Source organism: Haliotis cracherodii, unplaced genomic scaffold (assembly GCF_022045235.1).
Source record: "Haliotis cracherodii isolate W230 unplaced genomic scaffold, xgHalCrac1.p SCAF_15, whole genome shotgun sequence".
Lineage (NCBI taxonomy): Eukaryota > Metazoa > Mollusca > Gastropoda > Lepetellida > Haliotidae > Haliotis > Haliotis cracherodii.
The window spans coordinates 28,741,252-28,867,511 of NW_027266270.1; the positions used below are offsets into that span (position 1 = coordinate 28,741,252).

At 39.8% G+C, this 126,260-nt stretch overlaps 9 protein-coding genes across 11 annotated transcripts; 4 read left to right on the forward strand and 5 right to left on the reverse strand.

The window, feature by feature from the left end:
* Positions 1 to 1,660: 1,660 nt before the first annotated feature.
* Positions 1,661 to 6,813, forward strand: LOC139462465 (UPAR/Ly6 domain-containing protein crim-like). The gene is made up of 3 exons (XM_071244214.1): positions 1,661 to 1,768; positions 3,233 to 3,364; positions 4,366 to 6,813. Exons 1-3 carry the CDS (start codon positions 1,714 to 1,716, stop codon positions 4,638 to 4,640), a joined length of 462 nt encoding a protein of 153 aa, XP_071100315.1. The 5' UTR covers positions 1,661 to 1,713; the 3' UTR covers positions 4,641 to 6,813.
* Positions 6,814 to 10,625: 3,812 nt separating this feature from the next.
* Positions 10,626 to 16,914, reverse strand: LOC139462475 (DNA-binding protein Ikaros-like). Its single transcript, XM_071244228.1, has 3 exons — positions 16,808 to 16,914; positions 16,307 to 16,429; positions 10,626 to 16,155 (listed from the first exon to the last, which is right to left on the reverse strand). Exons 2-3 carry the CDS (start codon positions 16,419 to 16,421, stop codon positions 15,056 to 15,058), a joined length of 1,215 nt encoding a protein of 404 aa, XP_071100329.1. The 5' UTR covers positions 16,422 to 16,429; positions 16,808 to 16,914; the 3' UTR covers positions 10,626 to 15,055.
* Positions 16,915 to 20,985: 4,071 nt separating this feature from the next.
* Positions 20,986 to 31,569, reverse strand: LOC139462478 (uncharacterized). 2 transcript variants are annotated; one of them, XM_071244233.1, is made up of 4 exons: positions 31,480 to 31,569; positions 28,688 to 28,891; positions 26,538 to 26,765; positions 20,986 to 25,764 (listed from the first exon to the last, which is right to left on the reverse strand). In XM_071244233.1, exons 2-4 carry the CDS (start codon positions 28,866 to 28,868, stop codon positions 25,196 to 25,198), a joined length of 978 nt encoding a protein of 325 aa, XP_071100334.1. In that variant the 5' UTR covers positions 28,869 to 28,891; positions 31,480 to 31,569; the 3' UTR covers positions 20,986 to 25,195. The 2 variants fall into 2 exon arrangements, with proteins under 2 accessions (XP_071100334.1, XP_071100335.1); XM_071244234.1 differs by lacking the exon at positions 31,480 to 31,569 and adding an exon at positions 29,059 to 29,152.
* Positions 31,196 to 35,551, forward strand: LOC139462473 (synaptic vesicle 2-related protein-like). The gene is made up of 3 exons (XM_071244226.1): positions 31,196 to 32,335; positions 33,364 to 33,645; positions 34,617 to 35,551. Exons 1-3 carry the CDS (start codon positions 31,771 to 31,773, stop codon positions 35,288 to 35,290), a joined length of 1,521 nt encoding a protein of 506 aa, XP_071100327.1. The 5' UTR covers positions 31,196 to 31,770; the 3' UTR covers positions 35,291 to 35,551.
* Positions 35,552 to 46,101: 10,550 nt separating this feature from the next.
* On the reverse strand, positions 46,102 to 67,616 carry LOC139462469 (gamma-aminobutyric acid type B receptor subunit 2-like). Its single transcript, XM_071244220.1, has 19 exons — positions 67,392 to 67,616; positions 64,195 to 64,332; positions 63,318 to 63,494; positions 59,922 to 60,020; positions 59,480 to 59,545; positions 59,022 to 59,138; positions 58,155 to 58,226; positions 57,168 to 57,380; positions 56,976 to 57,039; positions 55,922 to 56,005; positions 55,034 to 55,184; positions 53,902 to 54,034; positions 53,421 to 53,528; positions 52,397 to 52,519; positions 49,924 to 49,990; positions 48,977 to 49,085; positions 48,030 to 48,192; positions 47,018 to 47,158; positions 46,102 to 46,337 (listed from the first exon to the last, which is right to left on the reverse strand). Exons 1-19 carry the CDS (start codon positions 67,614 to 67,616, stop codon positions 46,272 to 46,274), a joined length of 2,316 nt encoding a protein of 771 aa, XP_071100321.1. The 3' UTR covers positions 46,102 to 46,271.
* Positions 67,617 to 71,233: 3,617 nt separating this feature from the next.
* LOC139462490 (single-stranded DNA-binding protein, mitochondrial-like) lies at positions 71,234 to 82,622 on the reverse strand. The gene is made up of 6 exons (XM_071244248.1): positions 82,490 to 82,622; positions 80,131 to 80,224; positions 78,887 to 79,006; positions 77,531 to 77,618; positions 76,411 to 76,499; positions 71,234 to 75,399 (listed from the first exon to the last, which is right to left on the reverse strand). Exons 1-6 carry the CDS (start codon positions 82,511 to 82,513, stop codon positions 75,350 to 75,352), a joined length of 465 nt encoding a protein of 154 aa, XP_071100349.1. The 5' UTR covers positions 82,514 to 82,622; the 3' UTR covers positions 71,234 to 75,349.
* A 53-nt stretch (positions 82,623 to 82,675) lies between these two features.
* Positions 82,676 to 95,449, forward strand: LOC139462481 (phospholipid phosphatase 1-like). Its single transcript, XM_071244239.1, has 6 exons — positions 82,676 to 82,757; positions 85,786 to 85,937; positions 87,181 to 87,479; positions 88,213 to 88,270; positions 89,082 to 89,258; positions 89,749 to 95,449. Exons 1-6 carry the CDS (start codon positions 82,697 to 82,699, stop codon positions 89,860 to 89,862), a joined length of 861 nt encoding a protein of 286 aa, XP_071100340.1. The 5' UTR covers positions 82,676 to 82,696; the 3' UTR covers positions 89,863 to 95,449.
* A 4,238-nt stretch (positions 95,450 to 99,687) lies between these two features.
* On the forward strand, positions 99,688 to 106,613 carry LOC139462479 (phospholipid phosphatase 2-like). Of its 2 annotated transcripts, none has more exons than XM_071244235.1 (6): positions 99,688 to 99,825; positions 100,854 to 101,008; positions 103,302 to 103,582; positions 104,906 to 104,963; positions 105,439 to 105,615; positions 106,290 to 106,613. In XM_071244235.1, exons 1-6 carry the CDS (start codon positions 99,747 to 99,749, stop codon positions 106,458 to 106,460), a joined length of 921 nt encoding a protein of 306 aa, XP_071100336.1. In that variant the 5' UTR covers positions 99,688 to 99,746; the 3' UTR covers positions 106,461 to 106,613. The 2 variants fall into 2 exon arrangements, with proteins under 2 accessions (XP_071100336.1, XP_071100337.1); XM_071244236.1 differs by lacking the exon at positions 99,688 to 99,825 and adding an exon at positions 100,287 to 100,347.
* Positions 106,493 to 114,455, reverse strand: LOC139462483 (phospholipid phosphatase 1-like). The gene is made up of 6 exons (XM_071244242.1): positions 114,321 to 114,455; positions 112,826 to 112,977; positions 112,039 to 112,313; positions 110,418 to 110,475; positions 109,723 to 109,899; positions 106,493 to 108,739 (listed from the first exon to the last, which is right to left on the reverse strand). Exons 1-6 carry the CDS (start codon positions 114,391 to 114,393, stop codon positions 108,656 to 108,658), a joined length of 819 nt encoding a protein of 272 aa, XP_071100343.1. The 5' UTR covers positions 114,394 to 114,455; the 3' UTR covers positions 106,493 to 108,655.
* Positions 114,456 to 126,260: the final 11,805 nt, after the last annotated feature.

The window sequence follows — 126,260 nt, forward strand, 5'->3', positions numbered from 1 at the left end:
TGAACTTACGTTTAAAAGCCCTCAGTTAACATTTATTTTTAACTTATGTCGTACAATTGATATTTGGGACATATTTTTCACAGACCAGTATGTTTCCCGAATAGGTCCGTTTTATGTCATTATTCTGAAGCAATATATAATTTGACGTGTTAAAATCAACTTCTCACATAAACATGTTCGACATTATTTGGCGACATCGCACATGACAACCAGGAAAATGAATTATTTTACGAGACCTTCATTCATTTCATATCTGTCCCGGAAGTGTTTTTTGTTTAATATTGCACTCAACAATATTCCAGCTATATGACGGAGGTCTGTAAATATTCGAGTCTGGGCCAGACAATCCAGTGATCGACATCATGAGCATCGATCCACGCAATTGGGATACGATGACATGCATCAACCAAGTCAGCGAGCCTGACCACCCGATCCCGTTAATCACCTATTACGACAAGCATAGTCGCCTTTTACGGCAAGCATGGGTTGCTGAAGACCTATTCTAGGCCAGATATTCCGGGTTTTTGTCGCCTTGATAATAAAATGAAATTACGCAGAGATTGTCGTAAAAGACGACTAACGGGATCGGGTGGTCAGGCTCGCTGACTTAGTTGATGCATTTCATCGATCCCAATTGCGTGGATCGATGTTCATGAGGTCAATCACTGGATTGTCTGGTCCAGGCTCTATTATTTACAGACCGCCGTCGTATAGCTGGAATATTGGAGTGAGGTGTTAAACAAACAACAAATACAAGCAAATACTTCTTTATAAAGCTTTTCTTTGCCTCCATGAAACTCGAGGCATGGGGACCGCCTACGTGGTCTAGTGGATGGAGCGGAAGGTTGGGGGTTCGTTCCCCGGTCGCGTCATATCAAAAAACGTTAAAAGATTGTACTTGTTCTTAACCTGCCTAGCGCTAGACATTAAGGGGTTAAAACAAGCACTGGTCGACTCGGATATAAGATTCTTCTAAAAATATTCGGCACTGTACGGAGCATGCGGGTTTGGCTAATGTGGTCTGAGGCCTGTATCACTTCACATCAAACTGACACGACGTAATATCACAGAAATACTCATCTGAGTCGTGCTATTCTCACTTGCTCCATGCCCCGTGCAGATTCGGGTGCTTGTAATGGGCGTAACAGGATCGGGTGGTCAGGCTCTCTGATACGGCTGATGCATGCCCTGTCGTCTAAGTCGCCGCAATTCGCTGTACAAAGTTGCGTCCCTTGGGTACACCAGAAACCTATTGTGTATTGTCGTGGGTTTGATTCCCGGTTCTCCCGATTATGTTTATAGGTCTATCCGCACCATACCAATGCTCCTGTGTTTCATCAAAGTGGTAAACGTCTGAGACCTGCATCACCTAGGGCTTTATTTCTCCCACATCAAGCTGACATGCTGTGATATATATGGAATACTGTGCAAAGCCCCGTTAAACCCAACTCACTCATCTAAATGCGTAGATTAATGGTCATGATGTCAATCACTGGATTGTCTGGTAGAGACTCGATTACTTACAGATCGCCTGCATGGAATTTTGCTGAGCGCGGCGTTAAACAACAAACAAACACTCGATTATTACAGGAACCTCCACCTGAACCAGAATCCCCTGAACGTACCAGCCGCGTCACCTTCCTGTCACACCTGCCCGAGTGAGAATTACCTCCCCTTGGATTGTTTACAGGTGACATCACGACCTCATTCAAAATGGGGACGGAGTGGCTACTTGCGTTACTTTCTGCAATTCTCATCTTCAAAGAAGGTAAATAATACATAATATCATTTGTTAAGGTAAATCTGAACGGTTTGCTTCTGTGCGAGTACACACCTGTCAGGTAAGTAAAAGGTATGCGACTGTCTTCCACATTCCGATCGTTACAACATGGCGGACATTTTATAACTCAATCCGGAAATGCTAAGGTGCAATTAAATCTGCACAGTCAGCCGCCAAAATGTGATATTTCATACACTAAACACATTTCCCGCGTACTAATTATTTCAGTTAATATTTTGAGCGCTGTTATATTGTAACATGCTGTCTTTGACACATTTATGATGATGTCATGTTTAACAGGACCAAATTGAATTTGAATCATCAGAACTGTAATTAATAGACTGTTTTATGACATTAAAACCATGGTTATATTCTTGATTAATGATATAAGTAGCATATTTGCGTATATTTTGTCGTATATCCGTTCCAACCGTGTGTTATCGTGAATGAAAAAAACAAAAACTTTTGATCATGAACAAGAATATTCATCTTTTCTCGTTTTCATTCATATGGATAAATGTCTTCTGGAGTAGGAATATGCTATTGACAGTATACGTAATGTCGCATTAGATACATATATACAGTTGCAATAGAAGGAAACTGATTATCGGTTTGGAGTTCAGGAAGGGTCATGGCCAAAATTTCGCGAAGAGATTGGTGATTTAAAAACAACAAACATTCCTTACTAAAAAGCTTCTTAAGTAGCGTCACAGTTGTATCATTGAACTAAGAACTTCAGTGATTACACTTGACATGCTAGAGGTATGTTTTTGTCTGATTATTAATTAAACAACACACCTCTGTGAGCTAATTAATCTGTTCTCTCTTCCGTGCTCACGACAGACGAAACAAAATTACTCAAGATCCACAACCTGTTGACTCCATAACGGATTAAGATTTATTCATGCCAGTGAGCATGGTAAAATGAAACAAAAATGTTATGGGTTTTTTAACAAGAAATAGTGAACAAGGTAAACAGTGGTAACAATGCAAGTTTTAAAATCTTTATGAACTTTCTCATCAGAAACAACCAGGGGAAAGACGTTCGCCCATATCCCCCCCTCTACAAAAGTTAATATATATATTTATGCTTTGCTGCTCAATCCTTTTAATTCTTTATATTTTTGAGGGGGGATACGGGCAGAAGTCTTACCCAATAAAGCACAGAGAGTTAAAACTTTATGAAGATGTGTAGCACCATAACCATGATAACATGCCTTGGATTTGTTCATCACATGGAATTGTAAAATGTCTATTAATCGTGGAAATGTAAGTTGTCAAACTGAATCATGGAATCAAAGGTCCACATTCCAGGCTGTACAGATGAATTCCTGAGTGTACAGTATTGTATGCCATATATTCATGTACAATTTAAGGATGTACATTGTATCATGTTTGTGTCAAGTCTTTAGTTCTTGAACATCACAGATGAGCTTTGTGTTTGTATTGCAGGTGAAGGGTTGATGTGCCACCGCTGTTTCAGTGCCATGGGTGGTTGTGGTGATGAGGTGGTCTGGAGAATGTTCCCATGGAGGGATTGTGGGCCTTCCAACTTCTGTGTCAAAGTCATTGAGAAAGTGCCAGGTGAGTTGTAATGGTGGTAATCGGTGAGGGAATCAGAAGGCCATATTGTGTATACAGAGTGGTACTCTGGTATTATGATACCATTGCATGACACCCTAGTATATGCCACAGAGGGGCTTCTGAGACACTTGGCTCTGATGATATGATTGAACAAAATTAACATGGTATAAAGTCTTACATGCTAAAACAGAGCTTGACTATGGTTAGTTCACACTCCTGCTGAAGTTGATTCAAATCTCTCAATCAAAACATTCTTTGTTTGCTTACTCAAATTTTAGGATACTTTGGGATTGATCTAGACCTGGTCAGAGATGGATATTCATCCCAAAGTCTGCAACAATTGTCAGTAAAAATTCCCAAATGGGATTTCAAAAATTCTTATTTCATGTAGATAAAGTTATAACTACAGTGATGGCTTGGTCGAGGTATCTAGTATTCCACTGAAGAAGAGGCTTGATTTTCCATTATTGTTTTGAATGCAATGTTAAAAAGAACAATAAATGTTTTTCCCAATTTGTTTGCCAAGGGCACTAAGTTTGGAATCTTAGATAAATTCCTGAGTAATCTAGCAGTCAATTATTAACCTGTTTACACAAAGACTCTGTTTTTACAATGTCTCGACCTTGGCTGGAACTTGGCTCCATAGTCCCCTTCAACGTACATGTATGTACACTGTCCCCAGGATTCCAGGCAGTTGATCAGAATAAATCCCCAGCACCCGGTGCTTGTAGTATGAGGTGACTTAATGAATTGGGTGGTCTGGATCAGTTGGAAGCATGTCAGTGTACACTGAAGGTGTGGATCGTTGCTCATGATATCTATCACTGGTTTGCCTGGTCTAGACTTCATTATTTGCAAGTTGCTGTTATATAGCTGGCATATTGCATTAATAACATACATTATTAACATACATTATTAACATTTCCTACAATTTGTATGGTATAATCGTATGTCTGTCTGCTTTTGATTCAATCACATCAATCACCTTTCATCATTTTCAGGACAAGAGCCAAAATATATCCGGGAATGTGAACATGAATTGATGAAGTCAACACGACATAGACTGAGGATGCCAAACTTGCGTCGCCATGGTTACTGTCTCCCAGCACGAAAAAACGACCCTTTCAACCCCCTGGATCTGACTAACAGCCAGATTACATACTGTTTCTGTAATGAATACAATGGATGTAATGGAGCCTCAGACATCAAACTGAAATATGTCCCAGCTCTTGTCTTCACCTCGCTTGTAACACTGCTATTGTCACGGTTGTTCTAATAATCTTCTACCGTCCCCCAAAACATGGTGCCTACTTTTTATGTGATTTTTATATATCGAGAATTCACATGTCTATGTTTCCTGAGAAAGAAGAAAATGAACAAACACACAGTAGTGTAAAGGATGGGGAATGCTAAGGGCCCTGTTTGGAGATATTCAAATGGCTGCCAACTAGCCCTTATTACTTTCTTTCTCTCTTGTCCTCTGCTATGATCAAGATCATAAGAATCGCTAAATGCTTGATTTTCATGTTTCAAGACTGTGAGCAAATATGTGACCCAAGATTAATTTTTGAAACATGAGTTTTCTTGATCTTATTGTAAATCTTTGAAAAACAGCTTGGGTTAAGACTCATGCTCAAATATTGGGAAAAAAACACTTCCTGAAAATATCTACATTCAGCCGTTTTGACATATTTTATAATTACCAAAGCGATTTACAATTGGTCACATGAACACATCTGAATTTCATGATTTGTAAAAAAGATCCTCATTTCTTAAAATTATGAATATCCCTTGGACAAAAGAGGTTCCCTTCTAAGTTGTCGTTTCTGCATCATTGCTTTTGAACAGCAAACCTGAGCAAAATACCATCATTTTGTTGCATTCTAAATCATATACCCGGTATATGTTAATTAAGCTAATTTCAGTTTGATTCCTATATACACATTTATCACTTTCTGAAAGGTTATAGTTTGATCCTTTCCTTAAAGACAGTTAATCTGTCAAAGAACTACTGTGAACGCATTTACAATATTGAGGTGACAGATCTTGAAAATCCATGAATAGTTTGTCAAATCAGCACATTCCAAACCTACTACAGCAATCCACGAAACCCATTATGATAAAGAGAAAAATTTAAACTTGCCTTGTAAATAACAAGAAGATATTTTATGTACGTTTTATACCCACTTTGTATATTTCCATGCTTGTAAATAGACACATTGTACTTCATTGTAATCATCACTCTGAGAATATGTAATATTTCAATGGTTTTTTTCAAGGACTCTTTTACTTATTTTAAGATTTAGAGGTCTTATTTGACAAAATCAAATTTGTTGTTGATAAATAAATGAATGCTTTCCACATCAGAAGTCCCTGTTTCAAAACGCATAGTTAAAGGTATGATGACAATTTCAGTATGTAATAACTTGTCTGTGGATTTTTTTTTTAAAACAAGAACATGTTTCTTGTCAAATTGCATTCTACATTATTAATTGTATATGATGCTGCTGTAGTAATAATTATTTTTGAATTTGTGTACTGAATTTTGATAAGGTCTACAGCCATGGCTATCATACGTTCTACATTTCAGTTTGTTTAGTTTATCTTCCCCTTGTTCCTTAGTTGCCAACATAAAAATGGAATAGCTGTATACATTCAATAGGTTGATGAAGACACTTACTTTTCATACCTTGGTTTAAGGATTTGACTTCAGGCAAAAAGTTGATATTAGTAACACTGATATGGGATTAGTTAATCTCCTCACACTGATAACCCATTCACGGTGCTATCTATAATATGTTACCGAGAGTGTTACGAAGGTGTCTTGCGCTGGGAAGGAGCTTGGGTATTTGTCTGGGAAGGGAGGTAACTCTTTGAGTTTTGACAAAAAATATTTCTTTTTGACAATACTTCCATGAAATCATTTCAAAATAACATTGTTATAAACAATAATAATCAACCACTATTTCAACACTGTTTCGGCAATTTTTCAAAAGAATCCTTTGACCAATTTTAAGTATTTGAAAAAAGCATTTGAAATTGTTGTGATGTGACACAACGCATGAAACTGTGAATTAAAGAACCATTAACAAAGTAAGCTAAAGTTGGTACCGTAACAATCACTACATTATAAATATGCTTTTTAATTTGTGAAATTGCATGTAAAGTATTTTTGATTTGTTATTTGCTGGGCTTGTACATGCTTGGCTTCATATGAATTTCCTCACTAGTGCCAGTGTTGTGTATAATCATCGTATAACCAGACATATGCTGTAGCTACATAGGATGGACATGATTTTATGATTTTACATTATACTTCTTGTAAAAAGCATCTCTTTTGTTTGAAATTTGTGAATATAATGCTGAAAGAGTATGTGTACTAGGTGTACAAGAATGATTAAAACATTTTTTTGTATCCATGAATCATTGTAAAAAAATTCATAGCAATAAATTTTTTAGTAAACAATATATTATTTCTTACGTGTGACTACCCTGTAGGGGCCTGGTTAAAGGGTCCATGGAGGTCTGTTGCTGTACATAAGAAGTGACTAAACAGGCTGGGGTTAGGCTGTCGGTGTCATTGCTCCCCAATATCATGCTCAGTATATTAACGACTGGTTTGTCTGGCCTAAACTTGATCATGTATGGGTCATTGTGATGTTACCAAAAGCAACGTTACACCCTTCATGCACCCATTTACTTGCGTGTGATACAGACTGCCTCTAGTGGATGGAGTGTCTGCCTGGAGATTGGAAGGTCGGTGGTTCGATCCTGAGGTGTGATAACAAAACACGTTCAAAGATGGTACTTGTTTCCCTGCCTGGTACTCAGCATTAAGGGGATAAAATAGGGACTGAGCACCTTTGGAGTCAGGATCTTGCAAACCCTAGTACATTCCTACAACTTAGATCTAGTGGATAGTGTTTCTGCCCGGAGAGCGAAAGGTCGAAGATTCGAACCTCGGCCATGTCATACCAAAAGATGGAACTTGTTGACAAGGACTGGCTGGCTTGTAATGGGTTCCAACTGTAGTGTGGTATCTCTGTGGGCTAGCACTATATAACTGGCATTAGTCTGGATTGGTACTAGCAGACACACACATATATATGCATGCACATCACTATATAAGTCAGAACACACATTGCTATAAAAAGTACAATAATCTTAAACACAAAATTAAACCTCATTTCACCTCATTTGCAACAACATAGATTTCCTTGCATTATTCAACATGATATAGTAAAACATCTGGATTCACAATTTCTGAGGAGATATTAGTAAAAGAGATAACTCTGTTTATATACTCTGCAAAAAATGAAATGCAAAAGTGATTTTAGATGTATATTTTATATATCATATAAGTAATCAGCAGATGGTAATCAATTGTTCAACATTTGAACACATTCTCATTGACCCAGGTTCCATATGACACACATGGAACAGTAGATTTTCAAAGAGAAGGTCATCTGTGCTCAATATCTTGTGTGGCCACCATTAGAGTACAAAACTGACTGGCATCGTTGTCCAGTGGAAGCAATTGGATCCCGAATTTTAGCCTGGGGAATGTTCACCCACTCTGCCTGCAGTGTTTGTGCCAACTGTCGATGGTTCTGTGGTTGTTGCTGACGTGCTCGTTGATCCAGTGAATCCCATAATTTCTCAATTGGGTTTAAATCTAGAGAACCGGAGGACCATGGCAGGACATGAATGTTGTGATTCCTGTAAAACGCTGTTTTCAGTGTTGCCGTGTGAGGTCGGGCGTTGTCTTGTTGGAAATCTATGAATCTGTGCCATTAAATTCCTTGAACTTGCACCAAGTATGTTCTACCACTGTAGGTGATGGCTGCCCACATCATCACACTACCACCACCAAATCTGTCCACTTACTGTATGCAGTTTCGGGCATAATGTTCCACTGCAACGCCTGTAAATATGACGTCAACCACCCGCACTGCGAAGCATAAAAAGTGACTCATCACCAAGCGTGTCTCCATCGCAGTTGTGGCCATACTCTGTGATCATGACATCATTGACGTTGCAGTCTGTCAATGCAGCTCTATCAAACTGACCCCTCGAACAGGTAGTCTAGCATGAAAACCTTCAGTGCTTAAACGGTTCCTCGCTGTCTGGGCTTATATCCAATACAATCCTCGAATCCTGGTATTGCCACAGTTGTAGAGGTGGCCGTGGTGGTTCTGTGACGTAGCCGTATGAATCTGTCCTGTGCTGGAGTATTGATACGTCTTCGACCGGACCTGGGTCAAAGCTGATTCGCCTGTATGCAGTCGGCCGATGGCCTTGTTGCGTTGGGCATCCACCAGTCGTGGCATGTTTCCGCTGTTCACTTTCTCTGAGTTTGTGACGACATGCAAATGCAACCCAACGTTTTCACAGTCCAACCACTGATGTTGCACGTGCATGTCATGTTGGTGTGTTTCGGTGCCAGGCTCTCACATGCGATTTTTCCATCTTTTCACCAATTTTCAGCAGTACCTCATTTTTTCCCACACAAATCAATCCCAAACCATTCAGAAATGTCGACTTCATTTGTGGTATTAATTTTGTATGGATATCGTAGAACACTATAAAAAATTAATGATTTTACTACTTTTGTGTTTCTTTTTTTTTGCAGAGAACATGTTATGTAAACTTTTGAATCGATTACCACGCTTTTTCAAGCACGGTGCATTTAGGACAAATTGAACCAAATGATCAGCAGCATTTTCTCATATTGACTTCATTCTATTGTTTGAACGCTACGTTACTTTTCAGGGGTATTGGGTATATCTATACCAATTATTGAACGTTTTTAAAAATACATCATTTTTAAAAAGCTGTTTCATGTGACTTCTAATTTGTATATCTATGTGATGCCCCAAGTGTGTCAGCTCACAACACAAGCTTACAATAAGTGATCAATAGCACTTTTTGTAACGCAGCAGAATTAATGTATATGTGATGCCTGCATTCAATCATTAAATAATGAGGTGTGATGACATACTGGTATACAAGCTGAAAAGGCTATATTTGATACTTATGCGCAACGTTGCCATCCTTCTGGGGTTTTTCATCGGTCTTCGAACGCAAACAACTCAATATTGAGTTGTGGTGATTAATTGTTCGTAAATATACACATACACAGCTTATCTGGATCTTTGATCTGAAATATTGAAACTTTTTAATGTTCCAGCAATATCATGGAGGATCCCAGAATGGGCTTCACACGAGGGGAATTTGGTTTTATGTGTGTGTAGCTGCTTGTACTAGTCCGGACTTTGCCGATTTAAAGTGCTCGCCCACTGAGATACCATGCCGCAGTTTAACATGAATACCCTACCCAGGCACAGTATGCTGACTCCGAGCCGAACGGTACTTGTTTTAGCAACTTAATGCAGAGCGCCAGAGATGGTAATAACACGTACCATATTTTAACGCACTACCACTAGGCCATTGAAGCGGCCTCTCTATGTGTAAACAACCAGTGGTTAAAAGCATGAACAACACATTCCATCAGGACATATTCCATCCACTTTTCCTAAATGTCACCCACTGAATGTACCACTCGACTCGTTAGTGAGTTGAGTTTTGTGCCACCAGAAATGGACTTCACACGTTGTACCAACGTGAACAATCAAACACCTTCGGCATCACCATCGAACACTTTCACTTCAAGTGAGTGAGTGAGTTGGGTTTAACGCCGCTTTTAACAGTATTCCAGCTATAGCACGGCCTGTCAGCTTAATGTGGGATACCGCCTCCGTCGTCTAGTGGCAGAGCGTCCGCCCGGAGAGCGGAAGGTCCGGGGTTCGATCCCCGCCGCGTCATACCAAAAGACGTTTTACGGTGGTATTTGCTGTTACCTTGTCTGGTGCTCGGCATTAAGGGACCAAAACAAGGAGTGGTCGGCTCGGACCCCATTTCACCTCACTTCACTTATAATGTGGGAGGAAAGGCCAAGGTGATGCAGGTCTCAGACGTTTACCACTTCGGTGAAACCCACGAGCACGGGTATGGTGCTGACAAACCTAGAAACATAATCGGGGCGAACCGGGATTCGAGCCCACAATCATAGGTTTCTAGCGTGTCCAAGGGACGCAACTCTGCACAGCGAATCGCTGTGCCTTAGATGCCTGGGCCACCTGTACCCCCCTTTCACCTCAAGGCTATCCCAATGGACAAGAGAACATATGATCATGATGTTGTGTTTTGTCAACAGAATGAGATTTCATAAAGAGCCAGCAGAAGAATTTTACACACATTTTATTACAGACAATAATCAAACATTCGGAGAACAATTTCATTGGATATCCTTAATTGGCATGTAGAAGTTTTGTCAACAAAGATAGGATTGTCTTTCATCACTAACACAGGACATAAACATACCACAAACAGATAGTAACTGGCTCCATAGAAGAGATATTTGGCTAACTGTAGAAGAGATGTTTGGCTACAATTCTAGAAGTGATATTTGGCTATGATTCTGGAAGAGATGTTTGGCTACAATTCTAGAAGTGATATTTGGCTATGATTCTGGAAGAGATGTTTGGCTACAACTGTAGAAGAGATATTTGGCTACAATTATAGAAGTGATCTTTGGGTTCAATCATAGAAGTGATGTTTGGCAACAACCGTAGAGTGATGTTTGGCTACAACCGTAGAAGTGATGTTTGGCTACAACCGTAGAAGTGATGTTTGGGTATAACCGTAGAAGTGATGTTTGGGTACAACCGTAGAAGTGATGTTTGGCTACAACCGTAGAAGTGATGTTTGGCTACAACCGTAGAAGTGATGTTTGGCTACAACAATAGTAGTGATGTTTGGGTACAATCATAGAAGTGATGTTTGGCTACAACCATAGTAGTGATGTTTGGGTACAATCATAGAAGTGATGTTTGGCTACAACCGTAGAAGTGATGTTTGGCAACAACCATAGAAGTGATGTTTGGGTACAATCATAGAAGTGATGTTTGGCTACAACTGTAGAAGTGATGTTTGGGTACAATCATAGAAGTGATGTTTGGCTACAATCATAGAAGTGATGTTTGGCTACAACCATAGAAGTGATGTTTGGCTACAACCGTAGAAGTGATGTTTGGCTACAACCGTAGAAGTGATGTTTGGGTACAATCATAGAAGTGATGTTTGGCTACAATCATAGAAGTGATGTTTGGTTACAACTGTAGAAGTGATGTTTGGCTACAACCATAGAAGTGATGTTTAGGTACAATCATAGAAGCGATGTTTGGCAACAACCATAGAAGTGATGTTAGGTTACAACTGTAGAAGTGATGTTTGGCTACAACTGTAGAAGTGATGTTTGGCAACAATCATAGAAGTGATGTTTGGCTACAACTGTAGAAGTGATGTTTGGCTACAACTGTAGTAGTAATGTTTTGCTACTTAAAAGTGATGTTTTGCTACACCTGTAGAAGTAATGTTTGGCAGCAAAACCATGTATATGAAAAAAATGTTGCAAAACATGTAAGATTAACAAAAGGAATATTTGTATACAAAAACATGACCCATAAAACACACCATGTAAACAAAATCTATCATTCTTTCATGCTCACATGACCCGTGAAGATACGTGGTAGAACTGGTCTTCAGCAACCCATGCTTTCCGCAAAAGGCGACTACGCTTGTCGCAAGAGGCGACTAATGGAATCGGGTGGTCAGGCTTGCTGACTTGGTTGATACATGTCATCGATCCCATTTGCGTAGATCAATGCTCATGATGTCAATCACTGGATTGTCTGTTCCTGACTCGATTATTTTACAGACCACCGTCATATAGCTGGAACATTGCTGAGTGCGGCATTAAACAACAAACAAACAAACAAAGAAATCATGCTCACACAAGATGGTTACAAGCTCACATGGCATCTGAGTATTCTGGCACTGTAAACCGCCATGTATTTCTGGTTCCGGAAAACTTACTTAAAAAATCATGATTTAAACTCAGAGTACTCCAGAATCAGTCTTTCAGATTCCAACACTTACAATTGATGTCAATCACCAATTTCATCTCTTTCTCTCTCTATAGGTACTGCATCGGACAATAGAGAAATATTGCGAGACATCACTTTCAAACCCTATGGAATGGTCATGACGTAGTATTTCTTATTTTTCCATTAATTTCAAACCTGGTAAAACTGATCACATAAAATTAGTTTATATTTTATCACTGTTAGGAATACATGGGAGAATATTCTTTTTATGAACATTCGTTCCTAACAACTGGCACTGAAATACATACATGTATTTTGAATGAATGCAGCATATCAAATAAAAGCCAGCCTGCTAGTCTGTGTCAAAACATCTGTTCAAAGGGCTAGTTGAATAAAAAATAGCCTCTAGTCCCATTTGCTTGTTCACCTCAAAGAAAACCTGAGAGACAAAACTTGTTCCCCCCTCCGTTAATAATCAAAAGACATTATAAATTATCATTTCTATCAGTATCAATAGATACCAGGAAAATGTAAAACCAACACTCCTTTATTTTCTGATCTTTTTACATATATGTATCTTCATATTGCATTTATCTGATTTTGATTAATGCCCAACGTAGTAGCAATACCTTCTGAAGAGTTGGTACAAGAACACTGTACTCACTGTGTGCTCCTCCAATGGTTACGACGACTGAGTCATGTCCCATGATGCACAGAGGCAGAGGGTTGTCAAATAGCTACTGCCATAGAAGGGTTACAAAACCTGTCTTTTGAAAATCAATTCCGGTTTCTAAATTTCAATATGAGTTTGCCAATTTGTAAACAAAAGAAAATGCATTTAGCCAGAATTCTATTTTTTCCAGGTGCATATTAGAAGGGTTACAAAACCTGTCTTTTGAAAATCAATTCCGGTTTCCATATGTCAATATGAGTTTGTCAATATGAGGAATCAGTCGTACGGGCCGTAACTGTCGTTCGGAATACCCCGTTTTAACGTTTTCGAGGTTGCATGACTAGAAAACACATTCCGACTGTCACTTTCATGATCTGGTAAGCGATGCTTTGATTGGTCGGATGAAAGGTCGTGCTGAAGTGACCCTAATGGGATGTCCTCACATCTTTGTTTAGCGGTAGCTAGATCTGAGATCTGACTTTAATGAGATTGTACATGCAGCAACACCAGAAAGACTAGAAGTATGTGAAAGTGAATGTTGTAGCTGGATCAAACAGGACAGTAGGGAAGACAGACAATGCACCACGCCTTAAGCTCACTTGACGTTCAATCAGGTTAGCTTAGAATATGAGCCATTTCCTTTAACAAATAAAAAAGGAACATAGATGAAAGAATTACAAAAAACAGGACCGGTGCACTTGATTTCATGTTTTCATGATTAAATATCCTGACAAAATTTAAACTGTGGCAAACAGATCATGTCTAGCCTCATTTATTTAGAGAATGCTGTCTGCAGGGTTCACTCTAGGATTTTTCTGACATGGGCCCATTATGTGAAAATTTCAAATATTCCAAAGGTGCACCCACACTTGCCCATACAGCACAATGTTAAAATCCCTCTTTGTATTTGAAAATGTGGACCTTTTTCAAATTTAGGGGCTAAAAGCACAAGGCCTCACCCTAGAATTTCTGACATGGGCCCTTTATGTGAAAATTTCAAATATTCCAGAGGTACACCCACAATTGCCCATACCAATTGCCCATAAATGCCCCATGTATTTGAAAATATGGGCCTTTTTTCAAATTTAGGGACAAAAAGCACAAGGCCCCACCCTAGAAATACCCCTGCACTGTCATATATCTGGAATACCAAGGAACTAAACAAACAAACAAACAAACAAACATTATACATATAATTACAGCATTACTGCAAAACGGTTTGCCCTATGAAACAGTTTATAGCCAAATATGTACAATAAAAGTTCATTTTAGATTGTCTGAGAGATTCAATTACTTATTCATTGTTATCAATGAAAATGGATCTTTTCTGGAGAAAACACAATGGTTTCACCTGAAATTAATTGAAATATAAGACATAGATAGAAAGGAAATTTCACAAGAAATCCTTTTCAAAATAAAATTGAAACTTTGAGCTTTCCCAATCTGCAGAACATCATAAATAAAATCTCTTTCAGCCTTAGTGGTTTATGTAACTTAAGTTAACTAGAACTCTCTGGACTAGCTGACTATTTGCCATATCTAACTCTGTGTCTGTATAAACATGGTAAAGTCATAAATGCACACTTTCTTCAAATTTCAGAAAAATGGAATATTTAAACACTCACTTCATCATGTTCATGACTGAACAGGTCAGGTGCAGGGATTTATCTAGGGTTCTAAACTAAGTGCCCTTGTCAGGCAAATTGGGAAAATTCTTTCTAATTCTGAGGTATTTTAACAATGTACTTTCATATTGCATTCAATGCAACAATGTAAATCTAAGCATTAAAAAGCCTCCTCCTCTTCATTGGTTCTGATAATTTCAGTGAAATACAATCACCTCTACAAAGCCATAAAATTAGTTATATTGCATTAGCATGAACTGGGAAATGGTGAATTCTAATTTGGGAAATTTCACAGACACTTGCTGGAGACTTTAAGCCAATATTGGCCTCTGACTAGGAGTAGATAAATCCCTGCAGATGTCATGGATACTCCATCATGCTTGTACATGTTAAACAGAGCACAGACACACAAAGCAGTGATAATCTTAAGAGAACTGTGAAACTATTAGAGTTTGTGTTCACTCAGAAAGTGTGCAGTAAAGTCATATTTGTCCTTCAGCAGTTTTCCACAGATGTTGCAACAGCGGCAGTCCATCTTGTCATGCATGCTGCGATGAAGGTGGTACATTGCCGCATCCTGGAATATCACACAACAAAAGTCACAGCGGAATATATCATCCCGCGACATCATGTGACGTATCAAATCTTCGGACGAGAAGTCCACCAGAGAGATCCGATTGTTTGTCCGAATCTGACTCTGAACATGACTAGAGTTGAAGCCTGAGGATAACCTTGACCCATACGACCTTGACCCTAGATGTCGGGACGGGGAATGTCCAAGAAGGGACTGTCGCAATGCTTGTGTAGGAATTCCAATGTCAGAGCTGGAGTGATTACTGTCGCTTGTGACACTCACATTATCAGTATCGTCAGCACCTTTCACAATTTTATGTTCAGATGCAATTTCAACAGAGTCGTTCTGATCAGTTTTAGGGATGATGCTGTATCTTTGGGATGATGGAAATACTGGCTGGTTGCCTCCATCCGACAGAGGGCTTTTGGAGACAGGATGAAGAGGAATCTTACCTTCCAACCACTTGTCTGATTGACTTGCGATGAGACTGTCTGTATCTGTCTCCAGATCTTCCACTTCTGTCTTGATCATCGTCTGAATATCAAGTTCAGGTTCCATCTTCCGTACAAATGCTGGTTTCCTTCTCCGCGTTGATGAGGGTAAGGGAGACAACTCTGTCTGATCCCCTCCATCCACAACCAAGTCCCGAACCAACTCAGGTTCTACCACTGCGCTGCCCATGGTCAGTTCTGTTGTTGACCATGTGCCACCCTCCTCCAACATGTGCTGTTGAATGTGTTGTTCAAGACGTTGTTTTCGGCAGAAGCCCATCTTGCAGATGTTACAGGAGTAGGGTTTTTCTCCTGTGTGTATGCGTTTGTGGCCATTGAGGTGAGATGACTGGGCGAAGCGTTTGTTGCAGATGTGACAGGCATATGGTTTCTCACCTGTGTGAGTTCGTTTGTGGATGATCAGGTGAGCTCTCTGTGTGAATCGCTTATTGCACACATTGCAGCCATGAGGACGTTCACCTGAAGATGATAACACACAACATTTATGACACATGTTTATTATGCAGTGATTTAGTTTGCTGTAATGCCGCCATTAACGACATAATGCGCCACTGCCGATATGGCTGTTCGAAAACAGGGTACTCAATTATACATTAACATAGAGGCCAACCTGTGTGTGTGCGCTGATGTTCAAGGAGGCTGGCTGGGGAAGACAGGTGCTTCCCACAAGTGGTGCATCTCAGGCGGTCATTCCCTCCATCAATCTGTTCAGCTTTCAATTCCATGATTGAGTCTAAAATAAAACCAAAATACTTAAATGATTAATATTACAATTTGACTTATCGCGACTTATCTATCAAAATAAACACTTCAACATTTTTTCATGTCGGATTATAATCAGAAACCATAAAACAAATTATGGTCTCTGTTATGACATGGTTGTTGCAACAAGGTACATTTTGTCAAATTAGATGCCTTTTATGATGAACATGATATTGTTATATGTCTTATGCAATACCAAACGATGTTATATAGTGTTGGTAAACCACTAGCAATTAACAAAAGTTAGATCTCGCCCAAAAATCATGATGTATTTTCAGAACTGACAAACTAAGTAGAAATTCCATTTTCTTTCGTCAAACCACAATATTTGTATGATTTTGTAACAAACCTTAACCAGAAGACGATGTTGGTTTTCTTTCATCAAACTATGGCGCCGTTATTGTTAATACAATGACACAACAGTCGACATTCTATAACTTAATCGTATGCTCTCCATCTGAATCCCGGAAGTTGGGTCTTGCTATCAAGGGGACGCCACTCTCATATTTTGTAAAGGTTCAAACTCCTCACCGCGCTCTTTACTAAAATATTTTCTTTTTCATAAATAGGTGTTGAGTATTGCTTGTTCGAATGAGTGAACCTCTGTTTCTTATTATTGGATTTGAAAGGTTTTGTGCAAACGGTATTTCTCACTGCTTCCAGGTGTGTTTTGTTGAAAGGGCACACATTTACATAATATATGACAGTCAGGTAAATATCTCCAGCCCTCAGTCGAAAAACAAAACATCCGATTATGTGAAAACTGATACCGGTGCTGCAGTAGTCTTTACCTGCTAAATAATTGGGGTTGCGGGTAAGAGTAGGTCCCCTGTGCTGGTCGTGTGATGCGACTGAATTGGTTGGTGGTCAAGCTAGTTGACTTGGTTTTTGCGCATGTCATGCGTGTGTCAGTGTTAATAATGTCAATCACTGGATTGTCTGAGTGTGGCATTATCAACAAACAAACATATTGCCACGTGTATTCGTTTAATCATAACAACAACTGCTCAAACAAATTAGTCAGAACATTAACTTGTTGCGTACGTTCTCTCAATTGTTTTGGGTCACTATAACCAATCCCGACAAACCAAAATCTGAATTCGGCCCTGAGAACATTTAATCTATTGTGGAGAAAAAGGGGGAAGAGTGTGAGTAAAAACAAGACATGCGTCGAAACAATGGTTCGTCAAGGGAACCTCCCAATAATCGACAAATGGCTGATGTAGGAATGAGTGAGTGAGTTGTTTCAGTTCACGCCATTTCGAAAAGTATTTCAGTTATATCATGACATGTCAATTTAACATAATGTAGGAGGATAGCCCGAAATGAGGTAGGCCTTTATCAATCGGTGAAAGCACCGAGCACTTTTATGGTACTGACAAAACGAGAAAAATAAAAAAAATAACCTACGATCCTAGGTTTCTGGCACACCAATAGATTGAAATCTGAACATTGAACTGCAGCGCCTTAGACGACTGGTGCGACAGTATCCCAGTAGGAGTTGGTGAGAGAGTACGAAGTCCCCATGTGACACCTGCAAATATAAAGATGTGTACCACTGACGATACACACACACCTCTTCGTTGGCGATCTTCTTTATGCACGTGAATATACGCATACACTTTCTTGATAAAATCCTTGACAGGAGGGTAATATCTCCCCGACTCTATCAGGATAAGATTTCTCTTAATATACTATTGCCAGCGAGGAAGATTCCCCCGAATTACTGGTGCCATAAATGTAATATCTCCCTGACAATTCCAGTGCTCCCTACACTTATCAGTGCTATTGTGGTAAGCTTTCTCTGTAAATACCAATTATCTCAAGAGTTTGTTTACTTAATAAAGGCGAAATATCACTAATCAACATTTTAACATAAAAATAACTTTTGAAAAAATAATAATTCGAGTAAGAATTATTTTCGTCCTCTTTGATGCTCGTAAATGACTGCATTCAGTTTACAGGAGATCGAATAACGCTTACCAGTCCTGCTTGGAACAGACGTGATATCAAATTAAAACCCGGTAATTTCTTAAGATTTGACTCTTTTAACTGTTAATTGTCCTCATATTACGCCAGCAACTTCATTGTCCCGTTGATGGCATTATTTTGGTTAAATGAATCGTTTTAGTTAATGGAAACAATTTGGAGGACGGTTTCTCTTGACCATACGTTACATTCGTAAAAGTTATTTTTAATTATACTGTAATATTTTCAAAATAGTTATGACCGGGTGACAGCCTGGATGACATTTGTCCATATGTATTGCAATTCATAATTTTAGAACTAAATACAAAAGTTTCATTATCAAAGAGGGCTGGTGATCAGGAACATTTTCTACCAAAAACATACATGAACTAGTATTTACCAAGCTATATGTTTTCACCCCATCAGCTTCTCAGACGTTCATTGAATCCCAAAAGAAGACCATCCTGAAAATATTATTCTGATCCAGTCCATATGAGACTTAAGATTCCCAGATACAACTAGCAGGGCTGATATAATTGTTTGTAGCCATTGGTTATCAGGCTAGCGTTGATAATAATTATAACACTTGATACATCTTCCCGAGGCAAGGGCGTTAACTGACTAAAAAAGTCCAGTTTCCACAGTCAGTTAACGCCCTTGCCTCGGGAAGATGCACTTGATATCGCAATGCTTGTTGCCACACTCCTGTATGTTTTTTTCTGTTCAAACAGGACTGTATGGTTTCCAGGGTAGGCAAGATGAGGTGAAATGGGATTTAACGTCGCGATTAAGATTAGTTCGTGCGTGCGCGCGTGGCTACTTTATAGTGATAGCCCACTGACTTACCATGACTTACCATTTGCAAAAAGTACGCAAACTACATCACCAGTACTCAATTAATTCTGGGTGGCTTGTGTACAAATATAAATACGCATGAAAACAAGTCACCAGGAGATGACATATTGCCCCGGTCTGGTGCCATTTGGCAATGGAGTTTGGCAACTTATACCCCACTTTTGGTTCATTGTCGTTGGATACTTTCAGTTCGGTTAAGAAACAAAATAATGCTGTCAAGTATTTTCAGTATCCAAACCATTAAAAAGCACCATTTCACCACTATAGTTATCTGTATAGCAAGTTCCATCCAGAAATATTCAACGGTTTTGGAGTTCTGCACCGGAAACGAGCACTGCCAACATTTTATGGTATAAGTCCAACTTGTCATGAAAACACAAACACTTAAACATACCAAATCATCAAAAGGCACCAGTTTCCAACTAGACTTATCTGTACAGCACGTTTCATCTGGAAATATTCAACGTTTTGCAGTTTCGCCCCGGAAACAAGCAGAACCCTCAAGTCCAACTTGTCATAAAAAAAAATTAGACATTTAAAAAAAAAATCCCAAACCATCAAAAGGCACCAGTTTCCAACTAGACATATCTGTAAAGGAAGTTTCAACAAGAAATTTTCAACAGTTAAGTTCTGCTCCAGAAACGGAAAACGGTCGGACGGACATGCTGATCGCTATATCCCACGCAGTTTTTCAAACGGTGGAAATAGAAAAACACGAATAATATAACAACACTCTGTGTAATTTACTCAAATTAGCCTGTTGAAATTGTGTACCTATGTGTTTATTATTTACTGATCGAAAACATGAACTCTTACTGTTAATTGAAACTGTATTTCGTTTGCTGTTGTGTGTTTATGCGACAAATTACACAATTTGGGCAGCACATAAACAGATACAAATTAGAAGTTACCCTAAACTACATTTTACGCAAAATTAATTAGAAAAAAGGCCACTCTACTAGGGGTGTCAAGATAATTGAAATATCGATATATTGCTATTGGTAAGCAGTTAAAGTTAATAAATTGTTAAATCAGTTTCCGATCAATAGTATCGATTTCAGTTAGGAATTTGCGATTAAGTCAAACGCTGTTCAAATTTGTTTTTCTTTTGATCAGGAGTGTTAGTAATTTACACATGGTAATGTGGAAGTTTCGTTTTCTTAAAATATTAGGGTAAAGAAAAAACAAATCAATCATAGCTCAAATTTTACTTTTTATTTGTTTTTTTATGGTTATCACTTTCAAAAGAAACTTCAGTTACAAGGTTTAATTAAACTCTAAAATCCATCTAAAATGATGCATTGAAAACTATTGATATTTATCGCAAAAGTTGCTTGTAATATCAATAGTTATGGCAATAGTTTCTTTCAATATCAATAGTTATGGCAATACTGATTTCCAGACCAATAGTCACCCCTACACTCTATTGTTTGAAAATACCCAATAGACTGAATCCAATGGAGTAAAAATATCTTGAATACCAAAGAAAACTATCAATACCCAATGTGAATAATATTTGTGAGTAAATACTCAATGACTAAAAACTACCTTTAGCCCTGTGGTCAGTTGTTATTTCCCCTTAAGGGCGAGCAACTTCTTTTAATGTCCTTTGGTATGACACAGCCCGAGGATCCATCCACCGACCTTATGCTCTCCTGCAGACGCTCCATCCGCCAAATGCCGAAAGCCATTGGTCTATGTCTGGTCTAGATTTGATTATTGACAGGCTGTGCTATAGCTGACAACAGTGATGTACCATCAACTTCAAACTGGCTCATACAGTTAATTTTATCCTGAATTGTGCTCCCACCCAGATAACAGACTTTATGTGATGTGGTAGACGTTTTAATAGCAGTGACAACAATCCAAGAACACAAGTAAGTTCTATTGGTCTAAACATCAAATAAGAACATTCAATAACATGTGAAATATATGTGTAAAATCATAGTTATACTTCGGTTGGAGATATGTTCTAATAAAAAATATATATGATACCATATTAACAACAAAAAAATGTCAGAAATCCTGGAATGTCACAACACACATCTATTACACATTCAAACCACTCAATATTTTATAATCTACATCATATTCACACACAAACTGAACAAAATGACAATAATTAAAATTCGTCACTCATGGCAAGATCAAATCCTTTCAAGGCCAGACCCATTTATTCTTCTACCAATTTCTTGACATCTCATTGTAAGATATTAAAGAAACAAACATTTGTGAAACAATACATTTTTAAACAGAACAGGGTATAATTAGAAGAGTTCAGTCGACTTAAAAGTAATTCCTTCACCACAGTAGCTGGGTTGTTAAAAGTCATTTATTTCGACAATCTGGATCTTTTTTGCCAAATTAATCTGTAAATCTAGATCTTTTCGATTAAATTATATTGTGTTATGTATTTGTGAAATAACTATTTATGTTTTTCTGTTTCCCTTCAGCTGTCAGTTTTATAATTGACCTGGGTCCACTTGCACAAAGCATTCTTAGTGTTTCGACTATCAAAAGTCTATGTTAAAGTGTGCAAGTTACAATCGTCGAACATCTAAGACTGTCTAGTGAAAATTGACCCTGACCACATTCTAATTCACTTTAACACAATTTGGAGCATAAAATCAGATTATTGTTATTCTTATGTCAGAATGGTGAAACATCTCTCTCATTATTCACAGCACTAAACTGGATGGCCGTAATACCCGTCGTCATAAAGATTAATTTGTTTTAACCCAGTATTTATATCACAGCATCTCAGCTTGATGTGGTTGAAAAGCCTGAGTGGATGAGTGTGAGTGAGTGAGTTGGGTTTAACGCCGCTTTTAACACTATTATTGTTATATCACGGCTTGTCAGCTTCATGTGGGAGGAAAGCCCGAAGTGATGCAGGTCTCAGACATTTACCACTTCAGTGAAACCCAGGAGCACAGATAAGGTGCTGACAAACCTAGAAACATAATAAGGGCGAACCAGGATGCGAACCCTTAATCATAAGTTTCTGGTGCGCCCAAGGGACGCAACTCTGCACAGCGAATCACAGTGCCTTTGATGACTGGGCCACCTGTGCCCCCTGAAAAGCCTGAAGCAATGCGGGTCTTAAATGTTCTTCATGAAGTCCATGGGTATAGTGCTGACAAACCTAGAAACATACAGAGAGCGAACCAGTTTAACAAAACCACATCTGTTCATCATGTGCAACTATTCTGCAGGAAACTGCTGGAATGTGCTTCCCCTAATATGATTTGTATGTTTATATTAAAAAGTCAGTATATTATAGTGATATTATACATTATAGCTAAAATAGATACAAATATCATTTAACTGCCCGTATGTTATCAGAAATTCTAGCTAAAATGGATAGATGGTCGATATTGTTGTTTCTTTTTATTTGATAACAAATCCATTCATTTTAGCTATAACAAGGGTAACACTATTTTTCAGGACATTATCATTTGCAGAAGCCCTCGGGCTGTTAATGGAAGAACTCCGGCTTCTGCAAATGATAATGTCCTGAAAAATAGCATTGCCCATATATTGCAAGTCTTCTTTCCATACTCTGTTTGCAAAGACAAAAGATGAGGAAATTTCTCCTATCTGATTTGTTCGGTATGTTAGTTGTAGTTTTCCTAATTCTCAGTACTTAAATTCAGTTACATTATATATAATACTTAATTATCTTCAAATGTCCAGTTAAATAAGTGTTATTAATATTACCTCTCAAAAAGAGAAGCGACCAAGATTCTAATAACCTTGTATGTGTTTATAAACTCTGTTGGTATGTTGGTACAAATACCCTCTGATCTTCATGAAAACGCTCCTGGTGGTATTAATACTCTGCGATGTATATGGCTGTATTTGTACATGTATATGGGAAATAATAATAAAATAAAAAATAAAAAAATAAAAAATAAAATACATTACTTCAATACAAATTAGTAATGGATCAAAAGTCATCTATGTACTGTCACAATAGAGTATTTCATTTTCACAAGGTAAGACATTTTCTAGATATTCTAGATACACATCTTGCTTTGTATCAATACATCATGTCATGATCTGAAGCTCAAGATGTTCCCAAACTTTGTCAAGGGGAAGCTTAACATTGTCAGCAATTATTTGTACAGCAGTTGTATCCATTTTTGTATTTGAAAGAAACACAACAACCCTGGTATTAACTGTAACAGTACTCGATAGCATAAATTTTCTAATTATAACCATTTCCATATCTATAGCTTACATCATCTGAAAATGATTTCAGGAAACATATTCAGGATACCAACCTTTCTAAATCAAACTAGAGGTGTTTGAAGGTACAGTCAAGTCTCGTTAATCCGACAATCGGCTTTATCCGACACTAATGATGTGAACCGATTAAATCAGTGCTATTTATACCCGTTAATCCGACCTAATTTGCAACGAATTACCGAAATCACTCATTTATCAGTCTCGTTAATCCGACGCAGTGATTAGCATACTCCGTGGTCTAGAGGTGTTTGCAAGTACAAGTACTTGCAAAAACAGAAGCAGATCCTTCACTGGTATTTCCCCATGTATTCTTAAGTCTTAAAATATCACCCTGTACTTGCAGTCCACAAACATTACTTCCACACCTTGACCTTAACCAAGACGACAATTACCAACTATTACCAAGTCTCAGGACTGTTTAGGTATAAGTGTAACAGTAACAATGACCTTGGCCTTAAAAATAACTTGACCAAAACCTTTTCACAAGCAGCGACCCATACTTGAGGTTTACCAAGTTTAATGATACACGTACAAGCATCAATACCACAAAATTTTGAGTGAGAATTTTTGATTTCATTCCAGCAAAATCTTATGGGTCACAACATTATATTCTGGGGATCTTTTGATTTTGCCTGGAGATATATTTTGGGTCATTGATTCAAAACCTCTGCAATCTAATTTGTTTTTCACAACACATTTCTTTCAGGATATCCAGCATGTCAGCAAACAATTTGAGGACAATCATTTTACTAGATTTATTCTGGAACTAATCTTTTTTTCCCCCAAAGGATTCCAGTTTTTTTTTCAAGTTGAAATTATAAGCAGGGTCCTGGGCTCTGATTTGTCCTGTCGTCAGAAAGTGCCCCAGTGATCACTACCTCACTTCAGATGTATTAAGTTATGAGGAAAAGCTCTGATTATAATCGATTAATAAGAACTTGAGATAGTTATTGATATAAAATTATATTCAGGGAGATTATTATTGAAAAGATTTTATGTATCTGATATATTTTAATAAAACTTTAATTGATTAGCAGCTTAAGGTATACTAATCTTTGAAAAGAAGTTCATTTCACAATGAAGCATTCAACACTGCTACCTCTACATATTCTTTATGAATAGTCAAACATGGCAACCCCTTTCAAAACTTCCTGGGACAACACTGATAATCGTATCACATTGGAAAGGAAACACAACACATATTAGGAGGTATAGCCAGAGCTGTTAAAATAAAAACTCAAAGGTTAAAAAAGGAGATTGGCCAATACCCTAAATGATAAACTGAGTGATTTTACACCGCTTTTAGCAGTATTCCAGCAATATTATGAGAGGGGGCACTGGAAATGGGCTTCACACATTTTACACATGTGGGGAGTCAAACCCAGGTCTTTGGTGTGACGAGTGAATGCTTAACCACTAGGCTACCCCACCACCTCATACTCTAAACATGCTTTGACTGATATGTCAGTTATCTCAAGTCATATCAGGGGGAAAGTAATGCAGTTTACCACCATCACACCAAGGATTACAAATGGGTTGAATCAAGGAATGGAGGCTACGATCAGCCAATGCTGGTACGACTAAGGGACACAACTCTGCAAAACAAGCTGCATGAGAGCCAAACAAAAATATTTTGAATTTTTAGCCAAGAAGTTTTTCACTTTCATTTCAACTTATTAAATAAGTTTTTTTTATCCCAATCTAATCTTAGATGATGTAGCAAGGACTCAAAACATTGTTGTCTAGTTTTCTCGCTTTTCTTTAAATCATCTATCATAGCTGCAACAAAAGGGTCATCTAAAGGAAAATGATTGTCCCTGCACTCTATATGGATCCCTGTCAAAACAGCCACACCTCTGCCAAATGTTGTTTTCACAATTGAAGCGGGAGCTCCTTCCACTGATGAATATTTGGCTAGAATATCAAAATTTGGAACTAAGTCACTGGTATGCAAAGAGTTCTCTCCCCATGAGGGTGATCCCAAGTCTGTCTGATGGTCAATGGCTGCCCTGGGAATGGTTTCCAGTGTTTGTCCAGAGAGTTGGTTTCTGAGGTGATCCTTCATGACGGCCTTGGCATGGTTGTATGGCTGAAAATGCCCCCCTCCGTTGAAGTAGGAATGAAATTTCACAACCTTTTGCAGATTTGAGTCCCAGAATTCTGTGGGCACTGCAACTGCACCTTGGAAGGAGTTGTATTTGAAATTTGGAAACACGGGACCTTCACAGAGACCTAAAGAGTGAGAGAAGTATTTAAAGGGAGATTGTTGCAATGGTTATGTACAACATGATGACAAAGGTTTGTTTATTTGTTGTTTAATGCTGCACTCGGCAATATTCCACATATATGACGGTAGCCAGTACAAAATAGATGACATATGATAAAGAAGTTATCACACGTGTGTGTTTTGGGGTGCCAAATATCATCATTAGGAACAAACACACCAAAGCTCCCTATATACAATGCAAATGTAGCCTTCTAATTTCACCACTCGTTAACATTGTTGTCCACCTGTATCATGACTAGCAAACTCAAATGTGCTGTCTGCTGTTTATGTATGTAACCTACACCTTATAAGTATATTACATGTCATGTCCCTTAATGTGAAAATATGCAACATCACATACTGACTTGAATAAAAAAATATCCAGTGGTTGATGTTTTGAACAACAATCCATGTTGTCAGGGTAAGAGTACACACTATTAACCACGTAACCGAGCCTGATCCCCGGATCCATTTGGTCGCCTCTTACGACCAGCAATATTGTGGGTACCCTTTAGAACCCAGAATCCCCACTGGGTGATCAAACAACTATGGTTATATGCTGATTTGTAAAGTTAGTGAGTGCGTAATGATTACTTGTTTAGTGTTGCTTTTACCAATATTGCAGCCATATCCCAGCAGTCAGAAACTTGAATTCCGCTTCCACCAAACACTTCCCATGAACCACAGCACTCACTCATTAATTGTGAATATTAAATATAATATACAAAAGTTCAAATACCTGGGAAAAATTTCAGATGTCTTTCTCCACAAACATCTAAAGGTCCACCTTTGTCGAATTCAATAAAGTCACAGGCGAAGTAGCCCCCTGAACACAACCCGAGGTAGGACCCCCCTTGGAGGACATAGTTTCGGATAATCTGTATCCCACGATCCCCCAGTGCACGGATGAGGCCAAGGTCATATCCTCCACCAACAGCAAGCAGTGCAGCGTCCTTGACCCAGTGACCTGTCCAAGGTAAAGGACAAATTAAAAGTGGTGCAACTTGTTCAGTAAATTTCTTGTTTAAATACCCAAAGTATATATTTGATTGTCATAAATCACACTGTAAATGAGAGAAATTAAGAATCAAAGTCAAGGGGTCCTGGTCATAACCATATAATGTCAAAGTTCAAAATGTCAAGTTTTGGGGGTCCCTAGATTCAAATACCATTGCATATAACCTGAAAGACCCCAGGATCCATCACAAATTGTCTTTATTTTCCACATTATTTGTGAGAAAAAAATAAAATTAACAGGATGATGTGTCAAACTGCATTTTACAAACGAACCTGTCCTTAATATGCAAAGAAGTTTAAATGAATTTTTTTAATGTGGGCATGCAAAATATATACAATTAACAGGAGAATGTGTCAAACTGGATTCTATAAACAAACCTGTCCTCAATATGCAAAGACGCTTAAATGATAAGAAATGTCTTTTGTCACTGTTCATTTGTCATTGGTTAAAACATCCCATTACCCAATGATCAGGACAAGCAAATTTTCTAACGCGGTTCGCATAAAACAGCTGTTTGATTAAACTGACTTTAGCTTGCGCTATGTCACGTGACTTCCACTGAGTCAGTAAAAAGCGTGCTGCTTTTTGCTTTTAAGCAGGGTATAAGGGATTTATTCTGCCTCTCAGAAATCCATGTATAGCCTGAAGTGCTTGTGGCGGGGTATAAGATTTATTCCCCAGCTGAGAAATTTATCACCCTCAAAGACGGGATACACAGTATTTTATCAAGATCACGTGGACCAATCAGATCTCATCATTATGACATGGAAGTATGAACAGTAAGAGTTGTTGTCAATTGATCATTATACGTCAAAATCTTGTTTTTCAAATAGCCAAACCAAAAGATGCCTTAATGTTGCAAATGTTGATTGTTTTTTTCTAAAATAGTGACTCATCAAACTGTACCATATGTAAAAAACTAACCGGTAATATACCAAAATATTACACTTTTGATCAATGTTATTTTAAATATATACAGTGTTTCACATAGTCAACAATAGATCATTGACGTGTGAACATCTGATCAATATTTTCAAACTATTCTAAAAGATCATTTCACACAATAATATTAATGTATGTGCATAAAAAAATGCTAACATAATAACATGACAGGAAATACAAAGCTGTACATCACCCTGTATTATATTTTTTTTATCGCAAAATAAAACTTTTCATTCAAAATGTCTCTTGTGAGAAATTGTTTTCCAAAATGAACATTGTGATATTCTGACAATCATGACACTTCTCTCTAATGTATGAAAGAGTTCAACCTTTTAAGCAGCCATGAAGAAATGGGCTATCACTTGCATGGGTACATGTCATGTCATCAGTTTTTAATCACTTTTTTAAATGTAGAGTTTCGTTCAACAACAAACTCAATCAGGCAAGTGGTTTTATCGTATTTATTGTCCTTGGGCAAATCAATTAAAAAAATATGGACTCCCTGCACTGAAGCTCACCTGGATGTGTAGTTATTAGTCAACAGTTCCAAATGTGAACAACAGCTGCTGTCAACACTGAATATCCTCACTATATTTCCTCAATGCTTAATACAGCATAGTAATCAGTAACAAAGGAACATATTCACTTCCTGATTTTATGACACTTCAACCTCACAATATGGTAAATAAAGCATGTGTTTTAGTGTTGGCTATATAATAAAATTATTAAAAAAGACAGCAAATAGAAATAATTTCAAGTTTAGCACGTTTATTTATTAATAAAAGCAACAAGGCTGTCTGTTACATCTTTCCAATGCCATCAACTTGATAAACTAAACTGCTAATTATACATAGGTTGTATCATAGACCATACACTATTATGTTATGGCCCCTGGTTATATATACAAGGCTATCCATGACGCAACTTACCCTTGATGATGTCAGCAGGTTCAATATAAGCAACTGTGTATGTCTCCTTAACAGCCCCCTTCAGCGATGCAAACAGCTCCATGCGACACTTCTCTTCAGCCCCTTCCCCATGATACACGTACACCTTACGTTTAGACATCCTCAGCAGTCGCATCAGAGAAAGAAGCCCTAAATACACCATCCACGCTCTCACAATGCCACCACCTGAAAACCAATGTCAAAAGCGTTAAAGAGAAATTCTATATCGACCCTGTTTGGGAGCACATGTGTGGAGCCCCACCACCATATCTTCGCCATGGCATGTGAGTCGCGCTTTGTAATTCTAGTTCAATAAATACGTTTGGACATTAATTGTTATTGCACAAACTCACATTTTGAAGTCGCGGTGGCATATTTCGTTACACTACAGTATTATCGAATGGCAGGTGTTGAACATTATTAATGTTCATGGACTTCAGTGAGGCGATCACTCGTACGATTCGTGATTTTATGAAATTGTGGATCAATCGTTGCTAAAACGACACAGGAATGCGTCACACATGCAGCATCGTCAATAGTAGTAGTAATGTTTACAAAAGTACCATTTTGATGCAACATATTCTCCATGATTTACACATTAACATAATCTTATATATACTATTATTTCAACTTATAAAAATGTATTTTAATCGTTTTATGATTGGTTGAATAATATATCTACAAACAGAATTAATACATATCATCAATGATCACGATGCCATGCATTTGCCAGGAATAAATAAGTTTTACTCACATGCACACTTTAATTAACAATGTTGAGTAACTCATATCGGAAGTAGAGTAAATGAACAGAATATTAATATACCTTTCAGATCAATTTTTCATTTCAGCGCTCCCTGTTTATTTTCAGCTACTGAATATTTGTCACAATTTATTAGTCCTGCACCATGACCGTGGAATATATTTATTTTATGAAAAAATAATCTAGAAATGCATACAAAAGCAAGTCTAGCCAGCTCAGGCTAGCTCTGTCTGAAATCAGCATAGGGATTTTTAATTTTTTTTTAGTCAAGAAGGATATTGTGTAATATAAGATTTCAGAGTCTAAATGTTAGTCTAACAATTTATCAATGACATTGGCTATTGTTAGCTTTCTGTGGGTATTCAATATATATTGAACCCCACTGGTTCCAGTCTATTGAGTATATTTACACCAGTCATTAGATATTTTTAAAAATAATTCTTTATAATGTTTTTTTTCTTAAAATGCTTTTTCAGGTTACTTCTAATTTGTATCTGTTCCTGTGCAGTCCCAAGCGTGTACTCACAACAGCGATACACATGTCTAATAACAAAGCGAGTTCACGTATGTGTGATGCCTGTATAATTCGATCAATAAATAAAGATCGGAAAAGAAATACAGACCCGCAACATTGGGTGATTACTCAGTGTTGTCATACTACTGTTTTTGTTTTTAATTATTTCCTGATTAGTTGTGCGCAAGCAACTCACAATTAATTGGGAATGTATTTTATACACATACACAACTTATCTGGAGCTCTGTCATTTTCAATGGCAAATCATGAATGTAAACGCCCAGCCCTAGATATTGTGCAATGAATGTTCGGCAGCTTGATTCCGGAGAGCTTCTGGGACAGATGTGATGTCTTTTTAGGCAAGTGATTTTTGCAAGAAATATGGCTGTTCACCCAGCAGTGAATGGGTAGCCAGTAGGATGAGATGGTTATGGGACTGTTAAAATTTAAAATATAAATATGCACATTATATTATCATTATTATACAGACGAACATAACCCTGTGGTGACCTCCGATATAATATGGACTAATGACCAAAAGAAAACAAACAAAAATACCTTTTTCCAAATAAAATAATACATGGAGTGTATTATCATGTCACATATACCTCACCCCCACATCCACCCGTACCCCGCCATTTAAGAAATCTTGTATCCGTCTATGATAAGACCACGTCGTGTTACTGGAATATTGCTATCGGTGTAAAAACAAACTCACACAAACCTAGGGGGTGGGTGGGGAGGGATTGGTGGGAAGTGGTGTATGTGTGTGTGTGTGTGTGTGTGTGTGTCGCGATGATTAGATACTTCTTTCAGTTACAGCTGCAAAACCAGCATATACAGTCTGAAGCAAAACTATATTTTTCAAGGGATATCGGGGAAAACATTTCTTTCGATTAATCACAATACAATCGGCAGGAACTATAAACTTTCTGTAACAAAAGACACACGGATCGGAGTATCGGTTTAGCAGGTCCGGACTAGCGCGGTTTCAGTGTATATGGTAGCCCCACACCCGTCAACATATTCTATTTCCCTCGGAAAAACGGTAAATTAGTACAACATTTTAATAATTACAGCTGCTACACGGAATAGTACTTTAAACACGACCTTGAAAATTAATGAATCAACATTAATGAATAGCTCCATTTCCGCACAAAAAGTCAGACTTTACAATTTCCCATGCCATGTGTTTAACATGTCGATGTCCAATTTCAGGTCACAGGTGTCTATCATTCACGTAAACATGACAATCTGAGTTGCAATGCGGTGTGAAATAGCACAGCTCGAACCAACGATGAAGTCATGGCCATCCGCTATTGTATGTAACAATCAAACTACCGCCTACATTGTTAAACAATGTTGAATGTGTTTGTGACCAGCACACTGCTCTGGATTACATCCACTCGGTGAGATGCGACATGGATAATTCAGTGCCTCACGGGGAAAATAGTTACTGTAGAGATGTAACAATTGGATTAAGACGGGTCTACCTACCGGCATTTCGTTTGCACTGGCAACTGTATCGAGAATATTGTTATGAGTTAGCATCACGGACAGAGCAAACCAACGTTTCAATGTCAGAGCTTCGGCAATGATGAGGCTCTTAAGGGATGGATCATGCCACCGAGAATCACAATTTCGAGCAACCATAAACATTCCATGTAGAATTTGGAGTGATATCTAAACCCTCATGCATTAAATGCGCTTATCAAACCTTTTTTTCTGTTTACCTTATACATATTCAGGAATATATTTCCTTGAGTGAAAAGTCAATTAATAATCAATATGACGACAGGGGACTCTGATATTGGCTTGGCGAATGGAGTGATGACTACATCTCCAGATGAACCGTCTTCACCAAGTAAAGAACCGATGCAACCCTTCACTCCTGAAGACGAGATAGAGTCTGAAACATGTCTGCTGCAAGATCACGAAGACAAAGACAAGAAGATCATCCACCTTGATGATGCCCTATCACAAATTAAGTTTGGACTCTTCCACATAAAGATGCTGATTCTCGCTGGCGGTGGATATTTCGCCGTTTGTTCTGAAATTCTGGTGTTTGTTTTCCTCAGTGAACCCGTGAAGAAGGAATGGAATCTCAACCACTATGACTTTGCCTGGCTTCCTTTCTTCAGTGGAGTGTGTGGTATTGTTGGAGGGTATGTTTTCGGCGTGTTGAGCGACAGGATTGGACGCCAGATTCCCTTCATCGTGTCCATATCAGTGTGTTGTGTGTTTGGGGTGGCATCGGCATTTGCTCCTTCCTACATCCTCCTGGTGATACTGCGATCCCTCGTCTCTGTCGGGACTGGGGGACTGGAGTCGGTGGACTTTGTCCTGCTGCTGGGTCAGTATTAATTAGTTATAGTGAGTGAGTGAGTTGAACGCCGCTTTGAACAGTATGTCACTTATGCCACCGTGTTAGCTTAAAAAAGGAAAGCGCAATTGATGCAGGTCTTAGCGATTTATCACTTTGTTGAAAGCACCGGCACTGGTATTAGCTAAAAGCCGAGGAACTTAGGTATCATAACCAAGGCCAATCTGGGATTCGAACCCATTAACATCGGATCCTGGCATGCCTGGGGGACTCAACTATGCACAGTTATGTTTTTAGTTTGTTTGGTGTTTAACGCCGCACTCAGCAATATTCCAGCTATATGACAACGGTCTGTAAATAATCGAGTTTGGATTAGATAATCCAATGATTGATATCATGAGCATCGATCTACGCAATTGGGATATGATGACATGCTTCAACAAAGCCTTACCACCCGATCCCGTTGGTCCCGACAAGCATAGTCACCTTTTTACGGCAAGCATGGGTTGCTGAAGACCTATTCTAACTCGGATCTTCACGGGATATGGCCAGACGCATTCTCCATCTCTTTTCACTACACTAATCATTGACACGCACAATACGGCAGATCAGATCCGAATATGTGAGGTCCTTCTTTGTGGCGTTAACCGCCGTGATATTGCTGAATGTGTCGGGGAAAGCATACTCTTATAAAAGGTTATATTTTGAAACCATTATGTTTGTGGGACCAGTTTATCACAGCCACACATTGAAATACTTTAATAGTCTAGTTGTGGAGTTATAACTATATAAATGTGTATCTCAATCGTCCTGTGGGGACTGTGTGATTGCAATGAGTTTGATGTTAGCCGCTTTTAGCAGTATTCCAGCAACATCACGGCAGGGGACACCATGAATGGGCTTCACACATTGGACCTATGTTGGGAATCGAACCCAGGGCTTCGGCGAGTGGAGCGAACGCTTTATCCACAAGGTTACCCAACCGCCGCCTGTGATTACAAATGATGGCAATCCTATGCTTTTCTTCTTCTTTCATCTCTTCTTGTTTTTGATTACAGAATTTCTTCCAAAACGAAACCGAGGCTCTTACATGGTGTTCATTACATTCTGTGGTGCACTCGGTGCTGTGGCTGCGGGGGGTTTTGCGTGGCTCATCCTGCCTCGCTTTGGATGGAGGTGGTTTGTCGGCGCATGTGCAGTTCCGTCCATAATCGTGTTTATTCTGAGATTCATCGTGCGAACAGAATCACCACGTTATCTCATGATAAGCGGCCAGAAGGAAAAAGCAATGAAGGTTCTTAAGAATATAGCAACACAAAATAAAACGGAATTACCCGAAGGTAAGGCATGTGACATATATCCATATAATTGAAATAAATTCAGCCTTAAGTTTCTTTATTTTCAAATACTAGTATCCTGAACAGTGTATCTGATTTGGAAACCACAATACTAAACTCATTAAAGTCCTATGTTAGTGCTCACTACCGCTACACTTTGACCTGAGGACATCTCATTACAGGTCAATTGTGTATATATCAACTTGGTCTCGTCGCTATATGGCTGAAATAATGCCGATGTGACGTTAAATTTTAACTCACTCATAACAGGTCAGAACAATCATTCATCCAACCAATCACAGCGTCGTCCATCAGATGCTGAAGCTAAAGTCCCAATGTGTTTTCTAATCATAACCCGCGAAAAGGTTAACACCAGGCAATAAATGAAATGGCACACAACCTTTTTGCAGAGGTGTAAATAAGTATTGTCCACAGGAAGATATAACAAAACAGATGCTCGGAGTGTTTCAAACACTGGACGAGAAGAATTTAATTTATTTTGAACACTTCAATCTCAATATTGTAATGAAATTCCGTTTTCTTTAGTGAGGACCGAGGTGTGGAAGTCTACGGAAGCGTAGTAGGGCCACGGTGAAATTTAATGTCTAAGTATCTCCTACGTAGAACTTAGTATCTCCTACGTAGGACTTCCTATCTCCTACATACGTAGGACTTAATCAATGAGGCTTGAATAGAACACACTATATATCAGTACTAATTCCTACGTAGGAGATACTAAGTCCTACGTAGGAGATAGTGATTTCTAGGCCATACTTAGTCCTTCGTAAGAGATAGTAAGTCCTACGTAATAGATAGTAAGTCCTACGTGGGAGACGGTAAGTCCTACGTAGAAGATACTTAGACAAAAAACAATTTCACCGTGGCCCTACTACGCTTCCGTAGAAGTCAGAGCAATACATACATCCTTTGATATGTTGACGCTAGTATGGTAAGACACATGGTGTTTGTTTCAGGTGAAATAATCTGCCCAGTTTCTACCGCTCGCGGAAGAATACAGGACCTTTTTTCTCCCGAGCTCCGCAGAAGAACACTGTTCATGAGCCTCATCTGGTTCTTTCAGTCAACCGGCTACTGGGGAGTCACCATCTACCTCCCAGAATACATGAACTCGCTGGGGGTGAATTCCTACATGAACATGTTCACTATCTTTATAGGTGAACTACCAGGAATTGCTCTTGCAATGATCGTCATAGAAAGACACATGCTCGGAAGGATCAACAGTCTTAAATTCTTCTCGTTCTTTACCGGGGCGTCGCTTCTTGTCTTTGCTTTCGTTCCTTTAGAAAGTATCAAAGCCGCACTTGTTGTTGTATGTTATTTCTTCATGGTGCCTATATACTCGATACTGAATGCATTTACCCCGGAAATATATCCCACAGATGTGCGGAGCACTGCCATGGCTTGGGCTAACATCGTCATTGAAATCCCGGGCTTGATTACTCCTTTCATCGGTGCCATGTTATTGTCGTCTGATATTGTCTGGCTATATCCGGTCACGTGGACCGCTTGCTTCCTGCTTCAGTTCATATTCTGCTTCTTTGTGGGCGTGGAAACTGCGGGGGAGGAGCTGAATGACAGAAAAGGTTGTGGGAAGCAGCCAGACAGTCACGTGTCCAGCACAGTGTAGGAGGAGTTTGTATGTGTTTTTATTTGTATGTGTTGTCGTTTGCTGTGGGCATACGCGTGTCAACAATCAAATGATGCCTTGCAGTGTGAATGCGGATCTGAAGTCGTGTGATGACAGTGTGAATTCTGTATGATCTGGACAACCTATGTTCACGCGAAACCGTGCCGTGACAGTATAAAGTGCGCCTGTGCAGCAGGCTCAAATCAATCCCTTAAAGTTTCACTCTTTGAGCCAAGGTTCATTCAGCCGAGACTAAGGTATCTGGGTAAAAATCTCAAAACCGACAAATTTTCTGATATCAACTTGCAAAAAAAAAAGTGTCCCTTATATAATTTTTCTCTTGATATTAGAGAATATGATACTTGAGAAGTACTTTCTAGTTCAGTGCAGGGCAGTGATGTGTTTAATTAATTAGAAAATAATTAATGAATTAGCCTAATCTGCTAGGACATTCAACTCCGTTACGGATCACAAAATGGAAAGTAATTTTAATAGCGCTAGGTTGCTTTGAAATATAAAATCATATTCAGCAATTAACATTAAGTGTGAATACAATTCAGTGTTAAACAAATGGAAACTGGCTAAATAAAATGTATGATTGGACATTTGTAAGTGCTCGCTCCATATTTCAAAAGTTTGCCTAGACAACAAAGTCTTTTACATGAAAGACGGTAACCAAAATATAGTATTTTTCATCTTTTGTCACAACATATATTATCATTAATCCTAATCTAAAGTTAAAACTCATAAAAACAACAAAGTTTTTCGTCAGTTGTCAAAAGAAGTCATCTATTAAAAAAATTCTGACGTAACAGAGTTGAGTTTGTTGTAACGGAGTTGTAACTCATATATTTTGTTATTGCTCTCTAGCATAAAATAACAACCTTTTCATCCCTTTTGAGATGAAATGTGAAAATACATGCACTGTGTTGTGTTACTTGTCAGGACTTTGGTACTCATGGTTTATGAGCCAGTTTCTGCAGTAATGGCATACAAAAGTGGGTCTACTAAATTACTAATGTTTAACCCTTTGTATAACGTTGAAATAAATAAGCACAAAGTTGCTTAAAATGCTATTTAAGATCACTTTAATATAGTTACAAAACTTCAAGATCAAATCTCAGATCAATCATATCATCTACACTGTCAGAAAATATGTTGTTTATACATGCATAATGAAATTGCTTTCTGCAGCCAAAACACAATAGCCAGGCACTCCCATCAATGTAAAAGACAACAGTTCTGTCTTCAATAATTAGTCCACTGTCTGAAAGAGTGTTATCAATAGTATCAAATCCACATTTTGCACAGGTCCTAACATCTTGTTCATCCGAAACATCAGAGCAGTCTGAGTGACTATTTTTAGAAAAAGTTCTTACTACAGACTGTGGGAAAATTATTTGCCAGGTATAGGGTTAAAATAAAATAAAATATTCTTGAAGAACAAAGCTATGTACTGACAATAACTATCGAAATTGTGCAGATGCACAAATTTTTCCTCTCCGTTACGCTGTACAGCATTACAGAGTTGAGTGTAACGGAGTTGAGAAACCTTACTATAAATGGCTCATATCCCAGCATGCTTTGCTTTTTATGGAAATTAAAATACTCACTGCTAACATGGTCTTGCTAACCAATTTCTCTTGGAAAAGTGAAGGAAATTAGAATGAGATATAGATCTATAGACAATGTAACAGAGTTGAGGCTCAGAAAACATACTGTACTTAACAGACATATCTTGATGTCATTGGCTTGAACATTGTACCTAAATGTGGCATCTATCTATCACCAGCAGGTGATCTTCATACACATGTTGCCAAAAGAGGAAGCGTATGAGAGTTATCTCCCATAGCACAGTTATTTTTTTAGTATTGGTACGTTGTAACGGAGTTGAGTGCCTTTTGAGGGACATCTTTTTTTTCCTAATTTATTTTTTTTCAATTAGGTTTTAGATAATAATGATAGGATACGTGTAATTAATGTTCATTTGAGAGTGTGAAAAACAAAATTTGTTACATTTTTAGAATATTTAGATATAGATAAGGTATTATTTTTTAGTCTGGTCCAGCTGAGGGACAGCCATGTTTTTAGTAAATCCAGAAAATATTTGCTTATAAACAAACAAATATTAACTTGAAAGTACATTTTTTTAGCATTTTACATTTGAAGAAAGGTAATCTACTTGTGAATAGTCTTGAAAAGGAAATCAAATATTTTAAAATACATTTCTGCAAAAAAACTACTGATGTACAGGTCAAGTGGGAAATTGTTACGGTGTTGAGATTTTCACCCATCTAACAGCTTGCATTGTGTAGAGGAACTGTAGCTACATCACGTCAGCCTGCAATATATGCTGCGAACATGGAACCATATAATGAATTCGTGTATTGTACCTGGAACCCTATGAAGACATACTGCATTGCGTCTGGAACACGAAACATCTGTATGTCTGCTAACAACCTATTCTCTACAAACTGCCATGGGACCTTTACACACCAGTCTTCAGTGTGCGGACATGGGGCCATGACATTAGTTTGGGACGCGTCCATGTATATACGGTTCTGGTTACAGTTATGACCAAACGGGACCACCAATTTCGTCAATCAGCACTCGGGTATTCATTTTAACCGCGTGTGAATAAAAACGAGAAGCACGGGGAGCAATTCAACTAGGGTATTGCTCCCCCGTTAATACAGTATTTTGGATGTTGTGCACGCCGTGTCTGTGTTTGCGGAGCAAATGAAGATTTGTATCACTTGTAGGCTGAGTGCACATGAATGCAGTATGCTCGGATGCTTAAAGTTTTAGCAAAAGGGAGAGGTTGATATAGTGTGGAGGATCTCAAGATTAAGGTACCTCAAGATGTTTACATATCCAAGGTTTGAGAAGTTGTGTCATATAACAGGATATCTTGGAAGTTTGTAACCGGTTGGATCAGTTTCGAATTCAAGGTTTTAGTGTTATCAGAATCGGTGCATTTTATCTCCATATATTTTATTGTTTATAAGTTTTTTACGCTTGAATGAGTGCAGCACTGCAGATGTAGATCATGTATACCTATTTTGTGGTAAGAGGCGACTAACGGGATCAGGTGGTCAGACTCGCTGACTTGGTTGACGCATGTCATCGCATCCCAATTGCGTGGATCGATGCTCATGATGTCAGTCACTGGACTGTCTGGCCCAGACTCAATTATTTACAGACCGCCGTCATATAGCTGTAATATTGCTGAGTGCGGCTTTAAACAACAAACGAACGAAGTTGTTGATGCATGACTGTGGAAAGAAACGCCACTGGTTGTACGAGAATAGTAACTGGTTGTGCCCACAGTCAACACAGGTGGCTGTGTTGTTATGGTGTCCAAAGTCAACACCAACGGACATCGGATGTATCTGTATAGATATTGACCACGTTGGAATTCACGATTTGCCCCCATCTTGATTCTTGGTCTGTCAGCCCATTTCTGTTGTTTGTCTGGTATTGACATGACAGAAATACTGTTCAAACGTACACCGCCTCCGTGGGCTAGTGGTACTGCGTCTGCCCGGAGAGCGGAAGGCCCGGGGTTCGATCACCGGCCGCGTCACACCAAAAGACGTTAAAAGATGGTAATTGTTATTACCCTGTCTGGTGCTCGGCATTAAGGGGCTAAAACAAGGACTGGTCGGCTCGGAGTCAGTATACATATTCATGTTAAACTGCGGCATGGTATCTCAGTGGGCGAGCACTATAAATCGGCATCAGTCCGGACTAGTACAAGCATCCACACACACACACGTGCATGCACGTCGCTATATAAGAGCAATAATGTTGGACGCGACGTTAAACCCCATTTCAAACGTCTTTAAACCATTTCACCCTCTTACGATGTCCACAGCTGTCTCTTTGACTGTCCCAGAACGTTCTAATGTCCTAATGTCAATATAACATTGCACGTAGGTGTCCGAGACATGGTTAGTACATATATGTGCTAACAGGGAGATACCGGACATTCAGTGTTCAGAAAGCTTCTCTGGTCAGAGATCTTTGCAGCACGTCAAGTCAAATATTGGGAAAGATATTTCATTGGTGTTTCTGGTAAGTACACATCGCGCTTTTATGTTAAAGTATTGCAATGCATGTTTATTTACACAGATTTATAGATTTATTTATGTATACATTCCAGGACATGTTTGTGTTTCTATATAGTTATATTCTTAGGTATAGAGGCAGCAGAGAGCGATAGAGAGATCCATCTTCCCGAGGCAAAAGAGAGAGAGAGAGAGAGAGAGAGAGAGAGAGAGAGAGAGAGAGAGAGAGAGAGAGAGAGAGAGAGAGAGAGAGAGAGAGAGAGAGAGAGAGAGAGAGAGCATGGTTTTATGCCGGTTTTAATATTCCAACAATATAACGGCAGGGGCACCAGAAATGGGCTTCACACATTGCACCCATGTGGGGAATCGTACACGGGCCTTTGGGTTTGGCGTGACGAACAAACGCTTTGATCACCAGGCTATCCCACCGCCCCTTACTCTAGGGAGCAAAGAACTAATGGGCCATCACCATTATCATTCCTGAAGTAATCAAAATTACTTGACAAGTGATAGATGCCGGTTTTTCATTCATTCGTTTTGCATTCTCTTATGGGCATTACTCGCCAGCGCCCCCCAAAAACATCAGACCGCCATTTGATGCATGGCACTGGTCCCTGATCAAATGTATACTGCTCAAAAGAAGATAAAGAACGCCCGCTTGTTTAACATGACGTTATTTAATCCGTCATACCATGATATAGTCATAGTCATATAGAAAAATCGGGTGTTCTTTAACTTCTTTTGAGGGGTATAGTAGACTGTGACCAGTATACCAGTGTTTGTTTAAACCATGGCGTCATACACCAATCCTCCTGGCCCCTACCTACATTAAGTCAAATGACCCCATTTGACTGATTTAATAATGTGTGATCTAGTTGATTGTTTCATTTTGCCCGGACGGCGTAGATCGTTGACCATGCTTTCATATTTCATCTCAAAATATCAGTTTTTAATAGCCAGGCCAGTATTGAACATGACCATTTACGGGATATGAAAACTATTGTATTGCTTAGGAAGAGAATTTATGGATGTCAACTTCTTTATTATGAGGAACACAACGTTTCGGAGTACATGCTTACTCCTTCATCAGGCGAAGGAGTAAGGAGTAAGCATGTACTCCGATACATTGTGTTCCTCATAATAAAGAAGTTGACATCTATAAATTCTCTTCCGTATGTGTATCACTTCTAAATGCCTTTTGAAAGACTATTGTATTGGTTGATATACACCTAGATTATACATTTGTACTTGGACTTTTATATACGACTGCATTTATATTCGTGGCAATAATTCAATTGCTAATCAAAAAGTCCCACATGATGATGTCTTTGTCACTCTTCTTGGAGTCCGCATTCGTTGCTTGCATGCATCGTACTCGACGGGGTGGATCGTTGATCCTGGCTTTCATGTTTCATCTCAAAATAGCAAGCACTTGCGCTTGTATGAATTGTTTGTGAAACACCCGACTTTGTTTTATTATTCGTTTCTTAGATAATGAATTAATGACTTTTCCTTACCCTATTACCTTAACACTGGGTGTTTTTGTTTGATCTGGGTCTCTGTTGATATCAGTTACCCAGCTGAAGTTGGTGTTTGTATATGCAGCGAACATTCATAATTGTATAACTTGCCGTTAGCCTTTCAACTCACTACTCTTTCTTATTTTTGCACTGACAAGTTTTTAATAGCCAGGTCAGTATTGAACATGACCACTTACGCGATATGAAAACTATTGCATTGGTTGAAAATACACCTAGATTATATACATTTGTACCTGGACTTTTTTTCATACGATTGCATTTATATTGGTGGCATTAATTCAATTGCAAATCCGCATTCGTTGCTTGCATGCCATCGTACTCAACGACGGAGATCGATGTTCGTGTTATCAACCACTGGTTTGACTGATCCAGTTCTGACTTAACATAGTGTTGCTGTTTTAACCCTAACATACAGCTGTTCCTTTCCTTTGGGAAAACTGAAAGTAGGCTATCTGTTCAGCTGTCAGGAATATTTGCACAGGCCTTGAAATTGTGGATCTGGAATCTCGCGGTCCTGTTTCTGATATGTCAGTCAAGTCCATTTTAGTATTTGAAGTGAGGATTTCCATTCCGACTTACGATTATGACAACGTTTAAGAACTAATAGTCCTCCGTTTTCAGGCATCAAATTAATCAACAGAAACTCACCGCATTCATATATATTCAAATTGTCATTGATGTCAATTTCCCAGTACCGTGTTTCAATGTGTAATGTTTTATTGTTATGGTAGTTGTTTGACTTTCATTTTATGCTTTGGCCTTTCTTGAATAAAACCGATTTCTCAATATTCAAGATATCAACACCAGTCCACAAGACCCGTGAATATCCGGGTTAGAATAGGTCTTCAGCAACTAACGGGATCGGGTGTTCAGGGCCTCTGACATGGTTGATGTATGTCATCGTATCCCAATTGCGAAGATCGATGCTCATAATGTCAATCACTGGACTGTCTGGCCCACACTCGAATATTTACAGACCGCCGTCATATAGCTGAAATATTGCCGAGTGCGGCTTTAAACAACAAACAAACAAAAGCAATTGCGTGGATCGATGCTCATGATATCAATCACTGGATTGTCTGGCCCAGCCTCGATTACTTACAGACCGCCGTCATGTAGCTGGTATATTGCTGGGTGCGGCGTTAAACAAACAGTCCACAAATTCTGAGGTGAACTACAGTGGCTCCTGGTGACACTCTAACATAAGGGAACGCAGACCAGTTTATTATTTTATAGACCAATTGTTGTTACGTTTTAGTTTGAAATAGTTTTATGTGAATTTTAGTATGAATGTGACCTATGGTGTAGGATCCGTATAACGGACAGATTTTCGAATGAATGACAGGAGTGTGGTGCTTTTTTTGCATGCCGTGTATGTTTTAACTTGCTTAATAAAATGCTTGAAAAATAACTTTATTGATGTGATTAATAAATCTGACTTGGTTGATGCATGTCATTGTGTCCCAATTGTGTGGATCGATGCTCATGATATCAATCACCGGATTGTCTGGTCCAGACCCAATTATTAACAGACCGCCGTAATGTTGCTGAAATATTTTGAGTGCGGCGTTAAACAACAAACAAACAAGATCACTCCGTTTCCACATCATCAAAATATCTATGCATATTTTCCCAAATCACACAACAGATATTTCGAATAATTTGTTTAAATAATGATATAAATATTTGTGTCTGAGAAGAAAATGCTATCAAGATATGAAATCGGTATTGAAATGCATCTCGGTAGCGCCATGGATAATTACTGGAATATATTTTCCATGGAGCAAATTTTGACGTCAACTTTGGGTATTAATTTTTAGAAATAACAGATAACTCGGTTAAGCTTTCTCTTTATTGGTGACAGAAAATACCATTTGTAAATTTTAAATAAGTTTATATTCAAATATTTATTTATTCAAGTCTACAAGGACAGTTTATCTAGAGAAGTAGCTCTTGGAAGCGTTAAGCTGTGCACAGGGTGTAGACCTTTTGCCCAAGAGTTGTGTTTACTTAGCCAAGGTCGACATCGTGCGCCTGGACCTGTCCAGAGGTGAAGTGGTGACATTCACTAGTGTACAGTAGCACATATGGAATTTCAAAGAAAATTACACCATAATTACACGACACAGATTGTTCTACATGTTTCAGCCTTATACTCAGGAAGAAGTGATAACAGTTACTGTATTCTGACTATGGTAACTGTAATCACTTCTCCCTGATTCCCGTTAAGGTCCAGGGTAGAACAGGCCCATGCTTACCGTAAAAGGCGACTATGCTTGTCGTAAGAGGCGACTAACGGGATCGGGTGGTCAGGCTCGCTAACATCGTTCCCAATTGCGTGGATCGATGCTCATGTTGTCAATCACCGGATTGTCTGGTCCAGATTCGTAAAAATCGACTCCGGTCCAGACATCATGCGCATCGAACTATGCAATTGGGATACCATGACACTTAACGATCGAGCTGTTTTGAACCATATCTTTGCTAATGATATTACCATTTTACGGTTCGACCAACATTCGATTATTTACAGACCACCGTGACAAGTGGTAGTACTGTTGACTGGCGTAATGTCTTTAAATCGCACTAGTGTGTACTTTAGTGTTACTAACCACCTCTTACGCACAAGGAACTTGACTCATGTATGTCTGAAATGAATTTCCGGAAGTCGATACAGACAGATATGTAATTATTCAAGAACAGGTCAATGATGCTTGAGGATCTACACTCAGACAGATCTCGAAATACAATGGAAAAGAGAAACGATTACAGCCTGTGATATTTATTGCAACAATTAACAAGAATAGTACAACATAAAACAGTAATTGCTAATTGCAATTTTTAGTGTCAAACATATGGACAGATAAATCCGCCGGTTGCTCAAATATGTGTTCATACAAAGTCTCAATTATGCAAGGAAATAAGAAATTTAAACACACGACTGTGATGTTCACTGTGGAGGACGGCATTAAAGACATCGTGTTTCTGTTTCTGGTTTATATTTTATTTGTTCATGTGAAGGGTGTTCTGGCAAGATTGTGACATTAGATGAACTTGCTGTCGTTTACAATGTTGACAGTTTTGCATTGTTGGGTTGCCGCCTCCACCATCTCTAACCAAAGGGGTCATTTACACTGTTCTTCACCGTGTTCACTCGCAGGTTGGCCAATGACAAAATAGAAGATGCGTCAAATATAGCAGAAATTCTATTTAATATTTAAATTGCACATCAAGATACCCATTTGAAGAAATCGTACATCAAGTTCGCACTATAATACCTAACTGCCTTCAGTGTCCGTTATGACACAACCAAGAACACGGAAAACGTCGAAAGGGATGTTATTCTTCCCGAGTGCGTTGTTGTCTCATAACGAAAACCTCGGGTACTTTTGGTCTGCGAAGTCGATGTATATTTCAGATAGTTGGTCTTTTGTGTGCAAAATCGCCAAATAGCACACATACGTCTGTGTAATGGATACATCTTGCCGTAAGAAATCTACAAACACGGGTGTGGTGCTAGCAGACCAAAGATCGTGAACGACGGGAATCTGGGATTCGAACCCATTACCACAACCATAATGCCACTGTGCAGTGCGGCGCCTTTGACAGTCTCCACTACCCATTACATATGGTGCTCAGAACAAACAGGTGTTCACAGCAACAGTGTACTACATCACTACGTGGCATGGATGGAATAGTAAGGGAGTGAGGAACAATAGACATCAACCTACAGTATATATCGTCTTATAAGTGTGGAATATGCAGACTTCATGAAGCCATGCCGTTTAAGGCCACATTAACAAAAATATTGTTTCGCATCACTTTTTAAAAACCAAAATGGGTAGGTGGTCGAATTTTTGTTCAAGTTTTTTTGTGTAACTTAACTATTTTACAAAAAACGCCCGTCCAGGGCTTTAAACCATCCCAATCTGTCCTATGGAAATCATGAACGGCAATGCGGTCATCAGGGCGGGTTACATACAAAAGTCCAACTTCTGAACGGAAATTTACTCTAAAAATGCGGAACCTGAACCGAGTAAAGCATGCCAAATTCTTTTTTAAAACATTAGGGCAGGGCCCTACGTTTTTACTGTGGTATTTGCCAGGTGTCCATTTGTGTCAAATCTATTCAGTGTCCGCCTTCCCTTTTCATATTTTAAATAATTATCACTTTCCCATTCTGGCCTATTTTTAGATATGATCATAACAAGCGCGTTAGTTCACTAAACATTGTCCCCTGTAGTCCTGCACCATGACCGTGGAATATATTTATTTTATGAAAAAAATAATAATCTAGAAATGCATACAAAAGCAAGTCTAGCCAGCTCAAGCTAGCTCTATTCCACGTCAGCATAGGGAATTTTTTTATTTTTAGAGTCAAGAAGGATATTGTGTAATATAAGATTTCAGAGACTAAATGTTAGTCTATGTCCCCTGTTGAAGGATGCTGTGTGACTGCGATGTCATCTAGTCAAACAATCTTTGTATCTTTAAATAGTGTACAAACAACAGGACGACGGACAGCTTCAAGACAACTTAAACAATACACCACACCAAAACGCCACGACCAATCGTGTCGGGAAGATAGGGTGACCAGTGCGGCAAAACAGACAGTGAACGAACCTAGTCATTAGAACAGGTTCAGAAAATAATCTGAATGTCAACAGCCGTTCAGGCTGTACTGGATGTTAGGGAGTCGTTGAGACTATACTGGATGTGAGGGAGCTGTTCAGGATGTACTCGATGTGAGGGAGTCGTTCAGGCTGTACTGGATGTGAGGGAGTCGTTCAGGCTTTACTGGATGTGAGGGAGCTGTTCAGGCTGTGCTGGATGTGAGGGAGTCGTTCAGGTTGTACTGGATGTGAGGGAGTCGTTCAGGTAGTACTGGATGTGAGGGAGTCGTTGAGACTGTACTGGATGTGAGGGAGCTGTTCAGGCTGTACTGGATGTGAGGGAGTCGTTCAGGCTGTACTGGATGTGAGGGAGTCGTTCAAGCTTTACTGGATGTGAGGAAGCTGTTCAGGCTGTACTGGATGTGAGGGAGTCGTTCAGGCTGTACTGGATGTGAGGGAGTCGTTCAGACTGTACTGGATGTGAGGAAGCTGTTCAGGCTTTACTGGATGTGAGGGAGTCGTTCAGGCTGTACTGGATGTGAGGGAGTCGTTCAGGCCGTACTGGATGTGAGGGAGTCGTTCAGGCTGTACTTGGTGTGAGGGAGTCGTTCAGACTGTACAGGATGTGAGGGATTCGTTCAGGCCGTACTGGGTGTGAGGGAGTTGTTCAGGCTGGACTGGATGTGAGGGAGTTGTTCAGGCTGGACTGGATGTGAGGGAGGGAGCGTTCAGGCTGTACTGGATGTGAGGGAGTTGTTCAGGCTGTACTGGATGTGAGGGAGCTGTTCAGGGCTTGTTCCAGTTGCTGGATACGTGCCTCCTTCTACAAATAGCAAAATGAGTTTACATGCATGAACAAAGTGATTTGAATGAGCGATTTGATATGACCGCCCCTCTGAAATGCATTTCAGATATATCACGGTTGTCAGCTTCATGTGTGAGGGAAATCACGGATCGAAGACAATAAACGCCAAAGGTAAGGTGCTGATAATAGAGGCGGCGAATATGGGATAGTTACCAATATGAAGCGGATCCTGGCACAACTACTGGATGTAAGCCTGCACGGCGAATAGCATCGCCTTACGAAACCTTACCACCCATGGCCTCAGATAAAGGGAGTTCATCTTACACAAGTGATAAATGAAATTATCTGTCATTGGTCTGTCTCCAACAAAATCTCAAACATTCCGCTTCATTTTATCGTCACTTCGATTCGATCAAAGTGAAAACCGCCACACAACACAAATATATCAGCCTCATTGCTTAGGGCTGACTGCGAAAAAATCAGAAGACGCTAATTGGCTGAGAAGTAAGTTCTCCTGCGGAGGTGTTTACGCAGAGATGTATCGTATCGAAGTAAAAGATCCGATTTCAATGAGATGAGATTGCTGAGAATACGCTCTGTTTCTGAAACTTTATCACTTATTGCCACAGATAATGGCTACTAACCCGTATGTATTCAATTCAGTGTGAAACGTTGCAGTATCTTCCTGCAAGACATACCTCCAACAGCATGACCTCCAGTCGGGACTTTGTCTCCATCTTCTGGGTGAGGGTGTCAATGGGGACAACCTGCTTAATATCGACCCCGCTCAGCAGCTTGTTGTCGATGACGCCGTTAGGGTCCTTCCACACAGCGTGCATCTGCAACACAACGTTAGAGCCTAACTCTGCTAGCGAGCAGTTCAAACGATCTTATTTTAATGAGATTGCCAGCTTTATGAAAATGTCCGTGTTCGTAGGAATGTTGACATTTTCATAAAGCTGACAATCTCATTAAAATAAGATCGTTGTTCTCGCTGCCGCTAAATAAAGATCTGAGGACATCCCATTACGGGTCATGTCAGACCGACCTTTCGCAAACTCTGACCGACCAATGGAGTTACTAACAAGAAGTCGACATTAGCCAATCAGAAGGCAGCTTTCTCGTGCTTTACGGCCCTAATTTCAAATTGGCGACTACGCTTCGAAAAATATTTTGACAAATTCTCGCTTAAAAATTTGAAACCTGATTAAGAGAACATTCTCGTATGGCTAATATATCTAGATTGTATAGATTCAGTCGTTAAGACGGTAACTATCGTTCGGTATACCCCGTTTTAAAGTTTTCGAGGCTGCATGATGAGATATCGCATTCCGACTGTCACTTTCATGATCTGGTAAGCGACGCTCTGATTGGTCGGGTGAAAGGTCGTTCTGACGTGACCCCAAATGGGATGTCCTCAGATCTTTGTTTAGCGGTAGCGAGAACTAAGATCTGATTTTAATGAGATTGATAAAGCTGGTAGTGCGGCAGAGCCTTGAGTATGCCAACTTGACTGTTTATTAACTCAACTAGTTTTTTTAGCCTTCTGTGGAGATGCATTTCCTTCAAAGAATAAAATATGACGATTAGAGTTTTGAACTGTAAATTCCCTGTAAAGTAAAAATGCAGACCTGTTGACACCCTCTCCCCTCCAAAATTTAAGAACAGCGACTTGGTTGGTCCAACGCAACATGATTGGAACGAACTCACCTTTGGGACAAATATCAGGCTGATGGTTACGGACGTACACACGATGATGCAGATTGGAGAGATGACGTAAACAGCGGCGATGTTGTTCACCCCCAGGAGGTAGAAGACGGGAACACCAATCAGTGATACCAGGGCCACGGTGTACACACTCATTCGGCTGTACCTGCATGCAGATAACAATGTTGGGTTTAAGGCCGCTTTGACAGTATACCAGTTATATCATGGCGTATCAACTTGATGTTTGAAAAGGCCAAAGTGTTGCAGGTCCCAGACGTTTACCACTTTGTGGAAACCCACGAGCACGGGTATGGTTCTGACAAACCTAGAAACACAGTCAGGACGAATCAGATAATCCTGTCAGCATGTTGTTGACTAACACTAGTCAGCAATGTCAGAGCTAAATTATGGCTTCATGTATATAGGCGTCGCCAGACCGATTCGTTGTTAAGAACTGAGAAATGACCCACGCCGCCCGGGCACGATTGAAACACTCTCAGCCTGGTCGTCCATTGTACCTACCTGATCATCACCAGTCGGCTTTACGACAGGAAAGGGTAATGTGGCCCTATTCTGCCCCGAAATCACCATGGAGTCGTTGGAGCCAGATCAGAGGCTATACCAAATCGATATAACACCAACTATAAGTGTGGATGCAACCGGAGTCACGTAGATGTTGAACACACGTTGAACCGAGTGTGTGTGAGTTATATTTCAGTTATATCACGGCGTGTCAGTTTGATGAGCAGGAAGCCTGAATCGATGCAGGGCTTTTAAAGATTTGAAATATTCAGGGCGAATCGGGATTCGAACCCGTGATAATAAGTTTCTGGCACGCCTATGTGACGCACCTGGACACAGCGAATCCAGGCGCCTGAAACGACTGAACAAGCCCTGCCCCACACGTTGAACTGGTCTACAGATATTTTACAGATACGGGGATGACGCACCTGCTGTCATTGATAGCATCAATAGAGATGTGACGTGTCTGCCAGGTGAGAAACAGGCAAAACAGCAGTAGCAAGCCCTTGAATGCCAGAAGAACCGCCACCCAGTAACCTCGAGGAAAATACAATCCATTATTAACTATAATTATCTGGCTTGTTGAAAAAAAAATTCATCAACAATATTTAGCTGAATTTAAGTGGTGGCTATATTTCATAGTACATTTAGACTGGAGCTCATGAATTGTCCTGTATCTTTATCATTACGAAAAAACAAATCTTGGATTGGATTACGGAAATGAAAAGTTTTTGTGTTTGTGTTCCTAGGTAATATTTGATATGATCTGATATTTTGATGTATTCATGTGAATGTATACCCATACATTGAGCAGCAATCAACAGTCATCAATATCCCAGCCATACCACAGCGGCTTGTAAATGATCATGCTGACTAGAGGTTGATCAAATGTTGTTTGTTTGTTTGTTGTTTAACGCCGCACTCAGCAATATTCCAGCTATATGGCGGCGGGCTGTAAATAATAGAGTCTCGGCCAGGCAATCCAGTGACTGACATCATGAGCATCGATCTACGCAACTTGGAAACAATGACATGCATCAACTAAGTCAGCGAGCCGTACCACCCGATCCCGTTGTCGCCTCTTACGACAAAAATAGTCGCCTGTTACGGCAAGCATGGCCTGCTGATGAGCTATTCTTTACCCGGATCTTCATGGGGTCGGTTGATCACATGAGCACACCGTAGGGGGCAATGACGTCACACATTGTTGCCACCTGTCCCTTGTTGTCGGCTTTTAGACAAGATACTATGGGGATATATTGGAATGTTGGAATTGATCTGGAATGTTGTATTAAGGTGTGTTGAAATTAATGATTAGGTCACGGGACGATTTCTACTATGAACATATCGTACTTTTAGATGCGTTCACTATTACCTCCATATTTGCACGAGCAGACTTCAAGCAGTGGCTGAATCAGGCGGTCGCTATCAGATGGGTCCGACTGTGTAAGAAATGACAATGACTATTCTTGAAATGATACGGTTGTGGCATCTACTGGCTTTTAAGTGAGCAGGCCACATCACATTCATATGGTCACCCTCGGTCATTCAGAATAATGCAGACAGTACTATTTCCTACATAACGTGAAAAGCATCTTCTAATCTCTCATGCTATTCTTGACGGTTGGTAGTAACTATATCTCGTACGTCTATACAGACACGTAAAGTGTGCATTTGCAAATTGTCAGACATATGCAAATGACCTTTTTTCTTTCTTACATTGTCAATTACATAAGAATGGCTAACATGAGCGACAGGCACTGATAGGGCCGCTTTTTTTCCCAGCTGATAAGAACAGATATATATGAGCACATCAGTGACCTTCTTCCCGAGTGTGGAACCTGGGCTATGATGTAGTGGAACATCACCACATATTAGTAGGCTACTGTTTTTGTCTGCATCTCTTCCTTCACTGCGCTTCCTGAAAACATCTAATATCAGCCCTTTCGACACAGTTTAGCCTTATCTATACATTAATTGTTGTAATGCACTCACGTGTTAAAAGGAAGAAAGTAGGAGGCTGTTTTTCAATTCACACGAACGCATCTGATAACGATTTCTAAAAGATTTTCTCATCCCTAAAATAATGCAGAATCTGTGTGTCAAAAATGGCTCTTACCCAACTCGTCCTAAAGGTTCGCTAGGCCCTCTGAAAGCTGTCATTGTGAGGGACCGACCGTTTGATATTCTCTGGGCGGGGGTCGTCTTTGATTTTGTATCGAGATAAGATATTTTTTCAGCTACAGCTATTTGAAACACCTTGCAAAAATGTAATTTTGGAGGGAGGCAATTTCTATTTTTTTTCAACAGTATGAAGTATAATAATATTTTTCAAGAATTTGGGGGGAAAATTATTTTTTTAGATAAAATCCAAGCCGGCTCCCCATTCCACACCCCGATAATATCAAAGGTCGGTCTCTGACGCTTTCATCCCCATCCATGTAGTCATTTGATGACAGGTTGTCAACAGCCATTTCTATTGAACAACTCTCAATCTTCTCTGTGTAATACCCCAGTACATCGCCCTTTCTTCATTAATACTATCGCGCTATTTCTAAACTCTTTATCAGAAAGTGTACAGTTTATCAATATCTAACCATGGTTCCATGGTACGCGTGTACTGGGGAACTTCCACTTAGGGCTTCAACCTTGAAAACAGCCAAGGTTCGGCTGGCTCTGAACCTGATTAGTGTGATTATCTACGACCATATGATTTTAACTGGGAGGATGTAATGCGCATCGATAACATAATTACAGAGAAAGTAATCCTATCCATTATTGATCTTATCGAAATCGAAAGGTATTCAATAAGGATGATTTGCATGGGGCGTGTGGGATAGTGGCAGCTCATTGAGAGTACGTAATCATTACTCTGGACGACAACCTGCTTTCCACTTATTATCTGCGTGTTCGCTAACTGAAGTCACTTCAAATCAATATATACTGCACAAAAGAAGTTAAAGAACCCCTGATATTAACATTATATTACGTCCTCCAAGCTTCTATGTGAGGAAGATGGCAGGGACTTGCTGCCAGTTCCTGGCACTTCTCCTATTACTACAATCGTCACCACTAGGCACCTTCCCGTAACCTGCAAGAAGACTCGTTCCCTTTTCGATGAATGTCATGTGCGAAAATACAACAAACCAATCAGAATGCTTCGTCAAAGAATCCCTCAGAAATAATTTTTGATTTTACATGTCTTGCATCTAAAAGTATACCCAAGACACATTTTAATGTGTTCAATCATACTGTAGAATTCCGCACGTCCTATGAGCTTTAAATTGCATCTGTAATATATATAATACATGGGGAAATAATATGTGCACCATTACGCAATGAGTTGACAATTGTTTTAGGTGTGCCCGTTTGCGGTAAGACGGAACCCGGTCGCAAAAATGGCCACGCGACGAGTCGCTATTCGGCTTGTCCCGGAATAACACAAGTTGGTCACGAATGCTATTACTACAGCGACTGCCATCTTTGATTATTATTAGATGTCCTTCCTGCAACTAAGACTAGTTCTACTGTTAATACTTTACCGTTTCCTTATTTCTTTTACGCCAAAGTCGACAGAAGAGTAGCAGAATCGCGACTAGGTCAAACAAACCATGGGTGATATTGTCAACAAAAAACAACGCCAAGAGTCTGACAATCTGATTCAATAAAGTCGCCTCAAGCCTCACCACAAGCAATTGAGTGCTTGGGTCCTGTTCTAACCCGGATACTCACCATAGGAGTGCAGCTACAACAACGACTGCGAATACGACAATATTAAGATTTCTACTTCTCTTTTCCTTCACAACGGCTGCCACTACGTCGACAACGATACATGACGAGTTACCTACCTGTTCCGGCAGCTTGATGATGGAGCGGTCGAGGGGATCTTGAGTGAACCAAGTGATGAGAATTATCCCATCTATTCCCAATAGCGTCGCAATGCTGGTCACCAAGCCTAAGTCCTTAACAACCTACACACACACATATTTATAATGATTCATGATTTTCATTAGGGACCTACCATTTACTATTCTGGGAGGGGGAGGGTCTCGTTTTTTATGAAGGGAGATCCAAATCATTCATTTGCAGTTTTTTTGTTGTTTAACGCCGCAATCAGCAATATTCCAGCTATATGACGGCGGCCTGTACATAATCGAGTCTAGACCAGACAATCCAGTGATTGACATCATGAGCATTTGGGATACGATGACATGCATGAAGTCTGACCACTCGATCCCGTTAGTCGCTTCTTACGACAAGAATAGTCTTCACGGGTCTCCATTGCAGTACAAACCGAACATGACTACTTTACACTGAATACGACATGACATACCGAGTCAGGAACAAATTAAGTCAACACTATCTGATGATTGATTGACCAGCAGATGGTAAGACACTAACCGAAAGGTTCAATGTCTAGTGAATTATACCTCGCATCAGAAAATCAAAAGTTATTCGCAATGTATTATAACGCGTGGGGTATGAGTGAGTTTGTTCGAGTTCCCCGCTGATTCAAACAGTATGTTAGTTCTATCACCACATGCAGTGATATGCTGCTTGAAGGCCTTAAGTGATCTTAAGTGATCCTGGATCCGGAAGAAACATTTTTGGTTGGTTTGGTTTGTTTTTTAACGCCGCACTCTGCAATATTCCAGCTATGTGACGGTGGTGTGTAAATAACCGAGTCTGGACCAGACAATCCAGTGATTGATATCATGAGCATCGATCCAAGCAATTGGGATCGATGACTTGCATCAACCAAGTCACCGAGCCTGACCACCCGATCCCGTTAGTCGCCTCTTACGACAAGCATAGTCGCCTTTTACGGCATTACGAATTAGTTATCACTACCGAATGCTATAACGTACGTACCCGTTTGCATGCTGTTTTGTTAGCCACGATCTGATGCAGTCGCCAAGTCTTTGTGAACATCGCCCCAAACGCAATTGTAAACGCCATAGCCAACACAACCACCCGGGCCTGACAACACACAGTTAATACGGGTTCGATATCCATAGTTTAGGTATGTGTCGTAAAGGGATGGAATTTCTTTAGTATTACTTTGCACATGTCGACTTGCGGACCGGTGCATCATGTCAATGAATTAATGTGAGTTTTGATATTTCAATGTACATGTATATTTGTACTTCTGATACCTAAACTGGAGTGAGTGAGAATGGTTTTACGCCTCAACATTTCAGCAATGTCACAGTGGGGGACACCAGAAATGGGCTTCATAAATGGTCTTCGGAGTGACGAGCGAACGCTTTAACCACTATGCTACCCCACCCCGTTAAGCTGGATCTAATAAGCAACTCATATAAGTCAATGATATCGTAAACTTGAAACTCACATTACAGACAAAGCCAAGGTTGTCAGGTACGACGACTCGACCGTCCACACCATTAAGGATCAGAGCACCATAGGCCAAGATGCACCCAATTAGGATGGCATTGTTTATAGCAGGCGCGGACAGTTTGATGTAGCTGAAACACAGACACGTCATGCACATGTCAGTAGGAGAATACACATTAAAGCACATAGTACCCTTACTCAAAACACTTGACTTGAAATAATGTCTTGAAAACAGTCAAACCCACCTATTTGTGTAATATACATATCATTCTCTCATTTAAAATATTTCTCTATTCAAAATAGAAAAATGTAAGTCAGTAAATATATCAAGTGACAGTGCAAAGGGTATCATATGACTGACCTCGCCCCTACGTACTTCAACACCTGGTATATCTAGTTACAGATACAACGACCTTCACCGCCAGTGTGATCTAGTTTACCCTTGCTGCACCTGGAGAGGGCACACCCTCTTGACACATGACACCACATGTGGGACTTTCATTTGGACAATTTTGCTAATTTGTCGAAAGTCAATTGGCTGTAGCTGTTTGGACAAACAAGATGAAATTATCAATAAAGGACCATAGCAAGGTCAATAGTACATAGTTCGAAAGCCCACATTCTGATAGAACAGAAGGCCACAGTATAAATATTGAACGTCAACGCCAGAGAATAACCAGTCTTGTTTTTCTGCCGAAACAGATTTCATTGGGCCTAAAAGGCAAAATGGCGGTGAAAAGTAATTGAATGGACAGTTATATGTTACACCCTCCCCCCCCCCCCCCCTCCTCCCCCCCACACACACCACGCACCTTCCATCAGAATACAAAAATAACATAAATTACGAACTTGGCATGAGAAAAACAAAATATAAAATCAACCCAATTTCACATAATTGTGTTGCGTTGCACGAACATAGTTTTGTGTGTTGCGGAATATTCTGTGCATAAAACAAATTGTTTCTAAATAAAACACCAAAAATCATGCCTCATTATCACACTCAGAAACAACAAATGATCAATCTTGACAGCTAGTTTCTGTCGAAATATTGTTTCAGCGACATCGATGGGTTCAAGGCAAATAGGTAATTTATTCTACATTCAAAATAAGAAGTTATTGTCATTACTTACCCATGCTTCCTGTTCTTGATGTTAAAGATGAGGAACGCCACGCACACCAGGGCCCCAGTTACCCCGATACACACAAACGCAAGAAGAGCCCCGTGTGGTAAGTGATGTGTCCGTCTCTCGCGCGAGAATCCGTCTTTTGGAATGCCACCCCCTGGACCAAAGCAATTTCAAACTCAGTATTCCGCCGTTACGTCTTTTCATAGTCATGACACTACTCTCCATAAATATTTTATCATAAAATGTCTCGTATGGTATAAAGATCACCTTTTATGTTTTGGAATAAAAAGAAACACATCGATATTGCAGTTATTATCCCAAAGGCCAGGTTTATCAAACATTATCCCAGTTTATAGATGTAAGTCTGATGTCAATTTCAGATGATCAAATGACAGCTGGCATAATTATTGTGCATGGATATGTACATTCCATTCTAAGATATACACATGTACACTGCAGTCATAAACCAGAAGGGCAAGTTTGATCCAACCTATCAAATGTTATCAGAGTGTTCGCAAAATAGTTAGCCCTTCGGTTTCTAAAAGAGATATTTTTTTGTCAAAAGAAAATAGCAGTTTTATATTTTGATTATCCCGAGGAAACGAGGGCTAAAATTGAGAGAAGAATATTTCGGAACTTAAATTAGAAATGTGACCGCCCGTGTGCATTTTACAAACACTGTTACCCATATTCACAGTTTACCTATTAAGTACCAGGCCCCCGTTCCTCAAAGCGATCTTAGCGCTACGATGATCGTAACCCTATGTTAAAGTATGGGACTTACGATCACCTTAGCGCTAAGATCGCTTTCAGGAACGGGGCCCTGGGTATTATGTTACTTGTGTTTGTAAGTTAGACATATACATGTCTCAGTAAATAGATACTACTCACCTCTCCACTTGATGGGAGTGTCGTCATACAGCGTCAGTTTCTTATCAAATGGACAGTACTTCCCTATCAGCTTCCTTTCATCTCCTGGTGTCAGTAGTAATACATTAAAATCGAATTTGGGGGATCATTTAACAAATATAATAAATGAAAACTGAATTAATCGCCTTGGGTTGCGTTTGATATTTTCCTAATAAATCTCCTAAAAAATAATAAATACTTAGCTGTCATTTCAACCAAACAAGGGACGGAAGAATCCGCACAAATAATTTGACCCAACCAACGCCATTGAAATCATTGTTTTGGACTGCGTTTGAGATTTTGCAACTTCAGTTTTACTCTCAGATTCACCTGTGTTGTTTTAGTCACATAGTTATTGAGTCACATAGTCCATAGGGTAAAAAACGTCGTCGGCAAACAATTATAAATAACAAGAACATAAACTAAAGGGCATTGGAGTGACTATTTCATATCTATTGCAACAGCCCAGGCATCCTCAATTTCGAGAAGAAATAATAGGGTTGGTAGAAAACAAATTACGACTGAAAGACAGCGTCTACCCTTTGCAGTACTTATCAGTCTGTTATATTTCATACGTCTCATAATTATATACAACGTGATACCATCCTCCGAATTCCTTATATTACAGAACCAAAGTCGTAAATATATAATTATAAACACTGAAGTACTGGTACTTGTATAAACAATCACCTGATCCTTGAGAGAAGATGTTTTCTGATTAATACCATCAGCGTTGGCTTTGACCAGACATTCGGATTCAGCAACATTGGCAAAACATGATTATATTAATGCAAGATGGGGTATGATTATATTTCAAAAGTGCGTGGTTGCACGTGTGAAGTAGAAGCCGTCAAATGATTCCCACTACCATTACAAATATTATTATCATACCCCAGAATAATGTGATCTGATTGGTCCAAGTGATCTTGGTAAAATACTGTGTAACCCGCCTTGGAGGGTAATAAATTTCTCTGCACGTGCATTTCTGAGAGGCAGAATAACGACTATTGCTCATGGAGGTGTTGTAAAGCCTCACCTTGTATCTGCGTGATTGAAGTGTGTCCCTTTCTGTTCCCTTTGGCGTCATATCCTATTTTGCCCTGCAACAATACCATGAGTACAAATATTAGAATTCTAATCAATACATAAACAATCTATATACTGATTTTCATAAAAACGGATAAATGTCGATTAGTCTCCAATACGAGATATTTGACTTCATACGTACCGTAAGTCCATAGAACACGAGATCCGACATGATGCGCGAAAACGTACGCACATACGTTTCGTTCTTGTAACAGAAGGTCTCGAGAGTTACGCCTTCTTTAGCCGCTTGGTCGAGAGTCAAAGCGAGGCTCATCGCTCCATCGAAGGCGTAGCTTGCATACTTATCGTAATAGGATGACTTCTGGCGTATGTATGCTTCGAAATCAGTCGGATTCTGTTGAGAAAAATGTAAACGTGAAACATTTGAAAATAGGCCCGAACAATGCTTAATGAAGGAATAATTAAAGTTTCTAATGATGTAGTGTATAACCAAGTCCCAATCTAATTAAAATCAGATCTTAGTTCTCGCTACCGCTAAACAAAGATCTGAAGACATCCCATTAGGGGTCACGTCAGAACGACCTTTCATCCGAGCAATCAGAGCATCGCTTACCAGATTATGAAAGTGACAGTCGGAATGTGATTTCTAATCATGCAACCTCGACAACTTTAACATGGGTTATTCCGAACGATAGTTACCGGTTTAACGACTGAATCCTTATAATCTAGATAATCTATTAGCCATTCCAGAATGGTTTTTTTTGTTCAGTTTTCAAATTTGTAATCGAGAATTTGTCAAAATATGTTTAGAGGCGTAGTCGACAATTTGAAATAAGTGCTGTAAAGCACGAGAAAGCTGCCTTCTGATTGGTCATTCCACTGGTCGGTCAAAGTTCGCACAATGAGATTGAACCAAGTCCTTAGAACATTACAATTGTTTCATTTTCCCCGAAATACGTCATCATATATAAGAAAACCAACCTGCAGTCCTCACACTTGTATTGTATCTTTGATGGTTGTATTGTATCAGATTAGAAAGTTGGAATGTTATAGTCTTTGTTATGAAATGAGATACTATCACATCAAAATACTGTGTATAGTAATACATTACGTCACTAGAAAAGTCTCTTGTTGTGTAATTATGAATATCCCTCCGCGCAAGCCTTACCACGTCAAATGCTTCCTGTGTTCCTACATCGCTGTGCATGAAGTCCATCATTATCATTCCATCAGTGATCTCCTGCATAAGATAAGCATTACAAGTAGAATGGGATCGAGGTATCAATGTCAAAAGAGTGAGTGAGTGAGTGGGTTTAACGCCGCTTTTAACAGTATTACAGTTATATCACGGCGTGTCAGCTTAATGTGGGAGGAAAGCCCGAAGTGATGCAGGTCTCAGACGTTTACCACTTCGGTGAAACCCACGAGCACGGGTATGGTGCTGACAAACCTAGAAACATAATAGGGGCGAACCGGGATTCGAACCCACAATCATAGGTTTCTGGCGTGCCCAAGGGACGCAACTCTGCACAGCGAATCGCGGCGCCTTAGACGACTGGGCCACCCGTGCCCCCCAATGTCAAAAGAGGGATGGGGAGAAAACGGATATTTTAGTGTTTACCAGGAAAACTACCAACTGTAGGTGAACTCGTGTCTATAAACCTCTTCTTAACACATCATTCTCCATATATCCATACCTTCTTCTACTAAATGTGGTCGGAAGAGAAATAATATCAATTCTGTAATTTTAAAAATCGTTGTCCTCATGGAACAAACAAGAAATTGTTATTCAATATTAATGTATTTGATGCGGGTAACTGTATTTTGGACCGTGCGATTTTACAGTGTTTCGGCGCGTGTTTTCATCCAAGTAACGTTTTGAAGACGTTTGTAAAGCTTAGCTCAAAACCAATTTTTAAGTGTTTATTTTCTTCTGCACGGCATTTTACATCAAACGATGTGTGCTCTTTACATCAGTAACTCTGACTTTTGAGCATACACCTCTTCTTTGTTTAACTGTGGTGCACCATCTCACCTTGAGCTCCTGGGTTGAGCAGGTGCAGGGGATGGAGGGGTTGTCCCACCAGCTGCCGGCCTCCCATCCTAGCATCACCCACACATACTTCTTCCCGCACATTCCGCGTGCGTATGCCTGGAGGAATATTGCATTAAATTCGGACAAATCCGATCTCAAGGACAAAGAAAGATTGATCACAATAAATTAAACGTTTGATCTTCTGAACATCGTCAACTGTTTTATAGCTAGTTATTTTCATGTCATGTACAGGTTACTACTAAATGTAGGTACACATTTATCTCTGTTTAAGAGTAAAAACGATGGACGTAAGGGCATTATAATATTATTTTCTTCTTTAGTATCAGCTTTCCTGCCGATTGATGTTGGCACATTGATTTCAGGATCAATATGGTTAATTATTTCATGTAACAGTTTAGGAAATGTAAATATTGTAAATTCTAACAGTTGAGACTTACCTCACAGAAGACCTGCTTGGCTTTGTTGACGGGTATGTTGGCCACGATAACCCTGGCATCATGTTGCTTCAAGCAAACATTCAATTCAGTGCGGGTATTCATGAGCAAACATTCAATTCAGTGCGGGTATTTATAAGCAAACATTCAATTCAGTGCGGGTATTTAAGTATAACATCTCTGTAAAATTCCTATTCGTTATAAATTATCAATCTGGGAACATAGAAAAACAACTAAATTATACTGTAGCAATTTCATTAGCACTTGCATTGCTCATTATTTATCACAATACAGTACACATCCTTGGTTACAGCTGGCATTTACTTACTACATGTATATGCAAAATTACGTGTAAATATGTTAACGGTAATCACCCATTTTTTCACTTATGCATATATAATTAGAATGAGCGAACGAGAAACGTCCAGAGTCGAGTGCAGCCTACCTTGAGTTTGTCGAGAGAAGCACCGGTGTCGGTGATACATTCAGACGCCACAATCTCATTACCGCCAGCTTTCCATAGATCCACGAAGTGATCCTTCGCCTGGTTCAACAATATACATATAGGATGCGGTTGCGTGATTTCTAGGACAGGTGGTCTGTGCCAAATTACATTAAGCTACATGCTACCTTCATAATTCAGCATTGGATTTTGCTTTTTTCAAACTGCCTTTATGCAACATGGTATATTACATATACCTTTGACCAACATTCGAAACTACAACCTATTTCTTGACAGACGTGATTATGCCTGGAGCAATATGACGTTCTTCTGCTTAACATCTGCTTCAATTTTGTCGCGCGGACAATTCACCAACGTTCTGCTTTATCAATGTTTTTTAATATCATTTCCTTGACATGAAACTTTCTATGGATAACAGCTGTCTTTTTTTACAAATAAGGACGATGTTATCCAGCCTGTTGTTTGTAAAGCAGTTTTATCCATAAAAGTGTCAAGGATTATGTTCCTGAAACTTCCAAATGGCCATCAACGATATGTATATATTTCCACTTGGTACAGTAAAAGGGGATTGATAAACAGGCATAGCCAATATAAATATCTCTCTTTAAGTACGAAGAACAATCAGGCAAGGGCAGGCATTACTGAAGTTATCTGAGTAAGAGCAACCCTATGATCAAGTGGATAGAGTGTCGGTGTCGGAGAGCGGTAGGTCGGTGGATCGATCCCTGGCCGCGTTATACCAAAATATGTTCTAAGATGGCTCTCGGCATTAGGGGATAAAACAAACAAGTACCGGTCTGCTCGGTGAGTACTGTGTCTGAATACGGTGACCGTGTTTAATATACAGCGACGTGGTCACTATTAAACTGGCATTACTCCGGACTTGTACAAGCACGCACGCACGCAGCTATATAAATGCAATAATCTTGAACGTGACGATAAACCCCATTTCCACTCCCCACGTTATGAGCGAGTGGGTGTGTGAATTTGTCACCGCTGATAACTGTATTTCAGTTTCATGAAGACGGAAATCCCGAAGTGATGCCGGTCTCAGACGTTTACCACTTTGGTGATACCCACGAATAGGGGTATGAAACTGTCAAACCAACAATCACAATCAGGGCGATTCTGGGATTAGAAACAAGTGTTTATTGCAAGTTTCCATCCCCTAACAGATCTAATTGTCACACGGAAATATTTCACCGAAACTAATGAGTGAGTGAGTGAGTATGTTTTACGCCGCTTTTAGCAATATGCCAGCAATTTCATGGCTGGTAACCCGAGGAAATGGGCTTCACACTTTGTACCTATGTGGGGAATCGAACCTGGGTCTTCGGCGTGACGAGAGACTGCTTTAACAAGGTTACCTCGACGCCCATCATTGAAAATTAGTCAGCAGTAGTCACATTCTTTAATACTTACTGGACTATAATAATTTCGACTTAGAGGTAACAGCCCTATTTTATATTGTACTGTTTCATTTAGTGATATCGTTTTATGGTTGTATGCTAGTTTTAAACATTAATCTGTGATATTCTACTAATTATACTGTCCATCGATGACAGGTTTTATTTAGTTTGAATATAAGTATTAAAAATGTATAACTTCTCGTCACGATATGGCTGAAATACTGCCGATGTGACGTAAAGCATTAACTCACTCACTCACTCACTTAGTGGTAACATGATGCCATTAATCAATTCACATTTATCATATTCATACAACTGCTGCATACTGCTGCTATGTGTCACGTTTGCCGATAATCATCGCTCAAAGCAAGCTAATGTATCATCAACGGATGGTGTTTTCACGGTTAATTAAGTTTTTACTTGTCCTATACATAGTGTTTATTACTATCGATGGCCACGAAGCAAGACACAAGAATCATGTGAAACACTGCAGGCGGTGTCTACATTACTAATGAGAAAGGTATCATCATATTTCATACCCGTGTCATCCAGTCATTCACCGCGTCACGGGGGTGATTACAATCTCAGATCCGCGGTAGTAATACATGTATCATTCATGTTTTGCTTGCAATATATCAACGTCACATCATGGGTTCAAATGAAAAACATAAAATAACATTGCTTGTAAAAGCTACGTAAATAATGAGGATATACTGGATATAATTAACGTTAAATCAAATACGTATATCTTGGTAAGGCAAATGTATATCAATAACCAGTCAATATTTTCTGATATCATCTGTATGATGTGAGATAGTGTTTTTGACAAAAACTATGTTAATATCTTTGATAGGCATTTATAAGTTGGAGTACGAAATAAGGATAAGATTTATGGATGAACAACTTCTTTATTACAATTAAGAGCGACGTTTCGGTGTAGGTTATATTACCGTTATCAAGCAATTATTAACGATGTTAATATTTGAATCATTTATGTTATATAGCATATAATGAGCTTTATGAAAATGGTATAGCCATACCTATTAATTTCGTTGGAACTTGTCACACTGTACTAAATTAAGCCTCTACTACCTGAAATGTTTAGAATGACCTAGAGGATCCCGTATTAGAATAAGTCTCCAGTAACCTATGCCTGACATACGAGGAGGCAAAATGGAACGGGTGTCAAAACTCTTGCGTGTCCTCGTACGGCGTGGGACGTTAAACACACATATCGATCACTGTATGTGTGTTTGTTGTTTAACGCTTCACTCGACAATATTCCAGCTATATGACGGTGGTCTGTAAATAATCGAGTCTGGATTAGACAATCCAGTGATTGACATCATGAGCATCGATCCACGCAAATGGAATACGATAACATGCATCAACCAAGTCAGCGAGCCTGACAACCCGATCCCGTTAGTCGCCTCTTGCGACAAGCATAGTCGCCTTACACGGCAAGCATGGGTTGCTGAAGACCTATTCTACCCCGGGTCTTCATGGGTACAAGGAATAAAATGCCATGTGAGAATATTGACTTTCCCCACTTCTATCATGTCATATTTGAATGATACAATAATGCAATCGACAGTTATACAGTGATAAGGTCTCAGCATGCATTTCCTTATATGTGTCATTATTGCATGATGTTTTTCACGATACTCGTACATTTCTGGCCTTAACAAAGAAACCATGACATGAGGTTCTCATTGAATAATTTTAATTATTTTTCGTCCGCCCATGTGGTCATCTGAAAATTTCGCTTTTTGTTTTGTTTGTGATATAACTGATACTGTTCAAAGCGGCGTTAAACCAACCCTTTCTGTGCTGGCGATTGGTACTCACTAAAATATGTTCTACTTTAGGTGAACGGTATTCTGACACTCAACACAATGTAATGGACGCTCACCGAATGATGCACAATTTTTATTCATGGCTATAGATGATGACATCAGCGAGTTCTTACCGTTGAATAAATCTTATACTTGTCATCTTCGTACAGACAGGCCACGCGTTTCCATTCGAAATGTTGGAACAGAGCCACCTTGGCTGGGTTGAACACTTGATCTGGTCCCAGAGTTCGGTAGAAGTAGGGGAAACGGGTTCGGCAGTTGAGGTCCGGTGTCCGAGCTCCGAATGACATCTGGTGGTAAATTGGCAAAATGATTCACACCAAGAAGTAAATACACAGATGGTTTCAAGGGACCATAATAATCGATGGTAGTTTGTTACTGACACGAACAATGACGTTATGACACCGCAAGCAGGGTGTTCTGAGCTGAAGAAACGTCCAGTCGAGGATGAGGTCATATCAATCATGTCCCAACCAGGACCTCCGTTCATCGTTGTGCTGTGCGTATTGGTGTATAATCCAAACGTTTATTTGTTCAGATATATCACCTGCAAAAATGCTTTGGGTTTGGTACGGGCAGACTTTGCTTGACAGTATTTCAAAACTGAAGCCGATGTTTTATGAAACCATTTAATCTAGGTCATATCTGAGAAACATTCAACATACCCACTGAACATGTAAAAGCGTTCGCCATTGACAAACGTGGGATTGTTGTTACCATCTCAAAGGGGCTGTCGGATCTCGACAAAGGGGCTGTCGGATCTCACGCAGAGGGGTACCGGAGTAAAATATCTGATATGAATGAGATTCGATTCACAGCCAGAAGTAATCCTGATTTCGGCTACAGGGTCACCATGTACTTCACCTTTTTGTGAATAATCAAATTTACCCCTCCAGAACCGTTAATGACATTGGAAACTACATTTACATGTCGCCATTTCAGATCAGAAACTAAATGTCTATAGCATTTGCTTCATTAGTTCAAACTCACCTGCAGTAAATTCCAGGCGGTGGCAGCTTCAGCAACATGTGCCGCCATCTTGGGCATGACCGGTCCAAGCAGCATCAGCTTCTTCGGCGGGGTTTGAATGAGGTCGAACAGGAGCTTCATGCTCACGGTGTTGCTGCCCTGTGAATAACAGTAAACTGTCACTGAGTGAGTGGAGTTTGAGGTGAGGTGAAATAGGGTTTAAAGTCTATTGTAATTACATAGCGACATGCATGCATACACGTGTGTGTGGCCACGCCAACTTGCTCTTGTATTCTCTTAATACCGAGCTCCAGGTAGGGTGACAAGTTCCATTTGTAACGTCTTTTGATTTGACGCGGCAGGGGATCGAACCACCGACCTCCCGCTCTCTGGGCAGACGCTTTATCCATAAGACCACTAAGTCGGCGGAATGGAATTAGGTCGCACTATTGATGACGTTTCTCGAGCAACAGCACCTCATTCCAAATCCTGCGTTAAGTACTTATTTTACAAGTGAAAAAAGCAATGAGTTCTGTGCACCTATTCTGACCCGGAATCCCAAAATGGGTATATCAAAACGTTAGACATGACATCAAGACATAGACACCACTGGATACTGCACGTTCTTTATTACATAAGCAGAAGTATGAATCCATCGCCACAGCATCATGATTATGAGCTTGAGTGAGTGAGTGAGTTTAACCCCGCTTTTAACAGTATTACAGTTATATCGCGGTGTGTCAGCTTAATGTGGGAGGAAAGCCCGAAGTGATGCAGGTCTCAGACGTTTACCATTTCGGTGAAACCCACAAGCACGGGTATGGTGCTGACAAACCTAGAAACATAATCGGGGCGAACATATCATAGGTTTCTGGCGCGCCGAAGGGACGCAACTCTCCTGAGAGAATCGCTGCGCCTTAGACGATCGGGCCATCCGTGACCCCTATGAGCTTGATGTAACAAGAATGCGTGTTTTTGTTAGAATAACCTGTACTCGATTTTCGTCGGTGTCATTCACGAAATTTAACGTGAGATTCTTATTTTCGTCAACTATTTCAAAACTTTTAAAAAGTTCTCGTGTATAATTTTCCGATGCGTTTACAGTGAGAATATCCGTAAAACTGTTAAGAGTGTTTTATTTAAAGTGACACATGGTTCACACACGACATCGCGTATACTTATTATGAAGGGTCACAAGCAGTATACATCGTCAAGGGTCGTGTAGCTCACCTGTAAAATGTAGTTGAGCTTTGGATATACATGTAGTTTAAATTAATATCCCATGACAGCAGTGCTACGATAATCAGAGATGCAAAACCCCATGCACCACTGCATTGATAGCGAAGTAAAGGTTGTAGAATGGTAAAGAGTAACCTCGAACATATGATCGTACAATCAGGATGCACAATGGTTGCTGATAGACGATTGCACCAAGTAGCAGAACGATATTATATACAGATAAACAATACATGTTATATTTCATCCTCCGCGTATTTTGAAGCAACTTTCGTTCATTTGTATTTCATTGTTCTTTAGAACACAAATATACAATGGAGCGAAAGAATGTATCTTATCGCCAACTTATAGAGCTTGAGTTTCAACAGAGCAAAGTTTTTGACATACGAGTTTTCAATGGAAGAACGAACAACCAGAATAAACACAAATATTACTAAAAATATCTTCTATATTTTGTCGGTAAATCCTTATGCATATTATAAATCTAAACTCCGCACAAAATTCTGTTTTAGTCATTAAAAATCCCTTGATTATTGTTATTGTCACATCGATCTTTATCGTCGGCGGTATAAGAACACTTTTCATTCTGATAATATTTGTTTCATGAATTTTCGATTTTTATGTTTGGCGGATTCGGAAACCAAGCAAAAGAAAATGTAAGGCCTCGAGTAAACGTTTCTTTTCTCCGTTACCCAATTATCCATTTGAACAACTTCAGTCGTTTTCATTTCTTTCTACGGCTAGATTTTATTTATCTCTCTGTATATAATTCCAATAAGAATAGGTAAGTGCTTATTGAGTTCAGTTGAGGACACACTATGACATGTTGTCATTGTGGCACAACAAAGTAGACACAAGTCTTGATCACATGATCATTGTGTGTGTGTGTGTGTGTGTGTGTGTGTGTGTGTGTGTGTGTGTGTGTGTGTGCGTGTGCGTACCTGCGTCTGCGTGTGTGACATCCAAACAAGGTTACCCAGGGTCGTTACAATTTCACTTTTATAGAGCTATCTTAGCATATGTGTGTGTGACTTCTTGTACTAGTCCGGACTACTGCCGATTTTATAGTGCAAAGCCCACTGAGATACCCAGCCGCAGTTTAACATGAATACTACACTCAGACGCAGCATACTGAATCCGAGGCGACTAGTCCCTGTTTTAGCCCCTTAACGCCGAGCGCCGGGTAGAGTGACAACACGTACCATCTGTTAACGTATTTTGGTGTGGCGCGGCGGCGGGGATCGAACCCGCTCCCCGGGCGATCTACTACTAGACCGCGGAGGCAGTAAGTTCAGTCAAGATAAAGTCGTTCTTATAAAAGGAGATACACGTAAGATAAACATTTATGCGTCTGGGCCCACATGCACGAAGGGATCTTAGCGCTACGACAATCGTAAGCCTTAGTTAAAGAATGGTAGTTACAATCATCTTAGCGCCGAGACCGCTTTGTGCAAGCGGGCCCTCGGCACCTCGTGGGGATCTGGGTAAGAACTAGTGACCCGAACGGCGTGGCTTGTCTGGACCATACATGATTATATACCAGCTACCGTGGAAGAGTTGGAACAGTTCTGACCGTGGCGTAAAACAACACACAAACAAACGTCAGCAATGCATGTTGAAGTCTCAATGGCTGGTACGAAATGAACGTTTATGCTTGTGTGTTACAAGGTACGAGAAGAAACGCTAATGTGTATACCAACCAAACGCGAATGCCTGCCTATGGGATAATAGAACCAATCCCAGCTGCTCTCTCATTTGGTGCCGTCATTATTGCTCGTATAAATCAGGTCGGGCGTGGTTTAACATACAGTGTTTATTTGCTTGAAAATCGATAAAAATTGTTCAGGTGGTGGTCAACGTTTCGCGGCATCGCACCCGAACGGCGTGGCTTGTCTGGACCATACATGATTATATACCAGCTACCGTGGAAGAGTTGGAACAGTTCTGACCGTGGCGTAAAACAACACACAAACAAATCTTACCTGTGTGTCGTTCCACACCAACACAATCTCGTGGTCGGGGAGGATGTCCGATCTATTGTTGACCATGTCAATGGCATACTGGACGGCGGGAAGGGTTGTCTGTCCCTCATTCGAGTTCGGTCCAGTCATTGGGAAAAAGCCGCCAATGTAAAGAGGAGTTTTCTCCGCAAATGCCAGTGTCAGCATGAAGCAGACGAAAACTCGCAAAGTGCCGCTTGTTCCCATTTCCCCGGAAAGCAATATAACTTTAGATTATATCAGAAGCATTACTTTTTAAGTAAACAAAATGGCACGAAATTCAGCTTTTCCGTCGTGTACGTCAGCAATGCATGTTGAAGTCTCAATGGCTGGTACGAAATGAACGTTTATGCTTGTGTGTTACAAGGTACGAGAAGAAACGCTAATGTGTATACCAACCAAACGCGAATGCCTGCCTATGGGATAATAGAACCAATCCCAGCTGCTCTCTCATTTGGTGCCGTCATTATTGCTCGTATAAATCAGGTCGGGCGTGGTTTAACATACAGTGTTTTGACGCGTTGTCATAATGATGCCGACTCCGAAATATGAATTCCGTGTTCAGGTGAGATGCAGTGCGTCCGAAACCAGTGTGACGCGGTCACATAAGCTCCGCCCTCCCATGAATATTGTAGACTTAAGATCATTGTAGGTTTAAGGGTACAACATACGTCCTTGGGGCGTGTACCTAGATACTCTTTATGTTCATATTCGTATTACAATGTTCACGTGCTACGTTATTTATTATTACCGATTCCGCATCTTATGATTACAAAATCTTTGAAACGCTTAACGAACGTCAACACGCCCTGTAATTAACTTTCGCTTATCTGTTTTCTTTCTCGGGGGATCATTATTTTCATTGATCCGTACATATATGCGAAACGGGTTTCATTTTCAGAATGAGTAAACATATAATTAAGCATAGTTCATAAGGAACAAGAATAATATTATTTTGTCAATTTGTTTTGTACGAAGAAAGTAAACGTTGTGCCTTATCGCCTGGGGCGTAACTAGGAATATTTAAATTGGTAGCACATGCATGCTGCATAGCTTGACATAGGATTGCCCGATCTTTACTATGTTGCCTAGAAAACTTGAGTACTTTATAAGGCCATTTTAATTGTTTTTGAATAAGCAAATATCAGATCAAACACAAGTAGTGTGTTATGTTACATGACACATGCTTACAGACACAAATTCAAGGCGAACCAAACACAAGTAGATTCCAGTAATAATGCCTCCAATATTGATGCCACATTGATAAATTGCAAAATTGTAAGGTAACAGTTGAGATTCGAACCGAAGTTAGGCACCTTGTCTTCTCAAAGGTGTGCATTGAGTTTGAACGATTTCAGGTCGCTCAGATATTTAAGGTATCGGGTGATCAGGCTCGCTGACTTGGTTGATGCATGCCATCGTATGCTCATGATGTCAATCACTGGATTGTCTGATCCAGACTCGATTGTTTACAGACCGGCGTCACATATGGCTTGGATATTGCTGAGGGCAGTGTTAATCAAAAAAGAAAAGAAAAAGAGTTACCTTAGAACCAGTACTTAATACATAAACTAAAATCCATAGGGAAACCAGAAGAACTGGCCATTGCGAGATTCCATAAATGCAATATATGTTTATAATCGTGTTGAGGAAACTATATTCCAACTATAATATTCTCACTGTGGCTTAAAGCTAAATCAGTGAAATCAACCTTACAATACGACATGCCAAGTGTGTGAGAGTGGGCCATATTTCATAGCAATCTTATTAATTTAGAAAGTGCAAATATGAAAATTGTGTTTTCTTTTCAATTTTTGGGGAATGGGTGGTAAACAGTGTAAACACTTGCTTTTTGTGCTACCCGGTAGATATGCCACTGATCGCATCAAATATAATGGCAACTCTGTATGTTATAAAATAGATTTGATACTGATTTGACATGGTAATTTATTAATATCTTAGGGGCGAGTTAAACGTTCGATGACGAATAAATAGAATATTTCCTCAAGTTTTGAGGCATACCTGTCACACACCCTAACACGTTTGTTCGAAAATGATGAAGCTATTTTCAGAAAGTGTGAGTTGAGTTTAACGTCGCTTTCAACGGCATTCATGGGGAGAAGAAAGTCCGAAGTGATGCAGGTTGTTAGACGTTTACGACTTATGTGAAACTCACGGATGCGGTGCTGACAAACCTAGAAACGTAATAGGCCGAATTTTCAGAGGGAAAAACCCCAAACAAATCAAAGTACCATTGCATTAATTTTATCAAGACCTAGCACCCAGAAGTTGTTGACCAACACCAACACACCAGGCATAGAAGTGGTTTTTTTAAAACTGTCGGTGTCTTTCTTGCATTTCATCTCGTTTAATTGGTTGTTATTCATTGATTTGAAACGTGAAACTACAAGAGACGTTGAACAGAAAGCTCCCAATCCACTAAGGAATATTTTCATCAGGCTCCGAACTCTTGTACTGCCCACTTTGTTGGCCCGTTTGCATAATCATGTCGATGGAAGGCAATGTCGGTTTTGTTTACTTATCAAATCATACAAAAGATACAGGTCATATTATGCTGGTGCTAAAACACTGTGTCGACAAGACAATATTCGTTGAAATGTGATGCACAACGATAAGTAATGATTAATTGCTGCATGTTGTCGCTGCACCTACTGTCCCAGGCATGGTCATCAGATATCCTCGTTGCAATCCGTTTTGAGTCTGATGTTTGAGTAATTGTTTGTTGTTTACGCAGCATGCACTCAGCAACGCGACGACTGAATGTAAATAATCGAGTCTGGACCCGTGATCGATATTGTGAGCACCGATCCGCGCTTTCGAGGTACGAGGACACGCTATCAACGAGGTCACTTAGTCTGACCAACCGATCAACTAGGTCGCCTCTTACGAAGGTGGCTGGTGGCCTGTTCTTACCGGGAATCCCAATGGGGTCTTTTGTGTAATCACATGATTGGCAGACAATGCAGAAATCATCAATATTCCAGGTGTAGCAGGTAGGTCAGTAGTTGATATTACAAGCCACGTGTCACACCACGTGGTTAACCCGCTTTGAACAATATTTCAGTTACATCATGGGGTGTCAGCTTGACGTGGTAACTAATCCCCAAGTGGTGTAGGTACGATGACAGTCGATGAACCAAGACTCAATGCTTTAACACCAGGTATGTGGGCTCTAGGACAAGCAACAGATACACGGTGACCTATTCAAACGCTGGTGACCATGTGTAAAATACAATCAGAACTATGTCAGCAATTATATTAATTTGATCATTTGGGGGCTCATGCATGCAAAGTTTCAGCTTCGTAAGTGTAGGCCTTGTGGTTTAGAGTTTGTTTGTTTGTTGTTTTACGCCGCACTCAGCAATATTCCAGTTACATGACGGATGTCAGTAAATACTCGAGTCTGGACCAGACAATTCAGTGATTGACAACATGCGCATCGATCCACGCAATTGAGACATGTATCAACCAAGGCAGCGAGCCTGACCACCCGACCTTGTGGTTTAGAGAACCATGGAACACCTAAACCTTTATGAAAATGAACGGCAATGGACCTTGGCAAAACTCACTAAAACCCTCTTTGTTACAATCTCATTCCATCTGTAGTCCTAAAATCCATGTTGATCAAGGAAAGGAAAACAAATTGCTATTCTTCATCCAGGGATGCTACTTGGTTGTCTCGGAGAGCCAGATGGAATTTCAGGCTTAAATGTTATCACTATACGTTCATGTTAATTTGCATCGCTGTCATCTAAACATAAAAACACAAAACACATAAGAATAGATTCTTTATTTGTTCTACAAATACATTTCAGTTGTAAGATCAACTATGTACACTTTCTATTCACACATCACACAGGTATTCACACTCTCATGCTTCACACAAAGGTTTGGGCGGCCATGTTTGATGTCTATATGCTCCAAGTGCAGGTGTGAATTTTATAATTTTTTCAATACAATTAACATCAAGTTACACAGTACTGCTATGTAAATAGGAACCAATGCAGCGCTCAAAATTTTAGCATGTGCTTTCACATACATGTATTTGAGAATATCCTGATCATAAGTTTACCAAATAAAAAATAGTGATCTGACCTGTGAAGACCCAGGGTAGAATAGGTCTTCAGCAACCCATATTTGCCGTAAAAGGCGACTAATGGGATCGGCTGGTCAGGCTCCCTGACTTGATTGATGCATGTCATCCTATCCCATTTGTGTGGATCGATGCTCATGATGTCAATCACTGGATTGTCTGGTCTAGACTCGATTATTTACAGACCGCCTTCATATAGCTGGAATATTGCCGAGTGCAGTGTTAAACAACAAACAAACAAACACTGGTTTGGAGAATCTGTCACATGAAAAAGTGATATGATACTGTGACCTCACAGCTGATCAGCACATCCAGTCACACGACTGAGTATCCCTGGCAGATCACAACATAATACTAACACTAGTTTCCAGAAACATAAATCTTAACCTGTGAGTAATGATATATCTATTTGTTTGGCCAACAGCACCACCTCTGATTAAAAGAGCTCACAAATAAACTCCTGTACATTAGCTGGTGACCAATCTCGATAATCCAGTGCTTAATATCTCTATTTTATTGACACCAGAAATGGGCTTCACACATTGTACCCCTGTCGGGAATCGACCCGGGTCTTCAGCGTGACGTTTATTGTAATAAATACCCAGGACAGGTTCACTGCCATAGCTTTGTTTTGGGCCTGATTGAAATAAAACATAAAAAAAAGCCATTGAAACAAATTATGAGAAATCCTTTGCCTAGAGATAGGTGGAACTGAGGTTGTGATGCCACTTCCTAAACAAGGCTAGAGGGTAAATGGTTGCCGGGTATTTATCATAATAGAATGGCAACATAATACAGTGGATCATAGAGGATGCTAGTACAACCAACAGTTCCACTTCTTCAAGCAGGGAGATTGTACTGGTTTAGGGTCCAGGGAGCATGAAATGATCCGAGAGTTCAGTGCTGTATTGTCTCTATCATCCATCACAATTCTTGCACCTCAATAACATCCTCACCATCTCCTCCATACAAAGCACACATGATAATATAAAATAATAATCATATTTTTGAATACCAGCCATGTACTGTAATACTTAGGCTCAAAACATGATCTTCACAAAACTGTTTCAGCCACATAAAGATAAAACCTGCTACACTTCAAGCATATCAAAAGCTCACCAAAATCTTTTTCATTAACAATTTTTTGGTATAATGAGTGAAAAGAATAATGATTGAAGCCTTGTATTCATATATTTGTGGAGTCAACATGCAGCTAAGATACTGCTGCTACAACATTTAATATCAACTTGCCCGCCAAAAAGGAAATATGACTACACATTGTCAGCAATGGATTCATCTTCCTGAGGCAAGCATGTCCACTAGCCTTTATCGAAGTCTAGTTTCCATCCTTGCCATTTCAAACCTACTTTTTTTTGTGCTAAATGAGTGGACTGCAGCACATATTGATAGTTCAATCAGAAAATGTTACACAAAATTCACATTCGCGCTGAATTATTCCAAAAATTAAGCTGAGACAAAGATGTTCCAGTGGATCAAAGTTTTCAATCGTCCAAATACTTTTATACATTTGAGTGAAAACATTGTTGTTGTTTTTTAACTCAAACGAACGCTTATTGCAGCGACTGAGATGCAATGCTGTGTATAGACAACCCCCGGTTTTACGTTTCATGTTGCCATGATGTGCAATGTTACTTGATACTGTTATTGTAAGAGCAAAATGCGGCAGTTATAAGTATATTTACAGTGGTAATCTGTCTTTTTGCTTTTCTGTCAGGGATGAAATATCGAATTTTTTTCATTATCTGAACGACCAGGTTGTCTGCTATGGTAGTCATTTTTGTAGGGCCATTTGAAGTAAGAAGAGCAATCTCATTGGATATTGCATGTTCATCACAAGAGACAACAGTCATGTTCTACACAGCGTGGCACTACGATCAAGCCAATAAAATTAGGCTTAAAATAGCAAGGGAAGAAACTAGGCTTTGATATAAGCTAGTGTGAAACTTGTGCCTTAGGAAGATAAAATAGATTTGTACTTGTGTAATTTAGTGTCATCGTGGAGGCTAATGACTAGAGATGCAACCCAACTATACTTAGTAAGGTCACAGACTTGCATAAGGTTTAGTCCATTTAACTGACAATTTCTGTACAATCAAGAAACCCCTTCATAATAATTGTTCATGAACAGACATTTACATGATCTAAACAGATTCTAATAATCATATGATCTTCAAGCCTTTACGATGCATGTCAACACTTGGCTGCCTTTTGCTGGCATGGCTTAATTCTATCAGTAATATTGACCCAGAATTCTCGATAACTCAACATTCTAGATGCTCATTCAAGTGCACTTTCAAATAGAACATAATGACAAAGATACTCAATCTTCTAAATAACAATATTGAAAAAAGCAAACAGCATCAATAACAAACAAAAATACACATGGATTAAATTTGTCTTTGGTCACACAAAGTTTTCAAAAGTCTAACATGTACCTGCACATCAGACCTTTTAATGAAGCAGAACACATATGGTTTTTGATTCCTATAAACAAATACAGATCATTATAAAGAATACGAAATGCGACAAAGAGTTTTCTATAAACAGTAAGCAATATGTGAATCTTAAAGATATTACATGGTGTTAAAGGGACACTAATCTCTGGCTTCCACCCGGCTGTCTTACTGCCTGCTAGGACTCATTACCTGCTGTGAATTGATTTGCTGGCTAACGTAACTGAGCGTGACAAGAGACTGGGCTACCGTCTGTGAGGACAGCGGACATAAACTTTGAAATTCCTGAACAGCACATGGCTCCAGTTCAGTGTATGCTTGATGTGCATACAAAGTTGCATGAAAATCTTTTCACAGCTTACGAGTTATGCTCCGGGAACGAATAGTGGCGGACGGACCACGTTTCTACATACCCTGCAAAACTGCATATGGGTGGAGCATAATAAAAAGAAACCATTAAGTTAATGTGTATGTACAATTATGTTCTTCAGTATACATCAAATACATGTACGTAGTTTTTGCAACAAAATGGCAACAACCCTTTATTTTTCAGGCAACTAAACTGCACATAATATGAATACTACGCCTTTATTGTCATACACCGGTGTTGTTGTCATCAATCACTTAATGCTCAGTTAATGAACTTATTATGGGTACAATTAGTGGTAGTACCACTCAGATTACCTGACAGAAATTCACATTTGCAATTTCTCAGGTCTTGGGTAATTATTCAATCTAAGATTGGCTTATTAATCCAGGACTGATGTGGTGAATGTATTACATGTTACGTAATATGCACATGGTAGCCCAGCAAGAGACAATGATCAGTTGAGTTACAAAGAAAATATTGATTAAAGGATAAACCCTTGACATCATGAAAGTAGTTGTCACATGTGCTATCTCAGTTGACCAGTGAGACTTCATACCTATGTGAAACACCTGCAACAAACTTACCTTATCAGTTGAGAGACAAACATAAGTTATATTAACATTTGATGTAGCATTGAACAGAATCATTCTACTTTCTTTATGTTATTGTTCGGAGAGATGAGAGATGAGTTTTCAAAAGCCTTTCATTTTCAGGCGCGGAAATGCTAAATGTGTCAACTGTGGCTCTAAGCCAATTCATAAAATGTTTCAATATTTCAGTCATTTCAGTCACGGGAAAAAAAACCCAAAACAATGGCAAAAGCCAGTCCCGGAGAATTGTCAGAGATCAGTGCCCCTGTAAAATCAAATTCTTTAAGTATCATATTATCACCAGCCCCTTGATTTTCAGTAATAATAAAACATCATAGTGAAATGTTTCAGTCTTGTCCTGTTTTCCAGTTGAGCTAATGTCCTCCCCCAGCCTATGAATCTTCTGAGCCAAGGTACCTCTTTGTCAGATTCACAAGGTCCGCTAGAAATGAAACATGTTTGGATATTTAGTTTGTTTACTGAAACATGTCACCGAGCAAAGCAATCTTGGTAGACCAAGGGTTAATAGCATGAGCACCGAGCCACCCGGTTGCAGTGTGATGACATCCAGGTCATCCAGGTCACATATTGAAACCACATGACTCTCATTCCATGGCTCTCCCATCCTATGATTTGGTTGGTTTATTGTTTAACGCCACACTCAGCAGTATTCCAGCTATATGATGGTGGTCTGTAAATAATCAAATCTGGACCAGACAATCCACTGACTGATCTCATGAGCATTGATCCACGCAATTGGGATCGATGACACTCATCAACCAAGTCAGCGAGCGTGACCACTCGATCCCGTTAGTCGCCTCTTACGACAGGCATAGTCGCCTTTTATGGCAAGCATGGGTTGCTGAAGACCTATTCTACCCTGGGTCTTCAAGGGTCTCCAAACCAGGTACTGGACAATCAGATCACTATGGTTTATTTGGTAAACTAATAACACCTTCCTTCATCCTTCAACTATTTGACAACAAAACTGACTGAAGTGGCTTTATCATTCTCAAGAATGATTGAGTCCCCATCAAAAACAACAGTTCAATTAATTCATCAGCCACAATAAAGTTCTCGTTTAGGTGGGTGTACATTTGTTGCTTAATGCTGCACTCCGCAATATTCCACCTGTATGTAAATAATCAAGTCTGGACCAGACAATCCAGTGATTCAAACATGAGCAACGATCCATTGTGTCAGGGTACATTGACACATTACCAACCAAGTTATCGAGCCTGACCAACTAACCCATTAAGTCACCACCACCGACCAGCATTGGGAAGATTCTATGCCAGAATGCCTATGGGGTTAGAGGTGGCCATGATAGCTGGAATGTCACTGACTGTGACTTATAACAACATTCACTCACTCCCTCCTTTCTGTACTGGATACTTAAAATACACATGACACAATTAAGTTAAATAACCCTCTTCAATGGACTCATACTCACAGGCAAGGATTGTTGAAGATTTCTGGACATTTTCATTTGAATCCACATATTCATCATATCGCAACATTCCTGACACAAACACTCGGTCACTGGAACATAATGCACACAGAAAAGTAGAAAATAGAACTTAAAATGTGGCAGTATGTTTAAACATCTCAAAATCTGACATGACTAAAAACTATTGTCACCTCAAAACTATACAAATTGCAGTCAAATTCTCAAAAAATATTTCAGAGCGTTTCATAATCCCTCATTTTACTGTCTCTAATATGCTACTATAAGAAGTTAAAGAACTCCCAATTCTTTCATATCACTATAGTCGATCTGTCATGGCATGACATATGAAAAAATGGGAGTGTTCTTTAACTTCTTTTGAGTAGTTTGTTTGTTTGTTGTTTTACACAGCACTCGGCAATATTCCAGCTATATGATGGCGGTCTGTAAAAAGTCAGATCTCGACTAGATAATCCAGTGATTGACATCATGAGCATTGATCCACGTTATTAGGATATGATGACATGCATCAAGCAAGTCAGCAAGCCTATCCACCCGATCCCATTAGTGGCCTCTAATAGAACATTTGTATCTCTGTAAGCCTAAAAGCAAACATATGGTGCTGACTATCCAAGGCTCATAACTGGGGAAATTCAACCAATGACCAGCAGATCCTGGTACCTAAGGGAGACAACTCCCAAGTGAATATGATTGTCAGCCACTGATAGCAATATTGCAGCTATGTATTCACGTTTGGCACACCAGTGATCTACAATCCATACGGTCTGAGTACGATGAAACGTTATCAACCAAGACACACCACCCAATCCAAGTTTGACCATCCGAGCCATTTGCTTGCCCTGTACAACCAGCATAGGTTGCTGGAGACCGGTTCTAACCCAGAATCCTCACAGGGTGATATTACATACATTTAATGCATGAAGATTTACACCCTGAAAAAGTACCAGTGTTAATCTCAAACCTAAGCCTTTCAAAACACTGTTATATGTAGAATATGATTTTTCAAAGTTTCTAAAACGGCAATGGATTAAAAAAATAAACTAATTTAACCTCCCTGACCTGAAAAGATGATGAAACAGAAAATAATTTTACAGACAAAGCATACCCTTTCTTCAAGTTAATGGCAACCTTTTCTCTGAGTCCAGGCTTGAACACACTGACCCTGTGCCAGTCTACATGAGACACAGTCTGACCTGAAACAGTAAAGGTGAAAATGGTGAGAGAGAGAGAGAGAGAGAGAGAGAGAGAATGGTGAGTAGTGAGCATTTGATACTTCAAAAATTTCAAGAAATCGAGTTGTACATACATAAGTCCTGTTAGATTAAATGGCATCAATAATTCAAAATAGGAGACCCATGAAGATCCGGGGTAGAATTGGTCGTTTTTGATAGGAACTCAGTAATGCCTGAGAATGATAAGGACACTTCAGTCAGTTGTGGTCAAACAGCTGAAGGATGAAGGAAGGTGTTATTTGATACTTCTCTGATCCAGATTAGATCCCTCCTATCTTACAATTGTCATAGGGTGGGGACCCGCGAAGATCCTGGGTAGAATAGGTCTTCAGCAACCCATTCTTGCCGTGAAATGCGACTATGCTTGTAGTAAGAGGCGACTAACAGGATTGGGTGGTCAAGCTCGCTGACTTGGTTGATGCATGTCATGGATTCCAATTGCGTGGTTCGATGCTCATGATGCCAATCATTGGATTGTCTGGTCCAGACTCAATTATTTACAGACCGCTATCATATAGCTGGAATACTGCTGAGTGCAGCGTTAAACAAAAACAAACAAACAAAATGGGAGGCTATGGAAGTGCTTCAGACCCAAAGAGGAACATCGGCATCTAAGAACACCTGGGTAAAATCCTGTTACAATATCAGGGACCCCATAACAAGAATATCAGCTGCACATAAACTCCTGTTGAGGGAGATGGTCGTCCAAATTTGCGCTCTTTTATTCAGGAAGTGATGTCATTTCAGTTTCAACCAATCAGGTGTGAAATTACATGTTTTGACATAATAATATACTCAAGGACAAAAGAATGTCATACATGTTGGTTAATGTATAAAGACTTACTCATGTTCAAGAGATATTAGATTGGTTTGATGCACAAACGAACATACTGGTATGTTATGTGAACCGACCCTCATGAACGCATCACATGTGATGTCATAGGTCCATGGCTCGCAGGACTAGTGGTAAAGTAAGGAAATCACGTGCAGAATATAAAGATACAGTAAAATAAAGACAATGTGGTAACACTTGACTGATTGTTAGTTTTGTCATTAATAGGTACATATTGGAAACATCTCTTCTTAACGTACATACTTTTCCAAATGTTTCTATAGATCGTCTTTCTTTTGGCAGTGAGTCTATATAATAGAACAAAGACAAATTCAAGCTATTACACTAATTAACAAAACTGCATGCAAAGAGGAAGAGGAGGGATAGGAATGGTTACCGTCTTGTTTTGTATACACAGAATTGGTTGCCATGGAGAAGACCACAACAGGATGTTCTGCTGACCCCCTCAACTCTGCATCTCGACCAAGGCGGCCAAGTAGGTTAACCTGGTTCACACCTGAAAGAACAGGTAAAGAGGATACATAAAATAGCTAACATCAGGAATTCACTGCTTCACTGTGTTGCAATTCCCTAACAGGACTGGGGCTATGGAAACCGAGGAAGAGAATTTCTGGCAGTCAACTTCTTTATTTTGAGGAACTCAACGGTTCAGAGTATATGCTTACTCCTTCATCAGTGAATGAATGCTATGAGGCAGAAAGCATATATGTACATGTAAGAAGAACATGTAAGAACAACAAAATTAATAAAATAAGGTAGAAACTTAACAAGGGGAGCCAACAGATAATCATGATAATTGGCACTGATATGCGATTAGCAATAGACAATGGAAGCTAATGCTCTACCATGTTTACAGTAATTACCGCTGATAGTTATAGACAACTGGAAGCCAATGTAGGAGACTATCAAGTTTGTTGTTTAATGTCCCACTTGGGAATATATGTATTCCAGCTGTATAATGGCAGCCTTAAGATAATCTGAGTCGGGATCAGAAGATCCAACAATCAACTCCGATGACACACAATCTACCAAGTCACACCTCCCGATCCATTGGTCACCTCTTTCAACCAACATAGGTTGCAGGGGACCAATTCTAACCCTGAATCGCCATTGAGGTCTATATATAAAATTATTTTATTTAAAAAATAATAATAATAGAATGACAAGGCTCTGTGGCTCATCTGAATGTTTCTGTAATTTTTTTTACATCAAATCATAAAGTTCATAATAAAGGTCAACAAGAATGTTCCTTCATCCTGCAACAATAGTAGGGATACAACAGGGTCAAAACCAAAAAATGCCATAAAAACCCATGTTATAAATTGTATAAAAACAATTAGTCTGTGAGCAATTTGTGGAGACATTATTGCTAGGATCATACTTCAGCAAACATTTAGTATCCCTATAAACATTGTTGCACAAAAATCAGTTGCTATTAAAACATTAAGATTCAAAGAAATAATTTGGCCTATTCTAACAGAAAGTTGTGACTTACATATGTCCTTGGGTAATATCATCATGAACCACTAAGCCCGAAATGTCAACAATGTCAGTGAACAAGGTGAATCACATACAAATCACACTGGAGGCTGATGTCAAAGTACTGACACATATACTCACTCTTTTCAAAACGCATTACTTGCATATCACTGGCATTTCCAGTAAAATCAGCCATGCACCGACGACCAACTTGACGTGACAGGGGAGCAACCACCTGAAAATAACCAAATGATCTGCTTACAGAAAGATTGAGACAAAGTTGTTGTTTTTATAATTGCAGTGGTAAAACTGGTGGATTAACAGAGAAAATAATTTAATTGCCCCTGAAGAATGCTGAAGACTCAAAAGCCAACACTGGAAAAGAAATTTCTTGACGCTGGTTTTCGAAATTTATCCCATATGACGTATGAAAAATGTCATCCTTGTATGCATGGGGTTTCTGTGAAAACATGTCATCATTTGGGTTCCTGTGCAGAACATCCTCACGATGAAACAAGGGCCATAACTCAATCTTTTCTGTTTTATCAGTTTTCAAACTTGATCAACATTGGTTAAGGCAAAATTTCATCCTTGTATCCACAGTGGTTTCCACAGACAATTCTTTTGCAAGAAAAACACACAGAATGTGCATTAACTTTTATGACCCTCCCCTATAGCAATGTATAGACTGTCACATGTTTTGGTGACCCTCTCCTGACTCACATCCCTATAATAAATGAGTGGTCCCTAACACAACAAATACTTGCTCACTCTGTTCCATAGTACTGGAATATTGAGCATCAGTTTGATATCTTCCCTCAGCTAGGTTATTTTATACCGCAATGACATGCTAAAGTATTGAGATAATAGGAGTACATCTTCCCACAATCTGCACTTCTGTGCATTTTATATACCGACATGGTCAAGGAATACCACGGTCCTGTGTTCTGTATGCAAACAGAGAATGTATGAGTTAAAGAGAAAATGGCCCCAGACAATTTGGAAAAATGGCCCCATATTTAAAGGGAAACAACACTGCAACTCTCAGTCATCTAGCTGGCGCCATTTTAATTAGCATGCATAATCACCAGATGCTAATTAGCATGAGCGACCCAACAAACTTGGCTATGACTTTGGCTGACCAGTGAGACATGACACCTGTAAGAAACACCTGAAACAACTTACGTGATCATTTGAGAGATGAACACAAGTAATATTATCCCGAAACACTATATATAGTTTAAAATAAGATTGACACGTGACATCGAACATGTTTCTTTGAACAGCTGCAGATGTACGGGATATTGTTCCATTAAGCGCACATTGACAGAAACATTCCCTGAACTGCCTGATATTATACATATTAAAAAACCCATCAATAGCAATCAATTTTTTCCAAAGTGCTACGCTTATTGTTATTGACATTTTGTTAAAAATCAGTAAAAGCTGCAACTAAAATAAATCGATATTAGAATATATTATTTCTGATAAAATAATAGTTTCAGCTACAAATCTTCAGATCATTGCATCAGAATTATTTGAAATTATATTATTGGTTATTTAAAACCAAATCATCGGTTGCTGCTTAGTTTATGAGACAATGCACATGGTAATCTTCATTTCTGTATATAAAACAATGCCTTGCAGAAGAGAAAATACAATTAAAATGGTAAATCATCACGTCTAGTGATAATTTATCTCAAATTCCACATTTTTATTGACCAAGTTTGTTTGTTAACCTGAAGTATCTGAGACAGTATGTAGTTTTTGTTTGTGCAAAATATGTTGACCAACAGCTTCACCCTCTCAACTCGCGTGTGCATTAATCAACAACAAAAACACACGTCAGTTTGTCTTCAGCTCTTGGTTGTATATCCCTTGTTATGATACACAGCTTCCCATTCTACAAACCTAAGATACGAGTCACAATGCTTCGCACAGCAAGAATAGCGACAACAAATCAAATCAGACAAAATAATAGTCCATATTCATAATAAGCAAATTTTGAATCTGCAAGGAAAAGGACGATCCATATTTCAATACTTTCAAACTTGGAGTGTCATTTCCCTTTAAGTGACATTGCTTCCTACTACTAAATGAAAATCAAACAAAACAACAATTAATAATGTCAAATGGGGACAATCGATATGAACTATGTTTCGTTTGGGGAAATTTTCTCCAAAATTAGTGTCCATTGTCACTAAAATTTGGGTCCATGTTCTCTAAATTGTCTAGGGACATTAAATTTTCTCCAAACCGTTCTGTTCAGTCCCTTCAAACAAGATGTATTTTGGACCAAACTTCTGCCACTTTACCATGCTTTACATACACAAATAAAATACATCCTGAATATTCACACCACACCACGAACTTAATTACTCTGCAGGCCTGATCGATTACTAAATAATTAAGTAAATTTGCTTTTTAAAACATTATCATGATTATGTCTGTATATACACTGGGGTCTAACCGTGTCATTGCCAAAGAAAAAATATATTACCCGGCTTGTGAGACTACGAAGCATTCTTGTGGTTAAGAACAAGGCGAGTGGTGACTATGACAAAGATATGTTCCCTGTAGATAACTTCGGTACAATCAGATTGTTTTCGTTTAGGCGGAGCACGTGTTTCCGGTTGAAATTGACAGGTGCGCGGCCATAAAATAAGGGGAGATCACTCTATTTTGTTGTTATTAGCAAAGTTGAGCCATGGCTGAAACGACAAGATGGGTTTTCAAGTTGGTTGTTGATATTTTGCTGATAGTTTTGAGTGAGTATCACAGTTAGATTAACCGGTTTGTGTTTGATCTGAAGGTATTTGTTTTCAAAATGACTACCTTTAAGTGCTGGAGTAGAAGTGTCAACTGTGTTCAGTTAGTGACTGCATAAGCACTTTGTTTACGTTAAAATTGATAAAATAATAAAATAAAAAAAGGTGTGGCCGGATCGTTGTATTGACATAAAATAACACATTACAATGTATAATCTCTTGTCATGTCTTATATCATGTTATATGCCAATTTGTGGATCGATCTTATGATCGTTAATAATTTATTTCCGGAAGTAGTTAATCACTGTAATGAGAACACAAGGAAGTCGGTATCGTATTATCCACGCAATCCGAAAATGCTTAAACTGCAGGGATACTTTAGGATCATCAGTCATTTTTTCAAATTACAACATCTGATACGCTTAATTCCACAGTTCTTCTTGTCAGTTAGGTTGAAGGAATCAATTAACATGTGCCTTTTGAATTTGAAATATATCAATTTTTTTTATAGATCATGGGTGACCAATCAGTGTTCAGAAATGCGTAGAGATGTTGCCTCAAAGATTATTTACGCTGTTCTTACAGACGGTAGCCCAGTCTCTTGTCATGCTCAGTTGCGTTAGCCAGCAAATCGACTCACGTCAGTTAGTGAACCTAAGCGAGCGGTGTTAGAAAGCAGGGAAGAAACCAGAGATTAGTACCCCTTTCATCATGTGTTAATACCTTGTGTCATGACGTTTAAAATATTGAACCAGTGATTTCGCAGACCTAAACTGGACAAACAAATGGAAATATGAACATATGAATACACTTAATATGCAGTATGCCCCTCAAAATATACCTGGGGATTTCAAGATTGAACTGGGTACAGTGTTATTAATCTTAATGAATGTAATAAAAAGGAAAGGCAAAAACCTTATTACTTACCTGCTTACAGGTGCTTACTTAGCTCATGATGACTCGCCGAGTTTTTAGGTAGGCCTAATTAACAACATGTAAGTCACTCATCATGATCATAGCTGTCAGTGGAACCTGTTATGGTTGAGTGACCTGTAATTCCATGATGACTACAGTGACCATTGAGTAACTTATGTTCTTTGGATCAAACTTCTTCTCCTTGCTGGAAAACTTCCAGTTCTAAATGGCACATACCGTATTCGATGTAATAAGCGCCCCGCTCTAATAGGCGCCCACGGCGATATTTGCTAATATATTGGCTAGTGAACAATTTCAATTAGCACCCCTTCCAATCAATGTACACAAGACGTATTTATTCGTGTATAATACGCACTCGTGTGTTATATGCACCCTTAATTATGAGCAATTAAATCCTTGAAAAATATATATGTCGTATATAAACATTTCAGGTTGTCAGCATAAACCACGAAATTTACGAACTTTCAACTCTGTTTTTTTTCCACCAAAATAATATTCCAATAAGAGCCCCCTATTTCTAATTTTGAGAGCGCCCTGGGCGCTTATTACGTCGAATACGGTAGTCAATATCTTCATGAGAGTCTGTAAGGCACACATGAAAGAACAAACATTACAATCCCTGGAAGAACATAAAATGTTGATAACACTTTCTTTTTCTCTCCGAGGTCTCTTCATGCTGAAAATATATGTATTATGTTGGTTATCAAGGGATTTATCAAGGATTTCAAACAAAGAGCCCTTGGCAGGTGATATAATAAATTTAGTTACTATTCTCAGAATTGGGATTTGTGCGAAGTTTTAATTTCTAAAGTTCAGAGGTATTTTGAGAATACACTCAATGCTACAATGTAAAACTGATCAGTAATACCTCTTCCTCTTATTGGTCAGCTGAGTGCTAGTCACCTCTTCAAAGCCATACAATCAGTATTATAATCTGTATAATAGGGACTGTGAAATGTTTAATTCCAGTTTGGGAATTTTTGCTGACATTTTCTGCAGACTTGGGACTGAATATATTGACCTGAGCAGGTCTAGATAAATCCTTGTTATGTGTGGTATTCTGACATGTTTGATCCATGTTAAAAAAACTGCTGATGTGTTCATATATCTGATACATGTCCACACCTCACATCAGCAGTGTCACACAGCATGAGTTAAGCTTGTGGTGACCTAAGACCTCAGCCAACACCCACAATCAAGTGGCGTGGACTTCAGTGAATGGACGCTGTGACACACATACAAACACACACACACAAAGACACACAAAGACACACACACACACAAACACACACACACACACACACACACACACACACACACACACACACACACACAGAGAAAGAGAGGCAACACTTTTTATTTTTTAAGTGTCTGGGGTTTATCATTTTGGGTTGGAAAATACGTTCAACATGCAGACTTTATGGAGAGCTTCTGGTTCATTGCATATAGTGACATTTGGATGTAGATTCTTACACCGTTATGAAGCTGGAGTGACAACTACCAAGTGATGACAGGTATATATGCATGACATGTTGTGATAAGCAGCAGATTTACATGGACAACAACAGGTAAAAGATACCAGGTAGTCATACAGATAATTGGAAACATGGAAATGTAAACAAAAAGAATTTCTTGGTTAGCCAATCAAATCTCTTGCAATTTATTTATTTAAAATATAACAACGGTTGACTTGATTTAGAACAGAACAAGGGTAGCAGCAGCCACACATTTCTAGATGGCTGTACATACAGGACACAACTTCCTACTCGCTACACTTATCACTAGTATGTGAGCTGGCAACACAGGTCCTTACTTTGTCAACATCATACACTGGTGCAACAGCTGAACGTGCTGAAGGCTTTCATCAGTGCGGTAAACCTCTACAATCTGTAGCACTCTGGGCGTTACCCTCACGTACAATCATATACACATATACAACATATAAGGTGAGCTTTTCACATCAAAATCCTTTATTTTCTGCCTGTTCAAAGTAAATACTTTTCAAAATGGTGTTAAGCCCAAACTCACTCACTCACTCACTCATCCAGTATTTGTTGAGCTACAGCACATTCTTGACCTTGTATGTTAACAGTTGTATCCCTGTCCATCACTCTGCGACAAGTTGGAGTGCCATTCCACCGAGGATTCTTCTGCGATGATCAAAGCCTGATGCACCCCTTCAAGTCTGGGACCGTCAGTGCTGCCGTTCTTTATGGTGTGGGCTTTGCCTTACCCTCAGCTTTTGTGAGTAAATGCCTTGTTTCTTCAAATAGGTGTAAAGAAATTGGTCGGACTATTTTTCTGAACAATGCAAACCATTAGGTCATTATGATGAAATTATTGGAGTGTCATCACCATTTGCCTCACTGTACAACAAGCCACACCACCATGCTCACATCCTGTGTCCTCAACTGCCTACAGCAAGTACAGGTGTACAACCTTAGAAACTCATTTTTTAAAGACTAGTCACTAATCTTCAGAGTTTGTAGCTCGCCTCTGTAGTCTAGAGGTAGAACGTCCGCCTGGAGAGCGGAAGGTCTGGGGGCTTGTCTGGTCCAGACTCGATTATTGACAGGCAGCCTTCTTAAGCTGACATGTTGATGAGTGCAGTTATGTTAAACACCAACAAACAAACAAACAAAGCTGGGTCAGGTCCTTGAAGATTTTACAGCAGATTCTGCCAATATCTGCCAGCATATGGCAAGTTTCTACTGCAAGTACAAATAAACATGCTTCAGTGTAACTGTGTTTCTAAGACAAACTACAAAAGATCATGAATGATAAGTCATCTGTTTAACATTAAACTAGCATGATCACATGGATAAGGCTTATATATATATATATATATATATATTAAATGTGTTTTGTCAAAATGACCAAGATGGATTCTTTAACTCATAGAAAACTTAATTCTCGCCTTACCTATCCACAACTGAACAAAAATGAAAGTTACATCAACAGTATATCTGAAGTCTGTAACCTGAAAATGAATATTGTGATCAGCATGATCAGGGAGTTTCGAATGCAAAAACATACATCTGTGCTTTTATCATGATTATGTTGTCGATGTTTTATACATTGTGTTGTTTCTGTTAGCTCACTCCGGTAGAGAATAGGTCTTCAACAACCCATGCTTGTCGTAGGAGGCGACTGTGGTAAAAGCAACTAACAGGATCAGGTGGTCAGACTCTGTGACTTGGTTGGTGCATGTCACTATATGCCGTCATATAGCTGGAATATTGCTGGGTTGCAGTGTTAAACAAACAAACAAATGATGCGACTTTCTATTGAGGTGACTTCAGATCTCCATGCAGAGACGCACAATATGAGAATATCAGATCTGATTTAGTTAGACTGGGTGTAAAACAACACTTAATTGGTAAGGCCTGAATTCATGTCCTTAGATAGGTTTCATTAAGAAGCCATGTAATCCATAAGAATGTCTGTGTTGGAAAAAACATGTCACTTTCTCACAATTTAATTTCAGATCATTGGCATAGAATCCTTCCTGGTTTACAAGAACAAGGATCAGACTGGAGCCCCAAGGAATGACCTGCTGCTTAAAATGGTCAGGCAGAGTTTTGATTATCTTGTGCCTTTCTTCTTTGGTGCTGCGGTCACTCACATGACCACAAATATCCCCAAGTATGCCGTGGGACGATTGCGGCCTCATTTCTTTGCCATCTGCCAGCCTGACTGGGCAAGGATCAACTGCTCTGACGGGAATCGTTACATCACTGAAGATGTCTGCACTGGAACTGATGTCAAGGCCATTCAAGAAGCCAGGTAAGAATGTACACTGCCCTCTGTATTTAAGATGAGAAGATTCTGCATTTGCCATGATTTAGGTGTATGTCAGCTGAAAGCACATCCTCTTGATGACTGTGTTTTTTTCAGTTTCTGTGACCATTTTCTCCCTATTCAGGATTTTGGTCTCTTCATCCTCACAGTCCCCTGTTCAAAAGCCCCGTGAATATCTGGGGTAGAATAGGTCTTCAGCAACCCATGCTTGTCGTAAAAGGTGACTAACGGGATCAGGTGGTCAGGCTCGCTGACTTGGTTGATGCATGTAATCGATCCCTATTGCGTGGATCGATGCTCATGATATAATCACTGTATTGTCTGGTTCAGACTCGATTATCTACAGACCGCCCTCATATAGCTGGAATATTGCGGCGTTAAACAACAAACCAACCAACCAGCCAACCTGTTCAATGGAAATTGGTTCTTCCTTTGAACCAGAATACCTACTGTCCTAATATAAAGTGTTCATGCAGATATCCCTTAATTTTGTATCAAAAGTATATCTGATCACAGTGAAACACCCTCTTGGCTTCCCAGTCCAAATGGTCTTTGGCACTATCCCTAGTGCATGATGCAGAAGGTATAACATTTACAATGCTTCATCAGCTTTTCATACAGAATTCTGATATACTGATATAACGATTTATAGACATTTGATATCACAGTGTCTGTCTCCACAGCCTGTTAGTTGAATGATTCATCTTCCTGTTTCCAGGGTGTCCTTCCCATCAGGCCATGCTTCGGAGGCTGTGTACACGATGGTGTTCCTCATGGTAGGGCTGTGAATCATTGCTACTTGGTTTACAGATCTGCTGAGGCAGATAATTCAGAAAATGTTCTGTTTCTTCCAACTTTTTCATATCATCCTATCATGCCCCATGATATATTTTCCACAATCTGTCTGTTTCTGAAATCGTTAAGTCTGTGATGTATACTGTGATGTATGTCTGCTTTTTTGTTTTTTTCAATGATTTTTCTTCAGATTATTAATAAATGTTTTTGCCAGGATTTTTTATCAGAAAATCTATGCCCGTTTATGAACCATGTATATCTCATACAGGAAGATAGACAATTAACTTTGGGGTGTGGTCTTGCCCAGTTGTTATTACATTTGGATGTGATGCAGATTGGATTCAGGGGTAAAAGTGGTCCCAATAAGGGCTGAAAATATACGTTGTTGGTCCCAACATTTTTTGGCTCCTTCTTTCAAAGAAAGAAATGTATATGTTGAGACAGTGACCTTTGGGACCAAACAAATCCCAGGTCCCCCTTCAGAATATTAAAGGGTGTGTTGCTCAATCATTGTCAAAAGTTTAGGGTTGTTAAAATGGGTCACAAGACTGATCGATTCACAGCGCCCTGTTGGCGTAGATTGGTGTTCAGGCCATCAAACACTGGTTTGCCTTACCCTGATTTGATCATTGACAGGCCACCATCTTCTGGATGGAGTTTTGGACTTTTTAACCATACTATGATAACTGGCTAGACAGGCAATGATAACGTTCACTCCTTGTATGTAAGTTGAAGTATGTATTGTGGTAAATACAACCAGGGAGACTTGAGAAAACATGATGTTTGTTTCAGATCTACCTGCAGATGAAGCTGACATGGAGTGGCCTCGCCCTGCTGCGCCCCACCCTACAGACCGGACTGTTCTACATGGCCTTCTACACCTGCCTGTCTCGCATCTCAGACTACAAGCACCACTGGAGTGACGTCCTGGCTGGGGCAATCCTGGGGCTTGTTGTAGCTCTCCTTGTGGTGAGTCTGTCTCACTTGGTTGACACCCTGGGTCTTGTAGCTCTACTGATGGTGAGTCTGCCTCACTGGGTTGACATCCTGGGGCTTGTAGCTCTACTGATGGTGAGTCTGCCTCACTAGGTTGACACCCTGGGGCTTGTAGCTCTACTGATGGTGAGTCTGCCTCACTGGGTTGACACCCTAGGGCTTGTAGCTCTACTGATCGTGAGTCTGCCTCACTGGGTTGACACCCTAGGGCTTGTAGCTCTACTGATGGTGAGTCTGTCTCACTGGGTTGACACCCTTGGGCTTGTAGCTCTAGAGTGACATCATAGTTGGTGGCATTGTTGGTCTCTAAGCTCTACCAATGTGCCAAATGTGTATTGCAGAATACACAAATTGGAGAACAAAGATCTAACACAGCTATTAGACATGCTGCCATCATGGCATACCTTAGGATTCAGATTGTCATGTACTGGATGTGTTTCATAATTATTCCTTGATCTTTCAGACATACAAAGTAACTCCATTTGACAGAGAACGACGGAAGGTTCAAGAACAGACAGCTCAAAAAAGAAATTCAACTCAAGTTTTGAAAGAGGACAATGAGAACACTAACCTGTAGTTAGACTGTAGTGCAGCAAGCGTGATCCACAAGCCTATCTGATTCACTTGTCACATGTTTTGGGAGGGGCTATATAGTTAGAGCCTGGTGGTGTCATTGACTGGAAAGTCTAGTATTGATATATCAACTCAAAAGCATCACAATATATCGTAATATGTAATAACAAATTAGTTGTTTTGAATATGTGTAGATCAAAAATTCCAAATTACACTTGCAAATAATCAACTTTATATTCTAAATATGAACTGGGCCGACCGATTAAATTGAATTTTCTGCCTTTCATATTATTCTTTTGAAACAAAGTAATCTTTATAAAAGTAAAGATTCTGTGGCAGTGAATTAATCAAATTCAGTTTGCATCATTTAATCATGTTGATCAGAGTAGAATCTCATATCTTACAGGTATTAATTTAGGATAAATATTCATACATTTGTATCAATATAGTATGGACATTAAAAACTTATCGATATTACAATATACAATGACATCCCATGCTTTGACACAACATTCAATCCGTCTTACACAAACCTATATGGATAAAAAATCTCTGAATACTCAAATAGAAGGGGGCAGTCATCTCAGCTACATCAATTTGATATGTAGAGTTGTGTGCCTTAGTCATGCCAGGATTTGGTGACTGTGGACGTGAATGCTTGTTGATTTCACCAAAGTGGTAAATGTTTATGACCTGCATCACTTTGTGTACCCTGGCACAGGCCACTGACCGGCCATATGTAAGTGAAATACTCACTCAGTGGTGGTGTTTGCAATTTCTAAAGCGGAGTCATAAGTAAATTTCAGTTTGCATCACTCTTTATCATGCTAGGTAGAGCAGAATCTCATTTGTTGTTTGACTTTTATTGGAAACCGGTTTATGGTCGCTTTCATGTTTGTTGATTGTGGTATGTCTTGTGTGAATGACTATACAGCATGGTTAGCAAGTACACATATACATGTACAAAGATATTTTGATATATATTCTTATGGAGAACACTATCAAGCCCTAGGAATTGAAAATATGATATAATATTTTGAGTGTTGATTAAGTTTCATAATGCCAATCTTTATGAAACCTGACATTTATTCTTGGAACATATACTGGCATGATTGATGGGAATATGACCTTAACTGAATAGGAACTGACATGATTGATGGGAATTTATTACCTCATTTCTAATAGGAACTGACATGATTGATGGGAATTTATTACCTCATTTCTAATAGGAACTGACATGAACATGACCTTACTGGAGTATGAACTGGCAGTTGTAATGGTTACTGCTACCATAATGTACTGGCATTAATCTCATAAAGTTATATTGAATTAATGGTGTAATATATCCTGACAATAATGCCAGCTAGAGGTTCAGACTTAATGCCTGTAATATATGTCGACTTTAATGTTTGTAGTGTGTTGGCCTGTCACTTTTTGAAGCAACTACTAAATGTATCAGGTGTTGTGATTGGCTGTTATATGTGTCAATCACTCTAAACAGTAAGATTATGTAGGTTTGTGGTTAAAGCATTCGCTCACTTGGCTGAGGACCCAAGTTTGACTCCCTACATATGTTCATGATACAGCGGAATAATGCCAAGTGGAACAAAAAAACTACCAGCCCACCATTACCTTAGAGTGTTGTATTGTACAATGTGATTTTATTGTATTGCTTAGTGTGTGAAATGGTGTTAACATGTCCAGTCCTGGTGGCCTATGTGATGCATCTGTGATATTGGTATGACACCAACCTGTCCCTCACTGTTGACCTGACTCCTTATCTGTTTTATATGTTCATAGCCTCAGAGTTCATCTGGTCCGTGTGGGATTCCAGATAAAAATAGGTCCCCTGTTGGAATTGGGCATCTTCCTGAGGCAAGGGAGTTAACTGACTGTTAAATTCCAGTTTCCGCCCTCGCCGAACTTGGCCAGAATTTCTGGGTTGAATCGTAGCGCCACCAGTGGCTATTATGACTTATATCCCTTCTATGTCCCTCCTATTGACCAATCAGATTCCACTTCTGATATCACTTGCCTTTGCTTCAAATAAAATAAAATCCAGTGAAAGTACCGATCGATAATTAAGATTTACATTGTATTTAAACGGGCCTTACTTCATGATGTACATCAAATCGTGTGAGCACCTTGATTTAAAACATGAAAAGATTTCGAAAATGTCTGACAGTAAGTTGACGGTACACATGCATTGCAAATCTTGCAGTCGACCAAAATCTGCATGGCAGTTTACAAACCGGATGTTGATTTCATTGCGCGATTTTGATTGGACCATGCATAGACTTGTTAGTCCAGCCAAAATATGACTCCATAATTGCAGCCTAGTTGGGCAAGGGTGGAATCTAGACTGTTATAGTTGGTTAACTCCTTGACTCAGGAAGATGGGAACTGGGTGGTCAGGCTCTGACTTTCTGTCATCATACACACTTGTGGCAGGACGTTGCAGGGATATATCCAGGATTCCAAACCAAGTGCCCTTGACAGAGTTTGGGAATTTCTATTGTTAGTTTGCTCAAATTATCAGTCACATCTACAAAGCCACAACATTAGGTATTACTGTATAACATGAACTGGGGAAATCTTTATTCGAATTTGGGATTTTTGCAGACATTTGCTGCAGACTATCTACATAAATCCCTGCATTGATCATGTCATCAACCCCAGGTACGCTTGGCCCAATTGTTGACCGACTGCTGTCATATTGCTGTCATACTTCGGCATATAAAAAGCAGAAGCACATGGAGTTTGACCAAAAGGAAACAACTCTGTGTCAGACAATTAACAATTTGATAAGAAATATCTTCAGGGCTTTTCCATGTTTTAATGCCAATAAAAATTATTTATTTGGAGGAATATTCCAAAAAGTGATCTAAAAAATATCAATACAATTCATCATTAGACTGACATGTTCATTATCTTTCTTTAAAATTGACACTGAATGACAAGTGTACAAAGGACAGAAGGGCTTTTAATTATTTTTTTCAACATTAGCAAATTGTTGATGCCAGCTTACTTTTTGGGGAACTGGGGAAATGACAGTACCATACTTTGGTGAAACATTCCTTCTTCAGTCAAGGACTTTAAATGCATTCATAGCAATAAATCTGTATTTATTGTTCCTGTCAGTACAACATTTCAAGGTTTATAGAAAGAAATTGTCAGTCCTGTAGATATTTATCCATTTCACTGGAGAAAAAAGGGCTCTTACCGTACCATATGCACTGGAAACCAGTTGTCAGGTTTTTGGATGATGCAACAGGCCTATGGTTGCAGCTAAACACACAGATACTCAGATGTTCTCAAACGATTGTACTTCATCAGTAATGAAATCATTTATCAAGACATGAAACTCAATATTGTAAGCATTTCAGAACAGTGATTGAAAACTGTGATGTTCAACTCATGAGATTGGAGTGTTGTTTCTTGCTCATAGCGGAATGCTCAGTATCAATTGTTTATACAGGGATTTATCTTGAATTCTAAGTGCCATAGGAATAAACACATCTCAAATTTGATTGTATTTTTACACTGTATTTTAACATTGATGCAATGTAATATTATAAAACTGAGCAATGTGGCTTATTCCTCTTTGTTGGTCCTGTTATAGATCTATATGAAATGGGAATTTTTTTATTCCATTTTAGAAATTTTACCGACATTTACTGCAGTCTTGCTGATAAGTGCTGCATCGGACAACAAACAGGCACAAAAAAGGCTCGTTGTGTTTCCCAATGAATGCACCGAGGCGCACTTCTTTTATTACTTCGGAATGTCGGGGAATCCAAATGTTATAGCCGAAGGATCTCTTTCTGCTCACGTGTATCGTCATGCACAGGACATTTAGCGACTTTCATGCATATTCATTGTCAAAACAAACCTTTGAAACCTCGCCTGTTTTTTTTCTGCTCGCCTCGGTTCAGCTTTCATGTCTTCGGGTTTCCTTTCTAACTAGCATTTTTCCAACTGTGTTTTACTGTAATCAGGGAGGTAATGTTTGAATCTGGCGGTAACTGACCATGTAATTTGAAACAGCCGCCTTCTCTCGGACATATTTCTTCCAGTTCGTTACAGTCTGACTGTTGCAGTTCTTTTCGCCACTTGTCTTAACTGACAGGTCCAATGAACATTGTTTTGATCCTGCTCTCCGTTGATTGGTTACTGACAGTGTAGGCGTGTCAATTTATGTGCATAAATCAAACAATCACCTGATTCATGTCACGCCACAGTATGTATTCCTACATCTGGAATGTTTATCAATCTCGCCATTTTTGTCTGTTTTGATATATACAACTGTTTTCGGTTAAACTATTGTAGATAAAACATGTTTTATGCTGTCGAATTTAATTATAAGGGTTGACTGTGTATTTTTTTCGGTTCATTGAGGTATGAATCGAAAAACCAATGTGGAAACTTTTGTAAGAATCCGCTACGCAGTCAATCCTTAAATGTTTTAGACCCATTATGACATCCTTCACAATTATTCTTTTCATTTTGGGGGACATCTTGTCGTTTATCATACAATTAATGTTACTGTAACTCAGTGAGCTAGCACTGTAAATCGGCATCAGTACGGACTAGTACAAGAGCGCGCACACACACGCACACACAAACACACACACACACACACGCGCATGCACGTCGCTATTTAAGAGCAATTATCTTGGACGCGACGTTAAAGCCCATTTCACCCCACCTGTTCATGGAGTCAAAACTACCTACTCCAAGTGGAACAGAATATCTACAACTTGATCATTCTTGGGAAGAGCCTTGAACAAAACAGTTAAAAAACTTGGGGCACATTTTTGGATGAAAAATCCCGTGAATATCCGGGGTAGAATAGGTCTTCAGCAACTCATGCTTGCCGTAAAAGGCGTAAGCGGCGACTAACGGGATCGTGTGGTCATGTCCGCTGACTTGGTTGATGCATGTCATCGATCCCAATTGCATGGATCGATGCTCATGATATTAATCACTGGATTGTCTGGTCCAGATTCTATTATTTACAGACCGCTGTCATATATTGCTGAGTGTGGCGTAAAACAACAAACCAACCAATCCTATTAAAAACAACAGTTCCATTCAGTCTTCAGTCACAATAATCTTCTCTCTTAGGACCCAGTCTGTAGACACGAACACCAGTGGGGTATCCATGTTAAATTGTGGGATGATATCTCAGTAGGCTTGCACTATGAACGCCAGTATGCTTTTCTTATTATGTGTTGCTTGTATATGTAATGATTGTTACTTTTTAATGCATAAATGTTCAACTTGTTGGAAGTGTCCGTAGATATTTACGAGAGGATGCAGTTGTAAAATACACCATTATATGTGTTCTTTGTAACAGAGGGAACATTGTGCCAGGATGGTGTGTGTTCCTCGTTGCACATGGAACCTGGTGCCAGGATGGTGTGTGTCCCTCGTTGCACATGGGACCTGGTGCCAGGATGGTGTGTGTCCCTCGTTGCACGTGGAACCTGGTGCCAGGATGGTGTGTTTCCCTCGTTGCACATGGAACCTGGTGCCAGGATGGTGTGTGTCCCTCGTTCCACGTGGAACCTGGTGCCAGGATGGTGTTTGTCCCTCGTTGCACGTGGAACCTGGTGCCAGGATGGTGTTTGTCCCTCGTTCCACGTGGAACCTGGTGCCAGGATGGTGTGTGTCCCTCCTTGCACATGGAACCTGGTGCCAGGATGGTGTGTGTCCCTCGTTCCACGTGGAACCTGGTGCCAGGATGGTGTGTGTTCCTCGTTGCACGTGGAACCTGGTGCCAGGATGGTGTGTGTTCCTCGTTGCACGTGGAACCTGGTGCCAGGATGGTGTGTGTTCCTCGTTGCACGTGGAACCTGGTGCCAGGATGGTGTGTGTTCCTCGTTGCACATGGAACCTGGTGCCAGGATGGTGTGTGTTCCTCGTTGCACATGGAACCTGGTGCCAGGATGGTGTGTGTCCCTCGTTGCACATGGAACCTGGTGCCAGGATGGTGTGTGTCCCTCGTTGCACATGGAACCTGGTGCCAGGATGGTGTGTGTCCCTCGTTCCACGTGGAACCTGGTGCCAGGATGGTGTGTGTCCCTCGTTGCACGTGGAACCTGGTGCCAGGATGGTGTGTGTCCCTCGTTCCACGTGGAACCTGGTGCCAGGATGGTGTGTGTCCCTCGTTGCACATGGAACCTGGTGCCAGGATGGTGTGTGTCCCTCGTTGCACGTGGAACCTGGTGCCAGGATGGTGTGTGTCCCTCGTTGCACATGGAACCTGGTGCCAGGATTGTGTGTGTCCTTTTGAAAGGTGTTGAGTGTCTGTCCCTGGCAACATATGAAGAAACGCTATGAATCCTCTGCCTGAGTATGAGTGAATATCAATACCACTAATACAGTGGAAAGACAATTATGATTCTAAGTCAAATAAAAGTAACTTTTTTTTACTTGGTCACATGATAGTTCCATGCTTGCAGTACTTTTAGACAACACATTTGCTGTAACATTTACACCCAGCACATATTTTAAGACTTGTTTGGAGGAAGCTTTCAAATAAAATTATTAAAAAAAACTGTCTTCGATGGAGTCCTTATTTAGCAAGAATCGTCCATAAGGGCGTCCTTACTTATTTTTGTGTTTCTCATCTCCCGCTTGTAAATTTCCCTCGCGCCGAAAGAAAATTATGTTTTTTTAAATACCGGATTAAACACTTAACACCTGTATTTGTGTGCCAGTTCTTGAAAAAAAGTGTCAAATTTCATAATTGTTTGAAAACCACGATCGTATATATATAAATGACAGCATGCGTTCTACAAGTAAACTGTAGAAACTTGGAATGGAAGCAACACTTAGCTGCTTTTATTTCTGTGTTGCGATATAGGATTCACCTCCACTATAAAGCGGGTAGCTGTGTTGGTGTTTGAGAAAGTAAATGGCATGAAAACCCGCGACAATTGCAATCTAACATACGTGACCCGTAATAGGAAGTCCTCAGATCTTTGTTTCGCGGTTGTGAGAACTGAGATCGATTTTTCGATGAGATTGACATATACAGTGATTCCATTTTTCGATGAGATTGACATATACAGTGATTCCATCTATCGCTGCGTAGATTTTGTCATTTCTTACTTCATACAAATTATAGGAAACCCACCGTGAAGCCAAAACTAACCAGGCGGTTACTACTGATACACATCATTGCGAGCATCGATCTAGATCTACTGCCTTATTTCATGAAGATACAAACATTTCGATTCGTATTTGTTTCAGAATAATCAAATTTAATCATAACAAACAATGAATAAAGATAAAGACATTTTGTAGATACACGTCTTTGCAAGAATAGTTATACCCTGTCAGCGCGGTATGTAAAGGAGGCAACCCGTGCCGCGCCATCAATGCAGGGAATGGTCTAAGGGAGATAATCGTGTTATGATATGCTGAAAAAATATATATATATGAGTAAGGTCCCTTATATTAGCTCCATACAGTCTGTTTACTTAAACTCCTCACACTGCGTGGAATTTTCCGAGTTCTATAGGGAAATTCAAGCTCCTCACAGCAATAGTCCATTCACGCACTGAATAAGAGCTTAGAAAATACTGGTTATCTCCCTTGTTACGAGGTCGAATGACGTCATAACATAGTTTGGACATGCGCATAGAATACAGATTATGTTAGACTGGTTTCCGAGCATTTGGGCTCCTCGCCGCACAACAAAGCCACAAGAAAGACAGAGGATTCCACAGTTACTTCTTTTTGACAAAGAACAACGCAGTGTCTGAAGTTTGCATGTAAAACTCGAAGGGATCTTGTATAAGGGGCGTAAGCCCGTTTGAAATTACCAAAGTAATCTGGTTCAACAGTTTGTATGCGACGCAAGTTTAGCGCTTTTTGTCAGACAGGAGCTCAGTCTAATTACCAAGATGAATTACTTCCCTTTGACCACGAACTTTACCCCCATGGAATATAAATCGATTGAATTGTCTCCCTTTGACCATGTCAAAATCTGTGTGACGTCGCAGGTAGTAGACCTAGATCGGTTCCATCTGTCATTCTTATTTATAATAAACAAAAACATATCTAAGAAACTATCTAGATCTAAACCTTGGTCGTTTAAATACAATATTGTATCCGGTTCAATTTTAGTCGAGATTGCATGTCAGAAGATATATATTTGTTTTAAAATTGAAGTGATTTTAGATTAGTAGTCGTGAGATTTGGAGTAATATCACTCTTTAGAAATTGTAACGCCAAGTTGTTTTTACTGGTCAGACATATTCTGTCATGTTCGGGGCACGGGTGGTCATTTTACCTTACATGTCGCAGTTCACCATAACCTGATCACTTCGGGGTTTCCTCCCACATTAAGCCGTGATATAATTGGAATACTGTTAAGCCAAACTCAATCCCCCTGTCACCTTCATGGTTCCTTACGTATCATTTGACTAGTTCCTTGTGGTGACTAAAAAGAAAATCGGAGGGCATTATTTGTCACCGGTCCCTTATACGGTTTGAAGACAACAACGCCGTAATACGTCATCATACGGTAAATAGAATGTGGAGCAGAAAAGCTAGTGATTGATATTATGAGCAACGTCCCACCCTACGTTAAGGTACGGCGTCATTCAATACAAACCACCGACCCTTACCACGCACTCCGTTTACTCGTCTCGTGCGTCAAGCATATGGTAACCTATTCTAACCCGGGTACCCCATGGGGTAAAACGAACAACCTCCTAAATTCACTAACCCGCTAGTCCGAGACTTCTAAGTTGTACTGAGGACAAGTAAAACTACTATGATGGTAGTCCCCATGGTCAATAGCAGCATTTGAGGTCTATAATTTCGAACCAGTACTCTACGCTTCAATTAAGCAACTAGTGGAACTAAAAAGTCCGATACTAAACCTCTTTGTTTGCTTCATGTAGGACTAGCTACAAACTCGGGTGACAAGTGAAATGAGGTTTTTCACTAGTCATCTGGACTAGTCTTAAAATACGAATTTCTGAGGCTGAATAAACATATAAATTACATGTATGTAAATCCCTATAGTCAAATACAGATACACCCGCAAGAAACAAGGTTTGTGTAGTCTCTTGGAAGTCAGTATATATTCTACAATATCAAGTAGAGAGAAATAAACATTATCTTGGAAAAAAATCGCACTGGTCTCTCAAGCTGTTTTGTTTGTTTGTTGTTTAACGCCGCACTCAGCAATATTCCAGCTATATGACGGCGATGTGTAAATAATTGAGTCTGGACCAGACAATACAGTGATTGATGTCATGAGCATCGGTCCACCCAATTGGGATACGATGACATGGATCAACCAAGTCCGCGAGCTTGACCACCCGATCCCCTTAGTCGCCTCTTACGACAAGCATAGTCACTACATAATAGCTACATGCCCGTTTTTGCAATACTCTGCGCTGTATATCATCAATGATATTCTTTCTAATACAGCAATGAATTTCAATAGGGAAAAATGAACAATTTGTAAAGTATCAAACAAATAATGCTTTTTTTGCACCCCGTAGAGGAGTATGGCAATACAGTATCTTTATCAGACAAATGCTTGTGTTTTGTTAACACTAAGACTGTAATTGGACCCAGCTGAGCACATTTGTGAACCGTGCAGTGCCTCAAAGTTGACAGACCTTCCGTACTTTCTTGGTTGGAGAAGTGGCGGGTTTAACTACCAATAGACATCTTCTGGATTTGGCTAAATATTTGCCTCATCACATCCTACAAAGTAGGTCAGCGTCCCAGCATCACATTCCAGCCTATCAGTGACAAAATATCCCAGCTAAACTACGGCCGCTACTGCGGGGGTAATTTGCCGAGTCCAACACTGGGTCGCTCTGTCGAAAATAGAGAGAGAGAAAGATCAATGGTATGGCGAGAAAAATTAGTATTCCCTCACGGTACAAGTGGCACTCCAGGGTGGCGGCAGATGTGTGCATTGTCATAATTAGTAAGTTTTAAAGCTTAAACAGCTGATGATTGTAATGCATGTTCAATGCACGCTCTTGGGACGCTGGTAGAGATTCAAATCATTCCGTCGTCAGCCACGATAATTATGGATCCGCTCTTGGTCGGATTCTGTGGAGAAGTGGGTCAGTTCATGGTCACGAGACATGTCAAATACCGGCGGCATTGTGACATCCATTGTTTGTTTTATGAATGCAAACTTTTCTATGCTACGGCCGAAAAACTAACTGTAAAGTATGTTGCACCATGGTTTAGTTAGCAATAGTCAATGCACGGCGGCATGTAAATTACCGCGTTTTGGCCAGGCAAATCAGTCGCACAATTACACATCAGTAAAGTCACACGTTGTGATTCATCCTCGATTATCCGGTATATTATAACTCCATTCTCATTATTATAACTACACAGCTAGTGTGTAGATTGTCTGCCTGGGGAGAGGAAGGGCATAAGATGGTACCAAAAGACGGTACCTGGTACCTGCTTTTGGCGCTCGGCCTTCCAGAGGGTAGGGGGAGGGGCAAGTACAAGTGTCTGAGTGGGGTATCCATGTCTGTTTGTTATTTAACGCCGCACTCAGCAATATTCAAGCTATATGACGGCGGTCTGTACATACTTTAGTCTGGACCAGACAATACAGTGATTGACATAATATGCATGGATCCACGCAATTGGGATACAATGACATGCATGAACCAAATCAGCGAGCCGACCACCCGATCACGTTAGTCGCCCCTTACGACAAGCATAGACGACTTTTATGGCAAGAATAGGTAGCTGAAGACCTATTCTGACCGGGTTCTTCACGGGTAGGGTATCCATGTATAACAGTGGGCTAGCACTATACGGTCGGCATTAGTCCGGACTAGTACCAGTACCAACGGTGCCCGGAATAGAAACTTTACGGTAGTCATTGGATCATTCTTTGAACAAATCGTCATGACTGGCTGAAAACCTTCTAAAGTCCAGTCCATCCAAGTGTACTCTCTTCACCAAATACTCCCCTCATTTCAGTCGCAATAATAACAGCCACCTTCAAGAAGATCGTGACTCCTGTGCACCAGGGCTTCCAGTGCCATGACCCCCGTCTGCAGCAGCCTTACAAGCCAGGGGCGTCTGTCAGCAACGCAGTTCTTTATGGGGTCGGCTTCGGCCTGCCGGCTGTTGTGGTAAGGTCGATTCAAAAAGTAACCACATGTTAATTAAAAAAAGAATTCTGTTTAATGCCACTTTCTAGTGTTGTTGCAAATCAAAATTATTTTCACGAACTAAATATGAATAGTCACATGAATACTGATTACTAATGAAATGTATTAATTGATCGTATATTACACTAGTTGGTTGGTTGCTTGGTTTGTTGTTTTACGTCGCACTCAGCAATATTTCAGCTATATGAAGGCGGTCTGTAAATAATCGAGTCTGGACCAGACAATCCAGTGATAAAAATCATGAGCATCGATCTACGCAATTGAGATCGATGACATGCATCAACCTGACCACCCGATCCCGAAAGTCGCCTTTTACGACAAGCGTAGTCGCCTTTTATGGCAAGCATGGGTTGATGAAGAACTATTCTACCCCGGATCTTCACGGGTCACCACACTAGTAGCGCTAAGGAAGCCTTGTGAAAAACCCCGGCCGCGTCATACCAAAAGACGTTAAAAGATGGTACTTGTTGTTACCCTGCCTGCGACCGGCATTAAGGGGCTAAAACAAGGACTGGTCGGCTCGGAGTCAGTATACTGTGTCTGAGTGGGGTATTCATGTTAAACTGCCGCATGGTATCTCAGTGGGCTAGCACTATAAATCGGCATCAGTCTGGACTAGTACAGGCAGCCACACAAACACATACACGTACATGTACGTCGCTATATAAGTGAAATAATCTTGGACGCGACGTTAAACCCAATTTCACCTCACCTCACCTCACCTTGTGAAAAATGGCATTGGTAGTGAATTTTAGCAGGTCAGTCAGTCGGAGACCAAGGTGATGACACTGGAAACAAATACCTGGAACAGCATCTCGGTTATGCCAGTCATGACGTATTGCCCGTTTCTAACACACACATTCTAGCCAAGCTGGTATGAACCCTCATGTGTGATTTAGTTTTTCCGTCGCCTTGAGCAGTGTCTCAGTTCAACAAGCAGCTTCAGTGATGCATGTCGTGGACTTTCACCGCACGATTACTGGTATGGTGCTGACAGGTCAAGGAACTTTATAAGGACGATTCTTTGATAGTCTCCAGCAATCAATCGATCCCGGAACAATTATGGTACGCAGGTCTGCTCAACGAACTGCGCGTCAGGGTGTTCTGGAAGTAAAGTTAACTCCCAGAAAAGTGGGATGCAATAACAGGACATTTGGTTTTGTTGCCGTTGTTCCTCGCAAAAGGCAACGAAAACGACGTTAATACTGCAACTAACTTTTCAAGGGACTGGTTTTTTTTCGTTCTGTATTATGTTTTGCATGTGTAATTCCATTTTTTTACGCGAATGAATTCTGGAGTCAGAAATACGTGTAACATTACCACCCTGTGTCCGGATTGTATGGTCCAATTTGATTGTCAGGCCGCTGTCCCCTGTGTCTGTGGCAGAGCAGAGCATTAACCGTTTCTAGAACTATACTCATGAACGTTTGAGAGGGATACGGGGCTGTTTCCTACTGTTACGTAGCTTGAGGACAGCAACTGGTGTACTTGAATTGTGTACTTACATTTATTAACTTTAAATGAAGCTGAACATACTCCAGTGGCATGTTGATATAGGATACTATTTGTATGACACCCTCCCCAAGCAGACAATGTCACTCAGAACATCCTTATGAAATATTGAGTAGTATATACTAGGACGTTATTTTTGTATATTTTATGCCTGTTTCAGTTTGTCAATGTACACAGGTTCACATGAGCTGAATGAAATGTCCGAGCTATGTGATGGGGAGGGCGGGACCAGTGGGTGACAGTATGAGCAACGATCCTTACGTCGGGGCACGATGACATTTTGCGACAATAATTGTCCGAGTCACACATCGCAGCAACCGATCCTCATAAATCGGATCATACAAACATGGGGAACTGGGTACCTGGTCTGCCTTTGAATCCAATCCTTATATTGAAAAGGCAAATTATAATTACTCGCCAATAGACCCTTAGCGGCCTTACCCCGAAACGCCGTATTAATCAATACACATCGAACGTACTGGAACTCAGAGACATTTGCTTGTGGCTTGGCGGCCTGTTACTAACATAATATGGACCAGACAAACCCCGTCGGGGCACGATGCCACGCTATCAACCAAGTAACCGAGCCTGACCACCAGCCAATCTATTATGAAGTCTTAAGTACGACAAGAAAAAACTTGTGCGGCGTTAAACCAAATCGAATCCGGAATTGCAACATGGGAATTACTTAAATAGTTAAAGAGCCCATTTATGTGAAACTATAATCAGGTGTCTATTTCAGATGATCTTGGTGGAATGCTTCATCATCACCAAGCAGGGCAAAGGGGGAACCCTCTGGGTGTCGATGATACAGAAGTCGCTTGAAGCCATTGTTCCTTTCTTCTTTGGAGGCGCTGTTACCCACCTGACCACCAATGTACCGAAGTTTGTGATCGGTCGACTTCGTCCAAATTTCTTTGATGTCTGCAAACCTGATTGGTCAAGCGTTGACTGTCGTAATGGCGGGTATATTACAAAGAACATTTGTACAGAGACCAACGAGAATATTATTAACAAGACCAGGTAAATATATTTTTCTGGAAACTCATTTAGTTTGATACGTTGTCAAATGTCAAACTTTTCGAACTACTAGTATTATTTTTTATCCGAAAACCGATTTTTAAAACTATATTTTCAGATAACACATACTTGACTGGTAGTAGCTTTGACTTACAGATAATTAGTGGGAGGAAAGCATGTGATGTAGGTCTAAAAATGTTAACCGCTTGATGGGTTTGTTGTTTGTTGTTTAACGCCGCACTCAGCAATATTCCAGCTATATGACGGCGGTCTGTAAATAATCGAGTCTGGATCAGACAATCCAGTGATCGATATCATGAACTTCAATCCACGCAATCGGATCGATGACATGCATCAACCAAGTCAGCGAGCGTGACCACTCGATCCCGTTAGTCGCCTTTTACGACAAGCATAGTCACTTTTTTACGGCAAGCATGGGTTGCTCAACCCCTATTCTACCCAGGAATCTTCACGGGTCCGCTTGATGGGTACGGGTGTGATGTTAAAACCGTAATCAGGCCGAATCTAGGTTTCGAACACACGATCATGGGTTTCTGGCACACCTCATGGGGTTTGTATGAGACCGGTTATTTTTTTTCAGCTACAGCTGCAAAACCAAATGTTTTTAAATTAAAACTATGAGCCTCAATATTTTTTAGAAGCATTTTGCAACGTTATATGTATTTTAAACCATACTATTTTCCTGACATTCATTTTCGGCCGTAGGACGGCATAGGACAAGGCACATACTGTATTTGTATTGTATTTGAGTCCACTTACGGAACTTTGATATGAGGGTTGAGATTGTTTCACATTCATTCATATGATTTCTACCTTTATTTTGCCTCAAAGGCCCAATTGAATCTGTTTCGTCGGATATCAAGACTGGTTATTCTCTGAAGTTGACGTATTATATTATATTGACTGATGTAGCCTCACTTAGAAAGACTTGGCCTGAAGACATTCAAATGATAAGTTATCAATATAGTCCCCTTCGGTATTGAGATAATAAGTGATAAATGCTTACTAATCTACTGTTTTGTTTGGGCTTGTCTGGGCTGGAAGTGGTGAATCCAGGTTTCATCTATAGTCACAAATCATTGCATGAACCTTTCTGGATCAGCTTCAAACAGAGCTAGCGAGATTATCACGAGATATGTTCTGCCTGGTGATTGACTTTACTTACCACGTGGCATTACGTAGGTCATAACGTAGGACACTGGTCACATAATAAACTAGCAGTGGCCGGCCGTGATAGAATTTGGTGCCTACATGTCAACTGTTGTCGTGATTCATGTCACCCACATGTATCTGTTGTTTCCACAGGGTGTCATTCCCTTCAGGTCACGCCTCCCTCTCTATGTATTTCATGGTCTTCCTAATCGTGAGTACTTTCTCCTCTTCTCAAGATGGAGTGAGCCAATACAAACGTCATGCATTTCAATTTTATTCAACTAACTTAATGTATGGAACTTGAATTTGTTAAAGAATTCGTATCCTATTTTCAATATGGTCGCCACAACAGCCATATTGATGAAGCTAATATTTGCCACGCATGATGAAATCCTCGTTTGTTAAAATTGTTGTGATTGTATTGTGAGCTTTTAAATATTTTTTAAAACTAATATTAACGTTCATTAATTTTTAAAAAACAACAAACCCTAGAAAGTTGAAAGTTTGCGTGGAAGTTAATGCAATGAATTTCAGTCTCTTCAAGGGATCATGGAATTTAGATTCGGTCGATGTGGCAAAATATATTTTTCGCTCTTCCCATTTGTAGTGAATGTGCTGTAACCCAGTTACAATGTTTGTCGATAACAAATGTCCCTCCGTGCAGTCATGTCTGTCTGCTTATCCAGCTGTACCTGCAGCGACGCCTGACCTGGTCCAGCTGTCCACTCCTCCGGCCTGTACTGCAGCTCACACTGTTCTACATGGCTCTGTGCTGCGGCCTCAGCCGTCTGTACGACCACCTGCACCACTGGGAGGACATCCTGGCCGGAGACATCCTGGGGTTCAGCATTGCCATGTTAGTGGTGAGTGAGTTCATGAGTGGGTGGGTACGTTAGTTAGTCGTCTCTTACGACAAACAGTCGACTTGTACGGCAAGAATGGGTTGCTGAAGACCTATTCTACCCCGGGTCTTCACGGGAATATAAATTTTAATAAGGTCTACTCATTGGTTTTAAAATACCCCAAAAGACTGGACTCATGTCTCATGGACTCATTTTTGAATATCAAAAACAAACTACCAATACACAATGTAAATGGTTACACAATGTGAATGATACTGACACTATGAAATATTGTCATATCCCTTCATACAATGTTCTGCCCTGTTCAGTACGTTATCACACACCACCGACATTCTTACCTACTAGTTGTTCTTAGTGGGAAGAAGAGTCAAATCGGAAATATTATTTTGTGGAAAACGAAATGAAACAAGCCCAGACATTCCAGACCTAGATTTACTATCGTCACAAAACCAGATTACGATTTTTCAAACTACGAGCCTGATGTTTTTTATAGAAAAACTCCTTGCAACTATTTTTTGTGTGGTAGGATTCTTTTTCCACACCCTGAAGCAATATCATTTTTTCTTCAGCTCCCCGCCCCCGAATATCAAATTGTCACTCCCTTACAGGCCAGAGAATATACTGCTAATACCTGATTAGAATTAACAATTGAATTATAATCAATACAATTTCAGTTCTTCAAAGTACGCCCCGTGTATACGTGTCACGTGGCGCAGGGAGGGGAGGAGGACCAGCAGTGCCCGGAGGAGGAACCGGAAGTGATGGAGGATTCACCGGAGGAAGCAAGGGTTGAGGAAACCCCGGCTGAAACAACTAAAGTTGAAATGGCGACTGAAGTTGCCTAGCACGAGGAAGAGACAAGATTCAGAGTGTCATGAAATACTTTATTGTCATAAACATAATGATGCTATGTTATCTCAATAAGAGAGTTTTTGGTTAATCGCTATAAATCTCATAAAAAAGACCGCATGTGGGACAGCACAATGGAGGTAATAAACGATACGTACTGAACACGTAAGGTCAATCTGCATGATAATGTTTTTATCATTGCTAATGTTTACTTTTAAAAGGGTTCACCCCAATTATGTTTCTCAGTTTGTCAGCACCATACACGTGCTCGTGAGATTCACCTTGGTGGTAAACGTCTAAGACCTGCATGACTTCGGGTTTTCCTCCCACGTTAAGCTGAAACACCGTGATATAACTGGAATTCTATTCAAAACATCATTAAATCCAACTCAGACACTTACTAATTTAAAGGGGGGCTGTCAATTTGCACTCCAAACAAATTTGTATCAGGTCAATAGACAACAACACTGTAACTAAAGTTTAATTATACATATTGAGATCAATCATACGGCTACGACAATGTTATTCATAGTGAGATGGGCACAGTTTCACACAGGTAACGGTATGTGATACAGATCTGGACCGCCAGGCTGCAGACCGGAGAACAAAGTCCCCCTTTAAATATATATGGTAATTCCATGAAATCGCTGTATTTTGTAGAGACGTAAAATGTCCATTCATTACAAGAATAACTATATATACGTTCTTCCTAATAATTTACATATTTAAAAGAAATGATCTTTGAATGTGTAAATTGGAAGAATAGTAATAATGGCTACATAATGGGTGAGTACCACAACGTGGGGTAATGACAATAATACGGTAATGAATAATAATCCTGTCAAAGCGAACTGCCAATGGCGTATTAATATATGTGATACCCATGAAATTTTGTTCACATTTTTTATCATTATCGTCTTGGTAATTTGAATTTTTGTCGGAGCTGTCAGGCGGTTTTGGTTTTGTCCCCTAAAACCTTGGTTTTAAATATTTGTTCCATGAATGTAACTTTTTAATGACTGGATTTTAACATTGTAGGTATCTTACGTTGTCATAGTTATGCCGCAATGTTTGATTTGGATTTGTGGGTTTACTGCCTTCTGAGAACAAGGTGAAAAATGTATCTGACAAGAAACATTCTTTTATGGGCGTCCATACCATTTTACTCATTAGTGAGGGACTATTCACTGATACTGTGTAAGAACATTTAACTGTCACCCGACATGTAATATAGAAACATGCAGTGGACTATCAAAACGTTAAGTCCACGGACACCTGGTGTCATCACTGATTTTCAGTGAACTGTTCACATAATTTCCCCGTTATTTTTACCGTTAAGCTTGTAACGCCCAATGAATCTGTTTCGGTGGATAATCGAGGTTATTCTCTGGCGTTGACGTTTTATGTCATTTTCAGATTCATTCAATGTCATTAAAATCAGATTTTAGGTTCTTACTACCGCAAAACAAAGATCTTAGGACATCCCATTACAGGTCACGTCAGAACAACCTTGCGCGAACTTCAATTAAATGACTAAGGTGAAGTCGACATTGGCCAAGTAGAAAGCAGCTTTCTCGAGCTATACGGCCCTTGTTTCAAACTGGCTACTACGCATTGAAAAATGTTTTGTGAAATTCTCAATTCAAAATTTGATAATTGAACAAAAGAACATTCTGGAATGTCTATCAGATCACCGAGATTGTATGGCAGTACATCTCATGGACAATGCCAAGTCTCTTCACTTCAAATGTTTGTCCTATTGAAGCAAGAGGCAAACACTGCCATTAGCCAATCAGAAGGCAGCTTTCTCGTGCTTTATGACACTATTTTCAAATTGGCGACTACGCTACGAAACATATTTTGACAAATTCTTGATTAAAAGTTTAGAACAGATCAAAATATCATTCTGGAAAGGGTAATAGATGGCCTAGATTGTAAGGATTCATCCAAATTTCGTTTGGAATACCCCGTTTTAAATATTTTGAGGTTGTATGATTAGAAAATACATTCCGACTGTCACTGTCCTGATCTGGTAAGCGACGCTCTGATTGGTTGGATGAAAGGTCGACCCGACGTGAGTCGTAATACGATGTCCTCAGATCTTTGTTTTGCGATAGACAGAAATAAGATCTGATTTAATGAGATGGAGATTCAATGCTTCCCGACTTGATGACAGATTGCGGCTCACTCTTCATGTAACGGTCGCAATTGTAGGTCGACTGTCGACAGCATTCTTGTTGTTGGACGTCGGGCGCAGTTTCGCAACAAAGACGCCCTGCAGCAACCAAAACACGTAATGATGTAAACAGTTGGCGTGACCGGAGCAGATTCTTCGCTTAACCTGGGACCACTTGCCTTTTTTGTTTGTTTGTTTTTTAACGCCGCACTCAGCAATTTTCCAGCTATATGAAGGCGGTCTGTGTAAATAATTGAGTCTGGAACAGACAATCCAGTGATTGATATCATGAGCATCGATCCACGCAATCAGGATACGATGACATCCATCAACCAAGACCACCCGATCCCGTTAGCCGCCTCTTACAAACATAGTCGCCTTTTACGGCAAGCATGGGTGAAGACCTGTTCTACCCCGGATCTTCACGGGTAGGGACCACTTGCACACTTGCACAAAGCGACGTTGTAGCGTTAAGATCGCTTTACTTGTGCAAGTGGACCTGGTGTCATCCATCCATAAATTTTCATCATTGTTTTGTCTTTCATTAAGAAGCAATGGATCCTGGGGACCTATTCTAACCCGAATTCCCCACTGTGTTCACCAGTATTGAGAATCGAACAAGGAACTCATAATGACGAGCGACCACGTTGTTCGTAACAGAGGCTTACTGAACTTCAACTTAACTTGTCTTCATGTGATAGCGTTTAATTTCATATTTAGTCAATGATTTGTTTGTTTGTTTCTTGTTTAACGCCTCACTCAGTAATATTCAAGCTATGTGACGGCGGTCTGTCAATAATCGAGTCTTGACCCGACAATCCAGTGATTGACATCATGAGCATCGATCCACGCAATTGGGATCGATCACATGCATCAACCAAGTCAGCGAGCCTGACCGCCCGATCCCGTTAGTCGCCAATTGCGACAAGCGTAGTTGCCTTTTACTGCAAGCATTGGTTTCTGAAGACTTATTCTACTCCGGATCTTCACGGGTATTTACATCTTGTAAGAAAATGACAGAAGATGAACTTGAGATTTCATAAATAAAGCATCATCGCATATAGCTACACTGTGAGACTCACCAAAGTTAGAGCTACAGACGCTCCTAGAACAGCGCCAAATATGACGTCCCCAGGATGGTGCCAGTAGTCGAAGACACGTGACAGGGAGATGTAGAACGCCACGCTCAGCACGAGAGCCACGGCAACCGGTTTCAGGAGACTTGGGCCTGATTTAGGCAACCGGGCGTACAGGAACACCTGTAGGTTAATAGTGTGAAGAATGTTGATGCAAAGAATGTCATCATTGCATGTGAACAATTGACTTGCTTTGCATGTGTTTGTGACGGGTGCCACACCTGGGTGCCATTGACCAAGGCAATCTTAGCGCTAAGGTGGTCGTAACTCCCATACTTGAACATATGCTTACTATCATCGTAGTCCTTGGTTGTTTTGCACAACAGCACCCTGGTATCATCACTATTTGATAGTGATTCATATATATAATATTTATGCTCATGATATAGTCGTAATCGAACAATAAATTCTGCTTTTGGCAGAGATTTCTTATGAATAGGGAAATGGTTTCTCCGCTTTTATTTGTATTTATAGTGGGCATTATAAGATCTTAAAACATAACCTGAATAATAACTTATTTATCCCACAACTTTGGCAGGTTATTCTATTCGATTGAAATTCCGTGTACTCTGTATTGCGATCCTGACACTGAATCTCGAATGATTATTTTAAGAAAACGGGTAATATAGTTAGATACACACCGCAAAGTACGTCATCCCGAAGAAGGAGATTGATGCATGGCCTGATGGAAAAGACAGTCTGAAATATAGAAAATTGTGCTATAATTTGGACTGCCGTGTTGCATTGAAGAATACAGTGATAAGTGAGCAATGTCAAGGCTGTGGTTGGGTTGGTTGTTAGTTGTTGGTTGTTTAACGCCGCACTCAGCAATATTCCAGCCATATGAAGGGGTCTGTAAATCTCACGTTATTGACGTAAAGAATAGTCAAGTCTTAAGGACATTCTATCATACATTGACTATTTATAACTGTCAGACACACATTTTTTGTCTGTTTGTTTTTTGTTTAAAGACGGACTAAGCAATATTCCAGCGGTCTGTAAATAATAGAGTCTGGAGATTGACATCATGAGCATCGATGTACGCAATTGGTTGGTTGGTTGGTTGTTTAACGCCGCACTCAGCAATATTCCAGCTATATGACGGCGGTCTGTAAATAATCGAGTCTGGACCAGACAATCCAGTGATCAATATCATGAGCATCGATCCACGCAATTGGGATCGATGACATGCATCAACTAAGTCAGCGACTAAGTTAGTCGCCTTGTACGACAAGCAGAGTCACCTTTTACGGCAAGCATGGGTTGCTGAAAACCTATTCTACCCCGGAATCTTCGCTGATGTACGCAATTGGGATACGATGACATGCATCAACCAAGTCAGCGAGCCTGACCACCCGATCCCGTTAGTCGCCTCTTACGACAAGCATAGTCGCCTTTTCCGGCAAGCATTGGTTGCTGAAGACCTATTCTACTCCGGATCTTCACGGGTTGAGTGGTTTGGACTAGGTCCAAGAACTACATCTGCGAAATCAAGGTCTTGGTCAACAATTTCTTTGGAGGAATCAACCCCACTGGGGATTCCTTGCTCTCGAGCAATATTCCAGCAGTTCATGCCCTTAGAGACCACATTTCACAACTTTTGAGGTACAGTGTAGCATGCGCTTTCTACGAAGATTTTTAAGAGCGTAATACGACTCTTGCTCACGGTTACAACACTCAAGGTTTCAGGAAAGCTTTCAAAAAGTTTTATCGTGGTTTGTTTCAGGTGAATAAGTGACTTTCCCTTGCATGTGTTTGTGACGGGCACCACCGGTGGGGCAGGATACGTAATGCGACAGATTCCATTCACCAAGTGGTTTCTCACGGCGCTAACGAAACCTTTATTACCCCGGTCAAAGGATCAGTGTGCACACGAGTTTCATTCCCTGGGGATCATACAACCCAAGTTGTTGAGGCGTTGGGAGGTTAACAGTCACACTCCCATCGATCTCACTAAGGAGACGGCCTTCAGGATGGGCAGGGCTGAAGCTCTAGAAGCTCTTAGGAGTCAAACGTGCCGAACACGGTCACTCCGCTACCTACGCTTCCTGATTGGCGCGCTGTGCACAGGATCCCTCGATGAGGTAGATCGTTGCTCATGATTTCAATGACTTGCGTTCCTGGTCCGGACGCGAATATTATACAGGTCTCCGTCATATAGCTGGAATATTGCTGACTGCCATTAAACCAAACTTTTAACCACTGGCCAACTGTGCCCAAATAGAATTTTGTTGAGCATTCCTAACTAGACGTAATAATAACCTGGCCTCTGCAATTTTCTGAGCGTCGGACCCTTGACAAGCATCATGCTGGGCGTATCCCTCCGCGCAGACGGTATTCAGGTCGGGCTGACATACAGAAATGAAGTGCGGCCTGAGACGCCCGATGCTGTACTTGCCGATGTCGGTGATGACCAAGGTGAGAGCAGCACCGAACAGGAACACGAGGACGGCATCATAGACGCTTCTCAGCGTCACCCGGCACGTCACGGATCCACGTAGTGTATATACTTTGAAAAGAACATCCCACATGGCCATCTGTGAATGAACAATGTGTAGGTAATATATAATGAGGTGATGTGACATGGGGTTTAACGTCTCTTTCGAAATTACGGCCCACATATAGAGACGTACAGTTTTGACATGTTTAGCCTGAGAATGCCAAGTTCATTGTAATATTCTAGAAACTGATGTCCTAGTTACATTGTCAACAAGTAGCAACTGTTGTAGTTTACCAGAAAATGTGTGTGTGTGTGTGTGCGTGCGTGCGTGCGTGCGTGCGTGCGTGCGTGCGTGCGTGCGTGTCTGTGTGTGTTCTTTGTTGACGCCTTACTCAGCAAATGTGAGGTAAGATGTGAATAGCATATTATACATTAATAAAAACATAAATATACAATCAAATAGTAGGTAACTATCACAGACGCATTATACAACAATCAATACGATAAAACATATCTAATATCACAATCCAAGCTGTCGTTTACAGACATGGTAGCTGAATGCCCACGGCAATACCCTGAATATACACCCATTTGGAATTGAATCCTTACCACTGCTAGGGGTATAACTATCGATACTATTAACAATAATGCGACAGATATGGTGCTTTGTTTGTACGGGTACTTGATCGTGTCATCGTCACAGAAGAATCCTTGCCGGAATGGAACACCATATTTTTCAAAGAGGCCGAGCACCAGCAACACTGCAAAAAAGATCGTCTTGAACTACTTCGGTAAATTATGTTTATTCAGATAAATAGAGAGGAAAGACATTGTATGATATCGATAAAGTACCGAGAATGTATTTTACCTGACCAACCACACAGTAACCTAACACACGCAGAATATTCTGAGTGAGTGAGTGAGTTTTGGTTTTACGCCGCTTTTAGCAATATTCCAGCAATAACACGGCGGGGTACACCAGAAATGGGCTTCACACATTGTACCAATGTCGGGAATCGAACCCGGGTCTTCGGCCTGACGAGCGAACGCTTTCACCACTATGTATTTCTGTATGAATTTTCTAAAGTGAAGCGGAGAAGAATATTGGTCTTGTTGAAAAGATCCAGGGAAAGAAAAGTAATTTTTCAAGTGTGCCACGGAGCACTCATCAAGATGTTCCGGCGTGTACATTGTAATAAGATAAATGATTCTAAGTCGGTTAGTCTCATTTCACCAAGCCTATAGAATAAGTAATTTTGAAATTTTGCTCCTTTCCATTTCATTGAGATTGATCGCGCTTTTTCAAGTTCTGCATGCCAAAATATATTTTGTGGATCATATTGTGTATATATTAGGCGTGTTCACATGTTGACCATATTTCACATGTTTGCCATGGATATATGTGATTTCATACAATGAGTGAGTGAGTTGTGTTGTGAGTATTCAAGTCATATCACGGCGTGTCTGCTTTATGTGGGAGGAAAGCCCGAAGTGATGAAGGTCTAAGACGTTCACCACTTCGGTGAAACACACGAGCACGAGTATGGTGCTGACAAACCTGGAAACATAATCATAGGTTTCTGGTGTGCCCAAACAGCTTCATGACAAATGAAAACTAATACAAAACAGAAAATAAACTCTAAATCATATACATATAACGGTCCCCGGGTTAGAATTGATCTTTTGCAACTCATGCTAGTCACAAGAGACGACTGTTGGGATCGGATGGTCAGACTGGCTGACTTTGTTGATGCATGCCATCGTATCCCAAATGCGTAGGTCGCTCATGATGTCAATCACTGGATTGTCTGATCCAGACTTTATTATTTACAGACCGCCGTCATATGGCTGGAATACTGCTGAGTGCTGCGTTAAACAACCAACCAACCAACTAACAAGAACATATAACAGTAACAGCGATTATCACCATAATCTGACATCATTTTATTCATATCCTTGAATAATGATTCAAACATGTTATATCATTTTCAAACCCATGCACTCGTATATATAGCATATCACGTGAAGCGTAAAGCTGAGTCTGTATTGTATACCTACTCGATGTGTGGGTGTCTATACATACAATACAGGTATTGCCACTTACTGAGTAACGTTATTACGACATCACCGACTCCTTTGATGAGGTTGACGCCTCGACACCCTGTACCCGTTTCCATGGTGTCCACTCTACTAGGTTCCAGTAAAATTGTTCAAGAAGACCATTCAACATCAACACTGACGAGCGGCCACAATCACGTGATAGCGCTACAACGAGGTCATTGTGTGGATTATGTTTCCTTGTACGGGTACTGTTACCGGACATGCTCTGATAAATGACCTAAACAGAATCCAAGGCGAAAAGTGACCAGGGCAGATAAGCGAAATTGATTATATTTTTGAAAATATGGATTACATGTTTTTCACAGACTGATCTAAAACTTGGCTAAACATCAACCCACAAGTCAAAACAAGTCCGGAGAGAGCCTACCCTTTTTGTGTGAAAAAATATAAGTCACATCTCAAGTTTTTTCCGCTTTCAAATGCTTTGCACTTCTTATAGGAGTGAAAGTATACATTTTAACGTTTAAGAGACATTTAACAGCGAATTTGGGGACTAATTTAACACAGTATTCGCTTTTAAATCTTCAAAATGAAAAAGAGGAGATTTGAGTAATCTCTTGCTTTCAAATTTCAAAGATAAAATCTTAATTGGTAACATTAACATAATCACAAATATTTTGTATTTGTATATAAAACTTGTTAAACAGTGAGGTCAATAGGCGCACACATAATTGTTTGAGTGACTGGTCTACATGTCAGACGCTCGGATATTATACCATTTACTGCCTGGCTTATACAAATATATGCTATCTCTTGCGGTGATTAAGTAGAAATACAAGTAGGTCGCCTACAGTCGGGCTACATGTGTACGAGGTGAGGTGTGTTGAAACAGGGATTGACATCGCGTATAGTATAGTATAGTAGTATAGCGATGTTCATCCATGTGTGTGTGTGTGTGTGTGTGTGTGTGTGTGTGTGTGTGTGTGTGTGTGTGTGTGTGTGTTTATTTCGGACTTATGCCGGTTTTATAGTGTTAGCTAGTCCACTCAGAAAGCATACCGCAGTTTTATAGTGCTATCCAGAGATAGCATGTCGCAGTTTTTACATGCACACCCCACTCAGACACAGTATACTCACCCTAAACCTACCAGTCCTTATTCCCGAGCGCCAGGCACAGAAACATCAAGTACTGTATTGTAACGTGGTTTGGTATGTCGTGGCCGGGGAACGAACCACCGACCTTCCGCTCCCGGCGGACGCTTTATTCACTTGATCACAGCTCACCATAAAATTAAGTATAAAATTAAGTCTGCTCCAAGTGTCTGAGGTTGCAGACAATCAACTAAGAGGTCCAATGATCAAATCTTCCAAAAAGTATGTTTTCACAATTGGTTAGGTTCGTTCTACTTATTTCCTTTTACATGTTATAAGATAGGATATACTTTTTAATCGAAATCTCATGTTATTGACGTAAAGAATATTCAAGTCTGAGGGACATTTTACCACACATTGTATCCGGTAATGATTATTTATTAACTGCCAAACACACATTGTTTTGTCTTTTTGTTTGTTGTTTAACGCCGGACTCAACAATATTTCAGCGGCTTGTAAATAATAGAGTCTGGACCACCCAATCCAGTGGTTGACATCATGGACACCGAAATACGCAATTGGGATACTATGATATGCATCAACCAAGTCCGCGAGCCTAACCACCTGATCCCACTAGTCGCCCCTTACAAGCATGGGTTGCTAAATACCGTTTCTTACGGGTAAACAGAAAAATAGCACGTCTAAGGGATCTATAAGTATTTCTATGCCTTGAACCCGATGGCACATGATGATGACAGTTTCTTTTAAAATTGCACTTGGTTAAAATATCATCACTAATTCGTATCTGGACTACAGAATTACCATCTGATTACAGACCATAGTTGACAGTACTGAATGTACTCAGTGCACAAATCATCTGCAGTCCTATATGTTACAAGACCACAAACTTTAATGTTTCAGTACTTAACGTTTGTAATGTGAAATTGTAATCGAGCACAACACACAACCATAATACTGAATCTTTCAAATGTTCACAACACACAACAACAATAGTGAATCTCTCCAGTGTTCACAAAACACGGCCTCAATACTGAATGCCTGAATGTTCACAAAACACGGTCTCAATACTGAATGCCTGAAAGTTCACAAAAAAAGGTTTCAATACTGAATGCCTAAAAGTTCACAAAACACGGTCTCAATACTGAATGCTTAAAATGTTCACAAAACACGGTCTCAATACTGAATGCCTATAAGTTCACAAAACACGGTCTCAATACTGAATGCCTAAAAGTTCACAAAACACAGTCTCAATACTGAATGCCTAAAAGTTCACAAAACATGGCCTCAATACTGAATGCCTAAAAGTTCACAAAACACGGTCTCAATACTGAATGCCTATAAGTTCACAAAACACGGTCTCAATACTGAATGCCTAAAATGTTCCCAAAACACGGTCTCAATACTGAATGCCTAAAATGTTCTCAAAACACGGTCTCAATACTGAATGCCTAACAGTTCACAAAACATGGTCTCAATACTGAATGCCTAAAATGTTCACAAAACACGGTCTCAATACTGAATGCCTAAAATGTTCACAAAACACGGTCTCAATACGGACTGCCTAAAAGTTAACAAAAGACGGTCTCAATACTGAATGCCTAAGGGTTCACAAAAGACGGTCTCAATACTGAATGCCTAAAAGTTAACAAAACACGGTCTCAATACTGAATGCCTAAAAGTTCACAAAACACGGTTTCAATACTGAATGCCTAACAGTTCACAAAACGCGGTCTCAATACTGAATGCCTAAAAAGTTCACAAAACACGGTCTCAATACTGAATGCCTAAAAGTTAACAAAACAAGGCCTCAATACTGAATTCCTAAAAGTTCACAAAACCCGGTCTCAATACTGAATGCCTAAAAGTTAACAAAACACGGTCTCAATACTGAATGCCTAAGGGTTCACAAAACATGGTCTCAATACTGAATGCCTAAAATGTTCAGAAAATACGGTCTCAATACTGAATGCCTAAAAGTTAACAAAACACGGTCTCAATACTGAATGCCTGAATGTTCACAAAACGCGGTCTCAATACTGAATGCCTAAAAGTTCACAAAACACTGTCTCAATACTGAATGCCTAAAAGTTAACAAAACACGGTCTCAATACCGAATGCCTGAAAGTTCACAAAACACGGCCTCAATACTGAATGCCTGAAAGTTCACAAAACACGGTCTCAATACTGAATGCCTAAAATGTTCACAAAACACAGTCTCAATACTGAATGCCTAAAATGTTCACAAAACACGGTCTCAATACTGAATGCCTAAAAGTTAACAAAACACGGTCTCAATACTGAATGCCTAAGGGTTCACAAAACACGGTCTCAATACTGAATGCCTAAAATGTTCACAAAAGACGGTCTCAATACGGAATGCCTAAAAGTTAACAAAACACGGTCTCAATACTGAATGCCTAACATGTTTCACAAAACACGGTCTCAATACTTAATGCCTATAAGTTAACAAAACACGGTCTCAATACTGAATGCCTAAGGGTTCACAAAACACGGTCTCAATACGGAATGCCTAAAAGTTCACAAAACGCGGTCTCAATACTGAATGCCTAACAGTTCACAAAACACGGTCTCAATACTGAATGCCTAAAAGTTCACAAAACACAGTCTCAATACTGAATGCCTGAATGTTCACAAAACACGGCCTCAATACTAAATGCCTAAAATGTCCACAAAACACGGTCTCAATACTGAATGCCTAAAATATTCACAAAACACGGTCTCAATACTGAATGCCTAAAAGTTAACAAAACACGGTCTCAATACTGAATGCCTAAAAAGTTCACAAAACTGAACAACTGAAATACAAGGGTAAGCTGAGATTTCAAAAGGCGTCATACGACCCTTGTTCAAAAGTTCTTTTCAAGGTTAAAACATTCAAGGCCACAGCAAAGCTTTCTATAGGTTTTATGGTAGACATGAGGAGGACATTTCCAAATTTGATGCATCAGTGACAAAAATAATATCCAATGCAGTTCCGTATTTTGTCAGTAGCCAGAAGGATTGTGTAAATCCTCCTGGGGAACCATGCAGGTGAATCCTGGGCTCATCTGTGAAGGAGTCTTGTCTTCTGAACCTTAGATGCTGTCTACACCAAGCTTGGCGTGCCTGACGGTGACGTGGAAGCAAACTTGGGCGTACCACTGGACGTCGGGACCGGAAGTTGTGCTCCTGCTACTGGTTCTGTACGGGTCTGCCACTAACTGGGCTCAAGACAGGAAATCCCGAACTGTGGCAGTTTGGTATCGATACCGTAGATGCACAATCCGACCATGGTTGTCTTGTTGACGTTGCCCTGATGTAGATAACGTCTCCAAGGAGATGATATTGTGTTTCGACGAACATTATAATGTCAGGAAGCTTCGTTTTGCGCCATTCCTGTTTGCAACATCCCCACGGCGCGTAGACGTAGATTTGCAACAAGCCGTGGTATTGCGTAAGCGTTATTTACGGTTAAACAAAAGTGTTTGCATGAGCACCTGATACCTAAACAATCCGTGTGTGTTGCTCACATTAAAAAAAACCACGAGTGAGTATCATGCTCCCAACAAACACGCAAACATTCTAATTTTGCGGCCTAATTATTGCGCGTGCAAACTGTGAATCACGACCTCAAATTCGAGGAAATGTCTTCATGAATATGTATTAAAAAATGCCTTATTATATTTCAGAATAACTTTTTTCATTGAAATCTAAATATTTCATGTCCCAATGTATTGTATTTAGGCCGCAAATAAATAAGAAATAAGAATTTATTAAATAAATTCTAAAAACATCATTAAAAAAGCCTCTCTCAGCAGCAGTAAAGCAGAAAAATCTCTACAATTGTGTTACGATTTAGTAAGTCATGTGTTATAATAATTAATGCCATCGGATGAGCTATTTCCTGGCAGCATGTGAATACACAAACACTTTGACTCCCCAAAAAGGAGAGCAGCTACGCCCAGTCTTGACATCATTGATGATTAAGACGGAAAACACCGATGTGGAATGTTGGGTAGGAACTGCAACTTGGCACAGCGCACATACCTATGAGTAACCCTTGTTACCATGACACTGCATTATTGTGTCACATGGTTCTTTACCTTTACGCCAATACCTCTCAGTTATTGGACAGTATTTCAAACAAGGATGTTGTGTTGAATATATTTAAATATTTAAGGGCCAATAAACCACCTAACAGCTATCTGGATAATACAATATTAGTTACAAAACAATTTCCATATGAAAGGACTTCGAAAACACGTGTTATTGAATCACTGTCAAAGTAATGGACATTTGATTTCTGTTGCTTGTATACCGTGTTCAGTGCCGACAAGTATGCATGCAAGCTACATTCAAGCTTCTTTCAGGCTTATCCATCTTTTATCAAGTTAATGAATAATGATGTGGATTTCCTTTCACTTCCACAGCCTTATAGGTCTGAATAAATCAAGCACATAATACACATACATTTAGAATTCTGCTTTTTTATTGATTTATATAAATTTGATTTCAAACAGGTTCTAATAAACTAACACCGATCTCAATTTTATATCTATTCAATTATCTGTCTATTAGCCTAATCGATCTTTTTAACATAATTATAATCAGATCTTTGTACTACCGCAAAACAAAGTGGTGGTAGCGAGAACTAAGATCTTATTTTAAAGAGATTGGAATGTTATCATACTCTGAACGAAAATATGACAAAACGGAATGTTTGTTAATAAAATAAAAGCTATGTCGTCTTCTTCGGCGTCCGCAGTAGTATATGGATTCAGAAAACTAGAAATAACCCGTGATCTATTGTGTGTTTATGCGATTTCATCTAGGGGCCGAAAACGTGTTTATCGGCTCAAATGTTTTTTCATCAACTGACAGTCAAGAGCCAGAGCGCCGACTTTGTCCAATTGTGTGCTGTGTTTATGCACTGTAAATATCCAGATCATACGAAAACTCCAGAATCGAAGGTCTAAAGGGTTAAGGATAATAATTAAAAAATACTTTATTTAATACAACATAGTTTAATCTGGTCGGTCATCCAATGCCCTTCGTTTCTTGTTCTTTGACTTATATATCGATCAGATCGTCTTGACCGGGCGCCGCCACTTTGTTTGAAGCAAATGCAAGGGATATGAGAAGTCGAATCTGACTGGTCAGTAGGAAGGGCAGAGAAGGGACATAACTCGTAATAACCACGGTTGGGCCCGGAAATTCCAGCCTAGTTCGGCAAGGGTAGAAACTGAACCTTCACAGTCAGTTAACTCCCTTGCCTCGGGAAGATTAATGAAGCAATGATCTGGTGGGATTTCATTTAAATTTAAAAGTCCATTGCATTGTAAACATATATCTTTTAAAAAGACGAAGTAACAATTACCACAACTAACTTTGTGACATTTTTCACCCAGTGCCTTGGAATTTACAATCATGCTGACTATGTTTTTGCTTTGAGGTTTATGTGTTTTTCTTTTCTGCTTGGAGGTTTACCCGAACAACTTGAAGATGCATTAGACTACAATGTATGGGCAGAAAGCATGATAAATATTGGCGGTGCAGTTAAAAAGTGGGATGAAGTCATCCGAAGCTGCTTATACTAAACAATGTATATATTGTAAGCAAGTGTACACTTGTGAATAACACATGCTAATTGTCCATTTAATTACACAGAAAATCAATATGATACATGTGTATATGAACTTCTTTCGATATATATCATGTAATATACACGTGTGTGTGTGTGTGTGTGTGTGTTTGTGTGTTTGTGTGTGTGTGCGTGTGTGCGTGCACATCCTATAAATGTTGTGTTATCACTGTATACCTTGTACTCTTCATGAAATGGAGGAAATATTCTACTTCTATCCCCCTATAAATATTAGTGTTGCTAGGAATCCGAATAGCTTAATTCTCAACTTATGTTTGTTTGTTTGTTGTTTAACGCCGCGCCCAGCTTTATTCCAGATTATGATGGCGGCCTGTAAATAACCTGGGTCTGAACCATACACGCCATCGATTGGTATTTTGAGCAACGATCCACATAATTGATGTCATCCAACGTTGACTGCATTAAAAAACCACTTCGCTATATAGGGGCATTAATTATGAACGCAATCCCTTTTCACTTCACCCATCTCGTTATGGCGGAATAGCACTGATAAATAGAAATTGATTTGGTTTCCATATGTTACATCCCAACGAGGTCTCATTTATTTACAGAAAGGCAGATCCACACCATGAATAGTGCTGCTTTATAACAAGGAACAATCCAACTAGGTACATTATTTATTGCTCTTTGAAACGTTATTTTCATCTTGTTGAAACACGACTGCCACAATATCGATTATTGTGTTTTAACACTAACACAATTGTTTTATTTTACTATTTCATTTGTCATGATGATACTGCCTACAGGCCTTGTACAAACTCACAAATTCACAAACTCCGTTACAATGATTTATGAGTACAAAAAGCGCTGTGACTGTTGTCGCGTCATGCAATTCTCGCAAATCTTGCTGAATTGGATAAGAAATCTGTCATTGTTCACACTGACAAAGCGTCAAGCAGCATCACATTTATTTTTCAGTTTGTTTGTTGTTTAACGCCGCACTCAGCAAGATTCCAGCTATCCAGCGGTCTTGAAATAATCGAGCTGGACCTGGCAATCTAGTGACTGACATCATGAGCATCGATCCACGCAATTGGGATATGATGACATGCATCAACCAAATCAGCGCGCCTGACCACCCGATCCCGTTAGTCGCCTCTTACGGCAGGCATGGGTTGCTTGACACAAATTCTAATCCGGATCTTCACGGGTCCATTTGGAAGTAACATTGTGTGAACTGTATATTCAGAGAACTTGGCATTAGGGGATATCTAACAATACAACATGCAAAGTCAGGTCTTTGTGACAGTCATGCATTATGTCTAGCTGCTCGTCGAACGTTTGTAATATCTGAGAATGAATCAATTCGTTATTCGAGATATCGTTCAAAAATGGTCACATATCAAATTCCCTTCCACTTCTTTATCAAACTGAGCTGGAAATAAAAGAGACCAGTGTAACCGCTTGGTGTTTTTCATATTAAGATCTATGTATAAAGATTCAAAGGGATAAAATACCCACAAGACTGTATGACAGGAGGGATGACTTCAACTTTCCATTTGTCGGCTTTCCCCTTGTGTCGAGCATTATATTCCTAAGCTGAAGGTGAAGGTGAGGTGAAATTGGGTTTAACGTCGCTTCCAAGATTATTGCACTTATATAGCGACGTGCATGCTCGAGTGTGTGTGTGTGTGGCTGCTAATAGTCCGGACTGATGCCGATTTATAGTGCTAGCCCACTGAGATACCATGCCGCAGTTTAACATGAAGACCTCACTCAGACACAGTATACTGACTCCGAGCCGACCAGTCCTTGTTTTAGCTCCTTAATGCCGAGCGCCAGACAGGGTAACAACAAGTACCATCTTTTAACGTCTTTTGGTATGACGCGGCCGGGCGGACGTTCTACCACTAGCCCACGGAGGCGGTCGCTTGATAACGATCCATATTAAGAAAGATACATCGCAGGGTCCAGCATTTGTATCATAACATCCCCGTCAAACCTGCTGACAATAATTCTGACAACAATCAAGCAAGTTCTAACTAAATACTGTCAGAGAATAAAGGAGACAAGTATTCAAACGTTGTGCATTCTCCACAGACTGCCAACCCAGACAACTGCCACAAACCAGACAATCATAAATAGACATGATGCAATAACCGTAGCCTGGGTTCCTGGGTATGTTGCGCTGGCGCAGTGCATACCCAGGGAACCAGGCTGCAATAACTGTTACAACCCATGTGGCAAAATACATTTGCCTTCATGCGAATATGAAAATGTGCTTACATGTGCCCAAAGATACTGCGCAAGTAAAGTTACACGTTACACCTGTGCACCTCTAACCGTGATGAAAATTGTCGTACCCTGCAAATTTGTCCATATAGGCATTTGCGTACCTGCCACCCCTCGTCCCTTATACACACCTGCGCAAAAAAACAACATACAAGAGTAATTGTACTAATATATTTACAAATACGTACAAATTGCAAAATTACAATTTTAGTGCTTTATTTTATACATATGATTTCAACAAATCTTTTCATAAAAATACAAAAAATTGCTCTTCAAAATTTAAGTATACATTAGGGGTGGTGGGGTAGCCTAGTGGTTAAAGCATTCGCTTGTCACGCCGAAGGTCCGACATTTGTACAATGTCACTCTCCTACCCAGAGTTCCATGCGGCCGGCAGCCAGCTAGCATAGTACCTCTGCCACAGGCCAGCGCCATGTGACGATTCGTCACATCTTTCCCAGTCCATTCAAGATATTGCATATGCTTTTCATCCCTTTCATGTTTGACAAGTCTACACATTTTCATAAACAAATGTCAAAGAATGGTTAACTTTCATTGAGAAAGTATGCAAATACGTAAAAATCTACTTGTTTTTGCGTAGTTATCCTTTGTTTACATTGGTTGTATGGCTCCACGTGCTGTCATCGAAGCCCAACGGAGAGCTAGCGACACGGTCACTTTGATGCATAAATATATATTGTCATGCAACTCACTGTCGCAGTTGTAGTAGCATATCTATATAGTTATGCAAAACAATATGTAAAGCGCCCCCAAATACTTGCATTAGTCCGTTCTATACTGATTTCTGAAAAAGCGCGTTTGTTTACAAACAAGAGAAAAGTCCGTTCACGTGATATGCAAATTAGCCTGTGGCAGTGGTGTTATGCTGAGTCACCACTGCGACGGAGTGTGGTACAATGTGTGAAGCCCATTTCCGGTATCCAACCGCCGTGCTTTGCTGGGACATTGCTAAAAGCGGCGTAAAACCATACTCAATCAATCAGTATACATGCATGTATGAAATTAGTTTCTTCTATTTTTTATAATACACGGGTGTACACAATTCAGCATGCAAGGACTCGCCATAACACGTAACAAACAATAACAAAGTCGTTATCTATACAAGTTTCATGTCTTCGTGTTTTCCAATGTTTAACTGGTCATAAAAGACTTAATTGTGGAGTCGTGTGAACATGTATGATGGCAAACATGTTTCTAAGTCTCGCCGGCCTCGATTATCTAGATTCCATTGGGCGTAGAAGGGAAAATAGTTCAATGATATCAGTGGATCAAATCAATGATGACACAAGGTGTTCGGTCAAAGGGTAAGCATGTCCTGCTCCACCGGTAGCACCGGTTGCCATTTGTTAGTGTCTGTTTACAGGATATTTACGCAGACTATAATGCACTCATCAGTCGCCGATGTGCTTCTACTAAATGGCCACATGCCCATAGTACACAATTCATTTCAATGGTGTGGTTGATATTGAATAAATACACTTTGTAGACATTAATGTTAATTTACAAACGGGGTTTGCATGGTAGACACAATTTTATGGATAACAACTACTTTAATACTGTAAAAAGCGACGTTTCGGTATAGATCCTCATTCCGTAGTCTAGTCGCTTTTTACAGTATTAAAGAAGTTGTTATCCATAAAATTGTGTCTACCTTGTCATCTGTCAACTTCTAGGTAATGCTTATCAAACAATTTACAAACGGGGTTCACAAAGAATTATCGCTCGATATATTTATGATTGGGAGTTTAGTATCTGGGACAAATCAGAAACCAGAAATGTGTTTTCAAATGTGTTCCCAATTCAAACACTTGTTTTCACTATGTAAGAAATTTTGTATTGAAGGATAAAATATTGAAGCAAAACATCAAACCGATTACCTCGTTCTCTATGCTGATTCATATTGCATACGCTGTGCACCAGAATCCAATGATCACAGTTTTTCATGATAGGATAGAAAAGGTTACCACGTTCGTTTAATCATTACACAACGTGCATTCAGAAATAAATATGATCAATACCGATGTTTTGTTGTGCAATGTGCAACCTTATACCTGACCTTCAGCAGTTGACACCGTCCGCCTTTTGTGAAAGGTGAGCAGGACGCTCGATCCTCTAACAATCATATCTGCGTCTAATCTGGCATGTCTGCGTATACTTATTTTGTATTTGTGGATGTGTTGTTAAAAGTCTGCAAACAATTTGCTAAAATACTCCAAATATTAACATGGCGTTACGTTTTCTTGAAGAATCGATGCCGCCTGTGTGTTATACAACCTCAATGCCTGGTTACAGCACGGGGTTAAGATGAACATATGAAATTTGAGATGATTTCAACAATCCCTGCAGGTCAATGAAACGTTTTGGGACCATGCGTGTATGTTGACTTCTGTTACCAAGGCAACGATCAAAAGGGCCAGTGGCGCCAATAACAACCCAAACAGTGCACTGGCGCTTTTGTCTTTTACGCCCAATGGAATCTGTTTCGGCGGACAGTTTAGACTGGTTCTTTCTGGCGTTGGCGTCATATATTGACGTGTTTTGTATTTATGCACAATATATGACGAACCCGCGATCAATGGATGTTAAAACAGAAATGTCTTATTTTAGATATATAGCGCAATATTCTTTTAATGAGGACTGGTGTAAAAGGCTTTAAATGTAGATGAACCACAGCTGTGGGTATTCCGTCTCAGAACTGATCTCCAGTAATCTTGTGTGAGGCGGCTGACACATGGGGTAGTCAGTGCGGTCATCGTACCCCGAAGGCGCATTACGTCGCTTTTATTTATTGTCATAAAATCAATAGCTGGTTGGTTTTGTCTGGACTCGATTATTTGCAGGCCGTTGTCATGTAGTGAAATATTCCCGTGTCTTCATAATACCAACCACTGGCTTATCTGGTCTATACTCGATGAAGTACAGGCTGTCGTCAGATACCTGGACAATTCCCGGGAG

Coding starts and splice junctions, on each gene's coding strand:
- LOC139462465 (XM_071244214.1), top strand. CDS start 1,714: ATGGGGACGGAGTGGCTACTTGCGTTACTTTCTGCAATTCTCATCTTC. Junction 1,769..3,232: donor AATTCTCATCTTCAAAGAAG/GTAAATAATACA, acceptor TTTGTATTGCAG/GTGAAGGGTTGATGTGCCAC. Junction 3,365..4,365: donor AGTCATTGAGAAAGTGCCAG/GTGAGTTGTAAT, acceptor CATCATTTTCAG/GACAAGAGCCAAAATATATC.
- LOC139462478 (XM_071244233.1), bottom strand. CDS start 28,868: ATGGTGTATTTAGGGCTTCTTTCTCTGATGCGACTGCTGAGGATGTCT. Junction 26,766..28,687: donor ACCTGCTGACATCATCAAGG/GTAAGTTGCGTC, acceptor TACCTTGGACAG/GTCACTGGGTCAAGGACGCT. Junction 25,765..26,537: donor ACATCTGAAATTTTTCCCAG/GTATTTGAACTT, acceptor CTCACTCTTTAG/GTCTCTGTGAAGGTCCCGTG.
- LOC139462473 (XM_071244226.1), top strand. CDS start 31,771: ATGACGACAGGGGACTCTGATATTGGCTTGGCGAATGGAGTGATGACT. Junction 32,336..33,363: donor GGACTTTGTCCTGCTGCTGG/GTCAGTATTAAT, acceptor TTTTGATTACAG/AATTTCTTCCAAAACGAAAC. Junction 33,646..34,616: donor TAAAACGGAATTACCCGAAG/GTAAGGCATGTG, acceptor TGTTTGTTTCAG/GTGAAATAATCTGCCCAGTT.
- LOC139462469 (XM_071244220.1), bottom strand. CDS start 67,616: ATGGGAACAAGCGGCACTTTGCGAGTTTTCGTCTGCTTCATGCTGACA. Junction 53,529..53,901: donor ACCTTGGCTTTGTCTGTAAT/GTGAGTTTCAAG, acceptor GTGTGTTGTCAG/GCCCGGGTGGTTGTGTTGGC. Junction 47,159..48,029: donor GCCTGATATTTGTCCCAAAG/GTGAGTTCGTTC, acceptor GTTGTGTTGCAG/ATGCACGCTGTGTGGAAGGA.
- LOC139462475 (XM_071244228.1), bottom strand. CDS start 16,421: ATGGAATTGAAAGCTGAACAGATTGATGGAGGGAATGACCGCCTGAGA. Junction 16,156..16,306: donor ACATCAGCGCACACACACAG/GTTGGCCTCTAT, acceptor TATCATCTTCAG/GTGAACGTCCTCATGGCTGC.
- LOC139462490 (XM_071244248.1), bottom strand. CDS start 82,513: ATGCTTCGTAGTCTCACAAGCCGG. Junction 80,225..82,489: donor TTCGTAGTCTCACAAGCCGG/GTAATATATTTT, acceptor GGTTATTTTCAG/GTGGTTGCTCCCCTGTCACG. Junction 76,500..77,530: donor GCCATTAACTTGAAGAAAGG/GTATGCTTTGTC, acceptor ATTATGTTCCAG/TGACCGAGTGTTTGTGTCAG.
- LOC139462481 (XM_071244239.1), top strand. CDS start 82,697: ATGGCTGAAACGACAAGATGGGTTTTCAAGTTGGTTGTTGATATTTTG. Junction 82,758..85,785: donor TATTTTGCTGATAGTTTTGA/GTGAGTATCACA, acceptor GTATGTTAACAG/TTGTATCCCTGTCCATCACT. Junction 88,271..89,081: donor ACACGATGGTGTTCCTCATG/GTAGGGCTGTGA, acceptor TGTTTGTTTCAG/ATCTACCTGCAGATGAAGCT.
- LOC139462483 (XM_071244242.1), bottom strand. CDS start 114,393: ATGGAAACGGGTACAGGGTGTCGAGGCGTCAACCTCATCAAAGGAGTC. Junction 112,314..112,825: donor TAGTTATACCCCTAGCAGTG/GTAAGGATTCAA, acceptor GTTCATTCACAG/ATGGCCATGTGGGATGTTCT. Junction 108,740..109,722: donor CGTCTGTAGCTCTAACTTTG/GTGAGTCTCACA, acceptor TGGTTGCTGCAG/GGCGTCTTTGTTGCGAAACT.
- LOC139462479 (XM_071244235.1), top strand. CDS start 99,747: ATGGCGAGAAAAATTAGTATTCCCTCACGGTACAAGTGGCACTCCAGG. Junction 103,583..104,905: donor AATATTATTAACAAGACCAG/GTAAATATATTT, acceptor TTGTTTCCACAG/GGTGTCATTCCCTTCAGGTC. Junction 105,616..106,289: donor TCAGCATTGCCATGTTAGTG/GTGAGTGAGTTC, acceptor ATACAATTTCAG/TTCTTCAAAGTACGCCCCGT.